This window comes from Anastrepha ludens, chromosome 4 (genome assembly GCF_028408465.1).
Source record: "Anastrepha ludens isolate Willacy chromosome 4, idAnaLude1.1, whole genome shotgun sequence".
NCBI lineage: Eukaryota > Metazoa > Arthropoda > Insecta > Diptera > Tephritidae > Anastrepha > Anastrepha ludens.
The window spans coordinates 111798695-111942873 of record NC_071500.1 but is presented as its reverse complement, the minus strand read 5'-3'; the positions used below and the strand labels follow the sequence as shown (position 1 = coordinate 111942873).

Genomic DNA, 144179 nt, shown 5'->3' with positions numbered 1-144179 from the left:
ATAACCGCTGCGCTTAACACAAGAAACCAATAGCTGCGCAGTGGCAGTGACTGCGACCGCAACGGCGACGGCGTCCGCAACGTCGCTAGCAATAGCAGAGCAGCCGAAATGACAGTGGCAAATGGTCATATTTTGAGTACAAAAATGATAATACTTACTCACATTTGCGTTGCTACCAAACGCTACGAATACTCTTCCGCAACAGCTGAGCAGAGAGCAAAGTTATAGCAACAGCAACAAACGGCAGTAAAGTGTTGTATGTAGTAGCGGCATTGCCAATGGAAGACCCTGAGAGTAGTGTATTAAAATGTTTGTTTCATGTTTGAGCGCAAAGGGGTATCAATTTTGTGCTGCGGGAAATGTAGTATTGGCCTTTCATTTCTAATGAAATTATTGTTCGACTGTATATCGAGCTTAATGCTGGGAGAGTTGACCAATGCTGATATAAATCCGGACGAATATAAATCGGAGTCATTTCGGTAACGGTAACGGAGAACCGACTTCCTCATAATGAATGCTTTAAAATTTGGTTATACCTATGAAGAAAAAATATAAGATCGCCGTAAAACAAAAATTGTCAAAAGTCAACGTGAATGTATCGCCACTTCAAGTTTTCACTTTCTTACACCAAAATTCCATGTGCTATATAGCCACGCTCACAAGATTTTTCTAAAAACTCTGGTTAAAGAGTTTAAAATTTTTGAGGATATTTTTTTACAATTTTTAAAAAGTTGTACCAAGATTGAAGTTAACCAAGTTATATGGTTTTTGTTGTGGTATAAACTATATTTTTATGGAATAAAAAAATTTATAAAATATACATAAATAGTCAAAAATTTGCACCATGTCGCCTTGCTATTTTTACATACACAGATGTACATATAAGCATTGTTGGCTCCTCAAAAATAATTTTCTTAAACGGATATTGCATAAGTCTAATCATAAACGAAAAAATCCTATGGAAAAAGACATGCTTATATTTTTTTATTATTTCGAGCGACAAATTAAATGACCCTTTATTTATTATGATACATTCTGAGTTACAGTGTTCAATTCTGGCATAGTTTCCGTTACATTATTTAAGCAAGCATTTATCTCAAAGCTGATTAAAGTTTTTACATAGAACTTTTCTGAAATTATTTACCCTGTAGTATAAAACACTTTCAGAATTCAACAAACTGAAGTATTAGAAAAATGGTGGGCTCTGAAATTCTTGCCAATTTGGACATTACTCAAATAATATATCTAAAATAAATATGTAGATTAACTTGAAGGACTTTAATCTTGTCCTTTGAAAAATATATAACATTTGAAATGCCTAAATTTAGGCATATGATCGTCAAGTAATATGAATTCGAATACAATGTTTTGCACCTAGTCCAAAAATGTACCATTCAATAATAAGAAAGTAATTTTTCCCCCTCAAAGAATTTTGATTTCGTTAATTTATATATTTTTTCTATTTCATTAATTTCCATGAAAATGTAAACTAAATTTCGTTAACACCAGCTGAAAGCCAGTAGACAAGCCTTTTATGAAACTAGTTTTTTAATTTTTGAAATCAAAAATTCTCCAGCTTCTTTCTTTTCTAAAGTAAATTTCCACACTGGCCTCAAACGATTCACGATGACTTATTAATACTGAAATAGATTAGGATAAAATATTATACAATTTTTACGCACCCCAAGGAAGAGTCATTTACATACAACACATTTACCACTTCCGATTACTTTCAACTGACGTTGCCCTTTTTTGGATCGATTTGTCCCACTGCACCAATTCAAAAGTGATTTTCGTGTGTAGGTATGTGTGTGCGTGTGAAGGTGATGCAAAAGCGTCGGGAAGGTGAAATTGAGGTAATGTGTTGCGCTGTATTTGCTTTGGTTGGAGCCGCAACTGGTGGCGATGGTGCTAGAGCTTGTGGTGGTCGCTTATTATGGCGAGGTGAGAATGCGACGGGAGACATACATATACATACGCATACAAAACGAAAATAAAAGAAACGATTCGAAGCAAGTGTGATAGGCGATTTGCGTTCGCTCGCTCCATGTGCGTGTGAATGGATGTGGGTATATTTGTTCCAAAGCTGCTACAAGCAAATAAAATGTCCGAGTTGTCGCTGTTTGGTTTTTTTGTTGTTGGTTGGCATTGCTAATGCTGTATTTTCGAAAAATTTACTGTTTTGTATTTTTGTTGTTGCCGCAAATGATCGCGCTCGCGAGTAAACACACAACACAGGCACATGCACACTTGAGAAGCAATAAATATGGCAGCAAATACTCATACGAAAGCATAGTTCGACAAAGGAGGAGGAAGAGGGGTAGCAAACACGAAAACATTTACAATAACAAAAACAAGCTCACCAACGCCGCCACATGCCAATGTAAAGAGTAGAAAAAAAGCGAACGCGCAACAAAAACAAACAAAAACGCCATACACACATACACTTACATAAATGTATAGGGCATACATTTAACAACCACAAAGATAACAACAGCAATAAAAGCTGCGGCAAGAAACCTTAACAATAATAATAATAATAACAACAACAACAAGTGCATATACAAATGAGTAACTCAAACATTAACGGCAACACACCAAAAAAAATATTGCAGTTTGTCGTATTTTCCGATTTTTGACGATCCAAGTAGCCAGCAATTGCAACAAATACAATAATATACTCGTATTAATAGCGGTGGAGACCCCGAAAAAGCTGACACAATCGTACATACGAGTACAGCGCGCATGCTAGCAGGCTTGCATGTGGAGCCACCGAAGGCACACACATATACACACTTAAATGCATGTTAACACAAATATACGAACGTCGGAATAACTACGTACTCATGCAAGGCAGCACTGCTGGTAACAGTTGCCACACCACAAAAAGCACCACGAGCCATGCCATGACAAAGCGCTACAAAGGGGAGGCGGCAACAGAAAAGCACAGCTGAGTTGCGGTTGCTGTTTTTGTTGCTACTGTTGTCTGTGCGATTGCCGTAATTGTTGTTGTTGTTTCACCAGCAGTCGTTGTTGCTGCTTGACTTATTCAAATTTTTTAGTTGTTTTTGTTGTGTCCGCTACACTGCGCTACTCCAATGCAATTGCGCCTGCTAGCTGCCGCGAGCTAACATAAAATTCCCCCTGCATGTTGTTTTTGTAGTCTTGGCTGCTACTCAACTTTGTTACTGTAGCTGTTTTTTTGAGTTGTTAATGCCAGTGCCGTTGTTATTCCAAAGCTCCAACATACAAACGGAAAAACAAAAACTGATATGAGCAAAGCAAAGCCCAGCGAGCGAACGGAAAGAAGCAAGCAAGTAAAGCAGGAGCGCGGAGAGCCAGTTTATAGCTTATTACGCAGCGGGCAGCAAAGGGGTCAGCGGCGAGTGCTTTTGAATGTGGAAAGTGGTGAATGGTGGGGAATAGTACGGTGCAGCAGCAACAACAGCCCAGGCAAAGTGCAGAGAGGAGGGAAAACGTGGAGTTAAGGTAACAGTAGTAAGAGTTGTTGAGTATAAAGTGGGAGAGAGTGAGGTGCGTTAAAGGTGACCGAGGAGGCTACAGTACGGTTATGGCACTGGCAGTGGCGTTGACAATTCGATGTGACACAGTGAGGCAGACGAAGCGGTCGCGGTAGCAGTAGGAAAAACGCATAATAGTGATATCAAAGTATAAGTATAAATATTTATGTGCGAGTATTTATTAGCTAAAATAAAACGGAAAACTTAAAAATCTAAACAAAGCAAAAACAAACGTGCGCTTATTTGTATAACAACAACAATGAGTTAGATTGTCAGTCAGAAAGTCAGTTGGTAAGGCAGTTAGTCAGTGGCAAAGTGAGCAAGCGATCAGTCTTCCAACCGTCGGTAGCAGCAACAGCAACGGAAAAAAGCAACTCTAAGTGCGGTCACGACAAGCTGAACACACAGCTAGAGCAACAACAACGATATCAACAGCAGCAGCAGCAGCAGCACCACCACCACGCCGAGTGGAGCAAGCACAACGAGAAGTGGCCAGCAGTATAACGCGACCGCAGCCGCGACGACAGCGACGGAGACGGAGACGACGGAGCATGCCACACACAGTTTAAATATGTGAAATTAGTACAAATCGTGATTTCAACGGTGAACGACGAATGTACGGCGGGCTGCACATAGCACAACACGTTGTTGCGGAACGGACGCGCAGGCAACACACAACAGAGAAACAACAATACCAAAAGCAAGCGAGCAAGTCAGCTATCAGGCGAGTAAGCAAACAAACAAGCAAAAAGGCAGGCAAGCAAGCAGCCGAGCGTACGAGCCAGTAACCACAAGCGGTGGAGGAGAAACAGCAACAACAACAACACAAGCAAGTATATCAGCAACAATAATAATAAGAACAAGAGTAGAAGTGTAGCCAACACGAAAGCTAAGTAGAAGCAAGAGGAATACAAATAACAACAAAACAGGCATTGCTCCGCGCCACAGTAGAAAAAACTGCAAACACCTCCAAAAGCGCCAGTGTGCCAGTGCATGCCAGGCAAGCAGATATTCGGACAATAAAAACAAGAGTGAAAATACAGCTGACGGCTGCACGACACGACGTACGAGTCCAACATCGCACACACACGTCATAAACAACACACGAGCGTACAGGCTAATAGAACGACGACGCTGACGCGAGGCGAGTTGGATTGATAGGCAAAGAGGAAAAAGAGGCCGACGTCATTCAGAATAAGGCGAAGGCAACTCCACCGCCACGAAGGTGACTCGATAGCGCTGCTAGACGCAGGTTAACGCAGCAGCAACACGGCCACGCAGGACTCAGTGCTAACGTCCCCCATTCCTACCCCCAATCCCGAACTCCCACAGGCACAGCACCATCCCACCGCTCCTAACGGGAAAGCAGTAGTAGTAACAATTAAAAGGCAATCGTCCGTCCCTTACCCATTTATAGCTTCAACGAATCGCCCTCTGCGACGACGCCAAACGCGGCAGCAGCAAGAGAACGCGTTACCGAAAAAATTGCAGGCATCAGCGGAAAAAGATACGCACAACTACGGCAACACCAATTACACCACCACCACAACCAACAGCAACAACGTAGGTACCACTATAAGCAACGGTAGTACGAATAACAGTACAACACGTGAAGGAGACAATAAGCGTCCCTTTGCTGCTGTAGCAGTCGTTAGTGTGGTATCAGCGCTGGCGAAAACGAAAAGACAACGCGGTAGAAGGCGGCACGTAGCGACTACGCGCAAAGTACTCGCTTATAACTTTGGCAAAAAGAAAACAGGCAGTGTTTTAGGAAAAATTATCACCTGTTCCGCCGATAAAAATACCGTAAGTAATAGTAAGTACCACGAGTTAGGCAGCAGCAATACGGAAGTATCTAACACAAATACAGCAACTAACTCTATATCTTCATCTGAAGTGACTCAGAAATCATTGACGACGTCGCCCGCAACGGAGCCGGAGACATTAACGGAACGGGGCAGAGACCCTAAGGCCGAAGGTGATACTGAGGCGACGACGACGACGACGACCGATTCGGCTGTGTGCCCGCTAGAACCAGAAAAAGCCAACAACATTCCCCCGCCACAGCTCCGCCGCCGTCGCAAAGCGCGCCTTACATACAAGCGGGCGCCACCGACACCATCGCCGTCCTCCATGTCCTTGTCGGTGGCGCTGCCTGCGCTGCATGCAGCTGCCTTAGCGACAGGTGGGGGGGCGGCGACCAACGGTGGCAGTGGTGGTGGCACATCTGCACTCTCACCCACCTTCGGCGTGGGCGGGGAATCGCTGCCTAGCCCTACAAGTGAACGCGTTGAATGGTCACGTTCCACCATACTTGATTTCATCGAAGATTACCGCATGCATCGCGTACTATGGGATCCCAACACAAAAGGTTACCACATCAAGCAAACTAAATATGAGGCACTCAAACTGTTAGGCAGCAAATATGGCACAGAGATACGCTCGATACGCAGTAAAATTAAAAGCTTACGCTCATCATTTCATCGCGAACATGGCAAGGTGATGATCGGCAGGCAAAAAGGTGTCCACTACCAGCCCATGTGGTTTGCATACGACGCCATACGTTTCATACTTGACGGTGAAGGCGGCAACGGGGGCGTCGGTGGTGGCACTGTAGCAGCAGTGCGCGGCCAACACGCGCAAGCAACAGCAGGCGGCGCGGAGGGAGAGGCTGACGAAGTGGAAGAGAAACTCACATTATTACGCGATGATAGCGTGGATGGTGGTGGTGGTGGTGGTGATGATGACGGTGACGGTGTTGGGGAGAGCGGTGAACTAGATGATAAATACGCAGCCGCTGTACGCGCCATACAAGCAGCGGCACTCGCTGGTGCGCGAGAGAGCGTCGCCGGTGGCGCAGTAACGACTGGAGCAAACGGTGCGGCGGTGGCGGAAACCACAGTTGACGAGTTGAAAGTCGAACCACAAGCCACAAGTGTGACGGCAGCCTCAGCAATAGTAAGCGCTGCAAAAACAGCAGCAGCAACGGGTACGGGCCAACTACCATCACAACTGCCAACTACGGTTGTATATGGCATGAAACCAGCCGCTGCGGCGGCAATAGTCGCCAATAGTAAGCTATTTAATGCAGCGTGTGCAGCACCAGTGACAACGACAACTACAACAAATGTAACCACCACAGCGACCGAATCGCTGCCCACTGTGGCGGCCACTACACATAGTGCATTATCAACGGCGGCGACGGTGACAACAACAACTACGGCTACATTATTGCCACATTGCGGCACCAGTAATGGCAACATGCATGCCAACAGCAATAATGGCAGTGGCAGTAATATGAACGTCAACAATGCAATGGCCATGATGACAATGACGACGCCAGCGTTGACAATTATCGGCAGCGCTGGACTGGCAATGGGCCTTGGTGGACTGGCGACAATGACAACAGCAGGCGGCGCAGGTAGTCTTGGCGGTTGTGGCGTAGGTGTGCTTGGTAATGGCGCAACAGTTGGTGGCACAACAATGTCCCATGCATTCGGCTCTACCACACCACTCCACCAGACCGTCGCCACTGCCAATGGTGACGATTCGACGGCCGCAAGCAATAGTTTGGTGGCGCGTGTAGCCGCAGCTGTAGCGGCAGCAGCAGCCGCTAATGCCGCCGCCGTAGCCAATGCAAATCGGAATGTCGCTGGGACTATTGACGAACAGCAAAAGCAACAACAACTAACTGCGGTAAGTAGACGAGCATTTAGTATTTATGTACACATGTATGTATATATGAACATATGTATGTATGTGTATGCATTTGTCAATATTTGTGCTGTTGTGAGTACATTTTTGCGGGCGGTGAGAGGTGGTAAGAGCAGTAAATTTTTACTGCTGCTGTCATTAGCTGCTGCCACTTTTTTAATATTCGTACTGTTGCTTTGTAGGGTTTTGTTAAGGCTGTCGATATTCCATTCTGTTTGTTTATTTCATTTTCATTTTATTATATATTATATGCGTCTCTGTACTCTCCACTAATGCTCGCTTGCGCTTACTTTCGTCAGCATGTCTGTCTATCTATGTATGTGCATATATGCTTTTGTTGTTGCTATTGTATTAGTGGTTTGACTTGTTCACATTATGCTGATGAGCTGTACAACCGAAGGTGTGAGCTGTCTGGTAACGTTGACTGTGCGTTCGTAGTATGTGTCCGTGTGTATGTGTGCCTGTTTCGTGCTCCGTTGCCGTCGTGTATTGAGCGTGCCGAGTGTTGTGTGTACCTTATTGCGCTGCAATGTTGGAGCTTGAAGCTCTGTCACCACAGCTGCTGCTGCTTTTCAGTGCCATATGATTTGTTCATTGTTTTTGTTGTAGTGTTAACTTTAGTCGTAGAATGCATGATCGACGCCCCGCAACTTTGCGACACATTACTAACCCAGTAAGAAATGGATTAGATTACTTGCCATGACTCACCTGCAAGTACTGCTAGAGCGAGAACAGGAAGCAAATGCCCAAAATTAGTAAATTTGATGTTAAGTTGTTTGTGTTAAATTAGAAAAACAGTTACATGTAAGCTAGCGAGCAACTTCAGTTCTTCAGAGGATACTCGAAATATGAATAAATAGTATTTCTCGGTCGCCAATAAAAAAACGAAAACAAATACTTAATTGAGACCAAAATTTTGTATCTAATAATACACCTAAGAACTTCTCAACGCATGGCAATAAATGAGCGTCCAAAAATAACAAAACTGGCGTTGAGTTACATATTGAACTTAAATATGAGTAGCACACAACTGAGGAACTTTTAGATCCAGTCTCTCGTGTATTCTTGCAAAGCGTACTAGCATCACTTTTTCTCCTCAATCTCCATTAGACAATGTAAACCTTCCCATTCCCGGCGTGGCATAATATTTTAAGTTCCTGCATTTCTCAGACAACTTCAAGCAATTCAGCTCACGTTTTATAAGAAACTCAGCCAAACCAGCATTTAGGAATCCAATTTTGTGGGTATCGGGCTGAAATTTATTTCTCCTGCATTTCTCAGACAGGATCAAGCTGTTCAGCTCAAATTTTACGAAAAGCTTAGGAAGGTAATTTTGTGTTTGAATAAAAAACAGAACATCGGACAGAAATTTATTCCACAGGTGTTTATCTTGCGAGCGTGTAAATCGAGATTTTTTCGCAAAACTGCCCACGATGTAGGCTGATATACTAAAGGGTGATTTTTTAAGAGCTATAGAAAAGTTTTTCAAAAAAAAACACACTTAAAATTCGGAAAAATGCACGAAATTTTTATTTAAGTTTATATTTATTCTTCACTTATATTAAAAATACATAAATTGAACGCATAAGCACTTTTTTAGATCGAGTTAATAAGTCCACTCGACTTGTATGTAAACATTTTGTCTACATCGTTAGAAATTGTAACTCGAGCAAAAATTTCTACATAAACGTTTTTAAAATTGAGTTAAACCTCAGGTCAGCTCTTTGAAGTAAAGTTAAAATAAAGGGTGTTTTCTAAAAAGTAATGCAAATACAAGTATGTGATTCTGAATTTAAATCGCTTTAGTTTTCAATATGAGTTAGCCATTCATGCTTATTGCTTTTTATGTGCTAAATATACAATAAATAATCAAAAGATAATAAAGATGCGACCACTAACGCAGAATTCTGGTAGTAAGTTTTAATTTTTTATTTCTTGTTTTTAAACTTCACCATGAGAAAAATATAACCCATGAATAATGTTTTGACGTTTTCAGATCATTAAAAACTTGAGCAACTTTGTATACAAGTATACAATTATTATGCCTCTATTGAAGCCTCCCTTCTTACAGTTATCCCATGTCTTCGATCTTTTCAAGCTTCAAATGATTACCCACAAAAGCAGTTGACGAAAATACAAAATCAACTAAAAACTTAACCCCACATTAATACTTTCGACAATCTGATAAAGAAACGGCTTTCCGCCGAATAAATTCATTTCAAATCTGCACATCAAAATTTGATTTCACTGCTGCACCGAAATTGCGCATGCTACTACATATTTCCAGCCAGGCATTTGCTGTGTGATTTTCAACGGAATGCGCGCTTTGCGGCTTTCGCTGCCGACAAAAACGTCTGCGCTGGCAGCGCTGGCACAACTTGGCCTGCAGTTGCTGATAAGCTCACGGCAACAAATTCGCTTGGCTGTGTGCGTGCGTGTATCGATGCATGTGCTTAAGTTATGCTGTGTGTATGCGTGCGTTTAATTCTCAGTACGAAATCACACTAAAGCTGATGCAACAACAGCTACAAAAAAGAATGCAAAAACAGCAATAACCAAAGCCAAAGCATTGGCATGCGGGTACTACGCTGTTGAACTTGTAGTCACAATCAGTGCTGTGGCTGGTTTTTTTGTATTTTTTAATATTTTTTTTGGTTTCTTTTTATTTTTTTTTTTTTTTTCATTTTATAAAATTTCTATATTAATATGCATGACATTGTGTCTGGTGCTGTTGTTGTTGCAACAACTAACGTTGTGTTTTTATTTTATTTTTGTTTTTTTGTTGTTGTTGTTGCTGCCCCTGTGCAACAAAGCAACAAAAGCTTATTTACATTTGCTTTTTGATTTTCTGTTAGAGCGAGAGCTTGACATGTTCAACTGGTTTTCACTTGCAGGCGCGGTCCACAGCAGCAGCGGGCGCGGCAGGTATCCACGGAGCTGGCGCTGCCAACTCTGTCACAGCCACTGCCACCGATTACGATGCCGATATACAAAGCTTTTGTTGCAACATCAGCGCGGACGATGTGAAAACTGAAATTGTAAGTTGTGTGACCGTACCGATTTCTCTCAGCTTCATCCGGCAACCGAATGACTAATTCCATACATTTCACTGCTGCCCTTTTCTTCTTCTTTCTTCTCCCACATGCAGATCGAAGGTGACACTGGTGAACTAGTCATGCTCGAACAACAACAACAACAGCAACTACAACAGCAGCAGCAACAACACCATCAGCAGCAACACCCACGTCCGTGCAGCGTCACTCCACTTACAGCCTCAGCAGTGAACTACTACAAACTGCCACCAATGGCTGAATTGCCAATGTCTTCCAGTGTAGGTGGACGCAAACGTAAACTGCTTGGCCTGCACGTTGATACTGCCTCGCCATCCAAGCAGCCCGTATTGGGGCTGCAACAACACTTACAGCAACACCTACAATTGCAACAGCAACAGCAACACCAGCACCAACAACAGCAGCACACGCAGACGCAACATTCCAACGCACAAGCGAGCTCCAAGTCGCGCGAGCGTGAGCTGATGTCCGCTGGGGTTGGCGGCGCGCTAGCTTTCGCCGCCGCAGGCAATAATCATAGTCAAAATAGCAACAACAACAACGGCAATAATCTTAACAGTAATGGCAGCAACAGCAATTTGCACAATCAAAGTTCCAATCAAAATCCAAAAGCTAACACCAACAATCAAAGCAATGCTGGCAGCAGCAGCAGCAGCAGCAACAACAACAACAACAACAACACACAAACCCCAAACGATGAGTATGGTGTTTTCGGCGAATACGTAGCCATCACCATACGCAAGCTGAAGACCCCGAAGGCAAAGATTGTCATAAAGCATCTCATCAACAATCTGTTGTATGAGGCTGAACTGGGCAAGTACGACCACGGCATGCCATCGTCCAAAGAACCACCGCAATTGTATAAGATGTGATGCAAGGACGCCAGGTTGAACGCGACGACGCAGTTGCCCCGCACAGTTGTTCCGCCATGGTTCAACTCATCTAACACAACTGCTTTCGCAATTGACTGCAATAAAGTAAAGATGGAAACAGTTGACGCCAATGAAGATGAGGTTGAAGGCAGGACGGAATTGTAAAAAGAGTAGCTGCAGGGGCCACTGCTGTGGTTGGCCAACACCTGGACACTAGTCATAGTTGAAGCGAAACAATGTAAAGCAGAATAAACTACAGTAGAGCAAAGTATAGTAAAGTGAAAGAAGGTGAAGTGAAGTCGAAGTGAAACGCAGTGCAGGAAGTAATGAAATATGAAAAGTTAAGCAAATCGTAGCAGAGCAGCAAATGAATGCGTTCTATTCAGGGAATTAAAGGAAATAATGTGAATTTGAAAAGAAAAACAAAAGCAAACATAAAAAACATAACATAAACCTAGAATTGTAGAACAAAGAAGTACATAAAAATATAGCAAATGCTTTTAGTGAATGGGAAATGCGAAATGGAAAGCGTTAGATAATGGAAAACGTTCGGGAATCGCAGAAGCGGGAAAGATGAGAGAATAAAAAGAAACACACACACAGCAACATACCATACAATTTTACTACTTTATATACATTAAACTCAGGTGCCTTTTTGATAGTCAAATAAGTTGTTATTAAATATATACTTTATTGTATTTATCTTTATATATATATATATACTTACTATGTGTATATGTAAATATGTTCATATGTATTGACATACCTGCATATAGAAATAAAAAACAAAAAAAAAAAAAAACGTTGCAAGGAAATGTGCAAATAAAGCAAAGCAAAGCAAAATATTTACTAAATGAATTGATAAAAAACTACTTAATTTTAATTTTATATTTTATTTTATTTTACTTACAATATTTGTACAGAATGTACCTTTTAAATTGAAATGTTGAAAATTGCTAAATAAAGTAACAAGGAATTAAAGCAAATTCGTTGTTTATGGTTATCACTGGATTCATACGTATGTGTGTGAGTATATACTTGCATTATATAAGGAAAATGTTCCGGACCGCTGCGCAACAGAATGTTCTTTGCATTTTTTGCGAACAGCGTCGAGTTTTGGGTAAGCAATGGAAACACTATGAGAGGTACGAGGCGTGCTCCTCAAATAACGGCACTGACGCTGCGCCAAAGGAATACCGAATACCATATCGAATGATCCTAATATTTTGGACATGGTTTTCAATCTTTCTGAAAATTGGTTTCTTTGTAGGCTTCAAGTAAAGAGAAAATTAAAAAAAAAGTTTAATAAAATTCAGATTTATTTAATGCTAAAAATTTTGGTATGCGTTTTTTTAAATCAAATATCTTCGGTTTTTTAACACTAATTTAATGTTTTTTTTTTAGATTTATTTAATGCTACAAATTTTGGTACGACGTTTTTTAAAGTTGAATATTTTTGGTTTTTTAACATTAATATGCATTTTAATTTAATTTTTTAGGATTAAATGCATATGGAAAAATAAGAGCTTTAAGTAAAGATTAAATTAAGCTGAAACAAGCAAACATTAAGAGGGCAGATACATTCCCATGGCAGCCGGTTCTACGTTACCGGAATGACTCGGGTTTTTCCCGACCAAGGGCTGCCGCCCCAGTACACTAGCCCTGTCTAGTGTATCATATATCACCCCACCCCGTACGTCACAGGAGCAAACTCTCGCAGCAAACCTGCTCCAAATGCTTCTCCTCAGGGCTGGAGTCGAATCCAACCCTGGGCCAGAAGTATTCTACTGCTGCGTCTGCCATCAACGGCTCCACCCGAACTCCACCTCGGTTAGGTGCAATAAGTGCAACGGGTGGAGCCACCTTAAGACCTGCTCAGGCCTGAAGTCGCACAGGGAGTGGTCTACACGGTATGTGGCCACGTGTTGCTCCCGCCAACAGGCGTCTGATGCCTCCACGGCTACCACACCCCCTGATAGGTCGGCACTACCAACCGCCACCACAACCCACACCTCCACGGTGAGGAGCCTATCGGAGCAACACAACTCCCCTTCAACCCCTCCTATCCCTTCCTGCTCCAACCCCAGTGCGGGGACAAACCAGCAGCTCCTGGTCCCCCGTACAGTCTGTTCCGTGTGTCAGACCGTAATACCTCGGAATCTGGTATCAGTCCAATGCAATTCCTGCAGTGGCTGGTGCCATTTTCGGAGATGTTCCGGCCTGCGCACCACCCGTGAGTGGACAACTGCCTGCGTTGCCCCCTGCTGCAGAGCTCTGCACCCACTACCTCCCCCGGAGGCGCGGCCGCCCACCACCATCAGGCCGCAACAACCACAGTGGATTGCACAGCAGGTCCAACGTAGACAACCCCACGCGTCCCTCGCCCCCCGGATTACACTGACCTCACCGAGAAGCTTCAAGCTTCTCCAGTTTAACTGCAACGGACTTACGAGTACTTTATGAGCCGGCACAGTATCAAAATAGCTGCGGTCCAAGAAACAAAGTTGCACGCTAGGTCATCTCTGATCACCAGGGATGGCTATAACGTGCACAGACACGATCGCGAGCGAGACAACGGTGGTGGCCTAGCGTTTATAGTCCACCACACTGTGCAGTATCGTCTTATCGATGAAGAAATCGACCCCAGGGACAGCACCTTAGAATGTCAAGGCATAGCTGTCCGGTCAGGCGATTCCGAGCTCGAAATTTTTAACATATACATACCCCCTGTCACCTGCTGCCCGGCAGGATATCACCCTGATATAGGTGCGCTTATCAGAGGTGAAAACCGATTGGTTGTAGGTGACTTTAATGCGCATCACGATCTTTGGCATTCAAGCCTGCCAAATTATCGTAGGGGACAGCAATTGGCAGAGCAGATAGACGACTCGACATTCAGCACAGTGAACGACGACGCCCCCACCAGGGTAGTGAGCAATTATAGCAGCTCACCTTACCTAACAATTGCTAGCGCGGGTCTGATAAATAGCATAACGTGGCGACCTATGCTATCGCTTGCATCAGACCACTTGCCCATTATCGTCTCGATTGAGAGACCTGCCGACTTCGTTTCCGCGAACCACCGGTCCTATTTTAACTTTAAAAAAGCTAATTGGGCCGGCTTCACGGAATTCACCGAGGACACCTTCGCCGCTCTTCCCATCCCCACTGATGTGCGCGTTGGCGAACGCGCATTCCGCAAGGTGCTCACAGCTGCTGCGGCTCGCTTCATCCCAGCTGGATGCTATAAGGACATCCGTCCTCATTTCCCAGCAGAAGCAGCCAGTTTAGCAAACGAGCGTGACCACCTACGCCAGGCCGATCCCGGGGATCCCCGCATAAGGGATCTCAATTTGGAGATCCGGCAACTGGTAAACCAACACAAGCGGACTAAATGGGTTGAGCACCTGAAGACTTGTAACCTCACCTCCGGAGTGAGTAAGCTCTGGTCCACCGTTAGGTCCCTGTCGAACCCGACGAAACACAATGACAAGGTGGCTATCACCTTCAACGGTTGTACTTCGTCGGACCCGAAGAGATGCGCGAGCTACTTTAGCCGGCTGTTTACACTGCATCCTCCGGGCGACAGAACCAAACGTCGTGTTACCAGAAGGCTGCACAAACTGACGAACGACAGTGCGCCACTTACTTTCTCCGGTGATGAGGTTCAGGGGGCCATCAACAAGTCGAAATCATCGAAAGCCATTGGCCCTGACGGACTGAACGCGCTGATGCTGAAGCATCTGGGACCTCTGGGAGTAGGATACCTCACAAGGGTCTTCAATTTGTCTCTGGCCACTCTCATCATCCCTGACAAGTGGAAAGCAGGGAGAGTGGTCCCACTATTGAAACCTGAGAAACCCGCCAACCAAGGGGAGTCTTATCGGCCGATAACTCTCCTTTCCCCAGGAGTGAAGACACTTGAAGCCCTCCTACTCCCACTCTACACGACACACCTGGCCCCAGCCCCACATCAGCACGGATTCCGACGAGTGCACAGCACCACCACGGCACTCACCGCCATAAACGCCCAGATAAATCGCGGGCTTAACCAAAACCGGCCCTGCGAGAGGACTGTCCTAGTAGCGTTGGACCTAAAGAAGGCTTTCGATACAGTCAACCATTCCACGCTACTAGATGATATTTATCAGTCGACACTCCCGCCAGGGCTGAAGAGGTGGTCCGCGAACTACCTGAGCGGTCGGCACTCGTCAGTGATTTTTCGAGATCAAATGTCAAAGCAGAGGAAGATTAAGCAAGGCGGTCGGCACTCGTCAGTGATTTTTCGAGATCAAATGTCAAAGCAGAGGAAGATTAAGCAAGGCGTACCGCAGGGTGGTGTACTTTCACCCTTGCTTTTTAACTTCTACATCTCAAAGCTCCCCCAACCACCAGCGGGAGTTTCCCTGGTCTCATACGCTGACGATTGCACGATAATGGCGTCGGGCAATGACATCGATGGCCTGTGTTCCAAAGTGAACAACTACCTCACCGACCTTTCTCGCTTTTTCACTGCGAGGAATCTCCAACTTTCCCCCACCAAGTCCACGGCGACCCTTTTCACCACCTGGACAAAGGAGGTCAAGCTGTCCCTTAAGGTAAAAGTCGACGACACACCAATACCGACTGTGAATAACCCCAAAATTTTGGGTGTAACCTTTGACAGCTTGCTCTTCTTCTCTGCGCATGCAACCGCAATTGCCACTAAAGTCCAAAATCGCAACAAGGTCCTCAAATCGCTGGCCGGCAGCACTTGGGGCAAAGACAAAGAACTGTTGCTTTCGACATTTAAGGCAATTGGTCGGCCGGTTCTAAACTATGCTGCGCCTGTCTGGTCGCCTGGTACTAGTGATTCGCAGTGGACAAAGCTTCAGACATGTCAGAATACCGCCATTCGGACAGCGACCGGTGCCTCCTGATGTCACCTATACAACACCTGCACAACGAGGCACAAATGCTCCCAGTCGCGGAGCACAACAAATTGCTCAGCAAGCAGTTCCTGCTGGGGTGTTACCGCAGGTTTCACCCCTGCAGACACCTGCTTGAGCCTGAGCCGCCTCCCAGGCACGTCAGGAGACACCTCCTCGACTACGCTGACGAACTCCAGGACAAAACTGACCGAAACCTACTGGACCGGACAGTATTTAGACAGTCAATAAACGACATTCACCGGGAGACCGTTACCACCTTCATGAACTCCCGTCCTGTGAATGCCGTAATCGGAGTCCAACCACCACCTATTGCAGATGAAGAGCTCCAGCTTCCCCGTGAGACTCGTGTAACATTGGCACAATTACGTTCTGGATTAAACTCCTACTTATCCAGAATTGACCCCGACATACCAAACACATGTCCGGCAAGTGAAGGTACCCCGCACGACACTAACCACCTCTTCACATGCCCCCTTAATCAGACTCATCTAACCCCCTCTCCCTCTGGACCCAACCCGTCGAAACAGCATGTTTCCTAGGCCTACCCCTAGATAAGCTAGACGAAGACGACCGATGATATACCTACACTGACAGGGCTAACTATGCTGTTAAAACAACAACAACAAGGGCAGATACTTGTAAACGGCCATATTTTCCCTGATTTTCATTAAAATTATTTAAAATGAAGAAGTCAATATATTTTTTTCAAAATTGGGGTAATAGTTTATTTATACATTAAAATAATATAAAATTTTTTTTTTAATAATTTAAAACGGCGGATGTACACTCAATTCTTCCAGGAAGGCCGCAGCGGGTCTTCTCAATCGGCGGACATTGTAGCATCGGCGTCAGTGACCTGAATACAAAAAACCAAACATTTTTGTGTTTATTAATATCATAATTTCTATATGAATTAAAAAAAAATAGAAAAAAAAATTGCGGAATACAATGCTTCAAAAACAAAAATGTATTTTGGAGCGAATTTTCCTACGATTTTTACTTCGAAAAAATTATTTTTCGAAAAACTTTCGAAAACTTGTAATTCACAAAGAAAGTAATATCATAAAAAAGATATGTACAAAATTTCAGGGAGATCGGTCAATAGCTTTTCGAGTTATCGCGTACGCCAATTCGAAAAATATAGTTTTGAGAAAAACTCGTCTAAAGTTTGAATACAACGTAACTATACCTCTCCCAGCGCTCGAACGCAAAGAATAGAGTTGTCACGGTTGACGATCTATAATACAAGGTGGCTGATGAAAGCCGCTACCAAAAAAAAATTGAATAACTTTTTTTCTTTTTAAGTTATCTGTTCCATTTTTGTTTTAATTTGCAGATTGATCTTTAAAATTTATTAAAATGGATAACTGGGACACGCAAACAAGAATTTGGATAGTCCGCCGCTTTCACGCACTGGAGTCCGTAGTTTTGGTACAGAGAGAGTACAGGCGGATGTTTGGCGGCGATCCCCCGAGCAGATGGACCATAATGAGACTGGTGAATAATTTTGCTGAGCAAGGAACAGTCGCAAGAAGGCCTTATCATCGAAACCCACCAGTTCGGACGGAGGAAACGATCGCTGCTGTAGCTGCAGCTATGCAAAGCAATCCAAGAGTTTCAACAAGAAGCTTATCTGCTCAACTTGGTGTCAGTCGACAGTCTTTGCAAACAATAATGCACAAAGATTTAGACTTATTTCCCTACAAAATTCAAATGGTTAACAAACTGAATGCAGCAGACTTGCCGATTCGCTTGGAATTTTGCCAGAAGATCCTGCAAATGGTGGAAGAAGACCAAAACATGTTAAACTGCCTTTTCATGTCTGATGAGGCCCATTTCGATTTAAACGGCAATGTGAACAAACAAAATTGTCGAATATGGAGTACTTCTAACCCACAGATACTCCACGAGATGGAATTGCATCCTCTTCGCGTGACAGTGTGGTGTGCGGTTTCTTCACGCTGTATTGTCGGGCCTTATTTTTTTGAAGAAAATGGTCACACCGTTACGGTTACTGGAGACCGTTATTTGAAAATGCTGAAAGAATTTTTCTATCCAGAACTACGCCGAACGAGAATTCCTTTCAACTCTGTGTGGTTTCAACAAGATGGGGCAACGTCTCACATAGCCCAGACTGTTATGACAGAGTTGCGACGAAAATTTCCCAATAAACTGATTTCAAGAAACTCCGAATTTCGTTGGCCCCCCAGGTCGCCTGACCTTACTGCACCTGACTTTTTCTTGTGGGGTTTATGTAAACAAGAAGTTTATAAAACAAAGCCAACAAATTTGGATGAACTAAAACAATCCATTCGGGCAACAATTGCGGCTATTCCTTTCGCAACTCTCAAAGCAGCAATGAACAACTTTTTACTAAGATGCCGCACTTGTGTCAACGAGCATGGGGGGCATTTAAATTCAATTATTTTTAAAACTAGTTAAGCTACATTTAATAAAATTTAATGACCTTCAACTAGAAAAAAAAAAAATAAATGAATTCCATACACTCAAAAAAAAGTTATTTGAGTTTCTTAATGTAGCAAAATTCATCAGCCACCCTGTATAAGAAATACTTAAATTCACGTTCTAAAAATTGTTTGGCATATTCTTAAATGATTATATTAACATTTTGTAAAAAAATAATTTTTTTCGAAATTATACAGGTATCTGTCCCCTTAAAATAGATTGCAGGCGACTCCCATCAAATTCGAATTCAGTATAGAGAATTAATACTTTATCAAGGTTAAGTACTACCGGCACTACCTACTCAGCATCCACACGAACAAAACTCACATAGCTGCTGATATCACTGAAACACAGACAGAGACACGGAGGCTTCTGAAATCATGAATAGTTTTTGTTTTGCCTGTCTGAATAGTTGAAATATAACTCGGTCAGGATTTATGAATTACACGCACTAAAAAAATGATCTTGTTATTATAAATATATTCCAATTCTCAACGGAACATCTGTTTTCTAACACACATACACACAACACGGCAATGATCACAGGGCGAAAGTGCAAAAAAATTACGTAAAATAACTTTCAGATTATATGACCATATTTTACACAGACAGTTGCAGAAGGGAAACAGAGCGTCATTAGCGAAACAGTAACCTAAACGTGGCAACTTCATCAGTCTAAACTCCAATCAAAATCCAAAATACAGCAACAGCAGCACTAATCACAATTCTAGCAGAAGCGGCAGCACAACAAAAACTCATCAGCTTAGTTTGCTAAAGAACTCTCCTGAACACTTTGAAGTTCTCACTAAAAAGTTTTTGAGACGTGTCTATTCTTAGATGATTTTCCTTCATTCAACGCGAGAAACTGGGTATCGCAGAAATCTTACTTGAGTCGCTCTTACTGTGAAGTTATTATTGTCAATGAAGCATAAACCTTCCCCATACATATGCGGAGAATGCTGCTGAAGTCAGATATAAGTCCGGGTCGTTCCGATAACGTAAAACCGACTGTCGTGGGAAGTATTTTATTGTACTTTGCAGTATTTTACTTAACTATTTTTAGCGATACCGAATTCCGACAAGGATTATAATCGCCTGTATTCCAATATTCGTTCAGCACAATGCTACCAATGCGGCTTTTAATGTGACTCTGGAACCTCTAACCACTTTCTTATCTATAGCGCAGAACAGCAGTCGACTCTACTTTACCGGAACGACCAGGATTTCCCAAGACAGTCGGTTCTTCCTAACCGGAACGACCCGGAATTATATCCAGCCAAGGGCTGTTACCTCAGCAGCATTGACCGTATATGTATGAGCAATGTTTATGCTGTTTCAACAACAACAACAATCAGGATTTGTACCAAGCCAAGTCCTGTCACACTATGGAGAATGTTTATGCAACTACAATGACGAAAACTAAATGACTCTTCATCTACTCTGACAAGATCCAGGACAAAGCTCTTTTAAAACTGCTGGACCGGACAATATGCAGACAAGCACTAAACGACATTCATCGGCAGGTTCTTACCACCTTCCTAAACTCCCAACCTCTGAATGCCGTTATCGGAGTCCTACCACCAACTGAAGACGAAGAGCTCCAGCTACCCCGCTAAACCCGCGTTACTTTGGCTCAATTTCGTTCTGGACACTGTAGCAGGTCAAACCCCTACTTATCCAGAATCGATCCCGACATACCCAATATATGTACATACGTCCAGCATGTGAAGGTACCCCTCACGATACTAACCACCTATTCACCCTCTTCGGAGAGTTTATCGTAAAGGCTAACTTTTTTGGAAGCTAAATAAAATAAAATTTCATAACCCATTTTATCTTTAAGCCAAGAATCTAAAAACACCAAATTCCGCAACTTGGCTTCTCTTAATCCTTCCAGTCCACCGGTGCGCGCGTTAGATCAGTCTGATATACATATTGACATTTAGCCCTGATGTAGAAAGTTACTAGTCTTTTACGAGTTTGATTGAGTGAAAAGGCGTGAGTGGGGGTAAGATATTCTCTGAACAACAAAAATCTTTCATTAAAGTTTGTTCACCGTCTCAAGGAAACTATGGGGAGGAATCGCATGCTATGCACGTATTTCGTGCAACCATTTCCTGTGAGTTTCCAAAATCTTAGGCAGCTCAAGTTTTAATGAATTTAAATAGCATTTCTGCTTCCAAAACAATTCAGCTTTTAATTTTACTGCCAACAAGTAGTCATCAAATTGCCGCATTTTCATACGCCTGGGCGTACACGAAGAAAATTAAAAACTTTTTCATGTCTTTAGTCAACAATGGAATGCCCATTGACCCAAGTCAGTGCAATTTAGGTTATTATGCACTTAGATAGGCACATACATATATATATATATATATATAATATATAAGCATTTGCTCAAGCACTTGGCTAAGGGCAACATTTTTATGTGTGTAATGAAAATTAATTACAAAACAGGAAATTCCTATGAAGGATGTGGAAATGAGTACAAGAAACGGCAGCAATAGTAGCGAATAATGACCGTAATATTTGCAACCCTTCTTCAATGCACGGCACGAAAGCAATTACATATGTACATACATACATACATACACTCATACATGCATACGTAATAAAAACAATATGTGAAGCAAACCATCAGTGCACCAAAACAATTTCAAATTGAAATGGCAAATGTAAATGAAGTAAATAAAAAAGTTGGAGGGTGCCAATGGCAGCGAAAGGGGGGGAGGAGAGCTTAGGAAGCTACAAAGAATAATAATTTTTATGCGTGTCTGCGTATACCCTTCCCAGTCGGTTGCACGTGTGTGAGGATGTCGTTACAGCCGCGATTTCCTGTGAATGTGTGTATGTATGTATTAACATCCGTTTCCGGCCATTAAAGTAAAGTAAAATTAGGAATTGTGTTACGGTTTTTTGAATATAAATAAACATGTTGCAGGAAGCAACACACATACATATGCATATCTCCAAATATTAAAATACGAGGTGATGTATGTATGACATACAATATATGTATATGTGTGTGGGTACATACCGGCGCCTTTATTTATAGCAAATTCTGACAATAAGCATCTACTAGGCTTAAGTGGGTGCATACTCACCCATAGATGCCGATATGAGTCCCATGTGTGAGGTGATCAAAATACCAGCATTAACTGGAAGTTATAAAATAAAATAAAAAAAAACCATGGAGATTTGACAATAAAATTGAAATAATTTCAGAAATGCTCAAATATTGAAATGCTCGCCCCTGACAACATTTCAACTCCCCATGGGAAGGGCTATAATTGACCCAACTCTAGCGCAAAAATGTGCCTAGAAAGAATGTATAAATATAAGCACCCTCCATGCAAAAAAAACTCAACTTGTAACCAACTCTTTGCACTTCGCCATAAATTTAGTGCTTTTTTATACCCAAAATGCGAAATCATTTGAGTTTGGTGTGTGTTTCTACTTTCAATTTGAAGCTACCAAAACTGTAAGTTAAAAATTAGTGAATTATTGAACCAATTTTTTTTTTAATTAATATTTGACATAATTATAAATATCACATTCTAATTAGAAGAGGCTAGAAAATTACAGCAAGAAAAAACTAAAACTCCGAGGCTAGAGAACAAAAAAATGCTAACTCAAGTTACGAAAATGGTACTCTGCTCACACTGATCACCAATTGCGCTAATGTGACGTCCCGAAAATCAGCTGATATTGTCAAATTCGCGTAAGAGCAAAATAACGGGCACGTTAGGCACCACCTATTTTTCTCTCCATCGTTTTGTCGTACTACTAGATAACTGCAGTTATTGTACTGTGCTCATAAATTTCCACAGATTTTATCTCAGAGACAAATAATTTTTTGTGGGGGGATGTACTTTGAGACACAAAGTTAAAACAGAAATGTCGAGTTATAATCATCATCTTTTGGCTCTACAGCTCTTTGTGAGCTTTGGCCTGCTGCACGTGGGACCTCCATACGTCTCGAACGCTTGCGACTTTTTTCCAGTTCGTTATCCTAAGTTTCTTGATGTCGTCCTCTAGTTCGGCGGTCCATCTTGTTCTCGGCCTTCCTCTTAATCTAGTGTTGGGTGTTTGGCCGAGCTCCTCGTCCTATTTGTGGAGTCTGTCTTGATGCTGTTCCACAAATGTCGAGTTACATAACCTATATTAAGACCTAAAATCGTAATTGTGGAACTTTTAAGCCGGAATGTCTCGAAACTCTGACTTGGCGGAGATAAACTGGTTCAGTTTTAATTAACCAAAAGCCTACAGAAAAGTTTTATTGTTATTTTTGTAGTTGTAGCACTTCGCTAATAGCCGGAAACGTGTTGTTTTGACGGATTGGGTCCAAACCGCGATGGGTGTTAGGTGAGTGGGCTTGAGAGGGCACGTGAATAGGTGGTTAGTATCGTGCGAGGTATCTTCGCATGCCGGACACACTTATAAATTGGGTGTGTCGGTGTCGTTTCTGGATAGATAAGAGTTTAACCTGCTGCACTATCCAGAACGTAATTGGGTCAAAGTTACGCGGGTCTCGCGGCGTAGCTGAAGCGCTTCGTCTACAATAGGTGGTGGGTGAACTGCGATGACGGCATTCAGAGGTTTTGAGTTCAGGAATTCTTGAGTAAGTATCTCCCATGTCTGATTGTCGCTTAGTGCATGCCTTAATACTGTCCGATCCAATAGTTGCAGTCGTTTTGGTCCTGAATCTTGTCGGTATTATCAAAGAGATGCCTCCTGCCTCACTTGGGAAGTGGTTAAGGCTCTAGCACGTGTTACAAAGGTGATTCCTGCGGTAACCCCCATATAGAAATTGCTTGCTGAGCATTTGACTGTGCTCCTTGACCGGGCTCATGTAAGCCGCGTTGTGTAGGTGTTGCTAGGGAGACATCAGGAAGTATCCCATGACTATCCTGATAGCAGTATTTTGATAGGTATCTTTGTCCACTGCGAAGCACTAGCACCAGGCGTCCAGACGCGCGCAGCGTTGCTTAGAACCGACCGCCCAATTGCTTTAAATGTCGTCAGCAACGTTTCTTTATCTTTGCAATATTTTTTTGGCTAATTTTCTAAGAAATATTCCTAAAAATTTTGATATATGTCCTAAATAACATTCTAAAATGGAAAAAATCTCGTTTGACAACTTTTTTTTTGTCGGGACAGACTAGCAAGTACAGCACTCAGACACAATCAAATCCATTGCACTGCACTCGGATTCCCTTTGACAACTGTGCAAAAGCATTTAAAATTACGATGCGAAGAAAAATTCGAATTTAATGATAAAAAAAATATGTATCACAAAATATGAACGATTGTTTGTTCGGTTTTTTTAGCAATCAAGGGTGTACTTTCATATAAATATATGTATTAGTATGTGTGTGAACGTATTTATATGCTTATATTACACACACACATATGTGCATATAAGACACACCTTCAAATATTCATTAATTCACAAAAAAGTGAAATATTTAACTTTGCAACAATAAAAGTTCGCATTTTAGTGCTTTTCCCAGCTGCCAATTAACTTTTCAATCATAAAAATTGCGCAAAAATCCGTATAAAAGGTAATTTTACAACTCGTATGTATGCACATAGAGATAGAATTTTGTGCGGTTAGCATTGGTGTGCCAGGCAGATGTACGTGTGTATGTGTGTATTATAATATTATAAATGTGAAGGTATGAATGCATTTCCATGTGTTGACGTTGGCAACTGGAAAATTGATGTTCTGAAAGGGATTACTGAACATCATAAAAGTCTCGTAAATTCTCACTTAAATTTGGAAACTTTTTAGGCACAATTTGACGTTTGTTAAATAAATGCGCCATTAATTCTTGAAATGTTATTTCATTTTTATTGTCACGAAATACAAGGATATTAAGGCCGGCGACGATTTTTAGTGTGAGTTATTTATAAATTTATGTAAATAGATATTCTTTTTGTCAAAAATTGCAAAATATTTTTATTTGCAAAAGGAAAAGTGAATTAAAATCTGTCAATGGCCTGTCGATGTAGTAAGCAACGTTGTGGGATATGCTGTCTATTTTTCCATATATTAATTTCAGCCATTTTTAGGGTAGAAAAGACATATCGCACAAATCGAAAAAAGGTATCAGTCTGAACATTTGAGGATCAAGAGGGGACAGATACCTGTAAAATTTCGAAAAAAACTTTTTTTTTTAATAAAACGTTAATATAATCATTTAAGAATATGTCAAACAATTTTTAGAAAGTGAATTTAAGTATTTCTTATATTATAGATCGTCAACCGTGACGACTCTATTCTTTGCGTTCGAGCGCTGGGAGAGATATAATTACGTTGCATTCAAACCTTAGGCGCGTTTTTCTCAAAACTATATTTTTCGAATACGTACACGATAACTCCAAAAGTTATTGACTGATCTCGCTGAAATTTTGTACACATTTTTTTATGATATTACTTTCAATTTGTTTTAAGTTTCCTAAAATTAATTTTTTTTTTTTGTGAAGCATTTTATTCCGCGAATTTTTTTTTCATTTTTGCTTAATTCATATCGAAATTATGACATTAATAAACAAAAAATTGTTGGTCTTTTGTATTCAGGTAATTTTGAAAAAAATATATTGACTTCTTCGTTTTAAATAATTTCAATGAAAATCAGGGAAAATATGGCCGTTTACAAGTATCTGCCCCCTTAATATCAGTCGAATTTTCAAAATAAAAATTATTTCAAATCCCAGCCTAATAAGTACTTGCAGAAGCTCAAATATTTATTTATAGCATAAGAATGAATAATCAAGAAAGTTGTTTTTCTAATAACCATCGCTCCAATAATAACCAGACAACGTTAGTTCGAATCTCGGTGAAACGCCAAAATTAAGAAAAACATTTTTCTAATACCGGTCGCTCCTCGGCAGGCAATGGCAAACCTCCGAGTGTATTTCTGCCATGAAAAAGCTCCTCATAAAATATCTGCCGTTCGGAGTCAGCTTGAAACTGTAGGTCCCTCCATTTGTGGAACAACATAAAGGCGCACACCACCAATAGGAGGAGGAGCTCGGCCAAACACCCAAAAAGGGTGTACGCGCCAATTATATATATATATATATCGCTCCTACATAAGAATAAAAAAATCTCTGTCTCCAGTTAGTTAGAACTCGATTTTATGGGGCGTTGTCAGTGAAACTGGTACGGAAAAATCCTTTAGAAAATTTTTCTTTCTCTTACACCAACAATTATTTGGCTCACAACTCAAAGAAAAAAACTTCGCAGCATAATTTCATAGTAAAAATTCCATGCTTTTCTTAAAATAAATTAAAAAAAAATCAAAAATGTCAAAATTTTAAGTACTAAAAAAAATTAAGAACTTCAAATATATTTAACAAAAAAAAACAAAAACCACCGTTAAAATTAATTTATGTTTTTTATCAAGAAGTATGGAAAAATGTTTGTTTTTAGTTTTCCCTTGGACAGACGACAATGACTTTAATGTCAAAGAAAAAAATTTGCGGGAGCAAAAAAATTAGAAAAAAATTGAAAAAAAAATTCATTAAAAATTTGGTAAACAATTTTGAAAAAAAATTCATCAAAAATTTGGAAAAAAATTTGAAAACAAAATTTCGACAAAAATTAAATTTTTTTTTTAATATAAAATATATGTATATATTTCTTTTGTATTTTCTTTTAGAACGACAATTATTTTATTTATAATTCAAGGAAAAAATTTCACAAAATTTTTAGAAATTTGAATCACTATATCTCGACCGCCGTAGCCGAATGGAATTCGGGGAGAACGTAGTTTCGAATCTCCGTGAAACACCAAAATAAAAAGACAATTTTTTTCTGATAGCGATCGCCCCTCGGCTGCAATGACATGGCAACAGGAGAGATGATTAACGATTTTTTATGGCCGGAATTGGATGGTATTGATCTGGACAACCTTTATTTTCAAGAAGACGGCGCTACGTGCCACACAAGCAACGAAACGATTGATCTGTTACGGGAGAAGTTTCCGGACAGTGTTTTCTCTCGAAGAGGAGATCACAATTGGATCTTGTGATTTAACACCACGTGAAAGAGAAGGTCTGCGCCAACAGCCCAGGGTCGATTCAAGACCTCAGAGATGGAATTCGTGAGGCTATCGAGGACATAGGGGAGCCACTTTGCAATTCGGTTATGGAAAATTTCATGAAAAGGATATTGTCCTGCAAGCGTGGTCGTGGTGGTTGGTCATTTGCCTGATGTTATTTTCCACTATTAACGGCATATCTTCCTCTTTATAATGAAATAAACATCCGATCATTTGTATTAAAAAATAGTATTTTTCTTTGAACATCAAAATAACACCTCATATTGGAAAACGCTTTATCTCGGCTCCACTAAACATTTCCAACTCTTCCCTTTTACTCATTAGCGCCATAATAACACATTTTCACCTTCTTTTACCAATATTCTAATGAATACTCCTCTTAACAAAGTGAATTTCTTTGGAGGAGGATGCCGAAAAATATAATAAATTTTTCAAAGCATTTTTCTAAGATTCTAACCTCTTAAAATGTGTCTTAATTAAAAAGTATTGGACGTGGTTTGCCAAGTGTATAAACGCAGTAGAAAACCAAATGGCGGATATCCAGCATTCTTTAGAGGCATCTTTCTTTCAAACCACAAATAACAACAATTTCAATAATAAAATAATGAACCAAAATTTTTTCGATGAAATATAATAACAGTTGGACATTTTTTTTATTGAATTTCAAAAAAATGGTGCGGTTTTGAGAAAAAATTGAAAGAACGGGAAAAACAGCCCATGAAGATTGATAAAATTTCTATTTAAAATCCTACATAGTTTCCATAAGAAGTCAGTTTTCAATATATAGTTCCAATTTGAAGTCAGTCGAACAGAATTTATTCGAAATATCAATTGATACATTTTTTATCAATGGAAGAAAAGTTAAAACATGTTAATGTATTATGGGAATGTTGTCGGCTCAATAGAAAACATTTTTTTTTTGAAATCTTAAGAATTTGTGTACTGAAAATAATGTCCGCTTATGGGAGTTGTCTGTGAGGCGAGAGTACACTGTATATGAGAACAAATCATAAGGGCACAAATTAATAGTGGTTAGGGCAAGTCGTACAGGAGCTGAGTCCGAAAATCCGTGAAATCAGTTGCGATTGGTAGATAATCGAAATGGCTAAAGACTAAAGGGAAAGTATACAGAGTCTTAGTAGCCTACTTCTAAGTTTCTCTGCGTATACCAGGCTATTAAAAACGTGTATTATTTTCAACATATTTCAAATCTTTTGAAAGGACTTATCAGCCAAATTTTCACTGCACTTGAAGAGCTCAATTATTATTTTTTATTTATTACTCAAGTATTAGCAAGCATCGAAAGCCAACTATATTAAAGCCAACTTTATTATGTGAATATATGTAAATATACAAATGGATTTTCAAGGTAAACTTTAGTTTCCAGTCAAAAATTGTATGACCTTGTGTGACATTTCAAAGCTTTAAAAATCTGATAATAATTGGTTTAACTTTAATTTAGCATTAAGTAAGTTTCTTGATTTATTTCACTCGGTATTTGTTTTTACGATTTTTACCTACGTATGCATATTTTCCTTTTTCCTCAATGCTAAATAAAAATGTGCACGTGTATGTTGTTATTGCAATCACCTTCAATCACTTTCAAAAACAAACCTGCGGTTTAACTGAGTGCAGTTGGGCATAAATTCTCATAAAACTTGGGCAATTAACCCAGACTCTGATAACCGATACACTAACAAACTCTTATTTTTTTATGTGAACCACAACAAACTCGTGATTGCAAACAAATGACTGTACTTATAAGCATACATACATAAATACATATTTATGGATGCACGCGTGTATGTATGTGAGAGTGAAAGCAACAAAAGTCAATTTACCTCAGCCAACGAAGTGTAAAAATTCTCCATACAACTGCCTATAAAATACGAGTAAAGTTTCAAAACACTCTGTAAGACTTTCGATCTCCATTCCGCCCTTTTAGCGGAACACTCACACATACGTGCATATGTACTTCCTTCTACAATCATAGGAAAATAGATTTCCCTCTGCAAACAAAGTGAGAGTAGAAGACTTGAGAAAGAATAGGCATAAAGGGATTAATTGCGCAAAATTAAAGGTAATATATTGTTAAGCAGGTACACCAGAAGAAGAGAGAAAATGTCAAATATGTAAAAGGCGAGAGCATAGGAAAATTCGAATATCCTACTTAGACACTTATTTTGTTATTTGGTTTGTTGAAAATATTCACATATACCTATATCTTGTTCTGTTAGCGAAGTGAAAATGGTACTATAGAATTGTGAACCCTTCTGAGCCATTTCTTTCACATGGAGAAACTCTGCCATTATGACAGTTAATTTGGGAAGTCATATGCGGAGTGCGCAGCCTGTCAAATTCTATTCAAAAATGAGGCTCACTACTGACTAGTACGTAGGTAACTCAACAACTAGAAGGTGAAGAAAATGCACTGCTTGATGAAGCTTATGCGTTTGGGGGATGTGGGTGTACTTCTTCAAAATGAAGGCATTTGCTTTCAGCAAGGTTGCGCCTCGTGCCATGCTAGCCGTGTGACCATTGATTTATAGTGGGAAGTGTTTTTTATCTTCAGTAATGGATATGTATTAATATTGGCATATAAAATCATGTCAGTTGACTACAAGGAAATTCCCATGGCAACCGGACCTACCTACCGGAGTAACACGGGTTTTTCTCGACCAAGGACTGCCACCATTGTAACGAAAAAAATATTTTCAGTTTAAATCCTAGGCTTACAGATTTCTACTCGCATATGCTCCTTTAGATCCAGGAATAAGTGTAAATTTTGATAATTTAATTAAGGGAGTTATTTTTCTTTTTAGGTAAAAGTTTTCAACGTCAAAGTTTTGTGCAGATTTATTCAATTTTAAGACTTTAAAAGTTGTAAGAAGACATAAAAGGTTTCTGAGTCTAAAGTACAATGTGTGTATGTATGCGTGTATTTACATATGTAAGCGCACAAACATAAATAGTGGTACACTCCCTTGTATGACACACACACACACACACGCAGCTGAGGAAGCTGTAAACGTGTATTTTATGTTGATTATTTCGTATATTTATTATGTTGCCAACCGATTCGCCAGCACCATTCGCCTTAGCTGGTAATATAGAATACACGTGCAGACATATATATATACATACATTCATATGTATATGAAATACGGATATTGCGATTTTTTATGTGTAAGGATAGGCTTATAAATTTCTACTTTTACTCAGACATAACCTAGAATTTATGTATTCTCGGCGCACTTTTATATTTTACCAACGCATCTTATCATTCCACCCTTTTTTTGGCTTGTCAAAAATCTGCAACCCAGTAGATAAAAGTGTGGTTGAGAGCAGACACGTAAGCTATAATAGACTCGCAGTTAATTGAACTACCTCCAGTCTAGGAAGGAAGTAATTCACTCTAGGACAGTACAAATCTGGGCTCAGTAATTTGCGAACACCCGCTGTAGCCTACTTTTCATTCCCTTTACGGATATTCAGAATTAAAAAAAAATTGGATTTTTTTTTTGCACTTTCTTAAAGTACAATATCTCAAAAAATATTGGTTGAAAATTTGAAGTGAGTCCGACAAATACTTTTCGAGTTATTCAACAATTAACAAAGGGCGCTCGGACGCTCAGGAGCAGATAACAAAGCTTTAATTGCGTTTTTGAACTGGTAATCACTGTAACTTAAAAACCATTTGGTAGATTTCAATCAAATTTATACAGCTTTTGAAAAACATAAAACACTCGTGCCTAATCGAAGGATTTTTTCCCCAAAATTTCGAATTTTTTAAACAATTAATTGTCGGTTTTTTTTCTAGAAAATCTGAAAAATATTTCCTGATGCCGCCATATTGTTAATTTAGAAAAAAAGCTTCGATCAGGCACAAGATTATCTATTAATAAAACTAATTTGTCTTGTCTGATTAATTTTAGATCACTCTCCAAGGACTTGTAATGATCAACGCAAGAGACTTCTGGAGAAACGAGCTCCACACAAATAGCGAAAACTTTTACAATTATTAATTTTCTTTTTTTGAAATTTTGCTATAGTCAAGCCGTAACATGGTGTATTAATGCTATATAAAATAAATCAATTGACTTGCAACAAAAATTATTGAAAATCATAATTTTTTCGGGCCTCTGACTACCCCTAACCCCTTAACAATCAGCTAGCACTGCTTCCATAAAACCGAGCTTCAGCTGCCCTACACACCAGTGCGAAATGAGTTTTGAGGCACTAGTACCGTTAAATGACTATCCCCAATCTTAAACTAGCATACATATAGGTTTATGGAGTCTGCGTTGGCATTTCTAAAATGTTTATTTTCAGCCAAAAAAAGAGAAAATTAATTTTGCGCCCGGCACATCATTCCTGATATTTGCCACACCTAATGGCCTTTAAAGCGCTTGTTGCAAGTTATACGTCTATTTATATACATATATACTATACATATGTATATGTACTTATATATACACTTCGTGGCACATTAGGGTGCGTGTGCGGTGTACAGGGGTAGCCAAAAACCTTCAAGTCATACAAACTTTTGTATTTGCGGTTTAGGTAGTGAAGTTTAGGCTCAAAAATTACGATGCAACGTTAAAGAACATATATATATATATGAATGCATATGTGTACATGTATATATGCATGTTATTTACGAGTACATGTGGCATTTAGGTGTGTATTTGGAAAAGTTCACTGTGGTTGCATATAAAGTTTACCCATTTCTGGCAGATTTCAATGTTTCTTACCGTTTGCCCCAGTCGCTCTTGCCTTCAGTCCGTTCAATTTCTCGTAGTTGTATTTGCCTGACTGCTTGCCAGTTTCAATGTTGTTGGAAATTTGTGTATGCCACTAGCAGTATTCACAATCAGCAGTAAGCCAAGTAGCTGATTTGCATGGTGCCGCTGCCTCCGAATGTGCGCACATATTTATTTGTATAAAAGTACACACACATACAGGTACATATGCAGATAATCGGTCAAATTTGTGGGCTTCATATTTTAGCGTTTTGCGCTTCGATGCTTTTGACATTGTCGTACAATACCTTAATAAATATAAATATGTGCTGGTGTATGTATGTAAATGTATATAAATATGTAAATGCTTTATTTATACATACCTGAATACATATTTTCGTACATGGTTTTAAGCTTTCATGCATAGTTTTTGACCAGCTATAAAAATATTTAAATATATTTTTCATCAGACAGAATAATCGGGTTTTTTCTTCCAGAACTAGGTTTCTGAACTAATTTGCAGAATTTATTTAAATCTTTCAGATTGAATAATACAGGAAATTTTATTTGATTTAAAATATTCAAACGAAAGTCAGGCAAAACTTTTTTCAAGGCAAGCACTTTTTCGGTGCACTGACTTCCCTATGTATGTGTATGCATAGTTGTTTTTGTATTTGAATCAAGCCACTGCACACAAGCTTCCTTTCATTAATGTTCTTATGAGTCAACCGTAAAATTTGGTTATTCACAAAGCAACTGAACCTTAACGAAATCTCATCGCTGAGCAAAATTTGGTGTAATTGAGTATTTCTTACCGGATAGACTTTGGCAATCAAATTCTAAAATTCGTTAATTGTAATTTGTTTAAAACACTCTTCTACCAAACTTTGCCAGTTGCTTCTGGAACGATGCTCATAAATTCGGTGTTTCTTCTCATTTGACAATAAATGTCGCTGGCGAAATTTCACGGCTGTGAGGTTAATACAAGCCTTAAGAGGGTAAAAAAAGTTAAAAAACTGTAGTACAGCTTGCCGAAATGGAGTAGATTTGTGCGTGACTATAATTTTGTGGACCCGCTTCTCATAAAAAATTAAAAAGCCCCATTTGCCGTTCGAAGACGGCATACAATTTTTCTACCCTCCAATCATGGAATAAAATCAAGACGCACACCACAATTTGGAGGAAAAGCTCCGCCAAATAACTAACAAACTGTACTGGCGTTTATGAGACGAATTAAGAAGCATTTGGCGAAAGCCTGCGGTACTTATGGTTTCGAAGTAGTAAAGGAATTTAAGTACTTAGGAGTGAGTACACATTACGTAATCATGACAATAAAATTTCTGCAGAAATTGGTCACAGAATCCTTATACAATCATCTAAAGAGCTGCCTTCTTGAACGAAGAGAATGAAAATTTCACTGTTTCGCTCTATTATTACCGCACCCACTTTGCTATACGATAGTGAAACCTGGTGACTCAATAATGCATATAAACAGAAGCTGCTGATATTTGAGAGGAGAGTTCTGCGAAATATGTGACAAGGCGCGATATGTGACAAAGACGAAAGGCGTAAGCGCTACAATTACGAACTCGAAAACCTGTACGCGCACCCGTCTGTAATAACTGCAATAATGACCAACAGAATGAGATGGGCAGGTCGCATAGTACGGGCTAATACCGATTATCCACAACAATAAATACTCTTTGGAAAGTACCACAGACAGCGATGAAAGGGCCGCCTGCCATTTAGATGGATTGATGCTGTAGCTGAGGATGCAGTTTTTGTTTTTTTTTGGATTTCGGTCATGGAGACATCTACTGCAGCAAGCGAAGACCGGATCAGGGTTGTCCAACCAACAATGATGAGTATGCTTGAAGGGAATTGGGCATCGGGCGTTGAATGTAATATCCAATGATAAGGAAAATCTGCAATTCTCATTATTCACATTTCCAATTCCAATTTTATAACACAGTACAGTCCGGATATAGTGAATTAATGCGTGCAGGGCCTGTTCACTGAACTAAGATTGTTCATGGAACTCAAATCAGAAATTTGAAGGCCCTGAAAAATTTTATTTAAAATATCATTCGCCGTAGCCGTATGGATGGAACACCAAAATGGTAGAAAAAGTCTTTGCAATACCGGTTGCCCCTCGGCAGGCAATGACAAACCACACCGAGTGTATTTCTGCTGTGAAAAAGTCCGTCAAAAAAAAAATCTGCCTTTCGGAGTCGGCTTAAAATCGTAGGTCCCTCCATTTTGTGGGACGAGCTCGGCCAAACCCCCAAAAAGGGTGTAAGAGTCAATATTTATTTATTTTTATGCAATTCAAACAATTAAAAATTTCAAATAATTTTTTTTTCACATTAATTTTTTTCATATTATAAATTCATCTCTAAAAGTTTGAAGGGCAAGATTATTATAAGGAGAGAATTTGTGTTAACTTCGGCGCGCTCATTATCCGGCTTCTGAGGCCACTACATATATATATATATAATTGGCGCGTACACCCTTTTTGGGTGTTTGGCCGAGCTCCTCTTCCTATTTGTGGTGTGCGTCTTGATATTGTTCCACAAATGGAGGGGCCTACAGTTTCAAGCCGACTCCGAACGGCAGATATTTTTTTATGAGGAGCTTTTTTCATGGCAAGTACACTCGGAGGTTTGCCATTGCCTGCCGAGGGGCGACCGCTATTAGAAACATGTTTTTTTTTTATTAATTTTGCTTTCACCGAGATTCGAACCAATGTTCTCTCTGTGTATTCCGAATGGTAATCACGCACCAACCCATTCGGCTACGGCGGCCCCTATAACTTGGTCTAAATTCAATTATCAACATTTATTCGTTCCATTGTCTATCTGTTTGATACTGCAGATGTCTAGTTCAGAAGTGTCAATTCTTCCGATAGGGTGATTAATTTTGCGCCGCCTTATAGTTGCTTGATATGCAAAATTAAAATGGCTTACATTCAAAATTATATACTGTTACCTGCATTTTCAGTCTAATCGCGGAACCGTATTTTTTCAAGATTTTTTTTTTTTGATGTTCTTGCATTTTGTGCTTTTAACCCATTACACGACCTGATGAATTCTAATGGAATGACACTCGTAAATTCTACGTTAAGTGCCCGTATTTATAGATTCATATCATTAGATGATTAACTAAATTGCAGCTGCCGCAGCGACAGCAGCGACTTTTTAAATAGAACATTGCAATTAACGCAAACAGCTATTTCTCTCCCCCGCACTCGCTACCGAAGCGGCGAACCACTTTTTAGTGTCTTATTTTCGGTGTTGTTGTTGCTGTTGTTTTTTATTATTGCTCATTCTATTGCATTGTGTACAAGCAATAACGCGATTACTGCGATTACTGTGATTACTGCGCGCGCTTGTCTTACTGCCAAGCGCTGAAAAAGTTTAAAGTAGCAATTACTGCTTTCATGACGGTCTTACAGCTACGAGTATTTTTTTTTTTATTTTATTTCTATTGTATTAACATTTATGGCTAATTTTGATGGAGGAAATCAAAGTGGGCAGCGCAGCGTGGAACTGGAAATGTGCGAGACTGCAATTTAATTTCAATTCCATATGAATATTTCAAGACACTTCAACGACGGCCAACGTTCTACGGCATAGCCGAAAAGCCAAGCGGCAAAGAAGTCGCGTGTAAGGAACAATAGGATCGGTCAGAAAGGCCATAGCTGGCGTTGTTTGCAATTAAGACTATAGTAAAGCTAAAAGTATTAACTTCTGCGCCAAAAAAATTATTAGCTTAAAAAGCGACATACATGCACACATATGTATATACGCAATTGAAAATCATTTAAAAAACTATTATGAATAGTCATGCAAATTGACGACTCAAAAAAAGTAGTTATTAATAGTGACAATCAAAAAAAGCTGCTTGAACAGCAGCATATTTGTGCCTGCATAAATACATACATACATACGTACATACATACATATATACATATGTGTGTGTGTACCTATATGTTGTGCAGCAAATCTTTTATGACAGCTCAAAGTAAAATTTGCTAATAAGTTGTGCGCTTTCTCATTTCAGAACTTAATTTTTTTGACATTAATTTGTTAAGCGCTTTTTTGATTTTGCAAAGTATTTTATTTTTTGTTTTTGCCACTAATTAGTGCATTTTTTCCTTCTTTTTTTCAAAAAACCAGATATTGCTTAAGACTTCATTATTATACTTATAATTATAAGTAAAAGCATCACCTGCAAATATATTTACAAAAAAAGCTAAAGACTTATTAGGCAGCAAAATAATGGAATGTTAATTCAGAACTCAAAATAGTTATGAAAAATTAAATGAATTGTTGGTTTAAGTTGATCTGGTGCACCAAGAGATGCCCTCACATATACCTAATACATCCATAGTGCTAGCCGGAGCATTCACAATCGTCGGGCCTTACTTTCATTAAACGAAAGCAAAGACAAGCAGCGTTACTGTCTCTTTAGCAAACTGGAGTAGCCTTTCTAGTCCTTTGCAAATGGCCGACGCCAAATCCTGTAGCTGTGAAGTAGTCGCCTTCAAGTCGCCTATCGAATGCTCAATACACACATCTTACTTGCTTTACGGTTTACAGATTTATATGCTATTTGTGGGCAAATAAACTATATTTTAATAAAAATATTTAAAACTAAATGAGAAACACAAAAATTTTGAAATTTTCAGTTTTCCCTTTTCCAAACTGGATAACGAAGCAAAGCGAATGGGTCTGGAAAACAGTCGGCGCACTCGCGCATCGGTACCCACGTCACTGTTAACAGTTGTGATTTCGAGGTAGTAAGAGACTTCGTTTATCTAGTAAACAGCATTTACATCGATAATAAATGTCAGCCTTGAAATCCAACGAAGAGTCTCTTGCCAACAAATGCTACTTTGGACTAAGTAGGCAACTGAGTTAAAGTCCTCTCTCGACGAGCAAAACTAACACTCTAACGTATGACACAGAAGTGTGGACGATGACAACATCCGATGAACCGACGCTGGGAGTGTTTGAGAGAAAGATTCTGCGTAAGATTTTTGGACCTTTGCTCGTTGGCGACGACGAGCATCGTAGGCGATGGAACGATGAGCTGCATGAGCTTTACGACGACTCCGACATAACACAGCGAATAAAGATCCTGCAGCTTCGTTAGTTGGGTCATGTCGTCCGAATAGATACAAACTCTGCAGCTCTAAAAGTATTCGATGTGGTACAAGCTGGTGGTAGCAGAGAAAGAGGAAGGTCTTCCCTGTGTTGGAAAGATCAAGTGGAGAAGGACTTGGCTTCGCTTGGTGTGTCCAACTGGCGCCGGTTAGCACGAAAAAGGAACGACTGGCGTGTTTTGTTAAACTCGGTCGAAAGCGAGAAAAAAGTTATCACGCCAATCAAGAAAAAGAAGAAGTGTATGTACCGAGTACGTATTTGAGTAGTAAAGTCCTCACTTGACGGAGCTTTCATTTCTATCCTGTCCTATTCATTAACACAGGAGCTCAGCTGATGGCAATGTCATTGGAGTTGACCCGACCCGACTCAAAATATGGAAGAACGAGCTGCTTCACAGCTTAGATTATACCTATATATATTTTTTTTTTATTTCGGCTTTAGCAATCCATAAGTTTAAGATGAGTAGGGGGTTAGTCTTCTGCATCCGAGGCTGCTTAGGCAGTGTAAGAATTCCTTCCTCGCTGATGGGAAGGTTATACCGCCTTGACTCCGTCGACAGAGTCGATGATGTAGAAGATATTTACATGGTGGAAATGTATACACATATGCATATGAGTAAATAGAGATTTAAAATGCATAAAAGTAACTTTGCCGAAATATAATTAATTCTTTTAGTTTATAAAAAAATATGTTTTTTATTTGATTTGTTAGAGATAAATAAGCATTAGACTCCGCGAAAAAACTCCTGTCAAATAAAACCAGACTTCATTATATGTGCATATGTATGTACATATGTATTACCCAAATTGTGTTCTACTCAAAAAAAGTCTGCGAAACCTAAATAAGCATTAGCCTCCGCGAAAAAACTCATGTCAAATAAAACCAGACTTCATTATATGTGCATATGTATGTACATATGTATTACCCAAATTGTGTTCTACTCAAAAAAAGTCTGCGAAACCTGTCCTAACAACATTTGCGAGACAAATCCACCAGACGCCGCGGAAATAAACAAATAAACAACCTGGCAGGTGGACGTTAATAAAAACACAAACAAAAAACACACATTCTACTGAAAATATAAATAAACAAAATGTCAAGTAATAAAGCAAGGCAAAGCTAAAGCTGCTATTGATAAATGGCCAAAGCCGTGAATTAGCGCATAGAGACACTGCAAGTCAACAGGCAGAGTCAGCAGAGCCAGCTGATTGGTAATTGTGTTGCACGCGAAGCAGATTAGCAACAACGAAACAAAATAAGAAACCAGCGCTCTGGGGCATTGGTAAAATCAGTTTCTACATAAGCAAACGCAAAAAAAAACAAAAAGTTATCCATATAACTGTGGCCAAAGTACAAAAGTTGTGTAGAAAAAGACAATAAAGACTGAACAGAAAGAAAAAATCTTAAAAGCTATAAAAATCATAAAAACCAAAGGAAAATAAACAGAAAACTCGTCAAACTAGTTGTGGCATGTTGCGGGCTGCGGCTGCGCAGCAGAATTTGATGATTGTTGCCAAACCGCGCATGCAGCGACTAACTACGAGTACTTATGTGTGTATATATGTAGATGTATAAGTATATTCCATGTATGCATATTCGAGCCATACTCTCATTATTCGGCGCATTATTACAATACCTAAACTCAGTAATCTACCAAGTTGTGAAGTGAGCACAAAAAAAATTAAAATGTTTGGTGACATTTTAAAGCTTGAAAATCGGCAACATGGCATATAACAGCTGCACCCACACAGCGCCTGAGTGCGGCTACATTGGAGCTCCACTCAAAGGCTGAACTCGAATTACTAAAAGGTAGGACTTCGCCGTAAAATCAAAGTATATTTTTTTATTAAAAATTTAACAAGCCATACTAATTGAAAGCGCCGAAAAATCATCGCTTACTAAAAGCACTCAACCGTCTGCTTCCAGCAAGCATTTCGACACATAAATAAAAGCAAATTATACATTTAAATTTTTAATTAACACAACACCAATTTGAATCGAATCGCACTTTGCATGCCCAACCGCTGCAGCCCCCTCCCGTCTAACGTCGCAAATTAAGTTCGAGTCTCGGACAAGTAATTTCTTTTACTTGTTTATAAAACAATAAGCGCGATAGCAATCAGATAAATTATTTGCACACTTCAAATTTTCATTAAAATAAATGTTTGGCTTTCGTTTCCCCTCGGTCTTTCTCTTTCTGTTTCATTTTGGTTAAAATGCTTATAAGCGAATACGCATGGCAAACGACCTTGAACTTACAAACATACGGGCATTTATACAAATACATATGTACATAATGTTAACTGGATCACTTCCCAGTGAAAATAGTAAAATTAAAAAAGTATTTTTGGTTTTTCTAAAATTGGCTCCAGCCGCAAAAAATTATTCAGGGATTCCATCCGCTGCCAAAACAAACACTACGCTGAAAGGTTCATTAAACTTTTAAATACAATAAATAAATTTAGCTGAAAATTGGTAGGCTTGGTGTAGGTGTTTCTGAACTAAGACAACGGAATTCGTAAATTCATTGAAAGGCGTGAAACAAAACATCGAAGTGAAATGTAATGCAATACACTAACAGGCATCCTTTTTGCTGGAAAGATTTTTCTGGTTTTTTCTGGTACGCACTTTAAGGAAATGTGGCTGCAAACTGCCCTGCACTCACGGTGACCTGTGCATTAAAATCTATTGTTTCCGTATTCACCAACCTGTAGTAAATTTAGAGGAACTACTAGTTCGCGTATTTCTTCATCTTCATAATGAGATTTTAGAAAATTTAAATTTTCTAGGCTAGATATATTCTTTATATCGTGTGTTTTTTGAGAGCTTGAGATTTAAAATAATAATAAAAAACAGAAATATTATGGGTTTAATTTTTTTTATTATAATCTGGTTTTCTACTAGAAACAGCAGGCTTCCTCATTTTGAAATAAATAAGGATCGATCATGCTGCAAGTGCTCTATGAACTTCACAGATGAAGTGCGCTATGAACTTCACTCTATGAACTAATAGATTTTTTTTTTTGTTTCAAAGTAAATTTCCTCAATCTTGAAGCGTTGTACTGCCGTTGAACGATTAATGATGTCTTGCAAAACCTTACTGAACAAAAATCACAGTTGCCAGCTGAACACAGTTTGCCATGGTTAGAGATATCGATAGTTCTCATTTAGTTAAATAAACACACGATACTTTCATAAAATATTTTAAACTATCAACCTCTACAAAGTTTATATAAATTTTTGATGATTTTGAATGAATTTTGAAGCTACAGCAATTAAAAGTGGACGCGGCAGAGCGTTGACAGCATCATTTGCTATCAAGATTTTTCGAAATTACTTTTCTCGAATCCGTTTACAAACCCAGGTTCTACATATTTGAAAAATTTTGTAAAAATTATATCAAATGTTTTTGTTTTCCATTTTTTTGTATTATCGACCTTATTGGGAGGACAGGAGATACATCCAAGATCGACTTGTTGCAGCAAACAGAGCTGTCTACTAAAATCCAGACTTCTCTCGCGCAGTTGCAAACACAGTATTTCTTCTTCTTCTTTCTTAGATCGACAGTCGTCCACTAAATATAGTATTTACAAAACAATAAAAATACCATTTTTGACGTATGACTGTGAATCATGGGTAATGTCAATCAAAGATAAACAAAATCTCGAAATTTTCGAGAGAAGAGTCTTACGAAAACTGTATGATCCAATCCGGGTTGAGGATGGTTGTTATAGAATCAGAAACTGCTGCGGATTTGCAAAGATGAAGATGTCGTTAAGTTCATCAAATCGCACCGACTCCAATGGTTAGGTATGCCATGTGCATGAGTAAGGAAAGTCCCCAAAAATCCTTCTTAAACTGCAATACAATAGCCACCAGATGTAAACGAAGACCTTGGAAACGCTAGAAACGGAAAATACATAACCGGTGGTTTACTTCCTTTAATCGTGTAACTAGGAGAAGGCTAGTTGATGAAGCTAAAGCTTGAGGATGATTGGAAACACAAATTTAAAGTGTGTATGTTTTTCTTTCAACTCTGTGCATTTGCTAAATCAAAGTCTAAACAATTCATTTATTCAATGTATTGTTCATAGCCAACCACTACTTTCGTCCAGTTCTCAATCAATTTTTCGGGCTATTAGCTGGTCTCTTAACATGACATGAAATGAGCCAATTTTCAATCTCTTAGAAAGGCCTAAGGCCGTGGCCAGTCAAATCACCCAACATCAACATTCGGTAGAACTAGTAATCCGAAGGTGCAACGTCTGGTGAATAGGGTGGGTGGGGGTAAAACTTTCCGTTTGGTTGGTTTCAAGTATGTGTTAACACACTTGCCTACTGGCATAAGACGCAAATTTGTTTTGCCCCAGTTTTTGTTTTTACTTTTTTCTTTCATTTCTCGATTCAAGACAATCAATTATAGCTCGCCCCATCGCCAGTTAAGATAAAAAGAAGCCTACAATATGCTCAGAAAAATACTATGCCTATCAGTGAAAGTCTTGTCGAATTCGATTTATGTTTTCTGAGATTAACACGCTCAAAAAGGCAGACAAAATTAAGAAAAATTACCCAAACCCAGCTCATGCAGAATACAGGGTGAAGAAAGCTAATATAGCACTTTACACGTATAAGAAAATGTTGGGTAAAAAATGGGGTTTTCAACCAAAGCTATCCAATTGGTCCTACACAGCTATTGTAAGACCGATACTAACATATGCGGCACTAGTCTGGTGGCCCGCAATAGAAAATAAATACAACCAAACCAAGCTGAGCAAGAAACATATCTCAGCATGTATCCTAACTATAGGAGCGCTTAGCACCAGTCCTACTGAAGCACTTAACGTACTAACACATCCATTACCATTAGATTTACACATAAAAACAATCGTTACATGCGGTGCCGTGAGACTCAAAGACATAGGAAGCTGGACAACAAGTCCGTACGTTCACAGCAAGATCCTTCTGAAGAGACCCTCACTGCTCAAAAACAAATCAGACTTCACAATTTCCGACCTTAACTTCCAGAAAGATTTTTCGGCACGTTTTATACCAAGAGCCAAATGGAGGAAAAGGAAGGCGATTGGCAGATTTGACATTGAAATCTACACTAACGGTTTTAAGATGAACTGTGGTGTGAGAGCTGGCCTCTATTCAATGCCCCTGAAATTATCCAAATCAATTATACTACCTAAGTTTGCCAGTGTATTTCAAGAAGAACTATTAGCAATCAGAGCTATCAAGGCATTAAATTCCAACTCCAGTTCATTCAATCTAGTCTTAAAATGCAGAGAGGAACTATAATTGGCTTCAAATTACGCTGACATGGGCTCGCAGTCATAGGAATATCGAGGGTAATGAGAAAGCAGATGAATTAGCAAGAAAAGGATCGGCACTAGATATAGCAGAGGCGGTGGCAGTTGCTACCCCATTCAATGTTATAAAAACCTCCTTTGCTTCACTCTAGTATGCTTTAGCCGAAAGAAGGTGGAAGCAGTCAACTATATACACTACAACAAAAAAAACGTGGCCGTCCCACAACATCCAGAGGACGAAGTACCTGTTAGGATGCTCTCGGATGGATCTCACAAAATGGATTTGAAAAAAAAAAATTAAGTAAAAAAAAGACATCACACGGCAACAGTGGTAGTAAAACGGCGCTAGTAGCTAATTAGTATACTCAGAATAGAAATACTCAACCACTTCGGCAACAACAACAATAACAAGAAAAAAAATGTTCTTTTAAAATCTGTTGCACTCCCTGCATTATTCACAATATTATTTTGGATACCATTTTCAATATACAGACGCGATGGTCCTACAAATTTATTATGGTAAAGAAATGCTCTTCTTTCTGAATATTTTTGTTTTTTTCTCAGAAGCTTATAACTTGCAAAAATTTAGTCAACTGCTTCGAATTTACCAAAGCGTACGAACTAGAAAATTATCTCTATTCCTTCAAATTGTCTCTGCAGGGAACGTAAAAACTTCACTTTATGAATATTTATTTGCATATTTTTTAATGCATGCATAATGCGGAAATTCCAGAATTTCTATGATAACAGCAATAGAAAGAGCAAATATTTTTGTGCTTTTCACATGCCTTAAATTATTTGTTCAATATTGTGCACGAAATAGTTGTTATGGCATATGGACGTATGTTCATATATAATATATATTCATATGTACATAAGTATATATACTAAATATACTCACATGTGGTATGTATATGTTTAAGTATGAAAGAACTTGTGAAAAGTTTAGTAAAACAATTAAAGCTTTTTACCTGGAAATTACATACGAGCAAGTAGATTTTAAGTTGTTTGTTTCAGTGAAGAGGGATGTAAAATTAGTCATAGAACCAACCTATGAGTACAGCAATAATGGGTGGGATCAAGACAATCAATTCTAAGATTTTTTTCTGTACGTGTTGCCAAGTTTCCTGCCGAAAAAAAACCAAAGCCGGCTTTAGACCAGATTTATACTTATTCCATGTATGTGTGTATGCATGTCGGCAAGTTATTTTTCGTGGACTAGCCAGCTGAATCTAATAGGGCCTTGAAAACTCATTTGACCTGCCTGCCTCGTCGGATATTAGTAAACGCAAATTTATAGTGCCTTTGCCACGCATTCACTAGAATTAGTTACGTGAGTATAGCTTAAATATTAAAATTAAATAAATAATAAATAAAATAAATTAATTAATTAAGAATTTCTTAGTTATGCAAGACGAGAAGTTTATTTGTAATTTATTTATTCCTAATTGTTAAAGCAATAACTGGAAGCATTGCTGCGTTGCTTAAAAGCGATTTCAAAACAAAATCTTTCGAAACTGACACATCAGCAAATAATTTAAAACATTTAACTTGAAATGTTGGAGCTTCAGTGGCACATAGGGAGCGCTTTTCTTTGATGGCACTAAGAGAATTTCCGGCCATCAACAAAATATATTGTAGACCAAGCAAATGTATTTACATATATATGTACGTATGTAAGTATGTACATACAGTTTGCGTCATATTTTCAAAATATTCGATAAATTTAACTTAGTCATATTTTATGGAGAGCTCATTGAGGTATTTTCTCACCGAAATTCATGTTGATAGTCTCTAGCTGAAATTATTGAAGTAATGACCCTCTTAAGTGTTTTGGTAGTATAAAAATGTAAAATGAAATACTTAAAATATGCAAATTTTATTGACTGGAAATTCTAAAGCATCTACTTAAATATTTCCTCATATAAATAAAAACACGGAGTTTCGGTTTTAGTGTAAGTGCTTTTATTTAATTTTTTTTTCTATTTTCTTTATTTTTCTCTTTTTTTCTTCTTTTGTAGTTTTATACAAAAAAATGAACACAAAATATATCACAGTTTCTTATCACAATTTATCATAAATCTAAATTTACGGAGCCTGCCAAAAATGTGCGAAGTAATGTGAAATATACTGCACCTACCCATTTTCGCCATTTTCCGGTTTTTAGATTTACGATAAATACACATAAAATATCACAGTCAACCCGATGCTTACAAATATTTTAAAAATAAAATGCAATTATAGCAAATGGGTGTTTTGTGTATTTGTGTGGCCAAAGGTCACCACAATCACTTTATTAGAATATCACTGTTGGACCTGAGTGACTACCAGCAGAGTATCGATATTGGTGAATGTGAGGCGACCTGCGAATAGAAAAATGAAAATAAATAATGTGTTGATTGTGCTAAATATATTTTTAAATTTAAAATATTTTTTGTGTAATTGTTATTCATTTTATGAGCAAATAAAGTTTAGGTGGAGATAGAAAAAAATTTGTATAGTTAAAAAAAAATGCTTTCTTGCGATTTATGTATATTAGTTTAATGCAATTGAATTCAATTTATTTTAATTTATGTAATAGTTTAATTAATCTAATTAAATTATAATTTATTTTACTTCCATTAAATTTTCTAGACTATGAATTTTTTTTTTTTTTTGTTCTTTTTTTAATCAACCTAATTTAATCTAATTCAATTTTAATTTATTTTACTTGAATTCAATTTGTAATTTATTATTTTTCAATTAATTTAATTTAATTTATTTTACTTGAATTCAATTTTTAATTTATTATTTTTCAATTAATTTAATTTCATTTCATTTAGCTTTAATATATTTAATATTTTATTTTATTTTGTTTTGTATTTTTACTTTATTTAGTTTACCTTACTTTAACTTATTTTATTTTACTTAATTTTATTTCCCTCATCTTTACTTTAATTTATTTTGCTCAACTTATTTTTACTTTATTTAAATTTATTTTTTTTACTTTGTTTTCTTTTTAGTTTATTTTACTTTATATTTTATTTACTTTACTTTAATTTAATTTATTTTTTTAGTTAATTTTACCTCACGTTTTTTTTATATTTTATTTTATTTTTGGTTTATTTTTTTACTTAAATTTACTTTATTTTATTTTGTTGTATTTTATTTGTGTTTATTTTATTTTTTGTTCATTTTGCTTACCTTATCTTTACTATGATTATTTTATTTTATTTTATTTCATTTTATTTTATTTTATATTATGTTTTTAGTTAATTGTACTTCACTTTACCCTTTTTTATTTAATTTAAATTTATATGATTTTATTATTTTAATTATAATATTTTATTTTATTTTATTTCGTTTTTTTCGTTTTTTTTTTTATTTTGTTTTATTTTATTTTATTTTATTTTATTTTATTTTATTTTATTTTACTTTATTCTTTTATATCATTTGTTTCATTACTTTCCTATCCAAATTTTTTTTAACTTCAACAAAATATACCTTGCATCGATTAAACTTACACTCACACACACACGGAAGTTGAAATTCACTTTATGCTTACCAACATTGTGACTTGGCTGTTGCCTAACTGTCCCCATTACCAACTCCGTTACTGCGCTGCTGTGCAATTTTCCATACGCAGCTCAGCTCTTCCGCTATCGGCTTTCCACAGGACACAACTTGTGCTTAGCGACATAAATCATTGAAAATTTTAGGAAAATTTCTTCCAACCGTATAAGTTAGATATTTAAAAAAAAAATATCACAGCTATTTCGTAAAGTTATCAACAAATTATCGCGATAACTTTTAGAAAATTTCGATCGACTTTTATTAATTAATTTGTTCGTATTTCGTTCGCTGTAGAACTTTAATAAGAATTTACGCAATTTTCTTAGCTGTTCTGCAAAATTTTACGTAAATTTTTCCACCCAACTGAATTGTTCATTGCTGAACAACTCAGCATTTCCTACTTTTCCCATTTTCGTTGTACACTGTTACGGTGCTTTATATCGACTAAACCAAAAGTGTACAAAATTTTCACAGCTACTCATAAATATTGTATTTTTATAGCGGAGGTTCCTATCTGCATACTTGTGCTTGTACGTACATCTACATACGTATATCTGTATTGACTTCATTTGCTTTCAGCTGTTCACTCATGCTCACGTCAGCCAATTTTCTTTCACTCAATGTGCAAAAAGTAGACTCATAATAATTGTGGCACTTACAAAAAAGTGTTTATCGAATATGAGCAAAGCACAACGAATGCAAAATATAAGGCAAGTATACTCGTATGTTCTCTACATTGAGTAGGCAACCAAAGGAACAAAGAGCAACAGAATCAGGCATTTGCGCTCTTTACCAATGTGCAGCAACATTAATTTTGAGCACTGCAATCACTTCTCGTTCCCTCTGTGGATGTGTGCGCACGCATAGAGCGAAGTGTCATGGAACGAGTTTTAATGCAGTGTCAATTTATTTACTCCTTATATACCTTTGTGCTTATACTTACATATATATGTGCCTCGATAGATATAAAAAGCTACTGGTTAGAGCCGGTTTGTGAGCGCTGAACAGCTGTTTAATGCACATTGAACACAACGCAACGGGCCCCTTTTCTGCACACCGAAGCAAAGGAGTGTGTGCAGAGAGCACACAAAAAGGCGTTCAACACAAGTAGCGAAATATTTCTGAACTCTCTCTACATGGGTAAAAATAAATTCATTTTCCACTTTTTCAAGCAAAGTCTCTATTACTTATATATATATACATATATATCTACATATTTATGGATGCTTGCATGATTTCCTCAGGTTTTTCCGATTTTTTGCGTACATTTCATTTGCTGTTTATACACTTTAACCCTTTCGAATACATGTGAAATAATGTACAATTTCGTCTCTTCCTGCTCTTCCTCCGGCAGTTCAGCCAGCTTCGCGCCCACCATTCGATAGAAAGCCTCATTTTTATTAGCTTCAGCTGGAGTTGTATGGCGTTGTTTCAGAAGTTCTTCTACATTTTTCATAAAAGTTGAGAGGCTTTCTTGTATTTCACTAAGTTGTGTAGATGCTTCAGGGATGCGTGCTCGTGTTTGATGCAAGGATTCAACTGTGGCGATTTCAATGGGTAAAGTATTCTCGCAATCCATGTCAGGCATTGACATGAGAGAATCTTCAGTTTCTTCGTTAGACTCAGATTTTTTAAGCTTAGTTTTATGTCTAGAAAATAATTCATAAATTATAACAATGCTTTCTCAACAGTTATGTAATTATTTATTTAAGTATTACGTTCTGGATTGAATGTGGGCTCTCAGAAAACCCAGGTGTGGGTAAAGCTCCCAATTACTTTCAATATCGGTCAGTTTTTTGTTTGCAGTTTTTTTGGCAATCAATTTGACATAACGATCTCTAATTACACGCCAGCGTGAGCAGCATTCGTCTCCTATGAATGTTGAATCGTGTACGAATTAATGAATTCAATTCACGAAGTATAAGGAGCTATGAATATTTTACCAGAGGATTTCAAAATAGCGCCGATCTCTGTCCAGCCCTTGTTGCGAAGCTTGGAATTCCGATAGCCCGCTTGACATTTTGTATAAAAAAATGGGCGCTTATGTACTTCGCGTATCAATTTGAAATCATCCATTATCTAAAATGTTATGTAACAATACCATTTCGTGTTACAAATTTATTTTTTTAGATACTTACTATTTTTATAAATTAATACGCACTTGTGGAGTTCTCAACCAAACTTTTGTATGTTCTAACACAGCAACGCTTAAAAAACAACTAGCATTTTTTATGTTTTCATGCGTTTAGTTTGCTCTCAACGCGCATAAACGGAGAGAAAATTAAAGACCGCAAAGTCGGTGCCGCATCAAAACGCACTCAAACGTGCTTTCATCGTAGGCTCTCACTACTACGCAGAGAAAATGGACTTTGCATGATTTTGTTTTATGCTTCGCAATGTTGCTTTTTCTGTCACTTCGTGGGGGTTGAAGTCAATCTCTTTTCGAGAGTGCGATTCGTATGCATTTAAAACTTGTATGTGTGTATTTCAACATGGGCAGCCTGGTAATCTGGTTTGCTTTTGTACAAAGTATGCACATCTGATCGCTCACTTGGGTATGCACACATGCACACACATACAGATGGATGTAAAAGCATGGGCTAGATTTATGTATGGAATGGCATCTACTCGCATATGTGTCGGTTTGTATCTTTGTAAATGCACAGCTGATTAAGCATTTCTGCACTTTTATTCCTTATTGAGCTACTTTTAACCTTTGTATACACCAGATAGATAGCTTCTTTGATGGCTATGTAGAAACAAAATTATATGTTGGATATATAAACCCATGTAATAGTGTAAAAATATGTATCTACGAGGCAATAAAACATACGTGTATGTATGCTACACCATGTCTGTATTTTTTTTACTTTAAAAACGCAAATATTAGTTTATTCATGTAAAATATTTTCCCATATTTTTTAATGCGCAGAAATTTCACTCCCTCCTTGCCTCAAACATATTGACTTTCAACCTCAGCGTTCTCTCGCCATTTATTAATAGATTTTCTATTAATATAGGCCAACCTTAATTTTTTGTTCCTTTTCCTCAGGCTATATATTCATTTTTTCAATCGTAGCTGTGCAAATATGGGTTGCAACCTGCAAGTAAACAAACTACAGTCAACAAGTATTTTTTAGTAAAAAATATTTTTACTAAGTAAAACCAGCGCTAATGTTCAGCACTGCAGTAAAATAAACCAAGGTAGTTTTTTTGTACCAGTCGTAATAAAACTCTGACTAGGTCTTTGTTCCGATAAGTGAGCGATTCCATATCATGTGATGCAAGTTTTTAAACATAGTTGTAAATTTATCCGAAAACTGTTTTATTTATAGGCAAAGTAAAAGAAATTTTTGAAAAATTTCACTAATTTTGGAATTTATTCAATGTTGAAAATTTTGGTATACAGTTTTTTAAAGTAAAATATTTTCGGTTCTTTTCAATGTTTTTATAATTTTTCACGATAAAATATATTTTAAACAAATTTTTTTTTTGTGGAAAAAAATTTTACATTTTTGAAACAAATTCAAGAATAAATTATATTATTGTTAAGAATTTTTTTAAAAACGCCCACTTCCAATTTTTTCCTTATTTTTGTCATTAACTATACTCAGTATTCCCTGCATAGTTTCATAGTATGATTCCCTTAGCTTGAATAAAAAGTAAACACAAACAGTTTTGAGGAAATTTAATCATTTTGAAATTTATTCATTGTTGAAAATGTTGATATGAAGTTTTGAAAAAGCTTGGGTTCTTTTCAATATTTTTATAATTTTTTTTTAATGTTGATTTTAATTTAATATTTTTTCTAAGAACTTTTGGAAAAAAATGTGATGTCATTTTTTGAAAAACCTCCCGATTTTTTCCTTGTTTTTGCCCTTAACTATACTCAGTACTCCCTGCATAGTTTCATGGTTGGATTCTCTTAAATTTTCGAGTTAGCGGACGTAATAAGCGATAATGAAGCTCGCTGCATGAATTTTAATATAACTCGAAAAGTTATGCGAATAAAACGTGAAACTTTCAGGAATTGCTCAGCATAGTATCAGCTAATATTAAAAATAATAAGCAAAAAATAGAAAGGGGGCGGTTTTTCAAAAATTACAAAAATATTTTTTTTTTCTAAAAATTTTAAATAAAAAAAAAATAAAATTGTTTTCCAAAAAAAATTTTTTTTTGAAAAGTCGATATATTTTATACTAAAAAATTTAAAAATCTTAAAAACAACGGAATCTATTCCACGTGTAAGTAACTCTATACCAATTTTCGGCATTGAATAAATATTATACAGTCGAACTTCCATATAGTGAATTCGCACGGGACCTGAAAATCACTTCACTATATAGAAACTTCATTATAAAGAAACATTGATTTTTTATGTAATTTTATTTAAAATAATCAGTGAGTTTGGTTTGAATTACAGTCTTCCATTTTTCATTTTCAATAAAAGCTTCCAAATCATGTGGAGAGTTGAAAACATTAATCGGCACGTCATTCCTCATTTCCACAAAGGCTCTAATTACGCTAATGGATCAACGTAGGTAATGCCTCCTCAGTTTCTGCCAATTCTTCAACGGTCAAATCGTGTTCATCGTTATCTGAAATAATATTTATATATTAAATTTTTGTTTGACTATAAAAAGATAAATGCTTACCAGGTTCAGCTGGAACTCCGCGACTTTCAAAAATGCTGTTGAGAATATCTTCTTCGGATGGTTTGTCCCAAGTCTGCACACCATTATCAACATTTACGTAGTCATCAAACGATGCTTCGATATTTGCTACTTTTTTAAATGAAGACTGTAAAGCGGCCTAATCCGATATTAAAAGAAGGTCCTCTTCATCCCAATGTTCAAATGGAATCTGCATAACATCTTTTGAAAATCCAGCCTTTTTAAAACAGTTGGCAACTGTTTCTGGTTTAACATAGACATTCCATATATTGCTAAGATTTCGAACTGCTTGCAGCAAGTCTATGGCCATAACAGAATTTCCCTCATCCACTTGAGTCAATATATTCGTTAAAATTCGTTTTCTGTAATGTTGTTTCATGTTGTAGATAATGCCTTGGTCCATTGGTTGCAGTAACGAAGTCATGTTGGGAGGAAAATAAGCGAGATGAATGTTTCTCAACTTGTCTCTTACATCTTTAGGGTGGGCAGTGCAGTTATCAACAAAAAACAACACCTTTCTGTTTTGATCACAAAATTTTTTGTCGAGTTTTACAATCCATTTCGTAAAAATCTCACTGGTCATCCATGCTTTTTTGTTAAACTCATAATCGACACCTAAAGATTTTATTCCCTTGAAGTACCTCGGATTTTTGGCCTTTCCGATTACTAGCAATTTTAGCTTTTCTGATCCAGTCATATTGCTTCCCACCAGGACAGTTATTCTCTCCTTGCTTTGCTTCCCACCAAAGCATTTTTCATTTTTGAATGCCAGTGTTTTAGTTGGCAAGCATTTGAAAAACAAAGCAGTCTCGTCGGCATTAAAAATGTCGTTAATGTTGTAATTTTCAATTAATTTCGGTAAGACGTTCGTCACCCATTCATCACGGTTTTCTATGTTGGTGTCAGCACTTTCCCCACATAATGTCTTTTGAATAACGCCATGCCGACTTTTGAACTTGTCTAACCAACCTGTACTTGCCTCAAATTCGTGGTGTCCTAGTGCTTCCGCAAAATCTTTGGCCTTTTGCTTCAATAATGGTCCAGATAAAGGGAGATTCTTACCACGTGCAACGAGTAACCATTTCAGCATTGCTTCGTCAATATCCTCAAAATGACAAGGTCGAAGTCTTTTGCGTTTGGTATTTACTGCCACATCCTCCGCATTTTTTAAAATCACTTCCTTATTTTTTAAAATATTTGATAAAGTGCTGGGAAGAACTCCGAATTCATTGGCAATATCTTTTTTTTTTCTTTCCTTCATTAACTTTGTTAATCATTAATAACTTTTTTTCAAGCGAAATGCTGCTTCGATGCATCATTTTAACTTCAATCACGGAATAAAACTGTAATAGCTCAGCTCTCTCTGTTTTAATTTCCACATCTAACTGTAATTTTTTGCAACAGAAAACTTTTGAAAAAATTCACTATATGGAGACAAAAACTTAGGACGCTTGAATTTCCAGCTGTAAAATTTGTTCATTATATAGAAAACTTCACTATATAGAAATTCATTATAAGGAGACAAAAATACACCGAAAGTAGAACGAAAAAGCAGTGTCTTCGAAACCAGTTCATTATAAGGAGAGCTTCATTATATGGAAGTTCACTGTAGAGAAGTTCGACTGTATTAAAATTATTAAATTTTTTTTTAAACTTTTTCGGTTATTTCTTATTACACTCGTACACCCATGTGCAATAAACGTTTGCCTTGCCGAAGAGAGATAAAAAACGTTTGTGTTATTTTGATGATACATATGAATGTATGTATGTATGTATGCACCCAGGAATTGCACCCATAACCGTTCATATAGAAAAAAAACGACGAACAATGATTCTATGCAGCTTGCAATTCATTGCACAGTGTAACAAATTTGCCTCCTGCCTGGTATAATATTAATACTTAATTCTTGCTTTGAATAATTGGCTTGAAATTTTATGTTGAACTATTCAAAACTGTCAGATGTTTGCGTAGTGATAACTCAACCCTATTTTACTAACAATTTGTCCAAAACTTTATCTTCGGTCATCTGCGACTAAGAACTCGGTTATTCATCGCCTCTGCTATATTGTTGCCTTCGTGGTATGAATGGTACGCAATTTGTTTTTTATCGCATCAAGTGGACTGACATCCAGTGAATTTCTTTACTATGACATGAAATGAATGAAAAGGTTGAATACCTGCTTAGAGTCCCTATATGCAGCTTCTTTGGGTGGGACGATTAGCGAATTTTTACTACAGGAGTTTCCTATTACGTCGAGTTGAAATGGAGTAAAATAAACTGTGCGAGTATTAAAGAAATTCATTATTTTATTTGAGAGATCAATTATATGAGAAATATGTTGTTCAAATGTCTGCCGCGGCGCTTAGCATGATGGCACGGATCCGAGAGGTTTAATGTTCAATAAATCTGCTACAAACATTCGGCCGAATTTGAAAAATAGTCTGAGTCGCTTTGACTTTAAGGTAATCAGTCGATTGCGGCTTGTTGGCATATACCTCCGACTTAACAAAAAGTTCTATAGGGAAAATTGCCGCAATGTTAGGACGCTCACGGCACTTCACCTCCACAACAGGTAACCACACAAAATAATGCATAAGAAAGTTTTATCATTTCTACTTCTACTCAATTTTGTAATTTGCCTTGTTGATTTGGCAACAGTAACTTTTAATTCAGTTTTACAGATGTCATAAAAAATATGACCGCCACAGGTAGTTAACTTCGAACCTTCTCTATCCTATCCCTGTACAATAAGGTACTGTTACAAGAGGATTTTAGCGTTGGGAAAACTGATCTGGATATTAATTGTAATAAATCCTCAAGAGCCGAAACAAAGTCTGGTCAAACGAATTACCGGTATTCATATACACTCTTGAATACCTCATCTTTTTCTTCAATCCCGGTTCAAGCCGGTTGGGCAATTTGTGACTATCATTCTGTAGGGTCTGAATTTTGAACTCATTGAGTTTTTTCTAATAGCCATCGCTCCTGTGCAGGCAATGACAAACCTTCCGGGTGTGTTTCTGGCATGAAAATGTCCGCCGGTCGGAGGCGGCATAAAACTATAGGTACTATTCATGGAACAACATCAAGACGCACAGCGTAATAGAATCCGAAGGGCGTCAAAAAAATGAAAAACTGACAACATTTACTTCGCTCCGGTTAATAAAATGCACACTGTACAGTCTCAGCGCACTGTTCTCCTCACTGCAGTCGTGTTGTTTGTGTGATGTAACAGTGCGATAAGCCGATGGCAGTCGATTTATCAATTCAAGTGCACCGTGCGGGTTCGTAAAGTTGGGAGAATCGTACAATTGCACCTCACACATGAATATCTTGACTTGTACATACATACATGTGCACGTTAGCACATTCGTACCATTGAAATGACAGAAAGTAATGAGAAATATTAAACCCAAATGAATGCATACGATCTTACATGCACACACACACGCATGAGCATAGGAGTTTACGATTATCACATGTTGTACACTTTTTATGCCTCATACATACACACATACATGCGCATTCAGCCAAGTGAGTTTACACGATTCTTTTGCACTTTTAACTGCTGCGCTGCTCTTACAAGGCACCTGTGTAGCTGTGTTTGTGCACCTACTCGACTGCTCAGTAATTGCTATGAGATGCGTGCAACAAAGGTCATGAATAAATTGCCGTTTCGAAATGAGATTTGTTTCCTTGATTTTACGTCAGCATTCGTAATGGCTCGCCTCACCGTGTCTCAGCGCTCCCTGCAGTGGCGTTTCATGCGCCTGTATGTCCGTGTGTGCGACGTTGGAGCGCCTCCTTTTCGGAATTGCTATTTTTGTGCAACTGCAAAAGGGCGGAGACATAAGCCGGCAATCTGTGTGCAACTATAATTTACTTGTTTTTTTGTTTTGTTTCTTTTTGTAAATTATTGTAGGCGATATTTAAATTTTTGTGTTTTTTTTTTTTGTCCCAACACTTGAAAAATACTTGCCGCTGCGCCAGGGTGGCTTGTGAAATATTTCATATTTTCAACGAACATTTACGCTGCTAATGATGAATCGCATGCGATTGCACTTGTCTCTAATGTACTTGAGGTTTGAAAGTATTTCACACTCAGCGAACTTTGTGCACATTTTTGGTAGCAAATTATTTGCTATATGGACGCTATGAGTTAGTGACATTGGTATTGAAAAACTCAACAAACTGAAAATAGAAAAAGTAATTTACAATGAAAACCACATTTTCATGAAATTTTTGAATATTTTTATTTTTCACAATTAAATTTATTTGATAACGATATCGTTGTTTGTAGATATTACCCAAAATGATATTCAGTTTACGATCAGTTACTTGATTTTGAATATGCGTACTTTTCTTTGTAATGGTTATCTGCTTGTATGTCATATGTTTTGATTAGTTAATGCTTAAATTCTGCCAATACTCAAGTTTCATTAATAAAAAACACAAATCTAATATTAATGCTTTGAAAAAGTGTCTCTGATTCATTCCATTAAAAATTTTCAAATTCAAGAATAAAAACAACTGATTCGCCTTAGAATCTTGTTTACTAATTTCAAAAACATTTTAAAAAACTTTTCTCATCTATAATTTTTTTTATTAATTTTGGATTTTTTTTTTAATACTATTTTTTCTTCTAGGTAAATGTTTATGATGATGTAATACACATTTTGATCTTTGAATTATTTTAAGTGCTTAGGAATTTATGTATATATGGCAAACTTACTGGGAAATTCCGAATTCTTGCGGTCATATTTGTCATAGAAATTTGTTACTAACCATATGAGATAGAAGTTCCAAAAACAAAACCAAAAACAGATTACAAAACGGAATCAAAGCAAATAATGTGGCTATTCTATCAAAATTGAGTATCAAAACAAAATACTTTCAGGCTTTCTAATGCATTGAATCGGTTCGATAATAGTTGGCGAATATTTTTTTATTATTTTAACTATTTTTTTATCATATCAAATATTTTTTCTATAACTTTCATTTTTTTTTTTTTCAATATTAAATATTTTTTTATATGATCACAAATATGCGCGGTCTAACATGTAGTTACCATTATCATACCCTAGGACACTCGAGCATAATACAAATATTTTATAAAAATTCCAAGCAAGGAAGATTGAAGCGCACCGCTTACTCCTTTATTTTCGATTACCCAATCTCTTACAGCGTTTTCCGAGCTGAAGTCAAAAACAGGCTCCGATCTTTGTCATTTCCACTTCTAACCTCTCTGCAGGGGATGAACAAACCAACAGACTCGGCCTAACTTGGCGCCTGAGTTCTACCGAGAAAAAAATTATACGGCAGATGAGCTCATTATTCCTGTATTGGAATACAATGACATCGGCTTCGAAAGACTTTGACTTTGAAAGATCGACACTCGAACGGAAGCGAACTCGAGGTGTGTGCTCTCGGAAAAGAGGGCATATTGTACTGCTAACTATGCAGGATGAGACGGAAAAGACGGTCTCTCTATTACGCCCAGCACTCAGAACTCCATTTTCGCCAAATCTAAATCAGGTGACGGATATTGACTTTAATCCTTCGTTAATAGTCCGGGTCTAGCGAAGTCTGGCCAGACTGGCTTTTTCGACTTTGAACGTGAATTTAACATATTTCTATTATAGCAATCGACTTGAGCTTCCAGGTAGCTTACTAAAATTTAATTTTCTATCGATTTATGGATATAACCTTTTAAGAAGGATCCTCGAATAGGACAAAAAAGGGAAGACACGCGTGCCCAACCGAAGGTTTTAAAAAAAGGAGTCCAATGAGGAGTTAAGGGACTGATGAGAATTGTTAGCCTGTACAACCTAATCCACTATTACATTCCAATCAAGATTTTAATTCAAACAGTTGATTCTAAAGTTATGTATCTCTTTTAGGCAAATTAATTAAAACCAATAGCCCATCAACAATAAAATATTTTGCAGAAAATAGTAAATTATATTAGAAATACTATAAAAGGTACAAATTTTGCCTAAAAGAAGGATAGATCAAGTATATTAGAGCAAACCACAAAATATTGAAAAATTATTAAAAAAAAAGGAAAATAACACATGGGCTAAAAAGACTCGTGCCCAACACATAGATCCCTATAGTTTTATTGTATTCACCTCTTTTTCAGTTAGTACTAACCTTAAGAATACAGCTGTTAAAATTTCATGATATTCTATTTATTAATTCGTGAGTTATTGTGCTAAGAGTGACACTACTTTTATTATTTCAAAATAATCGATGAAAAAGAATTTCGTGTTTTAATTTTGCACTGCCTCTTGATGGGGAAAAATACCGTTTAAGCGAAGCAACGGCTTGAGAAGTATTATGGGAACTCCGCACCATCAGATACAACAATTAAATGATGGTTTGCTGACTTCAAACGGAGTTGTAGAGTCGCCGATGGTGCACAACGCAGTGGACATTCAAATGAGGCGGTAACACCAGAAAACATCAAAAAAATCCACAAAATCGTTTTGATTGATCGAAAAGTGATATTGCGTGAGTTTGCTGACATCGTAAAGATGTCCAAAGAAGGTATTGGCTTTATATTGCATGAGATGCTTTCCATTTCAATTCAACCGGGCTATTCGGGACATGTTCTTCGATTTCGAAGTAACTCAAATATGTTGCTCTCTGGTCAAAATAATGAGACACGTAGTTTTTTGTTCGCCCGAATTTTTTTTTTTTTTAAGATTTATCGGCAATTTTATTTTTTGCCTCAAAATCGATTTTTTTAATTATATAAGAAAATTTTTTGTTTAAATGCTCATAACTTAGTCAAAAATGAACCGATTTTAATGATTCTGGGTTCAAAATGATCGTAATTACTTGCACGAGCGACTTCATGTAGAAACAATTGCAAAAAAGTAGTTGAACATATTTGAGTTACATCGAAATCGAAGAACTTGTCCCGAATAGCCCGGTTGAATTGAAATGGAAAGCATCATGAGCGTTTGACTATGAGAAAGCTCTGTTCAAAGTGGGTGCCACGTCTGCTCACTCCTGACCAAAAACAAGAACGTGTTGATGATTCTGAGCAGAGTTTGGCCGTGTAAAAACAGAATTTTTGCATCAATATGTGACAATGGATGAAACATGGATCCATCACTTCACGCCGGAGTCAAAACGATCGTCATCTGACGTCACAGCAACTGGTGAACCTCGTCCAAAGCGCCCGAAAGCACAACACTCGGCTGGAAAGGTTATGGGCTCAGTATTTTGGGATGTGCGTGGTTTGATATTCATCGACTGTCTTGTGAAGGGAAATACCATCAGCAGTGAATGTTATATAGCGTTACTGCAGCGTTCGAGGGCCGAAATTGCAAAGAAACGTCCGCATACGGCAAAGAAAAAAATTTGCTTCATCAAGACAACGCACGAATGGAGAGGTTCGCGCTGAAACTAAGGCCTATTTTGAGGCAAAGGATAAATCGTTCTGCAAAAGTGGTATTGAAATGTTAGAGCGACGCTGGATTGATTGCATTGCTCTTGGTGGAAATTACGCTAATGAATAAAGCTAATTTTGAACGAAAAAAAAAACGTTTTTTCTTTGTTAGGCCCGGGGCTTTTCAGCCCATGTGTTATGTAGTTTAAATTTCAATGTCAATCACTTGCATTTTTCGGCTCATTTCCCTTATACAAAAAGATATTTGTTTATCTACTGTTTGTATGGGTTTGTGGTGATAAAATTCTAACAGCAAAAACTGATTTAGCGTTTTCTTTATTTCACTTTTGCAATTTCTTTTCACAATAATTCATTAGTTCATTTGGCATTTTACAATTCATGTACATATTTCATAGGTTTTGTATGTAACAGCTAAAATTGTTATAAACATTATGAGTTTTTCTTTATTTCTTGTTTGATTTCATTTAAATAAAGTTTAGTGTCCCCACTAACACAGTGTTGGCTTATTCCAGCATTTCTTAGAATACTTTCGAGATATTTATCATATTTTTCATAATTTTTTGTTTTTTGTTTTCCTAAGTATGTATGTTTGTATGTATATATCTCTTTCGTTCCTAGACTTAATTAGTTTTGCTTGTGGTTTAGTCGCGTTGTAAAGAACTTAAAAAGTACGCAAATCAAAAAAATGTTCATCTATAAAATTTTAAAACTAGATTTTTATGACTTAAACTGTGACTTGCACGGCAAATTTGTATGGATGTTGTTGTGTTTTCATTTAAATATTTTTTTTCTCAGACGGTTTTTGAAAATCTTGCATTTTGCATTTATGTCAGTATTTTCGAGTGGTCGGCAGTTAAGCAAATCATTTTACAGTCATTTCAACTAACTACATACAAACATTCTAATATTTAATAGTAATTGTAAAAATGATAAATAACAGAGCGTTGAGTGTGCAGCTGCAGTGGGGCGGACCAATGCAGTCAGTCAGCAGCAAGAGATCAACGTCTGGATTAGCAAAATAGTAGACTTTTCATTTTTATTTTTAGTTTAAGTTTTTTTTTTGTTTGCTGCATGACACGAGAGGACGAACGAGTGCATTATGCGGCAGAAATGAATGCAGTTGCATGCCACATATCAACGCTTTACCAACACCATAAATTCTCATTTTCAAATATTGTAGTTCTTTTCTTTATTTTAATTATTTTAAAGCTGCTTGCATGGACTTAAATTTAAATGCTATACTGTTGTTGTATAGTTTGCATTGTATAATAAATTCAAAATTAAAATGACTTTCTTTCAAAGAAGCTACCAAAGTGTACAGAATGTTTGTGGGAGGAGTGTGAATGGAAAAGTGGTTTCTAACAACGAACATATTTATAAAAAGGCACAAAAACTAATTCGAGATTGTTTAGAAGAAAGACTTTCATATAATCAGCAATAAATTTAATTGCAGTAAATTTAATTTTTCTCAATTTATATAACTATTTTTGTTTTTAGAAAAATGTGCAAATTGTATATTATACAATACTTTTTTCGAATGAAAATTAGAAAAACTTGAATTTTTTTAAATCGCAAATTCCTAAAAATATACATCTTTCAAAGGAGAGAAAAAAATATATTGGTGCTCAAAAATTAATTGAAAAGTATTTTGCGAGTACAAACTTTAAGCAACTTTTCACCCGCTGTTTTTTTTTTTGGTTTTTTTTTTTTGCAATAGCAGCAACAAAAAGTAATCGCCATGATTGCCATGACAGCCGTTTCTACGTGACCAGAATTACTCGAGTTTTGCCCGACCAAGGGCTTTCGCCGCAGTAAACTAGTCCTGTCTAGAGCACCGTACCTTAGAGAACGCCATGAGCCTTTTAGATATACTCCTGGAGCGTGAGTGACAGTCCTGGCGATTAAAAGTGTCGCTACAGTAACATCAACCCAACTCTATGGAGAATAAAAAAATACCATAACGGTATTTTTGGTTTAGCACATTTACGGACCACAAAAAATATATACATATTTTTTTCATTTATTTGGTAGTGCTACTCGTACTTTAAAAGTTACACAAGTGAAAGCAAAAAACTAATTTAAAAAATAAAACAAAAAAACGAATATTTGTAAAAAATTATTTTACTGTTTGTGTTGAAAGAATAAAGATTAAATGAATATTTGTTTTTCCCTCTCTCCCTATGGTTTATTTAATATTGGTTTCAAATATTTAAAAATACAAACAATTTATAATTTTTTTTTTAATTTTATTATTTGATTTTAAATTTTATATTATTTTTATGTGTCAAAAAACAATTATAATTATAATTATTTATATAATTATAATATATAATTTGTTTTGTTTTTTGTTGTTTTTTTAAACAAATATTATATATTTTTTTATTTTAAATTTTAAAATTTTTTTATTCGGAAAACATAAAATTTTTTTATTTTATTTAATTATCATCAGCACCTTCCCTAGTTCGAGTAATTTGCAAAAAAAACTTTCGAATTTTTATTGAAGTGCCTTAAGATTGAGTACCAATATTGAGTTATTCAAAACTTAAGGGGGGAGCCTTTAATGAACATTTAAAAAGTATAAAAAATGTTGGTACTGGTTAAAATAAGTTGAAAAAAATGTTTAACATACAAATTAGTAGTGCGCTGCAACGCTGGAGTTTCCAACTGGTGTACAAGATACAACTCGTAATTATTATCTAAAGCAAAAAATTCAAATGGATTTCTAATTATCATGATTTTTTATTCTAGATGAACTAAAAGAACTGAGAGAAATTCCAAAATTTCAAATTTTTGGAGATTTTAAAGAAAAAAATGCCTTTCTATAAAAAAAAATTCACTTCAACTTGGTATAAAAATCTTGAAAAATTTGTTTTTATCTATTTTGTTAGTTCAAATAGAAGAGAATTAAATACTGGAGGGAACAAGCTATGATTCATTTCAAAAGGGGCATTAGTTTTTTTTTCATTCATGTACACCAATTCAAAGAAATCATAAAAATGAAAAGTGGAGAAAAGAAGATAAAGTTTGTGCTATAGCTGTCCGGTCACAGCGTAACTACCTAACGCTCGCCTACCTTTGGCTTTGTATCTACGGAAATATTGAGAATTAGGCTCTGTAACTTTGTGTGAATATTCTGAAATATATTAGGAATCGCTTAAAACAAACAAAAAATTAATTTTTTGACCTTATAAACCAGGCTCCCCCCTTAACGTGCCAATTATTTGCGTTTATTTTTATATTGAAGAAAATTTATTGAAGTAATTCGCAAAAAACTTCCTTCGAATTTTATCGAAGTGTCTTGAGGCTGGAAACTAATTTTGAGATATTTTATACTTCATCTGCCAACTATTTCCATTTTTTTTATAGTAAAAAGGCTTAGACGAGTAGTTCGAAAATTTTTAAATTTTTTAGAAAAATTTTAATCATTACCCGCAATTGATCAGTAATAACTTTTTTATTTTTGCTAATTATATGCTTGCAAGATATCAAAGATCAATTTTTTTTAATTGTTATATAATATTAATTTGGTATATATTTTTTCCTTGATTATATGACTTTCAAATATATATTTTTTCCATTTTTTTAGCCTTATTTCGCCTTTCACCATCCAAAATTTGTTTATTTTAAAGGGGTGAAGAATTTTATCGATTTATTTATTTTATCGATTTATGTATTTTTATTGCCCCGCTACTCTCTCAGCTAAATGTTGAATGTAATATTAGATTTTGCATTAGCCATTCAATTGCTATTTCGCACGCGCTTTCACTAAACCTTTAAAGTCATTTTTTTTTTCGAAGACTTTCCTAATTTAGACATATTCCATTTAAACCCCGCAAACACTCTGTACACATGAATTAGAAAACCTACTACAAATTCTTCATTTTTTAAACGCTTCATGTTTACATGTATTTTCGTTCATTTATTTTTAAAATACTAAAGCAACGACTTATAAAAATTATATTACAGCGCTTTTACAATAAAGTAAAAAATACATAGTTTGTTTATTTATATTTATACTTGCACACATATGCAATACATTTAGACAATACATGCACATATCTGCGTAATACATATCGTATCTATGTGATAATTATATTTCAGTGTATTTAAAAAAAAATCGCTACTCATGCTCATTCATGACTATTTCTTGTATAATTATTTGTATATAATTAATAGCAGCGTAACTTAATATAAAACCAAAAATTTAGTCGAGTATTTTCATAGAGTTTTACTTCATTCCTTTTGCACACATCTTCTATACTTCGTTTTGGAAAAGAAATACATTGCATCGATATTTGTAACCTTCTGTAGGTTAGTTAAAAACAATTTTTTTTACTCGTTTGTGAGTTTAGGTTACTATCACGCATACCCACTCATCAAGTGTACGCTTTTAACAAAATAGTTGCGTATGTATGTGTATAATTTTAGATAATATATAATTATTATTTTTCATTTATAGTATGATAACTACAGTTACTCTATTTTCCCACGTTTCAATTCATTAACTCAATATATCGCAGTTTGCCAATACAGCAGCTCGCCAGACAATCTTAGTCGCTTCACAGTTCACTCATTTAGCTTTATCAATTCGCATAATTACCGTTTATAGTTCTTCTTCTTCCTCTTTTTAAACAATATTTAATAATATTTTTTCTTTTTCATTTCTATTTTATAGTAGATTCTATATATCACTTTTCAAAGCTTTTTTTGCGTATTGGTTCGTATTCGAACCGTCAAAATTTAGCTGCCGCTAGTTTGGTCGCCGGCTTTTCCCTTTTCCTTTTTTTTTTGATGAAATTAGCTCAAAATAATTTTTTTACTGGAAATGTTTCAATTTTGTTTTAGACGCAGTCTTCTTCACCGTATTCGGTCCACTGCTCATCCAGCGATAGTTGTTGTTTGAATGGCGGCGGCGGCGTACGTGTTGCACTGTGGAATAAAGTCAAAAACCAATATTAGTGAAATGTGTAGATATGTTTCTGTGATTCCTCGAGATATTATTTTTGCAAATTGCAAATGCTTTCGAAAAAATGCAAATAAAATGCAGTAAAATGCAATTCAAAAGTGAAAATAATAATAAGTTGTCTAATAATGCTATTTGTTTTTGTATTTTGAGTTAGTTCGAATTCTAAATATTATGTAGATGTTTTAGTATGTGTGAATGTGCTTTCATTTTTATACCCAATGCATAAAGGCATACCGTTTATGAAAACTTTGTCTAATCGACGATTATTTGACTAAAAAAGACTAAAAATTCCTATGACGTGTCGTGCCGACAACGATGAACGGACTGCAGAATGTGGGAATGTCTCACTAGAGCTTAACCTCTAGAGTACAAACAAAAAATTAAATTTTTACCTTGAAGTAAAAAACAATTAAAATTAAAAAAATTAAAATAAAAAAAAATTAAATTTAAAAAACAATTAAGAAATGAAAAATAAAAAATTTTAAAAACATAAACAAAAAAAAATTTTTAAATAAATAAGAATAAAATAATTGAAAAAATTAAAAAATAAAAAACAAAAAAAACTGAATAACTAAAAAACTGTTTAAAAAAAAAACAAAAAACCAAATCAAAATAAAAATTAAACAAAGAAAAAAATACTAAAATGATGGAACAAATAAAATAAAATATAGCAAGGAAAAGAAATAAAAAAAGAAAATTGTAATAGTTTTTTTTTTTGTTTTTTGGGGCAAATTAAAACAAATTATATACAAAAAAAAATAACAAAAAAAAAATAATTGAAACACAAAAACATATTAAAAACGAAAGGTTAAAAAAAATAAAATATGTATACATATATTTTTTATTTATATATATACTATATATTTTATATACAATAATATATTTTATTTATTATACACATATACATATATATTAGGGCGGGTCGATTTAAAAATCACTCATTGCTCTGTGAAAATCGTATTGTAGGGATCAAAATAAGAAACTTTGCCGAAGGAACCATACCTCTAAAACGAGTTCTGATGTCCCCCAATTTGGGTCGAACTTTTTAGTTTCTTTTCTATAACTCACTTAAATTAATTTTTTCATTTACATATCGCACCCTAAATACCAAAGGGTCACAATATATAAAAGAATCGGCCATTGCTCTGTGAAAATATATATATGTATATACATATATATACATATGTATATATATATCTTTTTTCTTTGTAGTATTTCTTTCGTTAATTTTTTTTTTAATTTCTTTATTTATTTATATTTTTAAAATTTTTATTTTATTTTATACATATATATATTAAATTAAATTAAGTTTAAAAAACTTAACAAAAAAAATAAATAAATAAATGGTATTTAAAAAAATAAAACAATTAAAATAAAAAAATACTAAAACGATCCAAAAACTTAAATAAAGCAAATTAAAATAAATATGTATACAAAACACAAATAAGAGCATTGAAATAAAAAATATTAAGCACTAGAAAACAACAAAAATTTATTAAAAAATAAATTAATTAAAATTAAGAAACCGAAAAAAATTAATTAAAATTAAGAAACTAAAAAAATTAATAAATAAAAAAATTTAACAAAACATAGAAAAAAAACAAATAAAAATCAATAAATAGAAAAATGGGTTTTAAATAAAATAAAAATAAAAATAAAACAAATAAAATAAAATAAAAAAATACTAAAAGGATGCAAAAAATAAAATAATATAACAAGTAAATCAACAAAGTAAATAAAAAAACTAATACAAAACAGTTGTTTTTTTAATTTCCTTTTTCCCCCCTTTTTCTATATGCCACAGTCTTTATATTACACCCTAAAACCGGGTGTAGAATATTATAGCAAACTCTATCAGCACTCTTCATCATATAATCGGCCAAATGGGCTTTTTCTACTAACGCAATTTACTTTCATATAAATAAATTTAAAGTAAACGAATAAAAATAAAAATTAGCGAAAATTTGACAAAATCACACCAAGTTGAATTCAGAGCCCCTAAATATATGCACTGGGTATAAAAAACTGCTTTCCATTTTCCTTTTACAATTTAATACTTTTATGTTTTTATCTACATATGAAAATATGCAAAATGTGATAAAACAAAGCTGGCAAATCAATGAAAGTGAATGAAATTAGAATTGAAAATGTGTTTGTTAGTCAAATGTGAACGTATGTATGTATAGGTGCATCGATTCATTTCAAATTGTATGAGTTGTCTATTAGTAAATGTAATTTATGTTCAGTTTGATTAAAAGCGCGATTTCTCAAGCAGAGTTAATAAATTATTTTATTAATATAGAAATTTTCAAAAAGTCACGAAATGTTTCCAACAAACTTCTACAAGACAAACGACTAATAACGGTTAAAATGAACAAAGAAAGAAAATTAAGAAGGTACTAACTACATCAAATAAGTACGAATTGAGCGAGTGGATGAAGTACGCGCGGCCACAGCACAAAGCGCAGCAACTACTACGCTGGCACAGCAGGGAAGAGCGCGACACAGTGGCATTATTTTTATTATTTGTTTTTTTTTTTTCTTTTGTTGTAATGAATTGCAAAATTGTAGTATGAAATTGGTTTTTCACAAAATTTTACTGCGAGCGTTAGTTAATGCAAATGACAACAATAAATGCAGCAACAACAAGAAACACAGCAAACAGTAAACGCTGAGAATAACGCTGACGCCGTTGACTGTGCGCTAAGCACTGACGCCTGGCGCCACAGCAGCAACAATGCAACAATGCGACAATGCAAATTATTGCTAATGCAACATACAAAAGTGAACAACAACAATTAGTGAGTGAAAGAACTAACTCATTTCGTTGCTTTAATTTGTAGTCTTTGGATTGCTCGTTCAGTGGCGTATACAACAGTTCGATTGGCAAGTATGTAACGCCTAAAAGTATGCATGCACGTTTATTTTGGCTGCGGCTGCTGCTCTCGTTGGCTGCCCTTTTCTTTCCACTTAATTTCATTGACGTTCTTAGTTTTCGAATTCGCTTTTTCGACCGTTTCGCTTACTTGTTAAATTATTAGTAGTTTTTATTTTTGTTTTAATATTTTGCTTCATTTTCTTTTCGTATTGTCTCGTTTGTTTATTTTTGTTGCTTCGCACTTAAAGATTTTTTTTTTTTTTTGTTTTTTCGCATAGCTTTCCCGACGCCTTACTGCCGTGTTATACCCCGTGGGCTTGCTTCGTTTGCGTTTTGCTTTCACTGTATTCAAGACACACTGAGCTCCTTGCATTTAGCGCCTCACAATCAGTAGCTGACTGGTTTAATTAGCATTGCTAATTGGTAAATCAATAAGTATAACCAACCAGCGATAATCACACAGAGCGACTTCTGTTTTTAAGCGTTTAACGCGACGCCATTAATGCGCAAGGAGCAGGTGACTAATTATTTACTTATATTTTTTAATTTGCGCTCGGTGTTAATGCTGACGTAGTGGATGGACTTTATAGTGGTGACAATAGCAAATAGGAATATTAAATTTGTCAGTTGTAGTAGTTACGCTTAGAGATCAGTTATAAGCAACCCTTCCGGTCATAATTGCCCACGGCGGTAGGGAGATCTGGATGGTCTGGAGGTAAAAGTCGTACATTGTGGTGTTGGTGATAGTTCATACGGTGGAAGTAGTGAGGTTGATTGTTGGTTTGAAAACATTTTTTTTTTTTTTTTTTAATATTGTTTGGTGTTCATATTTCGTGGTGGTTGGTGAAGTAAATAAATTAGAAAAAATCATATCGTAAGTATAGTAGATAAATAAACAAAAGCAAAATAGTTGAATTACACTGCGGTAAGCGTTTGTAGTAAAAAATACGGCATAGAAAATTGTATAAAATTAGGTATAAATATAAGTTATAAAGTGTATGGAGGTAAATGACATTCCGAAACCAAATTTAATTTCATGGGAGGCGGACTTTACAATTTCATATTTTGTTAAGAAATAGAACGCAAACTGCAACCAATGTGCACTTAATTTCAATGATATAAATTAATAGTGGCAGTGGCATTGGATTAAATAATTATTTCTGTTTACGAATTTGTGTTAAATTTGTGTGGCCTTTAAGGGGTTATACGCAGTTATGGCTTTCTAAAAAATCGATTTTTTTTTATTGCATTTTTGTAATGTACATATATTCAAAAGTATACGCACGAAATTCGAAGTAGATCTAAGCAATACTTTCGGAGTTATACCTAAATATGTAGAGATGCCTGGGCACGTTTTAAGGTAGGTATTGAAACTTTAAACGTGTTTTTTTCAAAACGGCATTTTTCAAGTCGGTGTACACGATATTTCGAAAACGGCTTGTTTGATCGGTCAACCGTTTTAACTCAATCTTTAAAGATACATTTTCTAGTAATTAATCGTTCCTTTTGTAAATCTGATACTTATTTTCCATTTTATAATCAATTTACGGCCAAATTTTAACGTAAAAATCGAAATCATTTCTTTTAAAAGCTGCCATTTTGTGAAAATTCACTATTTTGATTAGCCGAACGATTAATTACTAGATAATCTAATATATTAACAAAATTTGTTTGGTTTTTTGATTTCAGATAATCCAATCCTGAGTTACGATGTACGCCGTAAATCGTCTTTTTTTAAAGGAGGTTCCAGAAATCGCCTGCAGCGCGCTCTATAATCAACATTTTCATAAATAAAAAATTTTGTTACGTTCTTGAAGGATGCTTTTATAACCGCCAAAAATTTTCAAATTAAAATATTCTGAAGTTTCTTCAGGATAAATCCTTGACAACCCGTCTTTTATTTGCTTCATAACTGCGTATAACCCCTTAAGCAAACCTCGCCTCCTTAAGCCATATTTAGCCACATCATAACAACAAAACTTCAACTCAATATGGATTTTATATGCAGATGAATTTTATATATATAAATTTTTTTGCAGATTTTTATCATTCACCTGGTCTAAGCTAAATTATTATTTGATATTCAAATAAAAATTTCAATTAAGAGAAATTATAAAATATTATTTACATTTTGATATAGGCAAGTGACAGTTTTCAAATAGTTTTATAACAAATATTTCCTTATAATTTGAGCTCGTTTTTGCAGTACTACTTGTTGGCTTATAAAATTGTTTAACTATTGGTGCGTGTGTGTACTCGTGTAGTGTGTAAAACTGTATTAAATTCTAAAGTGTAAAATATTAAATGCGCAGGCTTACCAAAATTGGCTTTCGATATTTTATTTGTTTAACGCCATTTCTCATTTATATATGCACATACACAAACATTTGGACTTTTGACAAAACAACTTAAGTCGACTTAGCATTTTTTAGATGTTAATGTAATATCTAAAGTATAATCTTAGTTTGGGAATTCATTTTAATAAAATTCTAATAAATAATCGAATTTCTCCGTTTTCATAGTTTATTGATCTGAAAGCAAATTCTAGCGAAGTCAGGTAAAGTGTTTTGTCAGCAGTCCACTGATTTGTATGTTCAAATCATTCAAAATAAAAGGTTATATGAGCAAGTTTTAGCAGAGCCGATTTTGAGATTTTTTCCAAATTATTTTAGATACATTTTTCAATCGCTGTGCAGTAGTTGTGTGTGTGTTTTTAACGCATTTCTAGACTACTTTACTTTACTATGTATATACTACTTTTCTCAGTTCAATATTAAATTTTTTGGGTTTTTTTTTGTGTTAAATTATTTCCTTTTACGCTTCTAATTGTGCTTATTTATTTATTTTAGTTTATTTTTTCCGTTACGCTATACCTGACGGCCGTGATACGACTAATATTCCAAACGTACATATTTACGCACACACGCATGTTGCTTCTACCTACAATAACTGCTAAGTATTATCATAAACGTACATTTATTATACAAAAAACACAATTCAATAAAAATTAATTGATACTTTCAAATTAAAAATTACCTTAATAACCTGGCCTTAAGTACTCTAAATCTTGTGTCGACATAATACAACATACAACATATGGACTTTAGTATCGATACCTTTTGCTCATACAGTTAGCAATAAAAGTATAAACAAGAAAAATGCCATTTAACTGCCTTACCTCTCGCACGGCATTTCGCCTATATTCTTTGTGATCGCCATGCGTTTGGCTTCTTCCTTCTTGCGGCGATCTTCAGCTGCGGCCTTCATTGGATCGTACGTGGAACGTCGTTTCCACATGGCCATTTCTGCCTCCTTTTGTTTAGTGACTGTGAATGCATTGAAATTTAATTAAAAAGAAAGAAATGCCGCTCACGTTTCAAAAAAAAAGGAGAGAAATACATGCAAATGCAGTAAAGCGTAATGACACTCACCCGACTGGTCTCTACGCACCGCTGATGAGGCTCGACCAACACCAACACCACTACCACCACCACCGCCAAGCGTAGTGCCGCTCGTGGTCATGCACGAGGCCACCGAGCGTACACTGCGATTGCTGGTGCGTGTCGGATCCGCACGACTCAGCCCCATCGATGAGCTACTCGGACTGCGCTTCATTACATCGCCCGCCAATGTTGACGTCTTTAATGTGCTTTTCGATTCGTTCTTGCGTAAAAAATTATTACCCTGCACCGGCTTGTACTTTGAAATGTCCAAATACTTGGGCTGTACGCGTTGGTTTGTCAATTTCGTTGTCGATGGCACGGCGGCGGCGGTTTGCAGTAACTGCTTCTTTGCCGAGGCCAAAGAATTCGGTACCTGCGATGCTAAGCGACTGAGACTGGTGTCACGCGGCACTGATTGACGCGCCGTAGCGGCACCGCCGCCAGACCGTGGTGCACTACGTATGCCACGTCGTGGCAATTCAGGCGTGTTGGGGCATGCCATTACGCCACATGAACCACCTTGTTGCTGTTGCAACTTCGACACAGGCGCTGAAGATGGTTTGCTCGCACCGGAACTGACGCCGCCGCTTACGCGTTGCTTGCTACGCTCGATACGCATCAGTAGCGCCTTGTTGAGACGAGTATTCGACAGTGGTACAGCTGATGTAATCCCCACTTCCGCTTGCACATCGTCCTCGTGTTGATAGTAATGCTCATTGTCTTCCTCTTCCTCTTCGACTTCCTCAGCACCACTTGAATAATATTCTTCACCTATGTCATCCTCATCGTTGATGTAATATTGGAAATTTTCATCGTAGTCACCGATTGCTTGTCGGAAATTATTGCTGCTTGCCGATTTTTTGATGATGCTACTGTTGCTGCCCGCCACCGCCACCGCCGCTGCGGACTGCCCATCGCCGCCGCCAACCAGCGAATAATTATGTCGTGCCGCCGGTGGTGTGTAGATATTCGAAAATTGTGGACGCGCCGCGCGCTGCGTTGTCGCTATTTTCGCCGAAAACGAACTGGAACGACGCAATGGCGACTCCTGACCGCTTTGCCCAGCTTGCGCTTGTGCCTGCGCATTTGCCGCTGCCACTGCGGCCGCGCGACGTGCTGGCGAATTGCCAATATTGCCATCGAAGGAGTTCTTGCGCGCACGCATTTGCCTTGACAAGTATTCACCGCTGGTGAGCAACTTCAATTGCTGCTCATTGAAGCTGCTCGTCATCAGTTGCAAATGTTGTGCATTGCGGCCGTATGGATCATTCGCAGCGACGCGCCGATGCAGCGGCGAGTGATGGTAAGCGCTTCCGCTGGCCGCGGAGGTGGGCGAACCCAGACCATGCTGTGGACTACCGCAGTCGTCTGGCGGCGAGTACAGCGCTGAGGAATGGGCGTGCGAGCGTGCCGAGTGCGCACGTGGTGACGCTGAAGAATGTGTAGTTGGCGGCGATTTAAGCGAATTCTTACGAGACAACGATTGCTGCAAATTATTTATAGCAGCCGCTGTCTTCTGCAAATATATATCCGATTCTTCATCGCCTATGCCACCATGTAATAGCACATTCTGTAGCGGCGCACGCGTACGACTTGCACTGCGCGTCCGCCCAATTGAATGCAGTGGTGAGGGTATTTTCGAAGGACTCTTTGGTGGCTTGCAAATGCCCTCGGCCAGCTGACCGCTGCTGCTGTACGCGCCGCTCGACAACGTCGGATCGCTCGAATAGTCACACTCGCCCGACAAACGGTAACGCTCGGCAAGACTGCGATTCAGCTTGGCAGCACTGATGCACTGCTTATTATTGTAAATGCTATCGTCGGTGAGCGAATCAGCAGCTGCTGTATCGGAAGCGCATGTGTAGCTGCGCGTCATCAACGCCGCTTGAGACGCGTCCGAATGTATACGCGTCTTTGACGTTTCTGAAGCGAGGCTGCGTGCACGCGCATTACGTGCCCACTCCTGTATCCAATCGTTTTTCGTTTGCGCCGTCTTCAACACCGCTGCATCGGATAATTTATGATGTGGGGGTGTCTCCGGCGGCGACTCGATATAGCTACGTGTTGCGGCAAATTTCGCCTGTGTGTTGTCCTTTTGATTTGTAAACAAATTCAAACGATACTCGGCCTTCTGATGATCAGTGAAGCCACCTCCAGAATAAGCGCTCGCCGTATTCGCCTTCAATTTCATCTCATTGCTCACATATTCCGACGAGTCGATTTGCGAGGTAGATAAGCCGGATTTTCGCGTTAGTCGCGGACGGGGATCGAGCGCTCCCTGCTTGGCCAATACGCCACTAGTTGTCACACTAGTGAAGCAGCCCAAATCGCCATCATCTTCCGTTGGAGTTTTCTGCCCGATGTCACCATGGGCCGGTACCGTGGACCTCGTCGCCGAAGCATTGCGCAACACACGTGACTTGATCTTTTCCAAATATGCACCTGCTGACTCATGCGAGCCCAATATAAGATCGCGCTCGGTGTAAGCGCGTGGCGATTGCGGCCCTTGATCCATTTCTGTATCGTGGTAGTAGTTCACCTCGAGAACATTGGAGCGACTATTAGCATGAACTGGTATCTTCGTGTTGCTCAGCTGAGGTCCCGCGTCGCTCACACTAGCGTTGAGCTGCAAATTCTTTGGACGCTGTTGTGCTTTCAATGCCTGTTTCGCGCTCTTGTCGATGTTCATGAGATCTTTTTGCTCCTCCGTATAGTTATCGCCATCCAGGGTATAAGTGCCCGTTTCGCTGATATTATCCGCCTCCAAGTTATAGTTTTTCAGTTCGGCAAGCGGTGGTTGAGCGCACAAGAAATCAACCTTTTGCAGTGCCAATTGCATAGCAGTAGAACGGGGAGTAAATTGCGTGCGATTCGCTACCAGGTTGGCAGTACCTTTAGGCAGCTGCAGCGGCGGCGGCTTTTGCTTACTGACGTTTTTACGCGTTGGCGGCAGCGGCTTCTGTATAGCACTCGAACGTTCATTCGCGCGCGTTGCCGATGGCGTCTGCGCGATCGCATGCTGGTCGTGCCCTTGTAACTGTGACTCCTGTGTACTGGAACGCGGCGACCAACTATGGCGCTTACTGGCGTCGCGTACGCGAGACGTACTGCGATCGCGCACACGCAGCTTCACCTTCGGTGGTGCATCTCCGGCGCCACCACTATCGAATGAGTTTTCAGCTACGCCGCCACTGTTGCGTCCATGACGTGCACTGGCGCTGGCATTGCCACTGAGCGGTGTGGCAGATACCGAGCTAGTCATTGTGGTGCCTTTGTTGGTAGCATCACCAGCTTCCAGCTTTGACATAGAGGCGCCACGCCGATGACGACTTTGAAAACGCTCCATCATGCTTTTGTAACGCGCTTTAGCAGCTTCCGGATCACAGCCACTATCATTGAAATTATCGATTGTAAAAGCATACGACTGCTTATTGGTTGTTGCTGTTGTCGTGGTATTAGTTGCATTCGAAGCTGATGAATCATCGTCGTGTGGCAACGATTCGCTATTGTCTGCACCGCCAGCGATCAACGCCGCTGTATTCATGTCCGACATAGTGGACGGCGTAACGCAACCACTGTCACTGCCGTTACCGTCCGCACTGAGTTTACTTTTGCCCAAATCGACAGTCGAACTATCGATGCTGCGGCCATGGCTTTCTATGCGTTCGCTTTTGCTTAACATATCTGCGAAAATGTAGAAATTGAGAGAAAAAACACAATTATTTGAAGCGCATATTACAATTATTAAGTGAAACGAAAATGAAAACGGAAAAAATAAATTAAATAAAATGAAAATGTGCGCAAGTTGTTGCGATTTGTGCAGCTTAGTGTGCCGAGGCAGCCGTCGCCGAGCAGCTGAGTGGCTGAGTAACAGAGCTGGTGGGTTAGCGGGTGAGGCAAAGTAAAGCAAGTGTAAAAATTTGTTCCATATGCTTTAGTGATTGTTTCTGATTGCTTTCAAGCAACGGTTGCACACGCATGTTGTTATTTTTATTGTAACACACTGGACAGGCAATTACGGTTGCTGTTATGACACAGTGGAGCAATAAGATAGGGCTGCCAATCGCATTAATTAATTCACCTCCATTTCACTTTCAAGGAAGGTTTGTTTTTTTCTTTTTCATCTTCTTCTTGGTTTATAATTTTTACAACGCGTCTACAACTCATTTGTCTATCTGCTCATCCAAAGGTTCCCCAATTGATCAGCTACACATGAACATTATTTTTAATTTTTCAACCTTAACTTTTCCCATTTGCTCCACTGGAGCTGGAGTTTCATACTTTTTTACTCAGCTTCCAACTATGATCTGTTGCACAACAACGTCGCGTAGCCAATCTATGCACACGTCTATGCACACGTATATGCGGCAAGTGAAGGCCAGAGTTCGAACGAAACTTACATTTACATGAATTTTCTACCGAACTTTGCTCTACGCAAGCGCCGATGCTCTACTTTAACTCATCAATAAAAGAAAATGGCAACGGTGAATTTGTTTCAGCATTTTGCGTTGAAACTCTGCATTTCACTTTGCCTTTTCACTTTTTAACGTGTTTCTCTTTTTGCTAATAATAGCAGCAAAGCCGCTGGCAGATAACATTTTCTTATTTACTATTACTACGCGCAATCTATAAAACCGTATAATAAACAACGCGAAAAGCCCACGCACATACATACATATATACGTAAATAAATGTTTTTTATTTTATAAATATTGTATATGAATACAAGCACGCCAGAGAATAAGTACCAATCTTGGCGTTTTTGCGATTTGCGATCGGTGTTCTCGTTTAGAACGTAGCCACTTAAGTGGAATGCCAAGTAGCGGCAATTATGTATACATTTTAATTAACCCTTTCGGTACATCTTTTTATTGCGCCATCCAAGAAATCCAAATTTTTGTCTGAGTATTTATTTTAGGACCAATAACAATACAAATAATTTTTTTTTTTTTTTTTTTTGTTAAGTGATTTTTTTTTTAATGTTGCCATATGGCAACAAATGTTGTGTATTCGTTTCAATCGCAAATAATCTTCTTCTGCAATCTAATGCAAGTTAACACCTTACGAAAAATTTGTTGCCATATGGCAACAAGCTTAGTTTTAAAAATTAGTACAGCTTTTAAAGCTGCTAGCAAAAAAATATTTATATGCCAAATGACAGATTGAACATTTTTCTATATACTTTATTCAAAAATTGTTGAAAACATTTGCCCAAAATGCCTCAAAAATCTAAAAATGCAAAATACAAATTTCAGAGTGAAGTGCTATATGCCAGAAGGCTTTCTTTAAAAATGTTGTATTACCGATATATAATGGGCGGTTATTATTTATTTTATTTCTGTTTAACCATTAAACTTCAATTTTTGAAAATATGTAACAAAAAGTTGATATTTTTTACAAGAGAGTGTTGACGGCCTTTTAAAGTTTACTGTTGCCATATGGCAACAATATCGCGAAAGGGTTAAGCAGCAGGGAAGAACCCACAACTATTCGCAAGTAAATAATAATAATAATATTTGTACATACAAACACACGTCCATATATGGGTATAAATCAATGATTTCAGACAATCGATGATAAGGTAATACGTGGAAGAATTACCAGCCGCCATTTGGCGGATGATTGGAAAAGCATTATTTTCAATAAGATTTTTACTTCAAAGCATAACAACAAGATAACCGAACAAAATTTGTATTGAATGCCAATCGTCAAAACGACGAATCCACTACTCTTTTAGAAAACCGAGAGACGACCGTTGACTCGAAGTGTATCAGAAAACTAAATTAAATGCTACAATGTCTACAAAAACTTAGACATACAATTTGTTTTTCTTCATATAAGGAGATAAATTCATGACGCTTCGAGAATGACGTTTCAGCTGTGCCGCAAGTCTATCAAAAACAAAACAACTGATAACTTTTTCTGTAAAGATAAGCGTCTGAAATATTTAAGGTAAGGTAGACAAGTTCATACAAAAAGTACGAAAAAATGTAAGTGCAAGCGCTAAACTGATTATTTGTGAACTACAAATTAATTGATAAAAAAACAACTCTTCGGGTTGAAGCACCACCGTAAACGCCGTAATCGGATAAAGTTGCCTGCCAAGTCTCGAGAGAAAATAACACGTAAGGGAGCGGATAAATGTCAAAATGAAGATTTCCACCACTCAAAAGTTATTCAAAACAGAATTGGATTGAATAGACGGCAATGTATGAATTTGTTCGACATGAACAAAACGCGATGGTTTATTTCACAATTAAAAGAGCGCCGCACAGATAATATTTTTCATTTTTTTTATTTCATTTTATTTCTATTTTAAACTGGTTTGGATTCAACTTATTTCTGTTTTTTATCTGTCTTTTCAATTTGTTTTCTTTTTTTTTCTTTTTTAATTTGTTCTTTATTAATTTTTATTATTTATTTTTTATTAATATTTATTTATTTTTTATTATTTATCTTTTTATCTTTTTTTATTTCTTTATATTTTTTTTAATGTTTTTCATTTCTTATTTATTCTTTATTAATTTTTTTTATTTTTTTTTTTTTAATAATTTATTAATTTTTTTTATTTTTTTTTTTTATTAATTTATTATTTTTTTTATTTCTTTATATTTTGTGTATTATTTTTTAGTTATTATTATTTTTTTATTATTTTTTAATTATTATTATTTTTATGGACTTATTTTTTAATTTTTTTTCTTTTCTTTTTCTTTTTTTATTGCATCCCAAAAAAGGAGTGTTTTACATTAATTGGCGACAGCTTAGCTGCAAGCCAATAATTTATAACAGGTACAAAATATTATATACAATTAAATATATATATAAATATTATACAAAATAGTTAACAAATTTACTAACAAGAAAAACGTTTACTGTAAAAAGACAAGAATTGAGTAAAGCTGCTTTCTGCATGTCGAAAATTAAATATTCTGGGAGTTGAAGAGTTTTGACGTTGTCTGCTAAGTTTTTATGCACAAGTTTCTATTTCTTTATATATATTTTTTTATTTATTTAGTTTTTTATTTATTTACATTTTTAGCTTATTTATCTTCTTAATTTGTTTATTTTGTATTATTTTTTCAATGCTTCCATATTTGTGTATGTAGGTATTTTAATTTAATTTTAGTTCAGTTCAATTTATTTAATTTTATTTATTTGTTTTTATTTGATTTTTTTATGTATAGGTATATACTTTGTTTTTGTTTGTTTTATTTTATCTATTCTATTTTATTTTTTGTTATATTTTAAATGTTGGATTTGATATTAACAAAACAATTGCGGTTTATTTCATATTCAAATGTGCGCCGCATAGATATGTTGAAGTTGGTTTTAATTTAATTTTTATATTTTTAAATTGATTTTTGAATGCATACTTTTTTTAATTGTTTTCTCTTACTTTTTTATCTATTTTTTTCTCTTTTTTAACTTTTTTCAATATTTCCGTTGGTTGGTTGGTTGGTTAGAGTGGTGATTCATCCAGAATCCAACTAGCGCTTCCGCACCATTTTGTTGCCACATCCTCGTTACCAAATTGTTTAACAGTTATTTGCAGCAGGACTATATCCAGTCTGTGCGGTTTAGGATCCTTATTAGGTTGTTGACGTCTAAGCCAGACAGTTGTTCGAGACTCTCGAACAGCGGTTTGCCCAGGGTTAACATTCTGTCCTTCCATAGGGCAGGGCATTCACAGAGGAAATGGAAGATTGTTTCTTTTTTCTCCGGTTGTTTACAACTATGACAGTATGTGTTGTGAGGGATGCCCATTTTGGCGGCTTGTTCTCCGATAGACCAGAAGCCAGTTATGACTGCCGTAAGTCTACAGGTGTCCCGTCGTTTCATGTTTATTAATGTCGACGATTGCTTGAGGTTGTAGGTGGGCCATAACGTTCTGCTGATTTTGCATTTCGTCTGGTCTCTCCATCTACAATCTGCAATTCGAAAGTATTTTATGGCAATTGCATTCTTGACCGAATCTAGTGGAGTGAATACTGGTACTGCAAGAGCGCTATTCATGGCAGATCCCCCTCTTGCCAGTTCATCAGCTTTTTCGTTACCTTCTATGTTCCGGTGTCCCGGGACCCAAATTAAGGTTACTCTATGGTTTTCACTCAAATTATTTCCGTATGGTGGTATAAGTGTTTTAATTTTATTTTATTCCAATTTATTTAGTTTTATTTATTTGTACTTATTTGAATTTTGTTGTTTTTATTTTAACTCATCTATTTTATTTTATTCTACATATCAATTTTATTTTATTTTTTGTAACATTTTTAAATATTTTAATTTGATACAATCACACTTAGCTAGGCCTTGCAAACTAAAAAATTAGCGAAGATTGCCAAAGGATTAATAATTAGAACTGACAGTTTGACACATAATTAAGCCAATGGCCAATGTGCGAAATCGCATAATTGACATACAAGCACTGAAAATAGCAAAACTGTGTTAAAAAAAAAATTAAAAAAAAATAGCTTATGAGCTCCTGAGAATACTGCGTTAATGAAACCGCATGCCGTTGAAGAAATTAGAGAAAGATTATATGTACATATGTATGTGCTTACATACATATGTGCATACATACATATCTTGACACGCACGTAAAATATTCAAAAAGGGAAGTGAAATGATCGTGGGTTGCAAGCTAAAATATTATATTATTAAAATTATAGAATTCATATGCAGATGAGCGCTCAGGTTGGTGGCAACCAAATTTGGTTAAAGATGTTCTTTATATGTATTAATAAATGACTTTTAAATTTTGTAAAAAAACAAAAAACATCAAAGCAAAGGTAGGAAAGAATTAGTCATAAGTCAGGGTGCGACAAACCGCAGCCAGAAATGGCTGTCGGAAAATTACGTTAAATGTTGTTGTAGTAGATAAAACCAGATACAGATTAGCTCACCTGAAATACAAATATTGCCAAAAAAAAACCACATAGCCCTGCGCTATTGTGTTGTACAACTCTACTTTTCTGTAGGTGATTCATGGCTTAAGCACTTTGCGCATTGAAACCCATATACGCTGAAATGCACACATACATACACATGCATGTAAAAGTGGAGGTAAGTAAACAGAAGTTACAAAAAGTAAACAGACAACGTGTAAATGGAGAAATTATAGGCAGTAAGAAACTTCTTGCCTCAGGTTTTTGCACGCATACGCAAAGTAAGTATTTTTTCATACATTTTGCATAAACACACATTTTTAGAAGACTCCAGGTGCTGAGTACATTTTCAGTTAATTCAGGTCTATCGGTCAACTTATACCCAACCGCGCAATAGAGCCAATAAAACTTTTATATACACACATATGTTGATATAGAACACATACATACATATGTGCATACAGAGTTGCGATTTGCAAAGCGGTGAGTCAGTCAACCAGTCACTTACAAAACAACGTTTCAATTTGGTGTATTTCAAAACGCACAAAACTCCAACGACAATAGCATCAACACGAAAAAAATACTTTTATTAAAATAACAATGTATGGATATGGAAAAAGTGAGTAAACCAAATTAGATAATACGCGAATTTGAACGTAAATGTGTGTGCGTATGCGTATGCGAATGTGCTGCCTGGAGCGAGCGTCAAGCTCGGCGTGAACACAATCTGAATGACAATTAACATTTTTAGCAAAAAGCAATGCAACCAGTCAGCGCACAGCCGCCACAAAGGCATAAGCCACAACAAGCGCAACAACAATGCAGTTAACAATGATCGCAAGCTTTAAATGTTGAAAATGCATGGAAATTAAAGCAAATAAAAGCAAATATGTACATACGAGTACGAGTAAGACGCTAATAAAAAAACAAAATTACGACTAATAAAAAAGCATTTTAACAAAATAAATTTGTTCGAGTGAATGATGTGAGACTGCCGCGCTGGTCGTAGTGAGTGTAATAACACTTATTCAGTGATTTTGTATAATAATTTTACTTAATTATAGTGTTTCAAGACGAAAAAATAGAGGTAAGCGGAGGGCTCTCATTAATAGAAGCAAATATGAAAAATTTTCTATTTTTAAAGAAATTTATACTCGAAGAAAAAAGGGATAGAAACACGCTGCCAGCCAAATCAAGTATTTCATCAATAAATCTGCCTTTCAATAAAGCGATCGTTACTTTTAACCAGGACCAACGAAATGGAACGTAGCATTTTCAACGCAGAGTTATTGCTACTTCTAAAACCTGCTTTATTTTTGTTTCAGCATTGCCGAACTTTGGTAGACTTTGAAAACCCACAAATGAATTGGGATCGATCAGTAGCTGAAACACCTGCATAGATTTTCGCCATATTTCAGGTTTACGCAATGTCAGGTGTAAGACCATGAATCAATAATGTAAAGTTCGCTCAGTAAGCAGCATTCTCATGCCCTCCCTTAGCAAGACACTGGGTTTCTAAATCTAGATATTTTGAGTAAAAGTGTAGAAAAAGTAAAATTTATATGTAAAACATTTCTTTTTCTAAATTGGGTGCCTATGAGCAGCAATGCGTTCGGGGATTTGTATCGGTATATCCAGTACCAAAACAACAAGGAAAGCATCCCGACATACCGCTAAAATAAGGGCATTGTAGAAAATTTTTTTGAGGCAATGCATGCGGCGAAAGGTGAACTTTTTGATAATCCGATGCCCGATGCATTTCATATACATATAGTTAATATGAAATAAATATGATAAAACCGAGTGGTTTCGCATAAGTGACACATCAATGGAGAATTTAAAAAACTTTCTTTCTGATGATGAGATGATTTTGAAGTCACGTTTTTGAACAAGCTAGCATTTAACAAAGAGCTAAAATAGAGCGAAGAGTGGGATAGTATCCGCGAGGACGCGATAGAATACATTGCAGTCTTCAATATAAGAAATCTGGGATTGGCGGGACACGTCTCGAATAAGTCTACCTTAAAATGTGAGGCTGAAGTGTCCAGAGGATGCTGAGCAAAACCCAACACAAGCTACGCCGACAATCGGTTCTACGTTACCGGGACGATCCGGATTTACTACCGAACATATATGGGAAGTGCTTTTGCTGCTACAACAACAACAACTCGTTTTATTAAAAGGGATTTAATTTTTGCCCCTTTCTTAAATGCAATCTTTTTTAAGGAAGTGTCATAAGCCGAATGTCACAAGTGAGCAAACTTTTAATAATTCAAGCTCTGTGTAAATCTTGATCAACCTACAACAATAACCAAAACAATGTTCTGCCAAAGTAAAACAGGTTTCATAAGGCAATTGGAGCTCTTAACCTAATCTCTTACTAAGAGGAAAGATATTGAACATTCAAGAGTGAATATACCTCAATGGCTAGGCATTACATCTTGAGCTCAGGAAGCAACAAACAAGAAGTTGATATTTGCAGTGTAGATTATTAAATAAGTGGTCCTGAGGACCTTATTTGATACACAGCGTTATGTATGCATCCTGTAGCTATCCTTAGTTATGTATACTTGGAGATCAGAAAAGTTTCGTACACCGCTCATAATCCAATGACTAGGAAACTGCTTGGGTTCGAAATTTATGTACAAAATGTCACCATACACTGACGTTCATATCCGGTTGAATAGGTTTCGGTGAATAGATATCAAATTTTCTTGTAATTAAGAAGCAACAAATTCGGAGGCAGTTATACATCTATGTAAGTATTGTATATGTATACCTTCTTCTTTCAGCTGTCCGAATATGCTGAAATTGGTTCTCTTTATTTCTAGATTCGCCTACTAATATTAGCTTTTATTTAATTTAAATTTTCTTTAAATTCAAAGCAGCGTGATTGTCTACACTCGACTTGAATCGATGTACTGCTCTTCAATCCCATACCTCTACTTGCTTGCAATCGCTGATCGACAAAGTTTATTCTTCAGTGTTTCTTTTTGCCTGTCAATAATTTTTTTTACTCACCTTTTTCACTGCAAAGCGGTTTGCCAAAGCAAATTTTTGCATTTGAGTCATCAACTGCCACGGCGAGCCCAACTCCATAACCAGCACTGCCAGCACCAACAATGTCTCTATCGCAATCGGTAGCGCTGGATGCCATTGCTTGCGAATTGCTAAGATAATGCGAGGATGAGCGGTTTTTTAACTGTTGCTGATACTGCCGCTGTTCAATGACATCATCAATCTTCTTCAGATTTTCCGGTGTTGTATCGGTCTTCTCGTGCCCGTCCGAAAACGAATCACAATCATAGTCAGTGCAACAATTGCTCGTTGGTGTATCTAACGCTAGCTGATCTTGCTGTGGCTGTTGTTGCTGCAGCGTTGTCTCGCCTAATTTGAGCGGCACATCACAGTCATACGTTGTTGGTGTTGTTGGACTTTCATATAATGAACGTTCAATAGTTGTGTGAAAGTTGCGCGTACCATCGACATTCTCCGCACCTGCGCTTGTATTCGCGACTGAAGCAGTTGACGGTTGGCTCGCTATTGTTGTGCTAGCGTTCGCCACATTTGCGTTTTCCATTGTTGCTGTTGTTGCTACTGTGGTGTTAGAATCATTTGCGGTAGCATATGATGTCATATCGTTGGTTAAATATTCATAGGCAAACACACAGAAACACGCAGGAAATTTGCCTTTTTGTTTTTTAATATTTTTGGCAAGCTGAGAGAAAACGGGCAGGTATCTTGGTAAATACTACGTGTAGCACAGTGCTGAACAAATTTTCACGCTTACTTAAAATGTTATAATAAATAAATTAATTAACTAGGTGCGATACGCTTCCCTGTGTTTTCCTTGATTTATTTTACTACTCGCTCTCTACTGACTCTTTCTGCAACGTTGGCTACCTTGCTTCGTTCCTCCTTTGCTCTGTATATTCTACTTTGTGCGTTCGTTCTTATCACTAGGAGTTACAACAACAAAATATAGGTGCTGCCTTTAGGATGCAAATATGTGTGTGTGCCAATGTGAAAGGTGGGTGGACGTGAATCTTGATGTCGCTGGGTGATGTATAACGATGCCTTTGTGACTATTCGCTCGCTTATGGATTTGTAAGTGCGTTAGTTTGCGTGTGTGCTCGTGGGTGGTAGCTCTCCGTGTTTTATATAGTATTTATTTTGTTTTGCTCTGCTACAAGCAAATTTTTTGTTCCTACTGTCGCTGTTGTTGTCGGTGATATCACAAAGTTCGTTAGCTTTTCGCGCGTCAGGCTCAGAGATATTTTTTGCCAGACGAGTTCGCCGTGTATGAATTTTATTTGATTTACATTTCAAAAACGGCACGTTTAACGACAGCTGATACCCGTTTTTTCTTCAGCAACATTTTTGAAACATTTTTAAAAAACTCATACGGCGACTTTTGAGGAATTGATTGGAGTACTGCAGGAGAGCTTTGCGAACATTGGATGTCGTGCAGTGCAGTTGAGTGATGTTGGACTGTTCTTTGGTGCTATCCGGTTCGGTAAGTTCTCTGGTTAGTTGATCGGTTGGTTGATTAGCCACAAATCAGCAACTGTATAGAAAATATAGAAAAATTAATTAAAATATACAAACAAAAATAAAACAAACAACACAATTACAAGGCAGGCGCGTGTGTTCTCGTTTATCGCTTGAGTTTCGTGTGTGCCCAATTTACTACAAACATAAATACACACATGTGTACTACATACATACATACATAGATGGATACACTAATGTTTAGTTTCCAATTTTAGCAATTTTTCACACAAAACACTTCTCAAAAACTATTGGCGTTCAATGAAAATAGAAAGCCGAATTTATATTGAAAAAATTTCAAGGTTTTCTTTTCCCGCACTGGGCACTTCAACATATCGTACGAAGATTTCGGTGTTTTCGATTTTGTTCAAGTACCTTTTACACTTGTGCACAATATTATTTTTATTGGGCTTTTTGGAACGTCCCTGCAAGCACGAGTGCGTCAATGGCATTGAAAAACTAAAAACAAGACGCAAATGTGTAAAAAAAAAACAATTACAGCTACCGCAACTTTAGTGTCAGCTGTGTCAGATACTTGTACGTCCACTTTGCCCGTCCACATGCATAAATGTTCAACGACGAAGGGCGACAATTCACTGCCTCGGTCTATTTGTGTTACACAAATCTCTAACAAATAGCAACAACATAAAATTTCGAAACTTCATCGGTCTGTGAGCTGCAAAGATTGTAGCCACTTTTTTTCACTTTTTGTTTTTGGTTTTTGGTATTCAGATTTTTGCATCACGGTTTACAGTTTTATTATTTTAATTTTATTCCACTGATCAAGCTAATGAATCGATTCTAAAAGCTATTTTTGTCTCTATTACTTCTTAATTCCGCGAAATTTTGCTATTTTTTCTTTAGTTTTGAGTGTCAAACTCTTGTTTTTTTTAGTTAATAGTAGTTTGCGGTAAATATGCGAAGACTATCCGTGCACTCCGATTTTGTGATGTATAATCGTCTCTATTAGCAAAAGCACTGAATCCAATTTGGATACATTAGCAATACACTAGTGGCCGTAACCACTTCAAATGTTTTGGCCAAGAGAGTGCCAACAATAAGGCACTGAATGTCAGTAATTAAAAGAGTAGTAGTGATGTAGCGAGGCATGTTAGGCAAAGTAATCGGTTTCATGAAACAACTCAGTCGTTGAGTACATAGTATTGATTAACTACAAAGACCTCTAGCCATCTCTGTTTTGCTGCCTCAGGCTATTCTTTATTTTCCTTGATTACTTTACGATATATTGTTACGTATATGTGTGGTGCTAGGGTTACCGGTTTATCAATCAAGATTTTACTCAAGGTGCCTATTTTGCCTAATACAATCCAATATATTTTTGTTGAATTAATCTCTGATATATTCCAAATTCTTGAATTTTATCCAACATTATTCAAAAGCTTTCCTAATTATGTTTACGGTGCGTTTATCTGACTGCTTTAAGATATTCATATGTATGCGTAGGATCTTGGTAATTCCTCACGGTCGATTATCGAAATCGTATTAGGAGTAACCGGGTCGTTCCGGTAAGGTAGAACCGACTGTCGTGGGAACGTTCCGGTCGGGTATAGTGTAATGCCGCATGAGCAAACGTAAGCAGAGTATAATGAAAGAAAAATCGACTTGTTTAGTATTACAAGCTCCAGAAAGTATGTTCGGCACCTACCCAACATGCAATATGATCTCCGATTCTCCAGAAAAATGGGCAAATATGGCAGCGCTGAAGTATGGTGTGCGGTAGGGTAGCTTTTCATATAGCGGAGTAGTCCAATTTATTTGATTGACAGACATCATGGATCAAAGATCATCTGTCAAAATATTAGATGGAACCTTCGGCTGCCATAACCGAATGGGTTGGTGCGTGACTACCATTCGGAATCCAAGGAGAACGTAGGTTCGAATTTCGGTGAAACACCAAAATGAAGAAGAAGTTATTTCTAATAGCGGTCGCTGCTCGGCAGGCATGGCAAACCTTCGAGAGTATTTGTGCCAAGAAAAATCTCCTCATAAAAAATATCTGCCGCTCGGAGTCGGCTTAAAATTGTAGGTGCTTCCATTTGTGGAACAACATAAAGACGCACTCCACAAATAGGAAGAGAAGCCCGGCCAAACACCCAAAACGGGTGCACGCGCCAATTATATTTATATATATATTCAGTGGGATAGAAATGGGTATATCAGTAGGATAATGATACCCAACAAGCCGCAAGGCCGCAAAAGAGTGGTTGAAGGTCCACGGAGTTCATGTTATGCGTCGGCCTGCTCAGAACCGACATCAAAAAACGTGTTGCCGAACATAAACCAACCAATTCAAGAGAATTCTTCTGAAGGTAACAAAAGAGACATGGAAAGGAATCCCATTTAAGCCGATCAGAATTTCATAGAAAAACCGAGGGTATTCTACGAAATATTAAGAGCTTTTTCGTTTTATAAAGCTTTGAAGACATTTTATGCTAACAGTTAAAAATAATCCTGAATTATGGAAATTAATCCTATTTTTATGCCGAACTAATTTTATTTTTTTTCTTACGAAAAAATAAATATGACTTTTTTCAAACGTGTGGATTTTAAATAACTTCTATAGCGAAGCCAGAGTTGGACTAATGAGAGTTATATTTTTGATTTTTCTAGGAAAAAATTATACAAATTTGCAAGCATCCTTCTGGAAAATTCTACCTACACGTTGACCTGCATTCGAACTTCGTTCTGTTTTGAGCTATCTGGCAACACTAACCTTTCGCTAAATTACACACAAGGCGAATTTATTACAGGTGACAGCAAACACATATAAGTAAAACCCTACATGTATTTGTTGTTGCGTTTGGTGCAAGCATCATGTCAAAATCAGCAAGCGCTGTCACTTTATTAAATCCACCTTGATTACACAATTCTAACAATCAATTTTTTAAAAACAATGCGTGCAGCATTATACATACTTAATATTCCCCGAATGGTCTTCAAAACCGCTTAATTCCGAAAGTAACGAGTAGTTACCTGAGAGTCTATTAGTTCACTAAAATTCCATCACCAAATTGAGTCACTTTGGCTCTCCCAAACACATTTTCTCATTTTAGCCAATTTCAATCAGAGCGAGAAAGTCCAACAAATTTGCCGTCGCCTTCAGCTAATTACCAAATTGACAATTACATATGTTGCGATGAATGAGGGTAAAAAAAATGAATGGATGTGGAAACAAAACGTAGCAAACATTTACTACTTTCCACCGTGATTGCACATAATGAACCGTTTTTTTTATTTTTTGACAAAGTATTGCACTTTATTTTAGAACAGCAGAACGCATGAACAGGTGGGTGCCACTTTTGAAGAACGTAGGTTTTAGCGCATTGACTGCAGGTGCATTTTACACACCAGTGAGCACTTAAAACGGAAGTCAATTTGCGGTCACACCCTGACGAACAGTAAGGCCAATTCTGCTCTCCTCCGAATAGAATTTTTGTACGAACGGCACTTAACTATAAAGGCGCACAGAACTTATTAGTTTTCTCAATTTGAAGGCATTCAGTGCCGATTAGGCAAAAGTTTTGTATAAAATTTGGTGTATACTTGGCCAGTAAAATGTTAATAGTTTGGCTATTCTTTGTACAGAATTCACTTTTCACAGTAACAACAAACAAAACACGTTCACGGGCGCTCATTCGGCGCTCCGCCTTTGCGACGGGTGGTGTATTGGCATTTTGCCTTCGAACATCCAAATTTTCTTGACTTTTTCACTCAAATTTCGACATGCACTTTTCCTGCGTTTATTCATACTCATGTAAACAAAAAGTTTGTTTGCATATCAATGTAAATTTTTTGCATATTTTTGTTGATTATTTATGAAATATTAACACAAAAAACCTACCGTGAGGTAAACGAATGTTGCTTATCGTTGTTCACAAAAAACTTTTCACTCTTCCAATTCTTAAACTCATCTGACATTTCAAAGAGAGTAGAGAGTGTGTGGTGTGTGTCATTCACGTATCTAATGCGCAGGGTTGCATGTGAATCAGGTAAAAGAGATTTTATTTTAAGCGAACCAAGGTACACAGCCGACAGAATATTAAAAGGAATTATATTTAATTTTTATTTTTTAGGAACAGGATCATATTCTTATGTCAATGTAATAGAAAAAAGTAGATTGAACTAACAACATACTTACATACACAAATATTATATGTACATACTTAGCATAGTAACAAAATTCCTGATATCATTGAATAATTAGTAAAACCGCTGTTATTTATTCAGCGAAGATTCTGTGAAAATGTTGAAAAAGTATGCTTTAGAAATTAAAAAAGGTAAAACAAAAAATTATTTGAACCTGACGTGATTCGAGAACGCAACCTTCTGACCTGGAGCCAGACGCGCCACGGAGGCTTGTAGATATTTATACGTACTGTATGCCTACACATATTATATATTTAATTATATTAGTGGATTTGTTTATGTACCTCAATGAAGTGGTACAAGTTAAGATATATAAGATATATATCCTTTGCTATTCTTATCTGAAGCCCCAACTTTAATTTTTCTTGGTCTAACTTTTTGAGATTTTATGTATTTTCGTCCTGTTATCACTTGAAATAACCAATATTCTATACCATTATTTTTGTAATTCATCGCAATTCGGAGTAGATGCATAGTTAATTATAATCACTTTTAATGAAGATAAGATATGAAATTCAAAGGTGTTTATTCGCATTTTTCTTGAGAGATAAGAACAGTAAATTGATAAGCGCAATTTTTTGGGTTAATCGATGATGTGAACAAATTACGTAAATGATTTGAAAAATGTATTACACCCGCGCCCACTTTTAGACATGGGCATTATAACTTTATATAAATAAAAACAGTGTACGAGCGCACGACAATTCAAAGAAAAATTAATATATATTAATGAAATTATGTCCAAGGTAGGTTGATTACAAATTTACCCACGTTTAGTACAACAATGAACCCAAAACAAAATAAAAAACAAACGCCGCAACTAAAATTAAGAAAAAATTGCGGGGTACATGCACTCAATAGTGATTAATCTTGTAGACTTGTTGCTCCCTGCCTTATTTAAATCCGACTTGAATATTATTGATATAGCAAAAAACCACACCCATTTTTTATATGATAGGACTAAATTTCCGTCCGTTCGTCTAATGTTACAAGCTATAGCTCTTATTGTCTATTTTTTTTTTTTATTCCAAATGTAATATTAAAAGAAGGACCAGTCCGGTGTGAACCGAATTTACCACTTCCTTAATTGATTTCTTTTATTTTTATATTTCTTATATGTACTCTTATATATACCCAATGTAGCAGATCTTTGTTTCTGTAACTGTTGAAAATAAAAAAAACAAGCATCATATTAAATGCGAATAAGTTATAGAATAAGAAATCCAATGCATGCTGTGCATGCTGTAGTGCATCTATCAGCTGACTTTATTAATTTCCCACAGCTGAGATCAGCTGACTTTAAACACAGAGTGCCCAAGAGTGGCAATAGAGTTGAGTGTTCAATAAAACATCTTTGGAATATAACTCGTTAAAAAAGGTAAAAAATACGCCAAATACTATATGAATGTATCAAATTAAGTATTAAAATTGTCCATTTTCAAATCAAAGCTTATATTTTCGAAGGTATTCGCCAATCATACATATTATTGGGAATATACAATTGCTTTATTAGTTAAAGTATTGTGCCATCTGACGGTAAGTAGTACATCATTATCCAACGGTCACAGTTTCGAAGCCATTTATTACTCTGACTTCTAACATTTGCGCTACTACAAATTTTAAGTCTTCAAAATCAGCTGCCCCAGCTGCTGATTATTTAATTCTGACGTATGTTTTTGGAAAATATAGGACACAGTTCAGATTTATAAAGCGAAAATTCATAGCAATATGCTGCGACAGTGCGTTCCTAAATCGCCGGTGCGTGTGGTGAGTGTTGTGAAAGAAACAAATTTATTAGCTGATTCCATTTTCCAATCACACAGCATAGCAGCGCTTGTGGTGCACTGCGAAAGGCGTCAACTAACGCAACAGCTCCAGCAGCTAACGAAAAACTCGAAGAAATACGTGAACGCCTGGTAAAAGGACCACATTTCCAGGATTTCGTGCAAAATCCAGAGTTTACGCGGGAGGAGTGGACAGCCTACGAGGGCAAACTGCGTCGGGAAAAGGGCGAAAATGAGCGATTGCGACTGCCCCCTTGGCTGAAAACCACTATACCAATGGGAAAGAATTTTGCTAAAATAAAAACACAACTACGTGAATTGAAATTGGCTACAGTGTGTGAGGAAGCACGTTGCCCCAATATTGGCGAGTGTTGGGGTGGTGGTGAACATGGCACACAAACAGCCACTATTATGGTAAGGAAAAGTAACAGAAACAACAATTAAGAAAGTAAATGGTTTAGTTGTATTACTTGGTATATTCATGTTGTGTTTGCTTTTGTGAACTTTGCTGATAACCTTTTACTTTATTCACTAGCTGTACTCGTTCTTATTGTTTACATTCTCATCTTATCTCAATTTTTTTACAGTTGATGGGCGATACTTGCACGCGTGGTTGCCGCTTCTGTTCTGTCAAAACTGCCCGCAAGCCACCACCGCTTGATCCCGCTGAGCCGGTGAATACAGCCAAGGCTATTGCCTCCTGGGGCTTAGATTATATTGTGCTGACTTCAGTTGACCGAGATGGTACAAATTATTTCTAAACCGAGAATTTTTACGACTTTGTTGTTTTTAATTTTAGATCTACCCGATGGCGGCTCAAAACACATCGCAGAAACTGTGCGTGAAATCAAAGAACGGTAAGGTTTTTTTTTATTTTAACTAAATAACTACTTATATTCCTATTCTTCGTTTTATAGAAACCCTAACATTTTCGTTGAGTGCTTGGTGCCTGATTTTCGCGGAGACTTAAAATGTGTGGAAACAATAGCCAACAGCGGTCTTGACGTATATGCGCACAATATTGAAACTGTTGAAAAGTTGACGCCATTTGTGCGTGATCGACGCGCGCACTATCGTCAGACGTTGGCCGTATTGCGCGAAGCAAAGCAGTTTAATCCCAAACTCGTTACAAAGAGTTCCATCATGCTTGGCTTGGGTGAAACAGATACTGAGATTGAACAAACCATGCAAGACTTACGCGAAGCAGGAGTGGAGTGCTTAACCTTGGGTCAATATATGCAACCGACAAATAGACATTTAAAAGTCATTGAATATGTGACACCTGAGAAGTTCAAGCATTGGGAGACGCGTGGCAATGAATTGGGTTTCCTGTATACCGCTAGTGGTCCGCTGGTGCGTAGTTCATACAAGGCGGGTGAATTTTTCATAACGAGTATCTTAAAGAAACGACAAGAGCAAACAGCAAAGGCAGAAGGAGCGCAAGAGACGCCGGGAAATTAAGTAGGATTGGTGTCAGCAGTTCTTATTTAGAGAGAATTAGGCGCATTTAAAAAGCCATTTAAATTATAATTCACTTTTGTAAGGCAATGCAAATAATAGTTGAAGCTACAAGCGCTCGAAACGTGTCGAAGGAAAGTTATGCAAAAATAATACGCAGCTTAATTTAGTGAAAAGTACGCATATACTAATTTATGTATAAGGCGAAAATTTTAGTTGAGACATCGCTTATTATCCGTTTAGTACCTAACTGATATTAGTAAAATTTGTTGTTTATTGGAAAAATCGTATTCAATTATTTCAATATAACCGCGCTTCAGGTCCATCCTGCGGCTAATGCTGTAAATAACGAAAAGGCAAAGTTGAATATATAAAACTAATAATTTTTATATTTTCATCAGGCGCCGCAACTAAATTATGGTTGCAATTTACTTAGCTCTCCTGTGTGTGTGCGTTAGTTCTACTGTTGCAGGAAAAATATGCATTTATATATCACACCGCATAATCAGATTAAAGCAAGGGCGGCTACAACCACCTGCATACGGGAAAACTACTTCTGGATCTGGCTGAACTAAGTTTGCGGTTACCAACTTGCCAGCAAGCGGTGAGTAAAATGCGTCGTGTAAATGCATTTAGGAAGTTCAAGTTCATGCACCAACAACGTCTACAAAAATAGCAATCACAAAAGCCATTACAAGGAAGTTTCATTTCCGCTCTTCTCAAAGAACGTGTGGGTAAGTATTGGTGTGAGTGATGGTGGTGGCGTTGCCAAGGTAGCTAACTGTGCGCTCGGTCCAGCTGTGCCTCCTCAACAAGTGGCCGACATTACAGCAACAATCAACAGTTCTCGGCGTCTTGCCAACATACGCGAAAGTAAACAAAGTTTCAGTTTACATAAACACCGCCCCTTCCTCCCCCAACCGCTTTCAAAATACTACAGTTGCACCTGATAATGGATTTCGCGCACATGCGCCGTAACTAAAATATTTAATCGCATTTTCCTTCGATACAAATTTTCCCACAACGGCATTGACGTCTGTGAGTCAATTGTCAGTTGAGAAAATTGCAACAGCAACTGCGGCATTGCAATAAGAACTTGAAATAGTTTATTAATTGCGTGGAATATAAAACGAGTATTAAATATAAATTGTGAACACGTTTTTCCAAGTGAAAGTTGTATATTATTTTTGAAAACCAGCAGAAAGTCCACAACAGCCTAAAAATATGTAACATTTCCGTGACATATGCTGAGTAGTGACGTCGCACTTTTGCATAACCGTAGGCGTCGCGTTTCTGGTGCAGAAGCACTCAATTAATTGGGATTTTTCGTAATCACAAAATTGGTTTGTAAAGTTCTGTAAATTTCCGTGAAAAAAATTAAATTGTAGTATTCGGGCTTCCTAATACCTTCCTGGTGCCTTTCACGTCAATATGCCCAGTACGCGTCGCATTATACTCGGCCACGTTATGTCTGGCCTGTGCTCGAAGATGAATCGCACGAAGCCGGTGCCCTTGGACGTCATGGAGACGCCACTGAAGCGTTGCCTCAACACTGTCGACATCACTTTGTTGGGTGAGTTAAAATAAATGCCGCAGGTTGCTTACCGGAAATTCATGAACAGTATTGTTAATATTATCGGTAATTATCTATGTAGTTGACGGTGCGACGGTTCCATATGTGAAGAAACGGAAAACGTCGACCACTCGTAATCAATGATTGGTGCCCCTATCCACTTTTTTCCGACTAATTTTGGATGTCGCACCGCCAATATTAATTTTTTTTAAACATAAATAAGCACATACATACAGTCACTAACACCTTATTTGATACAGATACATTTTTTTTTTGCAAAGTGTTCTATATTTTACAATATTTTGCGAAAATGGAAAACAGAGTATGCAGATATTTAATTAATTTTGGTTTATTTCACGTAAAATAGCAGAAATTTTCCATTTAAGTTCGTCAACAGGCTTCAAATAAAACTTTCACCACGAAAGAGTGTCAGTGGTTAGTCCGTCAAGTGCAGAAAACTCCAGCAACAAGCGCTCCAAAGTTAACTGAAATAGACAAAAAGGATTTAGGTAAGACTCACCATCCAGAAACTATTCGAATAGTACTGAGGGAAGCAATTTTAAATGGCAGGTCGCAAAGCCTATGGGATACTGAACCGAGTGACTAATGGACGGAGAGGGTTATTCCATAAAGAGGCAAATGGGTTCAAATGAACTTCGGGGAAGTGAATAGTGCCGATTTACACACGAAGACACCTGGAAGAGAGACCCTGTAAATTCTCTTTTAATGTTTTATTCGCGGTCACATGGGCAAAATTGTTTTCGGCAACATTTTGGCGTTTACTACTTTAGCATCTTCTGGTTCGGATATATTCTGCAACCCGCTAAAATGTAAAGCGGAGAGATTTAAGATTGGGAATACCAATAAGAAGCGCAAAGCGTGTCGCCAGTGCGTGAGACAAAATTCCCTCTCTCTTCCGCGGCCGTCCTTCTCCCACGAACAAATATTTCCCTGCGGAAATTGGCACATAGAGACACAAGAAGACGAGCCTATAGCATGAAAGCTGGCTACAAATATGGTGGACCCGGACGTGGGTTAATAGAATTGGTCCTTTATGGATGCCGTGCGTGACCCTCTCGAAGAAATGCAGAAAGTAGTTTCGGGAAGGGAGTAACCCGGAGGTAAAAATTGAAGATGACGTACATAATCGAAAATTTGTGGTCGGTTTTGAAGACAAATATAAGAAAAGATGTCATCCATAACAAATCTGATCTTAAAATGACAATACTTGAAGAGTGGAACCAAATTAGCCCAGAATACAGAAAAAAAATAGTTGACTCCATGCCACTTAGACTTCAAGCTGTAATTGAGAATAAAGGATACCTAACAAAGTACTAATTACCTCAAAAATTGGAAATAATAAGATGCTCTATCATTTAAGCTGAATTCTCTCTTCAAAATATTATGAAATATAGAACACTTTACAAAAAAAATTGTTGTATCAAATACGTCGTGAATGACTATATGCTCATACATATGTACATAATTACCAATTTCAATTATTTAATATTAATCATAAATCAAATTTCTTGTGAACTCCTTTCCGAATCATCTTTCAGGCATTGGCCACATGGTTGGCGCTGGCATTTACGTCCTCACCGGCACGGTGGCCAAGGACATGGCAGGCCCTGGCATAATACTCTCTTTCATCTTGGCCAGTTTTGTTTCAATGTTGGCCGCTCTCTGTTATGCGGAATTCGGTACACGCGTCCCTAAAGCAGGCTCCGCCTATGTCTACACCTACATTTCGATTGGCGAATTTTGGGCATTTGTCATCGGCTGGAATATACTCTTGGAGCATATGTTGGGCGCAGCTTCGGTGGCACGTGCCTGGAGCGGTTACGTGGATTCGATGCTTGGCGGTTGGATAGGCAATACGACACTTTCCATAACTGGTGAGCTCCATGAGCAGCTGTTCGCGCGTTATCCTGATGTGTTGGCATTTTTGGTGTGTCTGGTGTATGCCGCCGCGTTGGGCATTGGAGTGAAGGCCACAGCTGTTTTCAATGGCTTGCTGACTTTGGTGAACATTGCCGTTATGATTTTAGTAATCTCTGTGGGCTTCTGGTATGCCGACGCAAAGAATTGGTCAGAAGCGGAAGGTGGTTTCTTGCCTTACGGATTTGGTGGTGTTATTGCCGGTGCAGCAACTTGTTTCTACGCATTTGTTGGCTTCGATTCCATTGCCACATCCTCGGAGGAGGCAAAGAACCCTACTATCTCCATACCGATAGCTACGCTCCTCTCGCTCAGCGCAGTTACAGTGGGTTACATATTAGTCTCGGCTGCACTTACGCTAATGATACCGATACGGGAAATCAATCCGGCCGCATCCTTACCAGAAGCTTTCGGACAGATGGATCTACCTTGGGCTAAATACATAATATCGATTGGTGCACTCTGCGGCATGACCACGACACTCTTGGGCTCGTTGTTTGCTTTGCCGCGCTGCATGTACGCCATGGCCTCAGACGGTTTACTCTTCAGTTGCTTTGGCCGGATCAACACCACAACGCAAGTGCCGGTGCTGAATCTAGTAATTTCTGGCTTACTAAGCGCGACACTCGCTCTGCTCTTTGATTTGGAGAAACTGGTCGAATTCATGTCGATTGGCACACTACTTGCCTACACAATCGTATCCGCAAGTGTTATTATACTGCGCTACCGACCGCTGGCCAGTCAAGAGAATGCCATCTATGCGCCTGATACTTCCGACGAGGATGGCGACGACAATACTTCCCAATCGAGCATCGACACCGCCTCACCCACCAGCGACTTGATCGAAGGCGCACTCGCTGGACGTCTGAAACCGCAATTTCGTTGGCTCGAACCACTACTGGGCCGTTTTGAACCCGGCGCGGCAGTATCTGCTTCGGTGCTGCTCTTCTCGGTGCTTAGCTTTGCCATTTGCTTTCAACTCGAAGTCTCGTGGACTGAACTCTATACGGGCACATGGTGGGCGCTACTCCTATATGGTTTTATGATTTTCATAGCAGGCGCTTGTGTGGCAGTGATTGCAGTGCATCATCAGAATACGCGTGGACTTAATTTCAAAGTGCCGCTCGTGCCATTCGTGCCGACGCTAAGCATCTTCTGCAACATTGTGCTGATGGTGCATTTGAGTGCACTCACCTGGCTTCGTTTCTTCATTTGGGTGGCTATCGGTATGTTGATCTACTTTCTATACGGCATACATCACAGCAAGGAGGGTGAGGTGTGCTCATCCTATTCGATGTTGATGACGTCTACAGAGGCGGGCAAATCACACTGGGGTGCCACAGGCGGTGGCTTTACCATTAGTTTGGGCGGCACTGTTGGAGCAGGTGTTATTAAGAAGACAGTAATGCAACGCTTCATTGGCAGGAAACTGGAGGATAAGAAACCGATTGTAGAGGAGGAGGTCGATATCGATGGGGATGAAATGGACGATGAGGGGCAGACTTAAGTTGCTGGAATGGGGGGGAGGACCTTACATTTCCGTTACCATATAGTATGACCTTTGAACTCTATACAGAATTTACTTTTATGCATTTACGGTTGAGCACAAATACTTAGGTATATTTTCGATGTATTGATTTTTTTTAGACCAAAGACTTGTAAAATATTTTTTTATAGCTGTACTTTTATCAAATCAACTTACATACATACATACATACTGATTTATTGTACTTATAGCGACTGCCTGTGGGACACTAAATTGATAAATTTTTAAGAATGTTTATACATACACGTACATATATGTATGTATGTATCAGTATGTGACTTTTTCTTGAGTCACTTCATTAGGAGCGCTCACGTGCTCAGTCTATTGTTGAGAGTGGCATGAGTAATCTTTCCATGCAAGTTCAAACTTGTTCAGTTTTTGTTGTGATTGCTTCTATGTTTCATTTCCACACGAGTTAACGAGAAGGGAATCACACGCATACATACGTACATACATATGTATGAATATACAGGTCTCGACATGATTTGTGCGAAATTTGCATTTATTTACGTAACTCCTGTTTCAACTGATATGAATTTGTGGTCTACGTAAAGTGAACGATTTTGTGACCTAATCATTTAAAAAGCCATTCAAAGTCCACGGATAATCCTAAAATTCTAGTGACCAGCCAATTAGAATTTTATGTATTATACACACATATACATACATGCATACATACATACATAGTATATATGCATAATAATCAAAGTGTAATGATTGATTAGTGCACTACTTTATTGAGGTTTCTTGCTATTTATAAGTTTAACTGGTTAATTATTTAGACACAAAGACAAGATAAGGGAAAGTAGAGGGAAAGAGGGTTAGAAATTAAAAAGACAAAAATATCAAGCTAATACTGAAATAAATTTAAATGTTTTGCTTTCTTTTTTTTGTTTAAAATATAAATAAAAATTGTTTGTATAATATTTTCCATTACGCTGGTCAATGTAGTAGTTGTCTTTTGACAAAGCCACTTGATTCGGCTTAGCGCTTTCCACCTGTTGAGCCTTTACATATTTACAGGCCTTTAAAGAATTATTATTTTTTACCTAAGTAAAGTTTCTAAATGTATAAATACTTAAAATAAATTTAAAATATTTTATAAATCTAAAATAGGTGTGGCGTTATGTACAAAACATTTTTTCATTTAAACTTGATACACAATATTAACTTTTTCTATCAAACATCTAAAGGCTAAAAATTATTCAAGTCGAAAAAGTGGTTTTGTCAAAAATTCGCCGATATCTACATATGTACATACATACATACAATAAATACTTAAATACTTGTAAATCATCAGTTCCAAGCACAAAAAGCACAAGTACCTTAATTTGATATTAGTAAGAGAGAAAAGAGAGGAGTGGTAAGTGACTACGGTTTTTACAATTTCTCGGTTGGAAATTTCGTGAAAATTTGATTTTTTTTTTAATTTTTAAGTTACATATGGTCATTTGTTGTTTTTATTATAGTATAAATTATATTTAAAAAAAAGAATAATTATAAAAAATAAAAGCCTAAATTTAATGTAAAAATAAATATGATATAAAAATACAAATAAAATACAAATAAATATAATATAAAAATAAATAAAATATAAAAATAGATATAATATAAAAATAAATATATTCTGAAAAAAAAGTGTCGGGGTTTCTTCAATAAACTACATAATATTTATTATTCACTTAAATTATTTAACGTATAACTACCAAAGAAGGCACCTTCTAAATTAATTGACTTATGCTAAAGAATCAAATTTATCCACCAACACCATTTCAAGCGGATCTTCCGGAATTTAAAAGCTATTGCTTCTTCAACAGATAAAAAGGAAGTAGACGGAAGAAATGTTTGAGACAATTTCGCGCATTCGTTATATGGAAGAAAATGCCAAAGACTTAAATTCATCCCTCAAAAAACTGTTCAAAATCTTTTACCGGAAACGAACTCTCTCTTATGTTCTCTAACGACTGAAAACGGAAGTGCTTCGAAGTGGCAATTTGGATTTTGGAGTGAAAAGGCAGTCGAAACTATAGTGAGAAGATTTTTATGGTGTTACCAATATCAGACCGTTAGCCGGCTCTCCGTGAATTTGACAGAATCGGTCGTTGGGCTGACGTAGCAGGAGCTACAAATCGGTTTGTTTACGAAAAATTTAAGAATGTGTTAATGATTTACGAAAACAATCAACACAATGTCACTTCGTTGCCATCTCAACAACGACTGATTGGACGAGTGTATGAATGTATGTGAAATGTTCGTGCAGAATTCGGCTGGCGAATCACTCCCGCGACGTGGCAGCCGAAGTTCTCTCTCCTCACAATTTTGTTTTTCACCATAGTTATTGACCAAACCACATCAGGTGTTTTTGTTTTTTTGATTGGTGGGTGAGGTAGGGTTCAAAATGCCTTCGCACTTACAGCGACCGTCGTCTACTGCGCCGTGTGGTGTGGCCACTAAAACAGTCCCTCCTCCTCTCCTGGGGAGACTCCCCTCCCGGAACTGCTTTGTGCATTACTTCGGGAGGGCCCAGAATGGTGTCCATGAAAAGGACCAATTTTAATTCACCCACGTCTGGGTCCACCATATTTGTAGGTGTGAATTCTGATTAGATGGCATTTATTTCACTCTTAGCCTGAAAAAAATGTGTTAAAAAAGTTTGGTCTTGACAGGTGGTCTGTTATCATGGGGCACGATCCAAGAGACTTTTTTCAAAAATCTGATCTCTTCAACGAATTTGCTCTACCAAACGCCCCAGATTCCTTATTTATCATTTGATTTTTTGTTTGGGAAATTTGACGATCCCTTTAAACGGACTTTTAAATAATAAATTTCCAGCACATCTTTGACAGAATGTAGGCACATTTTTTTTACTTTTATTTTTTTTACGTTTTTTTTATATTTGTATTTGTTTTTGTTTTTTTTTTTGCTTTTATTTTTAGCTTTTTTTATCTATATTTTTGGTTTCTGTCTTAAAATTGTAAAAGGCGTGGTCAAAGCGATTAAAATATCTGCTATACGCATACATACAAAGATTTGAAAAAGAAATTAAATTATTTCATGTCTATATATAAAATATGTATAACACATACACAAATATAAATATATTTTCCCATATACATACACTACATACAAATACATACACAGTATTACTGTCTATTAGAAAATATATCATTTAAAATAAAAAATAAGATTCAAAACTAAAAAAAAATTAATTAAATAAATTAAAAATAAACACTCTATGGCTAAGAGAAAAATATTTGTGATATGCTGACGCAACTTTGGGGAGCATAATAATTATGAGGGAAAAATATGATAAAATTTTTTTTTGTAAAAATCTAGAAACTTCACAATCAATAGTGATCATAATTGATAAATAATATCAGCAGAAAAAAAGAAACAAAATTAAAAGATAAAACAATAATTAGTGTTAAATTTTTATTATTATTATGTCGCTCCTCATATGAGCTCCAGTACTAAGAGATTTATTTGAGCTTTAGCTGACTTCGGCGCAGCTCTAAATTTTTAATAAAGCATACTTTAGGGCGATTTAACACATATTTCTCTTTTTACTTTCCAGCATGAAATTTTTCCCCAAAGCAAATTGCGGATATTTTTCTCTTTGCTTGAAAAAAAAGTTATGCAAATGCAGGAAAAAACTTTAAAATTATATAAACTCTTAAACACAGATTGTATTCATGTACATACCGTCAAACTTGTACTTGTAATACATGAGTGTATGTGTTAATTAAAGTATTAAATACTACAATATATTGTACACAATTATCTAAATGTGTATTTGTTAGAAATTATTTATTGGTTTCTTGTTTGGAATTTAAGAACAAACGTAACCAGCAGCAATTATTAAAATTATGTAACAAACAAATAAACGAAAGACATACAAAAATTAAATACGTATTATATATACAAACATGCAAGCATACATATGTACAATGATGGAATAAAAATGAAGTGAAACGTAAATGGGCTGTTCTTTATTTAAAACTCTTTGAACGAAATCGCAAAAGTGAAAGAATACCAAGGAGATCGCGAAAGGGATTTTCCCCTGTGTGGTTCTGTATTTAATTGGAATTTCATGAAATCGTAATTTGGTTAAAAATAAGTGCAACAAAATTTAAAAACAACAACTTAATGTGAATAAGTACTAAGGCTCTGGGCATAGCAATACTCCAGATAAACCGCAAGTAGACAAATGTGTGAGAGAAGTGTCTGGGACAATTTAATGCCTAGCCGTGTCAACAAAAAACTGATCATCTTGACATCTGTAAAAGTTACGCCGGCTTGAGTAAATCTACCTTTGCACTTTCTTTCGATTTTTTAAACCGAAACCTTAGATCTGTTAGGAACCTTTTTACGAGTGGCATGAACGCTTCAGAAGATATGGTGGGTAGTCATAGGCCATCGACTGATTAAAAAATAATAAAGTGAAAGAAAAGTTGATCAAGAATTTTTGACCAAGAACGAAACGAATATCATCCAACAGCCATCGGATTCACCTGAAATGGCTCCCTGCTATTTTTTTCTGTTTGATCGAGTCAAAAAACCAATACGGGGAACGCGTTTTAACAGCCGAAAGGAAGTAATGAAAACATCGAAAACGGTTCTGATGGTTATACAGAAAATAGAGTTCCAGAAATGTTCGAGAGCTGGATCAAACGCTGGCGGAAGTGCGCTGCAGTTGATGGGGAGTACTTTGAAAGCGATAATATTACTTTTGAGTAATAAACTTGTATATATATTTTGAATTTTCTGAATATATTCCGGTAACTTTTTGATGGAGGTGGTGTTTATAATAAATAACAACGGGTTAGAATTGGTTTGTGTTAACAATTAGATTAGAGCTTCTTATGATAGAACTTAGTTCTACAGATCTGTAGATTAGTAATTTTTTTTAGCTCATGACGTTGAAAACTCCATACATGACTTTCTCTTCGTGGCAACGTCCTTGCCGGTATGAATGTTTCGAAAGTCCGTAGAAACTATTTTTGGTTTCCTTCTCCTTTCTCCTTTATCGATGTTTGAGAGCAGATGGAAGAATTTTTGTCGTATAAAAAGCCATGAATTGAAGGTAGTTTCTCTTTCGCGCTAAAATACCAACAGCGAAAATGGTTAAAACTCAGTAATGAGGAGGCGTTTTGAGGTTGCTCTACCAGTACTACAAATCAATGCTGAGCAGTGATAAATTTAGTGTTTGACTGATGTTGTCAAAACCGAAGAATTTTCTACAAAGAAAACTAGTCTACAATGTATAGGATTTTTTTTTTATTTTTGCAAAAACTCAAGCTGTGCCATTTAACGTTAACGATGTGGCCGTTTTTCTAAGAAATTGTTAGCTTCAAAAGAAGTTCTGTTTACAAAAAAAAAAAAAATAAGTGAATGAGTGGAGTTATCAACTCGTCCCTTAAAACGAAAACGACATTTTTTAACAAACGTTTTACAAAATCCTTTATTACTTTATTTACATTTTTCATTTCAATGAATGATGCATTCATAGGCTACAACTAAATGTTGCACACTATTCAGGTGCACCATTAATTTATTTCTTTTTTTTTTTTGTTTCTGTTGCTTTTGCAAATTTTCACAATATCGTTGTTAGTTTTCGCAATTGAATATTGCCATTAGCACACGCGTTCAAAGGAAGAAAGAAATCTGCCCAGATGTATCTGATCATGGCCTGCATTAGATGTTTGTGGTGAAAGGACATTTCGCTTTGCTCGAATAACACAGCAGGATCAAAAGGCTGTTGTAAGGTTTTCTCATGAAATTTGCACATTTTGTGCAAAAATTACAACAGAGAAAGGGACAATCGACCGGTTGCTTGGAGTACAGTGATTGCAAAAATTTTATTGACTGCAAAGTGAGGAGAGGGAATTTGTGTAATCAAAAAGGGAAACTACAACTTCTCCGCTACCATTAGATGTTTAATTAGTAGCAACCCTAATGACGGTAAAATCGTTGCGTTTGCATTGAACAGATGTAGGAATTTCTTTAGACAAATCTCAACATCAAAGTCGAACACACTGGTTTGTACGAGTATGCATGAGTGTCACGCCTGGTGTGGCAAGGCCATGGTCACCCGGTTCCATGCCGACACCGGCATTGACACTTTGCTGTTTTGCGACACTGACGCGTACAAATTACTTAGTTGGTTGCTGCTATTACATACTGAATACTTAGCATTTGCTTTTGTGACTAACTACACCCCGTGACAAGTGATAGCTCATCAACATTTTGACCAGTTTTGACTGTTTTCCGTTTTTCGTTTTTAAATATTCATTATTTCTTATAAATGTATAGTACATTGCCTAACAAAAACTATATAAATCCAAATTTCAAATTTTATGCAGAATAAGACAAATTTATAAAAATTCCAAAAAATTCACAATTAAACAATTTTTAATTGGAATTTCTAGAAAAATGCTGGTATGCAGTTTTATGGCTTATTCAAGTTTTTTAGTTTCTTTTTCGTTCTAAGCCATCATCAAAATCATTTTTGTATACTTATTCTATTACAACTATGTATATTCCAAAACAAAATCCGTTTCCATTTACATGTTCGCGTCTACTCGCCCGACAAATTAGTTTACTTATGCCGCTCGTGGTTGGGGGCTGCTTATTTGGGTATTCGCAGCTGACTAAAAAGTTGACGGTGTCCGCTAGTTGGCCATTTCACGATTCACTACCTGTAAACCCTCCGATAGCCTGAGCCTAGTCTCGGAATTAAATTTTAGTTTAATTAAATATAAGTTTAAAGCTGTCAAAAAATTCCGTTGATTTTTTATAATTTTTTCCCCTGACGATGTCTTGCATTTTCTCTATATACAAAATTTCCCTGGAGAAAGTGTTGATGTGCTATTGTTTTGTCGAGTGGTGTATGTACTCGTGTGCTCAGTTTTGTAGCGAGATTTATTGCTTTTACTAATACACTTGTAAATGCATGTAAGCATCAAATACCCGCACTTGAGTTGTGTCCAATAGTTGACTGCTTAGGGCAACTAACTGCAGAAACATCAACAGGAAGCTGTTAGTTCCTGTGTCCTGGTGCACAGCCACATTCAAAGGATCCCTCACTCAAACAAAACACAAAAATAACAACAAAATAGCGGAATATAAAGCCAAGGAAGAAACAAGTCATAAATGAAAGCAATAAAGTCGTATTTACGTTGAGTATACACACACGCCCTTGCTTACCGGTCCACTATTCCCTACAACAACCACAACGGCATAATGGAAATCAAATTGAAATCTAATTTTTATAGCAACCGGTGTTGCCGTGTAAGGCGAGTCGCTCTGCTTGACTGCTTGACACAGTGAGCCATGGCGCTCGCTGAGTTGGTTTCGAAGAAACGAAAAGGACACTGGCAGCTGTTTTTCTAGAATTCTAACCAAAAAAGAGCAAAACGCAGAAAACCAATCGTTTAGGATATGGTGAACAAACAAAGGATATAACTGGGCGGCTAGCGGCGAGCAAAGTGAAAATAAGAGTGGAGTATACTTGAAGTCAACATTTGCCTTTGCACGGCATGGCTGGCAATGTGGTTAATGATTTGTTTATTGGCTTAAGGGCTATACATTTTATATATATAATAGAAGTTATTTTTTGGGCATTTTAAGCGTTTACCGAGTATAATAGTTTGGTTTTGCAGTTATCAATATAATGGCGTTTTATAGGTTTTAGAGCAAGTCGTTGCTCGAAGTAGATCAAAATTAGGGTGCAGGAATTGAGGGGGAACCTCACATAACATCAAATGAAACACCAAATGATAGAAATGGTTTTTTCTCACAGCGGTCATCGCCGGCTGGTAATGGCAAACATCTGAGCGCTTCTCTGCCATTAAATAAACTTTTCATTAAAACCATCTACCTCTCGGAGTCGACATTGAACTGTAGGTTTCTAGCTTTAAAGGGCAACACCACAAATTGGCGGAGAGGCTCGGACCAGCACTTGATAAAGAATCTACGAGCGGCGTATCAAAAGGCGCTAAGCAATTGAAACATTCACAAATAACTTTAAACTAATAAAGGGTAGAGGTATCAGATTTTAAATTGAAATAAATCAACGAAAATTCAAATTGATTGGACAATTTTTATTATTTTTGCCTAGATCCATTCATGATATTTATTTTTCAAAGATAGTCTCTTTCAAATGTTGGCCGCAACTGCGGCCAATTTTGAATGATTCGCTGGAGGACTTCGGTCGATATCTCGTGAATAACTGTAATAATTTTGTCTTCCAATATTTCAATCAAAGCTGGTTTATCTACAAAGCATTTAGACTTTACATATATATATACATATATATATAATTGGCGCGTACACCCTTTTTGGGTGTTTGCCCGAGCTCCTCCTCCTATTTGTGGTGTGCGTCTTGATGTTATTCCATAAATGGAGGGATCTACAGTTTCAAGCCGACTCCGAACGGCAAATATTTTTTATGAGGAGCTTTTTCATGGCAGAAATACACTCGGAGGTGTGCCATTGCCTGCCGAGGGGCGACCGCTATTAGAAAAATGTTTTTCTTTAATTTTGGTGATTCACCGAGATTTGAACTTACGTTCTCTCTGTGAATTCCGAATGGTAATCACGCACCAACCCATTCGGCTACGGCGGCCGACTTTTACAGGCAGATCAGGGGCTTCAATTTCAGACATCAAAAAGTCGTTTATTATGGCGTTATAGCGTTCGCGATTCATTGTTACATTGGCGCCAGCCTCGTCTTTGAAGAAATATGGGTTGATGGTTCTTCCAACCCATAGGCCGCACCAAACGGTTGTTTTCAATAGATGTAATGGATGTTCTTGAATGGATTCGGGTTGCTCTTCAGCCCAAATATGACAATTGTGTGTATTGACGTAGCCATTAGACCAAAAAGTTGACCTGAGCGCACGATTAAAAATTGGACGATTTGTAAATGTAAGTATTTCCATGATGAAATGTCAATGGATACTGAAACAAATTTTATATTTAGTTTAACAGTAGGCACGCGTGTTCTGTCAAAAACCCCTATTGGAAAAAGTACCTCCAATCTGATCACCCTTTATTTATGTATTTATAACAAGGGTATATTCTTGGATCGATAGGACCTAATCGCGGCCATCAAGTACACTTGCCAACAGAAATTCGATTTCAAATTAAAAATTCGTTTTCCAAAAACAGTGATATGTTGGTCTCTCGTGAATTATGATGTCATAAATATGCTCTTAACCGGCGTTACGCTACTTTTTCCGGCCCTATGTATTTAATATATAGCCCACATCCTTATGTCGATCACAGCGCAGTCAAGACTAAAATCATCATTCGCCCCTCCAGTACCTCAGAAGACTAAAGCAAACAATTCTATTTCCCCTGCTTATTCATGCGATTCATAGCGATTTTCAGGCTGAGCTGATAGTTGTTTCAAAGGTCGCATCACAGACATCGAGCTATTAAATCAACATTTTCATTCACAGCCAGGCCCCTATTAAAACCACGAAAAAAAGGTTCCTACAAGTAAATATAAAATGCGGTCCATGCCTTCGCGAGATAGATGAGACTTTTCGACCGGATTGGAGATCACTAACCGGTAGAGATAAGCTGGACGATGTGCTAAAACATTTCGTGCTAGGGCGGTAGGTCGAGAGACAAGAATTAATCCAGTTTATCGCGATGGATGTAATACATACTTCGTGTCCATCTTGAGGTTAAGGAAAACAAGACAAATATTGGCATCAGAAGAGACGGCAATTTTCTTTTTACATACTATTGTGTTTCAATATTTGATATTTTTCTCTTATTTTAATGAATTTTTACTGAATCATTTCCTTAAACCACAAGGAAGTTCATAAATAAATAAACACAATAAATTAAAATAATAAGCCATAAGTGGAACCTAAGTTTGCAAAAAAAGGAAGCAAATAAATAGCGTTGCACTACTGGAAAGTGTGACAAAAGGTGAATACTTCAGAAATACTGCACTCATATAAATATTTTGCATGACGAGCATATTTCTTAGAGCATTGCAAAGAGGAGGAAATAATATATTAAACAGGGTCACCATCAACTAACAAACAACACTTGAATGTGAAATATGAGGAAGCAGTCTTACCCCTGTATGGAATTTGAGAGCAATTGGGGTAATGTGAAGTGCTGCAAGTAAAAATCAGCATATTGTGTGCACTGAGCGAGTAAGTGTAGGAGTAATTGTTGTTGACATCTGCCTGCTGCTAAACGAGTACTCGAATGCGCCTGAACATGAGAAGTGTGCGCTTGAAGCGACCGAAGGGCATACGTGCTGATTGACGATAGCGAACCCGGCGGCTGGTTGCACTTTGCAACAATTGCCAAAATGGACTTAAGAACGACAAAGGTCATAAAGCAAGCGGAGAGCACTTGAGCAGTTCAAGTGCGGTGGAGACTGCATAAGTAGTTATGTTTATGCTATGTATGTATGTATATGTGTGTTTGGGTGTTGCTAAGCACGTGTGCCCTAGGGGCGTGTATGTATATATTAGTTTACTCAGGACAGACTAACCCCCGAAATCTGCTTAAAACGAGTAAAATGCATATTTGCCTACTTAATGCGTATATTTGTATGGTTATTTAAAGAGGTGACAATGGATGGCGCATATGCGAGAGAAAATAAGAAAATCTTAAAAAAAATTATGAATTTATGAACTGCTAAGGAGATGAGCTGAACAGACGGACGGCCGGTTTAGGATTACCCAACGACATGCAAATGCTTTGGACACGCGCTCAAAAGTCACCACAGCCAATGTGTTACCGATCAGGTTCCCACTTCTTCTTCCATGCCAAAAAATATGATGACCAACCAACACAATGGACGCGTGGCAGTAAACACACAACAAATAAGTCTCTGATATCAAATTTACTCACACGTGAATTTAAAATTTCGGTTGCAGCACTCGTACAATTCAAAATGCTACGGAATCGCAAAGAGAAGCGAAAAAAATTAACAAAAAATTGAAATCTTCCAAAAATTTACCATAAAAAAATTGCTGCATTTATCAAAATAAAAAACCATAAAATTTTGAGCCAAAAAACATAAATAAATTATAAGAAGGGAGGGAGCAGAAAAATTGTGAAAAAGAGCAGATGCAACTTTGCACAACACAGCACAAATGCACACGCATTTTAAGCTAAAGAATACTCATACACACATACACACACACACGATACTCGTATACAAAGTAATTGTCGCACAGATGCAGCCAAAAGATGCCAAAAGGTATTCATCTAAAGGTTGTTCGTCCTTCCAAACTGATGCGCCTGCTGGTAGCCTCGTATATACTTTGTGTTTTCGGCGTTTATTGCTCGGCTTCGGCTTCTTGGTTGATGCTGTTGCAATACATACGCGTACTCGTATGTAATTGAGCAGATTACGGGGCAGCAGGCACCTTTCTTTCTCCAACTGTTGTTTAATGTATGTTAAGTCTTTAAGGTGCATCCCTTTTTGGTTGATTGCAGGTAAGTTGTTGGTGTATGAGGTGTATTGGCTTTGTTGTAGTTGTTGTGCCTGTAGGAGCTACTGTGCTACAAAGCATGATAGTGTGGAACAGCGGAGGGGAATATCATTGGTACAAGTTACTCATAATGCGAAATCCAACGAAAATTTACAACAACAACACACCCGAAACTTTGTTACTTGTGCCAAATTAATTTTGCTAATATAAAAATAATTAAAACACTTACTACAGAGTGTTCAAAAATACTATATTCAATCACAAAATTGCTATGTATTTTTGAGAAAATCACAAAAATAAGAGTTTAACAATTCTGCTTCTTTTTCCAAACAATCGAGAATTCTAATAGTTCAAGGAGTGATTTAATTAAAAGCACAAAATATCCTAAACATTTTTTAAGGTATTGTTCGATATGCTAAACTCGATACTTTTCTTTCGATGCTTTTTTGGTACTGTCTACCGCCGTAGCTGAGAGGTTTTATGAGTGACTAATTATTCAGTTCGTGTTGAGATCGATCCTAACTGCTAAAAATATAGTAAAAAAAATGTTTCGAGTGGTCGAGGAGCTCGGCCTGAAAGTGAAGTATGTTTTTGTCAATTATAAATATTTAAGTATACTCACATACCTTTATGAACCTATCGCCGTATAAGCGTGGATTTATTTCCATCATGTCGGTTAATTATTCCCCATTTCAAAATTTATCGCAATCTTGAAATATCAAAAGTGATAGAAAAAAGCTTTTCGCTCATCGGTAGCTCATGGATGAATACTTTTTTGACTCACTGTATTTTGGATGTATTAGTCTAATATAAGCTAATTACTGCAACAATTAAAAAAATAGCACAATTGCATTTACTTCCAATTGAAGTAATAGTGGCCAACAATTTTCGCCACTACTGTACAACAAAACACAACAGTTCTTCGATCAGCGCGATTGCAGCTTGCAAGCCCTGCAGTCAAACGTCTGTCAGCTAAACCGACAGACAGCGACTCAGAGTTGCTTGTCACTGTCCACAGAAGCACCAAAATATAAATTAAAATAACATCACCAGCAGCAGTAATTACAACAAAAACCGAAGATGATGATTTCAAAAAGGCAGAAAAAGCAGAAGGCGGCGTGTAGCGGAATATGTATGCACGTATGTATGTATTTTCAGAAACCCTGAAAAAAAAAATCAAATAAAATAAAGCAAAACAAGAGCAAGAAAAAAAATGACAAGCAACCTTCCACCACTATCAAAAATACAACAATACAAAATAAAAAAATCCAAAAAGGTATCTACACAACAACAACTGCAAGAATACTATATAGCGATTGCGAGTTGTTGCAGCAGATGCAATTTTTTGAAAGACGTTCGCGCGAAGCACCAGAGGAAGAGGTTGACGGTAGTAGTAGTGGTGGTGAATGGTGACGGTGTCGTTGTCGGTGCTGCCCGTACCTTGTCGCGCCACAATCAAGGTGCAATCCACCTTGATATGATTTTATTGTTTGTTGCATGAACGCTGATATTGTTTTTGGTTTTTGTTTTGCTTGCGTGGTTGGGGTTCGCGCATGCGCAACACGGTACCGCAATGGGCTGCGTTTTTATTACCTCCGTTGGTGGAATTTGTGATAATTCTCTTTATTCGATTTGCTGCAAGGATTGCCGCAGCAAGTCAAGGCTGATTGTGTTGGAGCAGTCGTGTTGCAACTGCCATTAGAAGAGATAAACATTTTGGAGCAGACGTCCGAACGATTAACGATTAACAACCAAAAAACCGCCAGGTGCAAGTCGTTTGGTATACGTTTTTATATTCACCTAACTTTCAGAGTGTTGTTGTTGTTGTTTTCGGATTTTCATGAAAAAAATATATATAAATTGTGGCCCTTACTATTTATTTGAAGTATTTCGAAAGGACCGAGTGGTTCAGGAAAAGGCGGACGTTGTTTTTTCACAGATAGAGTAAAATTTTAAATTAATAATTCAGAAATATGAAATAAAAAAAAAATTAGTTTAGTTTTAGAAGCGAAGTTAAACTGTCAGGCAAATCCCGAAACGGAAATTAATTAGGTGGCATGGTCAACGTCGGCTGAAGTTGCAGCTTCACCTAAAGTGGGAGAATTTCCGATAGTTAGGATAGGAGAAGTTTTGATGTTAAAATATCTCTTCATAGTCAATAACAGCGAGGCTGTTTAATTCAAAAGTTGTGCTTGTGAACTATTGATGTTCTCTGCAGGAGATAAGAAAGCTAGCCAGGAGCGCTCGAATTGCATGGCATAGGATAAAACAGAAGAATCTTCAGGGCATGAGTGTCGACCTTAGAGTTTGAAATGCTTCTACATGGTATATGATTCTGACTTAACGATTTTTTTTTTTAATCTAATGAATAGATATTTTAGCTTTAATCAAGAGCTTGAATATTTTATGGTATTTCATGTTAATAAATAATTTCGGACTCTTAGTGAGTCGATCTAATTTGATAGTATTTTTCCCAATCGTAACTGATCCCGTGTCGCTAATAATGGGCTGAATTTTATTTTCTAAGCCATCAATCTTGAGTTGATTTATCAATGTATATACATATGTATATATGTTATGTTAAGTAGACCAATGACATGATGCACCCTCATAAAAAGTAGCCCAGAGAAGTTAAAATAGTTTGATTTTTGCGATGAATTTTTCTTAATTTTTTTTAATGGTTTGTGAAGTTTTTTTAATACTCTATACTTTTTTAATTGTCGTAACTTTTTTTTATTTTCATAATTTTTATAATTTTTTTTAACTTATCAAAACTTTTTTTTTAAGGAATCAAGTGTTTTTTCACTGTAAATTTTTTTATATAGGTATATATTTTTTTAATTTTCATAATGATGTTTTTATTTTCTTGGTTTTTATAATTGTTTTTAACTTATCATAATTTTTTAAATATTCTGTATTTTTTTCATATTATAGGTATAACTTTTTTTAAAGGAATCAGGTCCCTCCATTTGTGGAACAACATTAAGGCGCACGCCACAAATAGGAGGAGGAGCTCGGGCAAACACCCAAAAAGGGTGTACGCGCCAATTATATATGGGGCATTCTTCGCCAACCGGACACCCCCATCTGCCCAGAACAGTTTTTATAAAAAAAATTTTTCCCTATGCCGAAATAAAAGCTTATGTCATGCACTTTAATTTGTCATGTGGCACTTTTTAAATATTCAAGATGGACGACGAATATTGACATGATGCTCGGGGGTTTCTGGGTTCGCTGCTGAATATAAATATTGAAGGAAATTGCTGAAATTGGAATTTTTTTTCATAATACAGGATTTTTTTCACAGTAAAACTTTTTTTTCTTCTGGAGAATTGGAAAATCTTTTAATAATCACTTCCTTTTTGTTTGAGATGGCTTTTTAGTATTTCTGGTACTGGTGCTGCAGACTCGAATCTTTTGTTAAGCTTCCAACATATTTGTCAATATTCGTCGTCCATCTTGAATATTTAAAAAGTGCCACATGACAAATTAAAGTACATGACATAAGCTTTTATTTCGGCATAGGGAAAAATTTTTTTTATAAAAACTTTTCTGGGCAGATGCTGGTGTCCGGTTGGCGAAGAATGCCCCATATATATATTTTTTTTTCTTTAATTACTTTAGTGTTTGCAAGTTTTTATTAAATTTTTATTTTTTATTTTAAAAGCTTACATGATAATCAAATTATTAATATTCTACAAAAACCGCAGCGCTAGCAGCTGGATATTTTTTACAATATCATTTTTTTAATAATTTATATTTTTCAAATTTTTTATCATTTTTGGTTCAATTTAATAGTTTTATTAGTTTTTTTTTATTTTTATAATTTTTTTAATTTTTTATAATATTGTTATAATATATTTTTATGATTTTTTAGTAATTTTTTATATATTTTAAATTTCGTGTTATTTTTGTTTTTGTAATTTTTAAGTTTTTGTAAAACTGTCTTTTATTTTAAATATATTATTTAATATCTTAATTGCGTTGCAATTTGAAGTATTTTTAAACAGGCATTGCTGGCTACGCAGATATTCGACGAACTACTTAAAATACTCAAGAAGAAATCAAGAAAATCGATTGAACGCAAACGAAGGGAAATGATCGGCAGTTGCATAAATGATGAATATGTCCTGCGCCAACTGGCGGTCACCGATGTCTGAGCATAACAAAAACTATACAATAATATAAAAATATTAAAGAAAGAAAAAACAAGTCAAGAAACAAAAACACATCAACGGTTGGAGCAGATGTTTATTCCAACAGCGACCAGCGAAGGCAAAGAAAGATCATTTTCAAGACATATTGAACGATGCACAGCACGAAATGCTAAGAAAAAAATAAGAAATCTTCTAATATACAAATGTATATGTAAGTGTGTGTTTCAACATACAAAGCATAAATAAAAAAAATCGTTAAAACACACACATACACGCATAAATATGAGCCAAGTGAAAGAAAAAGATGCGAGTAACGAAAGGATACGCGTATCTCGAAATGGGGGTCCCATAAAGGTACACGCGTACGTGAAGCAAACATGCAAAGCAAACGAAAAGGATACAGACAGCAACGTGAACATTGCGGTCCCCGCAACGCTAAAGTACAGTCGCCCATTCCGACAATGCAATTTGAATGTCCTATGCGGAGCCGCAGTTGTGCCTATTGCAGTTGCTTGCAACGCGCATGCGTGCAGCACGCTGTGGCTAGCCTTGCTGTTGATACTGCATTTCGTATAGCTTCTTCTTCCTTATTTTGTTTTGCTTCTGCTTCTTTAAATTTATTTTTATTTACTTTTTTCAAACAGGTTTTCGGCGTTGGCGTTACTCCTGTGCATCGGGTAAAGGTAGAATGAACTCTGGTGGTTGAGTGTCGTTTTTATTATTGTTTTTGTTTCGCTCTCTAGAAGGATCAAGGATATGCATGGTGTGCACTGTACATCAGCGCTGATGGTGGTTGCACTTATACCATTTTCATTTTCCTGATTTTGGTTTCTCCATCTTCGCCAACGTCTTCTGCCTTATATTTTTTTTTAGGTTTTTTTTGTTTCATCACTATTTGTTGTGTTTTTTTCATTCAACATCCTGCGACAGATGTACACGCACATCAAATTCATTGGAGCAACAGCAGCCGGCATAGCATCACACATACATACATATCTACACGCATATGGAATCCAATGACGAACCGAATGTATGATCTCAAATGGCTTAGCAATGGCATACTTTAATTGGATTCTTTGGATTTCGGAAAAGTATAGGAAACACAAAAAACAGTTACCCAAAAAATGTCTAATATCGCTCCAAATTCGCCAGGCTGCACTTTGTCACTTTTAAGTGGTTATCCCTCCAACGAAAGTAGACACTGTTGACCTGGGCCTGGCGGCAGTACTTACACGTGCTCGCAATCGTCACGGCTTAGAACACACGAATATATGAAAGTAAGTATAAATCATGGTTCAAACATAAGCCTTCTTTTATCAAATAAGTTGAGTAAAAATCAATTCTTTATTAAAAAGAGCAAACATTCCCTTCAAAGTTTATTGACGGGATCTGGCTGTATCTAAAGAAATACTTCTTCTTAGAAGCCTGGTTACTAAATTTATGAATCGTTCACAAAGCATGATTGATGCCTGAAACCCCCTCAAAACCCTTCAAACCATGACAGAGTCTAAATAAACTTTCGTGAGGGCCATTGATGACGTCAAACCGCTGTTAACACAATTGTTAAAGTTAGCTCACGAAGTATCGTTTTTTGTCTGGCTAAAATCAAAAATAATCCAGTCCCATATTTTTAGATTTGATCCCCGAAAGATCAGCAATTGATAATGGACTATGAATAAGTTCGTGCGGTTTTTTTTTCGAAATTTGAAACTTTATTGACGTAAAATGGTTACAAATTTAATATTCAAAATATTGTCCATCGCTTACTACTACTTTTTCCCATCTTTCTGGCAATTCACGGATTCCCTTTGTGAAAAATTCGGTCGGTTTTGCCGCAATCCACGAATCGATCCATTTTTTGACTTCATCGTAATTACGGAAGTGCTGGTCAGCCAGGCCATGTTGCATCGATCGGAAGAGATAGTAATCGGATGGCGCAAGGTCTGGACTATACGGCGGGTGGGGTAGGACATCCCATTTGAGCGTTTCTAAGTATGTTTTGACCACTTGTGCAACATGTGGCCGAGCATTGTCATGTTGCAAAATAACTTTGTCGTGTCTATCGGCGTATTGCGGCCGTTTTTCTCGCAGTGCTCGGCTCAAACGCATCAATTGTCGTCGGTAGACATCCCCCGTAATCGTTTCATTCGGTTTCAGTAGCTCATAATACACAACACCCAGCTGGTCCCACCAGATACACAGCATAACCTTCAGGCCATGAATATTCTGCGCCGACGTCGATGTTGAAGCATGGCCAGGGTATCCATACGTTGCCCGACGTTTTGGATTGTCGTAATGGACCCACTTTTCATCGCCAGTCACAATTCGATGCAAAAAACCCTTTCTTTTGTGCCGTTGAAGCAGTTGTTCGCATGCCATAAAACGGCGTTCAACGTCTCTTGGCTTCAATTCATACGGCACCCAATGGCCTACCTTTCGGATCATTCCCATGGCTTTTAAACGTTTGGAAATGGTTGATTGATCAACTCCCAAAGTTTTTGCAACCTCTTCTTGCGTTTGAGCCGGATCTTGATCGAGCAATTCCTCCAATTCGGTATCCATGAACTTTGGCGGCGCACCCTCGCGTTCTTCGTCTTCCAAGCCAAAATCACCACTTTTAAAGCGTGCAAACCACTTCTGGCACGTTCGCTCAGATAGAGCATGCTCACCATAAACTTCCACCAAGATACGATGACTTTCGGCTGCTTTTTTCTTCATATTAAAATAATGAAGAAGAATTCCCCGCAAAAACACATTATTTGGCACGAAATTCGACATTTTCAAGTGTGGTAAAAATATTGTTGTTTACGCTTCAAATAAAAAACTTATACTGACGTTTGTGCCTTACGACAGTAGCTCTCCAATGAATGTTTGGAAATGTGGATCGATCGTATTAAAAAAATAACTAATGTCATTGCGCCAAAATCCGGATACAACTTTACCCTCCGCGAATGCATACAGCAACTCAACATTTTGGCCGGCTTTTACTCTTGTTCTTTTTTATATTCACTGTTTTTTTTTATAAAAGTATAGTTCATTTTCTAGCAAAACATCAAATAAATCCAAATTTCACACTTTATACAAAAATTTATACAAAATTTTCTTAAATCTTTTTCAAAGTTTGAAACTTTAATTAATTTTGCCTTTATTATAGAATGAAATATATTTCTATAAAAAAATAGTTTAAATAAATAAATGAGTGGTCAAAACTTGTCAAAATGCTAAGCTGCTATATTTTTTCACGGGTTGTAGATAAATTGTAGATATAGATTTGTCTTTGTATTTGCACTCAGTCAGGTTCTACTAGGTTGTACTACACCCGGATAGATAACAGTATGACAGTAAAACTGAAAAATTTAGTTTGAGGTCACTCTTCCGCGAATCTTTTGGAATCATTGATGAATCTTAAGAGATCCGGAAGAGGGAGAGTATGAACTTTATCCATCCCTAGAACACCGCACCCCAACAGAAAAAATGAGAGAAAATGCTCTGTAGTGTCCTCGTCTTCCCGACAGCGTAGGATCGGGCATTAGGTCCTAAATGATGCCCATGGTAGCCATATGCTGACTGCAGGCGCTGTGCATTGTGATTACACCCCCGGTACTCTCAGGTCCTCCCTACTAAGTTTTAGGAGAAAAGTCGCTAGTCTCTTTCACAAAGCACTTGGCTATTCTGCAGGAGCCCAACTCAAACCAATGACTTTTTTGAGTAAACCTCGTGAAGTCGTCAATCCATAGGTGAATCGATGCAGAATTGACACCCAAAAATTAGTAGTTAATAGTTCTCAAATCTTTAAACATAAAGCGATTCAACCCTGCGACAAACAATTATACAAGGTGGAGCAAAATTAATCACCTAGTCGGCTGCAGTATACAAACCAAGCAATGGAGCGTGTGAATTAAATGAAAATAACGATTTCCATCACTCAAGATCATTTTTTTATTTAGTAAAAAAGTTATTCAAACACTTTCAAAGTAAGAAACTTTGCCGAAGGAACCATAACTCTAAATCGAATTCTGATGTCCTCAATTTGGGTCGAACTTTTTAGTTTCTTTTCTATAACTCACTTAAATTAATTTTTTCATTTACATATGTTCTGTCTAAATAAATTTCTTAAGAGAAAAAATAGATATTATTATAAATAAATAAAGAAAAAACATAGACATTTAGCTGATTTTTTCATGTAAGGGCCAAAAATGGTGATATTTTGAAATGGGGGACATCAATGATCGATTTTTAGATCGGCCCGCCCTAATGCACACGCGTGTAAGTACATACATACACACATAAGTGCGAATACATGAAATTGTTGCGCAAGTTGATAATTGCGCCATGATCGACAGGGTAAGAAAAAATTACCACCTTTACAATTTCCTTCAACCATTTCACTGCTTTCTTTAACTTTACTTTGTATACGAGTCGGTTCGTCCTGCACTCTGCTGCCCATGCGCATTGTTTAGTTTGTTTTGTTCTGCTTATTTGGTGGGTGGTTACGCCACCGCTCGATCTTCTGCTTTGTCCATTAGCAACGTTTCTATTGTTCTTGGCGCAGGTGGTGGTGCAGTATTTGTTGTTGCATTTTCTTTTTTTTTACTCAGTGCATTTGATTTTAGAGCGTTACAAATGGGACAATGACTAAATTCGTTTTGTCAACTGCCAATTCCTTTATTTTGTTTTTTGCATTGTTTCCATACTTTTGATTCACTTCCATAATTGCCATGCATTTTTTTCTTTTAACGACCCGTAGAAAGTTTTATTATTTAATTTTTTCTGTGCTAATTGGTATGTGTGTATATGTATATGTATGCGTAAAGTAATAGTAGATTTGTAGTGTTTAAAATTTGTTAACGGATGTTTATGGTGTTGGTGGCGTGGGTTGACTTAATCCATGCAGGTGGCAAAAATATTTTGAAATTCCTCGAAAACTGACCTGTTAGCGGTAGTTGGTTACTATGATGATAAAAAGCTAGAAATACATGAACTTCATGAAAAATTTACATATGTGTATATATACGACGAATCGATATTTCGGCGCTCTATGAACTTCGCGAACCGATTTATTATTATTTTTTTCCAAATGAATTTCCACAATTTGGAAACGTTGTTCTGGCATTGAACGATTCATGATGACTTGCCAAACATTACTGAACAGAAACGTCAACACAGTTTGCCATTCTCAATTGTCAAACCATAGTTATCGACTTCGATAGTTCTCATCCAGCTAAAAAAACACCCATTACTCTTAATAATCCGAGCTTTAGTTTTTTAAATATTTAAAATTTTGTGTAGTTTGTTTGTCATTACTTAATACAAATTTTACTATTACTTTATAAGAAGTAAATTATTTTAGTAGTTAAATAAAGGGTTTTCCAATAACAGGTATTATCTATCGCTATCGAGAGATGATTAACGATTTTTTATGGCCGGAATCAGATGGTATTCATCTGGACAACGTTTATTTTCAACAAGACAGCGCTACGTGTCACACAAACAACGAAACCTTTGATCTTTTACGGGAAAAGTTTCCGTATTATCTCTCGAAGAGGTGATCACAATTGGCCACCGAGATCTTGTGACTTTTTTTCTTTGGGGCCACGTGAAAGAGAAGGTCTACGGCAACAGCTCAGGGTCGATTGAAAACCTCAAAGATGGAATTCGTGAGGCTATTGAGGACATAGAGCAGCCACTTTGCAATTCGGTTTTGGAAAATTTCATGAAAAGGATATTGTCCTGTAAGCGTGGTCGTGGTGGTCATTTGCCTGATGTTATTTTCCACTACTAACGACATACTTTGCTTTTTATAATGAAATAAACATCCGATCATTTATATTAAAAAATAGAATTTTTCTTTAAATATCAAGATAGCACCTCTTGTTGGAAACCCTTATGTTTTTTAGTATTTTAATACTAAGTTACAAATTCATAAATAAATTTATAAACTGTTCCACTATAACTTTGAGCCACTGTATTTGCTTGCCACATTGGGTCCTTTTTTTCATTCTAGTTAAGGTTTATTATTATTAAAAGTAGTGTGGCAAACTTTTATGATATATTTTTCATAAAAAATTGCAAATAAAAAGAACTACGCCGATACGATGAATACTACCTTTAAAATATGTAAAATAGCCTTACCCCTTAAGGGCTAATTTTACAATTTTACCGCCATTGAAATAAACCATTACCCACTGTGCCTGAAAGTTAAATTATTTATGTGTGTGTAAGTACTCACTCATACGCAAGTACTCATACTTACATTTTTGTCTAGTCTGTAAGGTAATTTGTATGGAAAAAAAATAATAATACCAACAGAAGTCACTGAAATCTCTTCAAATATATGATAAGCACATTTAACATCCTTCAACATTAAAACTCACGCAGCGAGGCATTTAATAAGTACCAAAAAGTGGCTTACACTTGATGACAAATAAGCAAAATTAGAAAAAATTTTCGTTCAAAAATAAGTAGGCCAAAAATGCAAGATCACTCCGTTTAAAGAAAAAAGTATATCAAATAAAATAGGAATTAAGAACGCGAGAGAAATCACTTCCTGCTTGACATCAGAGAAAATGAATAACCAAATTTCCATTAGGAACTGTTTACTTTCTGGTAGCCGTTGCATGTAATTTATAAAAGCGTATGTTTTTTATTTGAAAAGTATAGAAACCGCGAGTTGGCAGCACAAAGGATCACTGAAGAATATAAACAAACAGGATGCGTCATGGTATGTAGCGGCATATGTAAATAGGAAAACAATATCCACCAACAACGATGGTGGTAAATTTAATCAATCACCATTAGAATAAATAGCAGTTTCCTGTTCACAGAAATGTTCCTTACTGGTCATAAGGGACAAAGGGTATTCAAAGTGAGAGGAAAGGATAGTTTTGAACTTCCACCACCCCGCTGACTGCGTATTTTTCGTGGATTTATTGAAATTTCTTTACAGAGCAGCGTACCATGAATATTCATTGAATCAAAACGGGGAATAAAAGGAGCGCACCATCGCACAATTGGATGCGTAGGAATGGTGAGTAAAGGGGAATATGTGGTGTGTAATTATGGGTGAGGATGTGACTTGTCAATTATCATCATGGACAAAAGCGTACCAGGTGACTTTTACTACGCATGCGTATTCTTCCATTTTACATATAATATTAGCGTTTAATTGAATGTCCGTGCATTTCGGCATGAAAGTGAAAATTTCCTTACACAGTCATTTGCTACTCTTATCTAACATACGTATGTACATACATTCGTATATATGTACGCACACTTTTATAAAGGCGTTATTATTTGTATTATGTAGAGACATTTTTGTATGCATCATTGTGTGAGGCATGTGCGTTGAAAAAGGATTGCAGCCGCAGGATGCCGCGCAGTGTAAAAGCGATATTTGTGTAATAATTGCTGTGTACTCTTACAATGCACAAATATGTAGTTACACCTTTGCAACACACAAAACCAACTGCCAATGGTCCGAGTGATCGACACATAGAGTATAGTAAATATGAATTTTCCACTGATTTTATTTAGGTGTATAAAAGATAAGCATAAATCCATCGGGCAGCTGCTTTCACTGCTGATATTGATTGACCAAACCTACGCTTGTTCTAGGTGCGTACATATGTACTCGTACGTATTAATTTTCCCTTAAAATACCCTGCAGGGAAGTTCACTACTGTGGACCCGATTCATTAATCAAATCATAACCACGTTTGCGTTCCTTTTCTTTTCCATTTAAGCAGTTGGTGGATTTTGTATGACGATGTCCTTCGAAGTGTGTGTTACCAACACTGCATCTCTGTTTCGTTAGTTTGGTACTAGTTCTAAAATCCACAGATGAGCACTCCATAGTACATTCTGACTACCTTATTTGCTAGTTTCGAACTAATGCAAAATTCGACAAAATAGCTGCTTTCGATTCTTCTCTTCTCTGCTCACAAAGCGAAAAATTGTATGTGAAATCAAATATTGTTAAGCGTTGTTCAAGCGACTTTGCGTTTAACCGCTTAGCTGACAAGCGACATACTTAGTTGAGTGCTGCCAAATACAAATAGGCATATTATTTTTTCTTATATTTGGCATACTTTCGGGCGGAATGCTTTGAAAAGCAATGGAATTACATAACAGTTCGTCAAAACGAAAAAAATGCAGTGCTGCCAAATTAAATGCAGCGTTGGATTCAAAGGAAAGTTTTTGTTTTATTCACTACTCGGTAGGTGGTTGGTGAATCAAAAGTGGCTATTATGTATTGGGTGTTTTTTAAGAGCTTCAGAACTTAAAACGATTATACAAAACCGAAATATTGTTGGAATGAATTTTTTTTATTTTAATATCTGCCAAATTATTCAATTTCATGGCATTTATTGAATAATATATGAATATCTTATCCGGCATATGTATGTCCACCACGACTACGAATTACATGATTTATTCCATTCCTTCGAGTCCATTTCCAATCTCTGATTACTTTTTCTAATAAATCTGGTCATATGGTTTCAATGGTGGCTTGAATATTGCAATAAATCGCGCTGTGTGCCAAGTTGCGCCATCTTGTTGGAATTATATGTCGCCGATGCTTAGCTGATTCATTTTTGCAAACAATCAGCATGGTTCGATAGCGCTGGTCATTCACCGTAACGGCAAATCCTTCCTCATTTGAAAGTAAATTTAAACAATTTGGAAGCGGTCTTCTGGCGCTAAAGGATTCCTGATGACTTGCCAAACCTTACTGAACAAAAACATAGTTATCGATATTGATAGTTTATATTTATTAAAAAATTGTGGGTTTATGTGAGGTTTCGAAAAGGTTGAAACAGAAACTGAAAATTGAATACTTTCTCTTTTAAAACCAGTTTCAAACGAAGAAAAAAACTTTTTTTATCGCTGAAGCATCCTCTGTTGAGCTTACAGATTTTACTTATTTACTGTTATTAAGGTTTTCTTGTGGTTCGCTTTACGAGCTTAAATTTAGGGATCGACATTTTAGTCACAACATTTTTTACGTATTAAAATCGGCTTAACAGTGAAAGAGTTGTACTTTGAGATACTAATACGTCATTAAAAATAGATAAAAAAGCAGTTTTCGCGTGTAGTCTGATTTTTGATTCAAAACTTGTGTCGAAACCTGACTGACTGAGTCTATTCTGATTTAGATTCAGTTAGTCGAAATTTTTCAAGCAAGTGTAATCTGATTCTTGGTTCAAAACTTGCGTCATCCTATGTAATTTACGTTTTATTTTCTTTGTGCTTGTAAATATTTGAATAGGTCATATTATCTTCAAGCCCAATCCGATCCAGCAGCAACTTATTGCATCAAAAATCGTATTATTACCTCACTAGCGAGAAAACGGGGGTAATGTGCGACAAAGGCGGTTCATTGAGTATAATTTTCTACTATGCTGCCGTTCTACTCTTAAGGCGGAATTTGATGAAAACGAAATAGTTCCAAAACATAAATTTAAATCACTAATACAATTTCTCCCTGCAGGGTATGAACGAGCTACTGTATTTGTTCGAGAGTATTTTCTACTACACTACATACATATACATATGCACATTTGTATATTTGTATTGGCATTAGCACAGTAGCTGACTGCTTGCAAAAGATTGATTATTTGACTTGGATTTTCGGCAAAAAAGAGCTAAGGGTACAGCAACTCCCGTTTCAGCAGCGTCAATGTTCAAGTTATTGGCCCTTATTATGAGCAACATTCGATCTTCGACTATAGTCGAAAGTGCTGATCGAACGAATTTTCATTTGGTATTATGGTGCTCATTCGTTGAAGAATAGGACTATTGTGAATTTCGATCGCTCGATGCATTTACAATAGATAATTTTTCGCAGCTGATACAGCAAATCAAAATAAAAGAAAAACCGATTGTGTTGAAATTCAATTTTAAAAGTTAAAAAAAAGTATTTTTTGTGAAAATGGAGTACAACGGAGTTGTGGTTCGACGATTCAACGCTCGATGAAAGATTAGTGGAACTAGCTAGATGTAGAAAACAGCTGAGGGGCGCATCCAACCCCCTTGAAATGGTTTCCACTGAGTAAGTTTAGTATTTTCAAAATGTGTTGACGTACATAATATTACAGAAATTTCCTTACAGTTTTTTAAAGAACTTTAGATTATCTAAAGAGCCGTTTATGAACCTACTGTCCAGTACAAAAAACCAGTTGCAGCAGTGCACCCGAGCCAAGAGCTCTTCACTATTCTCCAAAAAAAGCAAAACAAATTATTAATGTGTGTGCAGCTTTGCACAACATTTGCTTGTTTTATAATGTTCAACTTCCGGATGAAGAGTTATCCGATGAGACCCTCAACGATGATGCTGAAGATATTGAAGTGGAGCCAAATAACGGAGAAGCAGAAAACATAAGAAATGAAATTCTTAGAATATTATAGAAAAATCTAAAAAGTATTAAATAGAAACCTTTACGCCACAGTTTCTGTTTTATTTTTGTTATAAATTTTCTTTATTCAATTATTCGTCATTCGAAAAAAATATGTATTTCAGTTCCTCTACGTATTTCAGCCCATACCTGCCAAGGGAAAATAAAAATGTATTTCTATAAACATCACAAAAAAAAACATTATTAACCTTAATCCATTTTGCTGCCGTTCTAACTGGTGGTCCCAAGCAATTCAGCTCCGTTGTAAATTCCTCCCAAAATATTAACATATATTAACATATTCCTGCATAATATTAACAAAATTAGTATATATTTATTATTTGGTTACTATAAAACAACAAATAATCGCAAACAACTTACATTTTAACAAGTTTTCCCACAATACGCTACACAATCGAAAGCAAAATTGCATTCGACTCTAAATTCGGTATACAACGAAAATTTCGACAGCGTTGCACCGTTCATAATACCAAATTGACATTCGATTTTCGATCTTCGACAACCAACGAATATCGAAGATCGAATGCAACTCATAATAGGGGCCATTGAATGTCAATAAATTTGTACTCAAATTAATCTTTTTGTAATCGTATGCATGTATGGATTCATATCTTAACTGCTAAATCTAGGAATTCTTATATATTAAATGAGCGGAATGCCCAACTAAAAGAGTTGGCACACAAATAACCATTAATTTCCGGTTTAGTTAGTTAGAAAGAAAGTTTGAGAAAAGTAAACTTTCAAAATGATTGCAAGTGTGTGCACTTTCAAATTAAAAATAAAAAAAATTAATAATTGAACAAAATTCAAAAAATTGATCGACCTGGGCCCAAGGAATCTGAACTATATTAATTCTTTATGAATTCACCAATTTAGCTACAAACAAATTTTCCAACATTTGGACGCTCAGCTAAGTTCAAGTTTCACAAGTACAAAATTTTTTTGTAGGTTTTGTAGGTAAAGGTTATTACTAACTTCACAGCCATGAAATTTCGCCAGCAACCCGTATTTGGCTTGCCGTGTAATGTTGCTAGCAACATTTACTGAGCAATGAGAATAAAAAAAAAATAAATAATTGGCGCGTACACTTCTGTTAGGTGTTTGGCCGAGCTCCTCCTCCTATTTGTGGTGTGCGTGTTGATGTTGTTCCACAAATGGAGGGACCTACAGTTTCAAGCCGACTCCGAACGACAAATATTTTTATGAGGAGCTTTTTCATGGCAGAAATACACTCGGAGGTTTGCCATTGCCTGCCGAGGGGCGACCGCTATTAGAAAAATGTTTTTCATTAATTTTGCTTTCACCGAGATTCGAACCAACGACCTCTCTGTGAATTCCGAATGGTGATCACGCACCAACCCACTCGGCTACGGCGGCCGCAATGAGAATAAACGTCGAATTTATAAGAATCAATTGGCAAATTTTGGTAAGAAAAGTGATTTTAAACATATATCAATATTGACAAAAAAAATATTATACCTATATTTAAGAAAATTCACTTACACTCTTTGCGAAGACGTTTCGCTTAAAAATGCCATATCTTCGGAGTATTCGTTAGTTTTCGCTCAATTTTAAATGTCCTGCATTTTAAATTGGTGTGAAAAAAAGTGGGTGGGATCATGTTGCTGTAATGTTGCGGGGCGTTTTCTTGGCGTGAGGTACATTCGAAATTTCACGCATATTTCACGGCAATGCAATTTGTATGGAATTTGGCAGCCATTTCGCGTGAAACGCAAACTTAGTACTATGCTAATACTTAGGAGCAGCTGAGCGATGAGATTAACGGTGATTCTAGGATTTTTCTCATCTCACAGCATAAAGACTACTTTACAAAAACTACAAAGGTCTGCGCGGTGTGAGTTAAGTTAGCCAGGTGACAGCGTTCCCACGGTAGACGGGTCAACGGTGCGACGATACGGTCAGCAGCTTTTCTCAGCATTTTTGAGAAATAATTTATTTTGTTACACCAACTACAGAAATTGACTACTGCAGTAGAATAAGAATCCTAAACACAAACCTCACTTTTTATGACCTGCACGTTTAGGTCGGTTAGAAATGTGCGGGCAAGAATTATTTCTGGTTTCTACGTTGGCCTTGCCCAATAAATAAATAAAAACAAATAATTGGCGAGTACACTCCTATTTGTATTACGTCTTGATGATTTTCCACAAACGGAGGGACCTACAGTTTTAAGCCGACTTTGAACGGCAAATAGCTTTTCATGAGAAGCTTTTCCATAGCAGAAGGGGCGACTGCTTTTTCCATCATAGCTGTTTCATGCACGGAGATTCAAACCTACGCACTCCCGAATGATAGGTATTCACCAACCCACACCGCTACGGCGGCCGATATTGACGTTAGAGAGAAAAAAATTCGCATGGTACCTTTTGAGAAAATAAATTCGAAATGATTATTAAAATATTATAGAACAATTTAATTGTTCCGCATGTGGTTTGAAATCTCAAAAACACAAACGGGAAGCTAGGCTTAAATTTTTAATCAAAACAATCTCAAAATTTAGGTGATAAATACTACTGTAGAAGAAATTTAAATATTTCAAAGTTGCGTCAGTTGAATTTCCACATTTTGATAGCAACATGTGACAAATTGCAATTGATTTAAGGCCTCGTTGAACCCAACTGTTCCCAGAGGAGTACTTTCATGCTTACATATGCAAGCAAATCAACATCGCCACAATCAACAAAGGAGCCAATTAAATTTTAAAGCAAAAAAAATTCGTTGAAATTACAAGAAATACGAAGCATTACAATTCCAAAAAGAAATTTTCTAAATTAACATTTCTTCCAACTAATTGCAACTGATAAGAAATCTCGCAACGAACGACGTCCCAACAAGTGGGGGGCACTTCACGTACGAGTATGTATGTATGCATGTGAGCAACTAGCAGAACTTTTGACAGCAGGACACATAAATTTCCCACAGACATTCACACGATATTTCGGCAGACTGAGAAAATGCTTCCAATTATGGCGAGAAAATCTAAACAAAGAAAGGAAAAGTAAAGTAAAAGTCAATTGGCAATTAACTACAGGAAGCCTGCAACGCATTTCGTTCGATTTTTCTTTAATTGCCAGCGGAAGCGAAACCTATGAAAATTCATCGTCAGCGCATTAGTGGAAATTGTTGCGATTTCGAAAATGATTAAGCGGCATATTATTAAGAGTAAGTACTTCAACAGCACACCCAATTTGAGGTTTTCTTGTGCTTAATTTTTTGATTTTTCACACGCGTGACAGCGAACCGTCTAAAGTAATTAGGGGCACTAATGCATTATTTTGTTCTACTTGGTTTTGCTTTGCCTATGCCACTGTTTGGTCGTCGTGCTGGGCACTCATCCATGAAATGAAAATGAAAATCGCAGCCAACATACTCAGTATTCAGCACCCATTCACTCAGTCATTGCCATCCCCTGGGTGACCGTCGAGGCGTTTGCTAGCTAGCCAATGACCATGGCCGTGTTGTTGGTGTTGCTGGCCAACAAACTGCCACGCGTTCCGTTTCATGGACTTTTGGATGGCATGCGGTAACTCAGCTGTTTAGTTGTAGTTGGTAAAAAATGTGTTCAACATTTTTTTTAATTGGTTGGTTGGTTGCACCTTTTTTTAGAATGCTTTGCGGAAGCTGCTGCTGATTTACATCAGACTTGCACTATTGTTTCAAACACAATAATTTCCGTGCACTCGTTGATATTCAAATTTCCTAAGGGAAGCCCGTAATGAGAGCACATAATTAATTTTTTTTTGTGTGTATGTATGTACACATGCATTTATGTTGCGGGACTTCTGGAATGTATGGTTAATTGGTCAGTGGAAGCTGCGTACCAACGCGGAATGTTTATCGAAGCATATTTCCTGTAACAATATCGCATCCGGTAAATATAAAGTTTTTTTTAGGCGTTTGAAACTCATGCTTATGGAAAATTTAAATTTTTTGTAAAATATGCAAATGGTGGAGAAAAACTAAAAAAAAAACACAAGAGTCATTATTTTCACTTCCATATTTTTTCGATTGTCATTTGTTGTCTTTTGATATGCAGCGGAATTTCATCAGCAAGTGTTCCATTTTATTCATCAGTCAATAAAAAATGTCTTAAAACTGTTTGTTTTGCAAGCCTGGTAATTATAAACTGACTCTTCCATACTTGAATGGTGTTTAGATCAAGCTTCAACTTTGACCAAGATATTGATGCTGGAGTCCCAAGATATATTCCAACACTTTAGAACGGAATAGTTTTTTATACAAAATTTTTTAGAGATTTATGTCGAATGGCCAGTTGCCCACTGGCTGTTGAAAGAAGAATTCTTTTAGAAAAACCCTTGGACTCCAAATAAATCTTGGAAGTTTCAGAGAGATGTTATTTTGACTAGAAAGTTAGAAAAATGGTCCGTCCAATGAAAGTCTTAATGTATTTTATAAGATCTGAAAAAACCTTGAGGCACTTACGGCGAATTGACATCCATCGATCTGCAAGCTCCGCGACGAATGAAATACAAGTTCAAAGATGGGAGCTGTGACGCTAGAGTATTTGGGCTAAGTTTCAAAAAATTACTACCAATAAAAAGCTGCACCACCATTTTCCAAGTAGCTCTGATAGCTCTACTATCTCACACAATGAACGGACGAATGATTGCGTCTCTGTCCTAAACCCGCTGGGAGCTAAATAGGTTGGGTTGAAGTGGTAGCCACTAAATCAATCGTCACATTTGAGGCAGAGTATCACATAGCAGACCGGGTACCATATATTTAGTGCCAGGATGTCGACGAAAAGACAGACTGGCTTCTACGTACATACCTTCTAAAGCATACACCGGGGAGGCTACAGGCAACAATAGTGATTTAATAGGCGACTGATAGAATATCCATCATAGAAGCAGACTAAAGTGTTAGTCTCCCAACAAAGACGATAAAAAATAGTGGCTTTAACTTTGGCAGAGAGGACCTGCGGAGTCTTAGTAAACTAAGCTGGGATCTGCAGCGACAGCCAAGCTGCGCTCATGGCCTTAGGCAACCCCCCAACCACATCAGGGGTAGTCGAGTCCAGTAAATCCATGCTGAACTATGTCGGTAGACAAAATAGCCTGATGCTACCCACCCCACGTGGGTATCGTGGGTAACGAGACCTCTGACTCCATAGCTGGGATGTCAAAGAAGTTGGCCTCAGAGCCCGTTTTGTCACTCCCTGCAGCCATCAAAGCTACGGTTAGCAAATGGCGAGCTTGGCAGACTGAGAGAGGCTGCAGATGGACTAAACTGATGTTAACTGTCGCAAATCCTCCTGTCATTAAGCAGAATGGAGTGCAGACAGCTGGTTGGCCTGATGACGGGCCACTTTCTGTGAGCGAAGCACATGGAAAAGGTAGGCATCTAAGACAGTGTGCCCTGCCCAGCTTGTGAGGAGGAGGATGAGACGGTGAACCCCCGCCTACAGATGCCGCGATACTTAACTCATTCGAAATTTGGAAAAAGACCCAGAAAAATATTTCAATTTATCAATAGCGCTCACATACATATATGTATATGTACATATGTATGTAGGGGAGACCGGGGATGGTTGGCTATAGGGGCAGGTAGACTAAGTAACAATAACTCGTCATCATCTCGTGATTTTCATCAACCAATCATGAATATCGATGCCTCCCCATGACCCGCGAACTTGTGCGAAGTGAGCCGCGGCAGTCGCAAGGCGTTCGTGAGTGAGATCACATGTTGTGTTTTTGTTCTTGGTAAGTAATTTTTTTAGCTCGTACTTTTTTTGTTATTGTGCCTATGTATCTGTTAGAAACAATTTTGTTCTTATGCCAAATAAAAACATAATAGTTCTATTATATATAACGCAGTATTGCTCCTATGTTAGTGCCGGAGTTTGCATATTATGAGCAATTAAAATGCAAAATGGCGTCAGGGGCTGGTTGACAAATTTTGTTCGGGGCCGCTTGACTAATTAGTCAACCAACCCCAGTCGCTCCTACTTTCATGATCATCTCTCATGGAATTGCTCTATAGTCTTCTGTCTGATATTTATTATAGATTGACACCGTATGAGACACGCAAGTTTGCATTTGAATACGCAAAAAAGAATAATAAAACTATGCCTGAATCTTGGAAAACAAAATTAATGGCTGGCGAAGATTGGTTTGGTAATTTTTTAAAACGTCATCCCTCATTATCAATAAGATCACCTCAAGCTACGAGCCTGAGATTTAAAGTGAGAGAATTAAAGATTGTTTGTTAGATTTATCAAAGTTCTTTGTGACCTGAAAAAGGATCTTGAATTTAAGTCTGTTCATTTTAATTAAAAAATTTCTAACATTTAGTAAACTTTTGTGTTTTATTTTATTCCAATCCATCCTCTTAATTTATACTAATTACTGCCTAAGTCAACCTGCCCCGGACATGGGGTAGGTTGACCAAGCGTCAGGGGTTTATAAAATCAGCAAAATAAGTATTATAATAGTGAATATATATGTAGGTCATATTATAGTATTTTAGGTACCTGAACAGTTCTTTGACCAGTAGCAATTGTTGTTTTTGTTATATTAAATTAAACATCAGAGATATACGAGCTTAAGTCAAAAGTTAGTCAACCATCCCCGGTATCCCCTATGTATGGGCAACCATATGCAGTGCAAAAATCCAATTGTTACAGAGTACTATTGACCTACAAGAGTGATATTATTATTTGAATATATACGTACATACATATATTCATATGTATGTAGATGTAAAGATAACCCATTAATGGTAAATAATTAAATTTCAAAATAACGTTTCTTTCATACGCATGCGTCACTCACTTCCTTTTTACTATCCTCTACTCGGGCCAAACTGTACGTTTTTATTTCAGCAGCATCTATGAGTAATAATAATAAAAAGCTAAAACAAAACAAATTGGCATCAAAAGGAATGAAAAGCATGCAAAACAACTTTACGAAATTTTCTACTAAAAGAACGTAAAAACAACCACTTTATTTCACATTTCGTTTAAATGAAATACAAACAATCGTAGATTCAGTAGCAGCCTGCATCCTTTAGGCATATTTTATATTTTATGTGCGTGTGTGTGCGTTTTTAATTTCGTTCATCGTAGGTAAGCTATGTATGTATGTATGTATGATGGCATCTGAAATCAAAAACCAACGCACAACCCGTTTAGCAAAAACAACAAGGGGCACCACCACCACCACCATCATCGTCCGTACGATCATTATTATAGCCTTCATTATCTGCTGTGCCATAAAGGAAATACCAATGCCAGTGTACGCATTCTCCAGAGCCAATGCTTGCAGAAATTACAGAAGTTCACTGGCCAATAAATGGAATCTTCAATGTGGACAGACACTACTACACTGAATACATACATATAAAAAAATACATATTTGTCTGAATTGTTTGTAGTATTGCGCAAATAAACATTCAAGGAAAGGACGCAGTGAGCAACATTCATACAAGCGATCACATTTCGTACTTTGATACTTTACCCCTTTGCCAAGCAACAGCCCAGAGTATGCGTGCGCCTCAAAAACAAGGGAATTCCTTATATCAACATGTCGCCAGCAACATTTATGTGTATTCTCTTAGTCTATAAGCACGCATGTTGCTTTGTTGGAAAGCGTGTTGCTATGCGCACAAGTTTATATTTTTTAGTTTGAAATTATCGGTCAACTAGCACTGGTTTTTTTTTTTATTTCGGCTCATCGATCTCTCTCTCGCTCTCTCTCTCTCTCTCTATCTATCTAGCTCTCTACCCCTCTATGTGTGTTGAGCGTTGGCACCCCCGCGCTCTCCTGTGAAATCGGATCGCACTATGGTTTCTTCATGGTCATGGTCATGCAATTTCTAAATATGTATGTATGCGTGTATGTACATACACGCGTAGCTGTTGTGCTCTTCGATTGTCAGCTGGACGGATGTTGGCGTCTATTTGCAGCCACGAGTGTGTGCCACATTCGGCATTAATCAAAAATTACACCACCATAAGCACAAATAGTGTTAGCGTCCACTGCATACATACAAACTAGCAAACGAACGAAAACGGCAAGCAACCAAATCACCACTCCACAGCAATGTTAGGAAAATAGAGAATGTTGATGAACATTGATCGCATGATCGCCAGCAACATTTCTTAGCAATAGCGGCGGCAGCAGCAGCAGCAGCATCAAGTTAAAGGCTTTCATGTGTGAAGCACGCTGTACATATGTACATACATACGTCTATATTTATATGCACTTATATTATATTTCCCATGGCCATTCCCACATCATTGCCGATTGGTTGGTTGTTTGTTTATTTTCTGGTTGCTTGGCTATTTTCGATTGGATTTTGCTTAGGAATTTCACTGCATTTCCTTGCTGCTGCTATTGCCTTGATTTTCGCCATGCAATGAGATAAAAGTCTACAAGCCGCCGAGGCTGTGACAATTTTATCGATTTAAAATTTGTGTTATTTGCGTATGCTGTGGTTTACTGATTATTTGTGAAATGCTAGCAGTGGGAAATGTGTACACACATACATATGTACGTACAATTGCTTGAGTGCCGAGTGTGAGAAAACTCAAGTATGAATACTTGTTTAAGTATTGCTTTGAGATCAAAGGCGAAAGGATAACTGAGGAATGGCCGAAGTGTGGGTACAGTTGCGACCAATTAAGAAATGATCGATAGGTTCGTTCACTCCATTCTACTGCATAGTTTGAGGATCGTTTTATCGTTGAAACCGAAATAAATTGACAAAATTTATATGCTATAAATTAAAGCTGGTTTTCGTGTGTTAACTACAGATATATTTACATATTTGTACTCTTACACATATACATACATACATACATATGTATATAACATCCCTATAAACATTTGACTATCAAATATCAATTTCGATGTACATATGTATGTTTGTATAACTCATATTGCATTAAATAGCTATAGCACAGGGACTATTTTTAAATTTCGTATTTATTTTTTTTTTAATTTTAGTAATATGAAAATAGTTTTATGAAAATAAATGTAGCTCATTCTTCTACAAAAACCATATGAACCCAAGATTCAAACTTTGTGCAAATGAAAAATAAATTTAAAAAAATTGTTTCCAAAATTTCACACTTTAGTAATAGAATTTATAGAAAAATTTCGAGTATGCAGTTTATAGCCCATACAGTTTTGGCATAATAAAGTGCAAGTTTTAAGTGAGTTGAAATTACGTTGATTTTTGATAATTTTTTTATTGTGTGTTGGACATTTTTTCAATATAAAAAAATTTTGGGCATTACGTGGTTCATTTGAAAAGTACGCAAAAATAATAAGTATTTGATTGTTTGGCGTAGTTTTTTTTTTTATTTTTCGACGTAGTCTCCTTTTAGGTTATACACTTCGTCCAACGCTTTTCTAGTTCTCTTCCGAATAATAGGATTTGTCCAAGTCTTAAAAATAGCGATTCCCTTCTGCAATCACCTTCTCGTTTGAATAAAATATTTTTCACGCCAGCCATTTCAAACTGGGCCAAGTCTGGAGAATAGGAAGATGTGAAAAGAGTTGGAACTCTATTACCATTGATTGTGCGACTACAACTGCTGGTGCGTTGTCGTGATGGGAAGGAAAATCACTCGACATCCTCGATTCAAACAAATGCTAAACACAAAGAAATATACCGATTTTGCTGAAACTTGATGTGTGTTGCACCCAGAGATGCTAATAACTAAACCAAACCTCGATATGTAGCAGTAGTGCCATCTCTGCGGCTTTGCACGGACTTTTGATATTGAGAAAATGCACAAGATCGCCAGCAAAACAAAAATGTTCCAAAGTCAACGCACAAGTTTTTATAGGCCTCTCGCAGTAGACAGTCCTTTTACCAACATTAGTTTGTTATTAGTAGATGGTTACACCTTTTCCACTTGCCCATTTCTCATATTTATATATTATAAATTCACTCAAATTCTAAGCTTATAATTTGCATGCATTTTGTTCTGTTCTACTGGTACCTTAGAGAGGACCTTGAATTGATATCTCTGATATTCAGGCTTCCTTTCGTTACTGCTGTAGATGATTGCAGAAGCTTGTGCTGAGGTGCGCGCATAAACATATTGTTTTTTGTTTTGGCCATACACCTACAACTACATACATACTAGGGTGGTCCAAAAAAAATTTGTATGCTGCCGCCCCCCAAAATAGTAAAGAATGAAAAATAAAAAGACCCGTATTTTTTTTTTTTTTAATCAGACCATATTTAATGGTGCCGCCGGGGCTTTGAAATATCCCATGTATTTTGCATGGGGAAAAAATACTTTTTCGTAGATTTCATGTAAAAACCTGGAAAATGAATATATTTTAACCGGATAACTCAGTTTCTCTTCATAATTGGTCAGGGAATAACAACCAATTATGAAATAATTAATTTTTTTTGTATTAACTATTTTTTATAGAACCCCAAAAAGCCCCCATAAAACGAAAATCTAAGAAAAAATCGAAAAACAATATTTTATATTACTTTTATGATATTTTTTTGTGAGATTGGTTGTTATTCCCTGACCAATTATGAAGAGAAACTGAGGTATCCGGTTAAAATATATTCATTTTCCAGGTTTTTACATGAAATCTACGAAAAAGTATTTTTTTCCCATGCAAAATACATGGGATATTTCAAAGCCCCGGCGGCACCATTAAATATGGTCTGATTAAAAAAAAAAAAATACGGGTCTTTTTATTTTTCATTCTTTACCATTAGGGGGGGCGGCAGCATAAAAATTTTAATATAAATTTTTTCCCATGCATTTTTGGACCACCCTAATACATACATACATATTTATATATTATATTTAGATTCCACTGTTGATTGTTTCATTTTAAAATATTTAATTTTTTGAATGTAAACTCAAAACCTCATACATCTGAATGCTTAAAGATTTAATTGGCAAAATACCTATACTCCTGTATAGGTTTGGCGCAGGACGTGATTGACACAAAAAAGTTTTCTTTACGCCCATTAGTTCTTTTTTCTTTAATATTTTAATTAATTTTTCTGCTTTCCCAATCCACTTCGGAAACTATGCATGCATACATACATACAAACTGTGCATTCTAAGGAAATCCAATGCTGTTCTTTCTAATCTCCGCTGCAAATGTTTGTGAGCGTTTGCGTAGAATTTGAATAGATATGCACCATTCAAATCCACAATAAAGCGCGCATCAACACATATCGTAGACGCTATAGACGACAATGAAATATATGTATGTATATATGTATGTATGTGTGCACATGCATGCATACATAGGTGGAACTACTTGTATTCACACACGGCGCTGCATTGCATCCTGATCATCCTCGCCAAAGGTGTTCTTACACATGAATCAGTTACAACATATCCATATTTGTTACGCTAAGTAATCGACGCGTATGTGAGGCATTGAATATAATCAAAGGAAAAGCAAAAACAACACTATATGTGAAGCACTGCTTTATCCATACAACAACATGGCGTATTCAAGGGTGTAGGAGGGCTGCAGTAAAGGAAGATAGTTAGGCATTGCATTGTTGCCAGGATGTTAAGGTGCATTTTGAAGAGAGTAACTGACAGTGGCGGCATTTGCGATGGTGGTGTTGGTGTTGGTGCAGCAGATGCCCCCGCCAAAACGGTCGTTCATCATAAAATTTGATATGCAATCTGCTGTTTTTTGAATTGAATTGTTTTTTCTTCTAGATTTTTTTTGTTCAGAAATTTTTACATATGTATGTGCATATGCATGAATGTATGCGCATTTCCAGATGTATGTTTGTTCGTATAACATACGTTCAATCTCTCCGCCTGTGTAAAATCTATGGGAAATGCATACTCCTGAATAGAATAAATTTTTAAATGGCACATACATACATATGTACGTGCCTATGCATGTCTGTATGTGTTTGCTTCTTATTGATGACGTTGATGAAACGTTTCGCCTGTTTGTATGCATTTCTCATGTAAATACATAAGTGTATGCATATTTTGGTTAGAGTTGTTATATTTCAAGATTTATAGCAATTTTTGCATCGCAAGACTTTTTCTCACGCTATGAATAGCAAGCATTTCTGCGCCTGCTCTTCGCCAAGCCATGTGGAGGGATAAATAAAGGATATTTGCGTAATGCGGGTGCAATTTACTCAAGTGTGTGGTTGTATGCTTTTCTGCAGCGCATTTCTAAGGGATAATAGGATTTGTGCAGAACAATTTGCACGTTTGGAATTTCATGAAAATAGATTTTTGTTCGGAGACAGATTTTTCGTTTTGTTTTATGAAGAATTGTGAAAAAATGCATACTTATTGCAGGTGTTTTTGAATTTAAAAGCAAAATGTTGAGCCTTTCATAGCATTTGATAATACATATGTATGTAAGTATGTAAGTGTTGATATGTAAGGCGATTTTTGCAACTAAATTTGTATAATTGCAGTTCAAATAAATTCGTCTATCATTTTACAATTTAAGCGATTCCATGTCAAGTGGTCCAAGTATCGGGGGTTTTTAAGAGCTTGAAAATTAAAATGATAATACAAAACAGAAATATTGTTGGAATGAATTTTTTTTTATAATTCAGTGCTTTTTGAACTGGCATAATACCAAAATTTGATGGCCTACACAATTGTTTACCATACTTTTTGTTTTAATTCTTTTTAAAGAGTATAAAATTTTCTTCAAATTCTTTAGAATTTCTCAAAATGTTGTACAACATTTGAAATTGTGAGTTAAATGAAGACTATAACGTCTTTTTATTAAAAAAATATAAAAAAAATTAAATAAAAAATAAATAAACACTCAAAAATTTGCAATATGCGGCGCTGCTATTATTGTGAACACAGATGTACTTCTATAGCTATTCACATGCTTCATCTAAACAAATTTGAATTCACAGCAAATTAAAAATTGTCTGTCCAGTTAACCAAAATAATAAAAACTTTTTCGAAGAAAAGCTTTGCAGCCGCCATTTTTTTATTACTTTAAAAAATAATTTATAAAGTTAATAAATATCCAATGAAATTAAAAAAAAAAAGTTTTTTTATTACTTAAAAAAAATAAAATTATGAAGTTAAGAAATATCCAATAAAATTAAAACAAAATGAATTTTTTTCCTCACCGCAAATTAAAAATTGCCTGTGTAACTGATAAAAAAATAAAAATAGCTTCACCAAGGATAAACTATGCAGCCGCCATTTTTTTATTGCTTTAAAAAAATAAAACTAATAAAAAGTAATAGGAAATATCCAATAATTAAAAAAAAAAAATTTTTTTATTTAAAAATTAAAAATTGCCTGTGGAGTTGATCAAAAAACAAAAACAAAAAAATACTTAGTCGAAGAAAAGCTATGCGGCCGCCATTTTTGTTTTTTTTTTTTTGTAACATATTGTACTTAAAAGAAAATAGTTTACAAAGTTAAATACATTAAAATTACAAACCAACCAAATCTTCGATTTATTTCACTGTCCCACTCAAAATAATTTCCAAAATATGCTTATTTCTCCACCGCTATAGTGGCTTTACTACTCGAAATATTGCAACAGAAGAACAACTTACAATTTGTAGCTTACTGAAGTTGTAAATTCACAAGTTACTTTGCCGGTGAATAGCAGCACCTTCGTTTGTTTATAGTTCACCAAGATCACCACCAGTAGTTGCGCATCAGGGAATTGAATTACACTTTTGTAGCAGTTGCTGCAATTGAAACAGACAGCCAAACAAAAAGTTAACATAGTTGCATGCTCCCCAAGGCCGCATTTAACAGTTAATCGTACAAGAAGACACTACACAATTTTTCAAAAATCCGTGCCAATCGCAGCGATATAAAAAATTTTACAGCCTTATTGAAAATTGTTTTACCAAAGTTGTAGGCAATGTTGCAAACATTCACGTCAATGAGATGTGCAAAGAGATTTAAATTGAATGGCTAATAAATCAGCTACACAAGTAGGCAGCAATGGAGAGTGCAAGATGACCATAAACGTAACCCCCAATTAACCTTCACATTAAACACAAATTAAAAGAGAGAAAAACTAAAAAAAAATCGAATTAACAACTCACGAAAACTTGTACGTACGCACCCACATTGGCCAACAAGCAACCAAAGAGTCGAACAACCAGTAAAACGAAAGAGACTTGCAAACAAGCTTACGAATGTAAAACAAGCCAATAATTTTGGAGGACCTGAATGTGTATTGTTAGTTTGACTGTTGGTTGGATTGTAGGTAAGCACTCAGATTCAATGTAAAAGTGCAGTTATTCACGAACGCAAAATTTGTACGTAAGAATTTATTCGATTGTACAGATTTAGAAAAATGAAACCTGTGCTAACTCTTCCTTCTAGAATAGGCGGGGAGTGTTAAAGTAATACAAATAATAATGATTGTTTTCCCGCCACTGGGTTTTACACAACAAGAATGATTTTTAAACTGTTACAGCAACAATGATCCCTGTAAACCCTCCGTTGGGCACCCGAGTCTGGCGAGAAAAGTCTTCTTTGACTTTGGACGTAAATTTAACATATTTCTACTATAGTTAACGACTTGAGCTTCCAAGTAAAATTTAATTTTCTATCGATTTATGCACATAACCTTTTTAAAAGGATTCTCCAACAGAATAAAAAAACGCCAGACCAGGGTGCCCAATCGAAGGCTTTAAAAAAAGTGTCCAACGGAGAGCTAAAATAATAATGAGCAAAAATTGCATCTTATTTGATAACGGCAGATGAAACCACATTTTCCGTAATCTCTATTTCTCAAAGAGGTATGCGTTTAAAAGTTTTGTACAAGTAGCAAAAAAATGTTTGCCAAACAGAATATCGTCTCTTAAAGTGCAAAGCCCCATAACTAACATTTGTGCCAAAAATGAGATTCAAAACCCGAAGAAGTGTAAGCGTCCCTAAATGATCCCAATGTTATATATGACAAGACAAGGAGGTCATAAGGCATGCGCTCAGAGCCAGACTGGACGCAAAAACTGCACCTACAGCACCAACCCAATGGCGACGGGTTTGGAATGTACTCCGAGGCTTGCCACGGTTTTAACGGTACGAGAGGAATCACGACAGTAGCTCACCAGCTTTTTCAGTTGAGGCGCCAGATAAGGCTACCCAGGTGGTAGAATACCGCAATCGCCAACGCATAGATCAAAGATCAAGCTCTGGGTAAGGAAAAGGGTAGTCCAAACAGAAAGCAGTACCATCACCATTCAGGTTTCGAAGGCTGTTAAAACCGCAAATCATTTAGCGTTACCCAGGATGCACGATTTGCGCTACAGCTTCGGGGCTTTAATAACAATAAAATTACACAGGCCAACAAAATCTCGCTTTTTTACAGCTTTTAAAACGGCTATGGGTGTTTCTTGAAGGTTTTTTTTATGCTGACAACGAATATGACCTTGAAAATGCTCCAGCACGTCAGGTTTTTTTGCAATTTGAGGTTAAAAAGTCTAAAAATGCAGATTTTGGCCATTTTTTTAATTTTTTTTTGGGCAAGGTAAAGTTTTTTTTTAATTTTCCACAACGGCATCGCAAAGTACTGTATATATTTTTGCGATTAATATAAAAAAAGTTATATTATTTTGAATTCGCCCTTTACAGGGGCGTTAGAGAGTTAGAAAGGTTGAATTTGCATATCTAAAAGTCTCCAATTCAAAATAGAATAACTTTTTTTATATCACTCGTAAAAATATTTAAAAAAATGCATTTTAAAGCTGAAGACTAGTACTTTGCGATGCCGTTGTGGAAAATTAAAAAAAAACTTTACCTTGCCCAAAAAAAAATTTGCATTTTTTGACTTTTTAACCTCAAATTGCCAAAAATCCTGACGTGCTGGAGCATTTTCAAGGTCATATTCGTTTTCAGCATAAAAAAACCTTAAAACCTTAGTTAAAATTATCGAAAAAGTTTTTTGGTTGTTGGCCTGTGTTATTAAATAAACTAGAAAGAAAACTGTGAATTTTGGTTTCGCAGTGAAATCATAACACAGATTTGCAGAGGAAGTAAATTATATTATGCAAACGATGTTTTATTAAAGTATAAAAATACACAATTAAATATTTATCAAAATTGTAAATTTAGTAGTGCGGATGAATTAGTTTTCACTTACCTAACGCTTACCAGAACGTAGTACCAACGGCTACATATTTACGTCAGAGACTAACTGCACCATAAATCGCGCATTGCCAAATAAAACCCAACAAACCATTTTTTACTAAAAAAAAACTAAAAGCAGAAGAAGCAGACGAAGCAGCAGTAGCACCAACAGAAGCTAAACGGCCTCAAATTCAAATTGTGTAAAAACTGGAAAATGATCTGTTAATGTCCAATGCATACTTTTGTATGCGTACACACACACACATACATACATATATGCATACATATTTTGTCATTGCAATAACGCCAGCAAAAAATGAAAATAAAAAATTTGAGAAAAAAATTGAAAAGTAAGCCGCGTTTGGTTGCGTTGAGACGCGCCTGCGCAACACCGGCAATGGGCCTATGAATTCTTTTATTCACATTTATATGCATATGTATGTTTGTATCAACGCATGGCAACAAACACATTACATACATGTGTACATCCATAATTACATTTGAACACACAGAGTATGCGCCTGCTCTTCAAGTTTGAAGCTTAGCTCAGTTGTTTGCTTAGCTTTTTGGGCCTGGCTGCTCAACAAATACAAATTTTGTTTAACAATTTTGATATAGTATTGTATTGTAAATTGTGAAAAAGTGGAAGAAGTAGGTAATAAAAAAATAACAAAAATAAATAAATGCAACCTTGAGCGAGACCTTCGCCTTAAAACCTTTGATGAATGTTAAACAGCAGAAAAATGTTTTGGGCGAGCTATTTTTTTTTTTTCTTTTTGTAAATATGTTTTTAGGTAACTATATAAATTATTAAATAATATACAAATGAGTTTACATACTTACGAATTAATTTGAAGCTGCATATCGAAAATAAATACAACAATTAATACAAAGTTTATGCGCAGGTGAAAAAGTTGTATTGCTAAGTTCATAAATTCATGTAATCTTTATTTTTTATATTAAAATGTTTATTGCTTATTCATATTGTTATTATTTATTATCTATTATTATTATTTAAGTATTAATTATTATTTTATTTACTATTGAAATATAAAAATAATAAAAACAAAAACTTTAATGATGCGGCGGTTCACCGGAAGGGAAAGAGTCCTCAAATCCACATAACTCCTTCTGCTGTGACGAAGGTTCCGAGTTATCACCAAATAACGTTTATGGATTAGGATATTATTGTGATGATGCTAAAACTACTATAACAAAATTGCTTCAGCGAACTAGACATGGGTTTTAATACCGCGGATCGAAAAAAAACCAACTCGATAACAGCGCGTCAGTCTCCTTTAAACAAGCAGAGGTCTTCGCGATCCTGCAGGCATGCAAAATGGTTAGGATTCGCAGTTGGGAGGGTAACATAAATATTTTTTCAAATAGTCAAGCTGCGATCCAGGCTCTGTCCGCGCCATTTTGCAGCTCTCGTTTTGGGCAATTCCTGTAAGAAGCAGATCAAACGTCTCGAATGTGCAGGAAACATTTATCTTATCTGGGTTTCAAGGCATAGAAACATAGAGAAAATTTAATTGCCTATAAGCTTGCCAGGGAGGGGTCTAGAGAACTGGTTTCAATTGTTTCTCAGGCATCGGTGTGCCTTGACCGATGTTAAAGGGAAGCAGCACATTTTCTTTTTTAAAAAAGGGGTAGACAGTTGGAATTCTATCTCATCGCTTGCTACCTGAAAATTACTTTGACTACAGAACGCTTAAAGTACTGGGGATTCCATTCAATTTACAAACTCATAGCCACTTCACCAGCCACTGGGTGTTCGGAACTCTTGCGGAGAAGCTCGGACTTCCGTACAACCCCAATCGCAGAAGCTGTGGAGATCCTGCAGAGAAAGAGACTGTTATAGACTTCATTCGTAAATGTCCGGGTCTGGCAGTTAAGCGGTTCAGGAATAGCCTAAGGCAGTGGTCCAGCCAAGATCCTTTTTCATTCCTCCTCTACATCAACAGCACTGAATGGCTGTAGGTGGTTTTTCTTCCCTTAAGTTTTGTATGTTTTCGCAGGTAGTGGCCTACATCGTGGTATCAAAATGGCGTTCTGGTGCTATTTGTAGTGTACTCGTGGTACTCTTGCTATCAAATCTACCTACCTAACAGAAAGGGTCTTCGAAATGTCATCAGCTCAGCAGAGAAAAAACGTCTATATATCAAAACCCAACTTAGAGTAGAACCTAACACTTCTAAGTAAAAATCCATTTGTTTGTCTAATTCATTTAAATTCCACTTGAAATACTCATCCAAGTGCTGCTCAGAGTTCAAAACACCGATTTGTTATATTCATACACATAAAGAATTATAAGCATAAAGTTCTAAGTTCAATTGCGCGCCACTGAGGAGTTGAAAGATCATACGAATTTTTCGATGATAAGCGATAGTCAGTAGAAAATATCCTTTGCATTCGGGCTCACAGTAGACATTTCGTCACTCTTGTGTATGATTAATGTTTTCCGTTGCTGTTGTTCTTTGCTACTTTCTTTATGCGCAAGTCGTCGATTTTGAATTGTGTAAAAGTATTTCCTTTGGAACTCAAATAAAACGCACTTTTTTGATGAGATATACAACAAATGGAAAACTAAATACTCACATACCCAGCCAAACGCATTTAGTTATGAAAAAAGGAACTCCTTTGACTGAGCCTTGTGCTGTTCAACACTCATACACCTCCTTAGGCACCAAGCGGGGAGAGCAGCCACTTGAAAGGGTTACTTCGCTATGGCTACCCACTGTGTCGCAGACATTTTTCCACCTCGAAATGCATACCCTTCAACGGGTTATCAAACAATAAAGAGTAAGAAAATGAAAACAATAAAACTTAGCAACTTCCGCTGAACAATACGATGCGCCCGCGGAAACGAAATGTTGTTAAAAGTGCATTTTCACAATAAATTCTACGATTTTCATTCAAAAGAAAAACCGGGAAAAGTGCAAAGTTCAAACAAGGAAGCGGCAATTGCTATTGCGATAATAAAAAAGGTGAGCCAGCATTGTGCACGCAAAACGAGTTCAAAGTGTTTTCCCCATTTAGCGTTCTTTATGAGATAACGAAAAAATGAAAAATTGAATTGACGCAAAATAATGATAATTTTTACAAAAAAAAAAGAAAAGAAAGCAAACAAGTTGCATGAAATAGGGAGGCGCATTCACCCTAATGATTGCTTTCACAAGGGCAATTGAGGCGCACTGATGACAGCAGCGATGGCAGCAATGCACGACGAGTTCAAAGCTGGACGCGCCGTTGGGTTGGCAGGACTCCGGTACAAGGACGCGTCACACATGTCAATTGTTTTCCACCTTTTCCTTTGCGCATTTCAACTGAACAATCAAATGCTTTTCGCTTTGTAATTTCCTATTTCAGGCGCTTATGTCAGAAAAAAGAAAGATTTTTTGCTTTAATCTATTTAAAAGGGGAACATGTTTTGTATTTTTTCATTCTGAAACCACCGCTAAATAGTTTTATTGGAAAATTGTCGCTTACGTGTAGGCTAAGCGGAAGGGCGCGCTACGTAACTACGCACTTTCCGTACTTCATCCGTCCTTTTTGTGTTTTTTAAGGCATATTTTTGTTTATGATGAGTTTATCTTTTATTTGCAGCTAAACAATCACTTCACTTTGCTGTGGAAATGCGTGAAATCTCTTCCATTCAATGTCCCGTCGTGGCACTTTGAGAAATCCTTTGAGAATTCCGTCAATTAGTTGTGTCGAGTGCCCGCTTAGGAGTTCGGAACTGGTTGGTGCAGTAAACAAATCATAAAAAGGCAAATTAGTATTATGCGCCAGGAGGTTTGTTTATTTTTCTTAAAAGTATTCTAATTTTTAATTTTGTAACTATTCAAATATTTGTTTATCCTTCTTGTATTTACAACAACATCTAAACGAAGTCAATTCTCTTATTGGAGAAATGCTAATGGTAATAAACTCAAGCGCCCAAAGGGAAAACGGGTAATTAATTAGATGGTTATTTAGCTTTGTATAAATATTAGGGTGCATCATTCCCCATACACTCGAATTTTCATTTATTTTAAGACTCTCTAGAATGTTTTAGAAAAATATTAAAACTTGCGGGAGCTAGACTGATTTGGAAATATCTCCAAAAATCGAGTTTTTTTATAAATAAAAGTAGTTTTTAACAATATTTCTCCCAAAAAATCATCTCAGTTAATGCAAAAGCTTAAGCTTAAAAGGTCTTAAAAAAGTCGTCCTACATGCGAAGAGCCATGACCTAACATAACCCAAACCAACTCTAACTAAACATTCCTCGTCCATTCCAATCGCTTCAAATTGTCTAAGGGCTAGTAAATCGATTCATCTTTACGTAAACGGATCGCGCACAACTCGTAAGTTCATTAGCACTTCGAGTAAATTATTCTTAAATAATCAATATAAATTCTTTTCAAAACAAGCAGACGCTTTAGCCAAATATATTCGCAACATCGTCTTTGGTAAATGTACATTTTAACGAACAGCTTCAGAATTTATGCAAATAACTCCAAAAACATGATGTTATACAATGTCTGTGGCGGAAATTTTGTTTTCTATGTTTTTCTCACGTTTTCTGAAATTGTCTTCTCAAATATTTTAATCCAGTTTATGCTGTCTTTTTTATTTCATTGTTTGGTTTCTTAGGACATTTGCAATTTTAATGTGCACATCTTTAGCTTAAAATTCAGAAAAATCGAGCATCGCGTAAATAAAATTGATTTAATTGCGTCGATGATGAGTCAGTACGACTGACTGAATTGCGGACACAGAGTTTCGTTATGCACGCCGAATTGAATTTAGAATTTTGAGTGGAAGTTACAGCATGCTCGGAAGACTGCTACTGAATGGAATGAATAGAATTAGTTTCTGTTAAGAAAATACAATACTTACACACATTTCACTTGAATATTCCCTTCTTAGAAAAAAGTTAGAAAAAGCGAAATGATTTCGTACAAATTTCTGTGGGAAGAATTTTCGCTTACTTCGAAAGCCGAGTTGGTAACGAGGTCTTGACGTTATCGATTGGGGTATGCATTTTTCTTACTTCAGACCGAATATCAGCTTCATCGCCTTTAGCTTTTTTGATGATGGCTCGAAGTTTGTTGTTACATTCGCAAAAAATTCTGAGGAAACGAGACGACCCGATAGTGAAGACCTAAGCTGCAGGTTGAACTATCATGGAGACTGTAAGGAATCGAACGTTTAGGAAGGAATACCTTTGATGAGGTTGTAATTAGAGTGATGGGCGCCTTCTAATTTATTTCTAAACTTGCGCTGTACTGCTGTCAATTTTTACACTAGATGACTCAACAGAACAGACTGAGTCTGATATCATAGGGCATTGGGAGAAAAACGTATGGCAGATGAGATAGATCAAAAATGAGGTATTTAAATCTACTTATATTTATAACCAGAGTTTTTATTTATTTATTTATTTGTAGGGAAGCATAAAACGATTGAATGCACAAAGCTTGAACAACAACAACCAAAATGCTGCAATTGTGGTGAGTCCCATCCTGCGAACTACAGGGGATGTGTTGTTGCCAAAGAACTACAAAAGATACGTGATCAACGAGCTGGCTCAAAAATAAAAAATAATATAAATAGTACTCAAGGCAAAAATATAAATAAGAATATTATAGGTAGCTACCCAAATAACCTTAGCAGCAAACCAATTTTGCAAAACAATACTACACCACTTAAAAGACCCACATTCTCACAGGTAGTAAAAGGAAACAATCACTCGGAAAACGCTAACATACTACAACAAATATTGGAAAAAATAACGACACAAAACGAGTATATGACTGCACTAGAAAAGAGATTGCAGAAGATCGAAAAAACACTACACCTAGTTGAATAAAAATGACTAAATTTTTAAAAATAATGCTATGGAATGCAAACGGCTTGTTTAAACATCAAAGCGAGCTGGAAATGATTTTAGAAACCGAAAAAATCGACATCTGCCTAATATCTGAGACGCACTTTACCAAGCAGTCATATATCAAATTCAAAAACTACAATACATACCATTCAATTCACCCAAACAACGCCGCACGAGGAGGCGCTGCTATTATTATAAGAAACAATATAAAGCATCACGAAGAAGGCAGCATCTCTATACCTGAATTTCAAGCAATAACCATAACAGTGGAGAGTGATAGGAATTTATCAGTCACTGCAGTCTATAGTCCCCCAAAACATCAGATCAAATGCGACCAATAGATAGAGCTAATTAATAGTCACGACAACCGATTTTTAATGGGCGGTGACTTCAATGCGAAGCACACACACTGGGGCTCGAGATTAACCACTACAAAAGGTAGAGAATTATGCAAAGCTCTTCAACAGACTGGATGTATAACATTCTACTGGGACTCCAACATACTGGCCAACGGATTCACAAAAAATACCCGACCTAATCGATTTTTTCATTGCCAAAAAAGTATCAGCTAATTATATCAGCATAGAAAGCGGGTTGGATATGAACTCGGATCATTCTCCAATTTTATTAACATTATATGAAAATGCGCTTATCAAGAAATTGCCATTTACGCTAACAAATAAATATACGGATTGGGAATATTTTAGGAACGTTTTAACCGCGGATAATCACAATGCAGAAATTACCAACACTTCCGATTTAGATGATGAAATATTAAGATTATCTAACCTTATACAACTGGCAGCCTGGAGGAGCACTTCGGAAAAAAAAGTTTGTCACATCAGGTCATAAATATACCAAAGATATTAAAGATATGGTCGCAGAAAAACTCAAAATACGAAGACGATGGCAGCAAACAAGATCTCCCTCCGACAAAAAACGACTAAATAAAATTACGAAAGAAATTTCCAGGAAAATAAAAGATTTTAAAAACAGATCTCTGAGTACGTATCTAAAGAGCTTATCGAACGAACGCAGCACTGATTACTCGCTCTGGAAATGTACAAAAAACTTTTCACAGCCAGTAACACAGTACCCACCAATCAAAAAAGAAGACAGTTTTTGGGCCAAAAGCAGTAAGGAAAAAGCTAATGTTTTTGCTGAGTACCTCGAGGGCATCTTTAAGCCATATGACACGTCGAGGATAGCCGGAATGCAGCCACTTACCTATGGAACTGATGCCGAAATTCCCCTTGTTACGGATTCCGAATTGCTTGGTGAAATAAATAAACTAAAATCAAAAAAAGCGCCTGGGTATGATCTTATTACTGCTGAAATTTTAAAACAACTTCCTCAATGCACGATATCTAGGTTTACTGAAATAATGAACGCCACATTCAAATTGCACCATATCTCAATATATTGGAAAACTGCTGAAATAATTATGTTTAATAAAC

At 36.6% G+C, this 144179-nt stretch overlaps 6 protein-coding genes and 1 long non-coding RNA gene across 16 annotated transcripts in view; 4 read left to right on the top strand and 3 right to left on the bottom strand.

The window, feature by feature from the left end:
• LOC128860636 (uncharacterized) overlaps positions 1-3255 on the bottom strand; it is a 6876-nt gene extending 3621 nt beyond the window's left edge. For 2 of the 3 annotated variants that reach the window (XR_008454274.1, XR_008454276.1), the window contains exons 1-2: positions 1683-3255; positions 159-536 (exon numbers count right to left, since the gene is read on the bottom strand). The gene's annotated coding sequence lies outside the window, so the exon portion shown is untranslated. The remainder of the gene's footprint in view (positions 1-158; positions 537-1682) is intronic. The other variant, XR_008454277.1, reaches the window with a different exon arrangement.
• Positions 3256-3275: 20 nt separating this feature from the next.
• Positions 3276-12166, top strand: LOC128860634 (AF4/FMR2 family member lilli). Of its 2 annotated transcripts, XM_054098274.1 has the most exons (4): positions 3276-5337; positions 5419-7217; positions 10130-10273; positions 10384-12166. In XM_054098274.1, coding segments are annotated over exons 1-4 (2739 nt in total). In that variant the 5' UTR covers positions 3276-5336; the 3' UTR covers positions 11179-12166. The 2 variants fall into 2 exon arrangements, with proteins under 2 accessions (XP_053954249.1, XP_053954248.1); XM_054098273.1 differs by having other exon boundaries at positions 4782-7217.
• Positions 12167-46604: 34438 nt separating this feature from the next.
• LOC128860633 (uncharacterized) lies at positions 46605-47814 on the bottom strand. Its single transcript, XM_054098272.1, has 4 exons — positions 47557-47814; positions 47362-47497; positions 47137-47290; positions 46605-47067 (listed from the first exon to the last, which is right to left on the bottom strand). Exons 2-4 carry the CDS (start codon positions 47492-47494, stop codon positions 46659-46661), a joined length of 696 nt encoding a protein of 231 aa, XP_053954247.1. The 5' UTR covers positions 47495-47497; positions 47557-47814; the 3' UTR covers positions 46605-46658.
• Positions 47815-57812: 9998 nt separating this feature from the next.
• On the bottom strand, positions 57813-86188 carry LOC128860631 (uncharacterized). 5 transcript variants are annotated; one of them, XR_008454265.1, is made up of 6 exons: positions 82942-83402; positions 80707-82252; positions 68789-72484; positions 68536-68683; positions 65299-66066; positions 62268-62442 (listed from the first exon to the last, which is right to left on the bottom strand). XR_008454265.1 is itself a non-coding variant. In XM_054098269.1 (5 exons), the coding sequence occupies exons 2-5, from the start codon at positions 81320-81322 to the stop codon at positions 62355-62357; spliced, it is 4548 nt and encodes a 1515-aa protein (XP_053954244.1). In that variant the 5' UTR covers positions 81323-82252; positions 86099-86188; the 3' UTR covers positions 57813-62354. The 5 variants fall into 5 exon arrangements, 4 of the variants coding, with proteins under 4 accessions (XP_053954244.1, XP_053954243.1, XP_053954245.1 ...); XM_054098269.1 differs by lacking the exons at positions 65299-66066; positions 82942-83402 and adding an exon at positions 86099-86188 and having other exon boundaries at positions 57813-62442; XM_054098268.1 differs by lacking the exon at positions 65299-66066 and having other exon boundaries at positions 57813-62442; positions 82942-83397.
• LOC128860632 (uncharacterized) lies at positions 78145-79296 on the top strand. 2 transcript variants are annotated; one of them, XR_008454267.1, is made up of 4 exons: positions 78145-78693; positions 78750-78772; positions 78830-79121; positions 79186-79296. It is a non-coding gene; the product is annotated as an uncharacterized LOC128860632 (long non-coding RNA). The 2 variants fall into 2 exon arrangements; XR_008454266.1 differs by having other exon boundaries at positions 78830-79296.
• Positions 86189-87999: 1811 nt separating the features above from the next.
• Positions 88000-89935, top strand: LOC128860630 (lipoyl synthase, mitochondrial). Of its 2 annotated transcripts, none has more exons than XM_054098266.1 (5): positions 88000-88161; positions 88227-88601; positions 88775-88931; positions 88987-89044; positions 89105-89935. In XM_054098266.1, exons 1-5 carry the CDS (start codon positions 88132-88134, stop codon positions 89646-89648), a joined length of 1164 nt encoding a protein of 387 aa, XP_053954241.1. In that variant the 5' UTR covers positions 88000-88131; the 3' UTR covers positions 89649-89935. The 2 variants fall into 2 exon arrangements, with proteins under 2 accessions (XP_053954241.1, XP_053954240.1); XM_054098265.1 differs by having other exon boundaries at positions 88002-88170.
• Positions 89936-90011: 76 nt separating this feature from the next.
• On the top strand, positions 90012-98668 carry LOC128860629 (cationic amino acid transporter 4). The gene is made up of 2 exons (XM_054098264.1): positions 90012-91218; positions 92778-98668. Exons 1-2 carry the CDS (start codon positions 91077-91079, stop codon positions 94661-94663), a joined length of 2028 nt encoding a protein of 675 aa, XP_053954239.1. The 5' UTR covers positions 90012-91076; the 3' UTR covers positions 94664-98668.
• Positions 98669-144179: the final 45511 nt, after the last annotated feature.

Coding starts and splice junctions, on each gene's coding strand:
- LOC128860629 (XM_054098264.1), top strand. CDS start 91,077: ATGCCCAGTACGCGTCGCATTATACTCGGCCACGTTATGTCTGGCCTG. Junction 91,219..92,777: donor TGTCGACATCACTTTGTTGG/GTGAGTTAAAAT, acceptor ATCATCTTTCAG/GCATTGGCCACATGGTTGGC.
- LOC128860633 (XM_054098272.1), bottom strand. CDS start 47,494: ATGGATGATTTCAAATTGATACGCGAAGTACATAAGCGCCCATTTTTT. Junction 47,291..47,361: donor CGCTATTTTGAAATCCTCTG/GTAAAATATTCA, acceptor CAACATTCATAG/GAGACGAATGCTGCTCACGC. Junction 47,068..47,136: donor GCCCACATTCAATCCAGAAC/GTAATACTTAAA, acceptor ATTATTTTCTAG/ACATAAAACTAAGCTTAAAA.
- LOC128860631 (XM_054098269.1), bottom strand. CDS start 81,322: ATGACATCATATGCTACCGCAAATGATTCTAACACCACAGTAGCAACA. Junction 72,485..80,706: donor ACCGCTTTGCAGTGAAAAAG/GTGAGTAAAAAA, acceptor ACATTTTCGCAG/ATATGTTAAGCAAAAGCGAA. Junction 68,684..68,788: donor GGTGCGTAGAGACCAGTCGG/GTGAGTGTCATT, acceptor ATGCATTCACAG/TCACTAAACAAAAGGAGGCA.
- LOC128860630 (XM_054098265.1), top strand. CDS start 88,132: ATGCTGCGACAGTGCGTTCCTAAATCGCCGGTGCGTGTG. Junction 88,602..88,774: donor CACAAACAGCCACTATTATG/GTAAGGAAAAGT, acceptor ATTTTTTTACAG/TTGATGGGCGATACTTGCAC. Junction 89,045..89,104: donor GTGCGTGAAATCAAAGAACG/GTAAGGTTTTTT, acceptor TTCGTTTTATAG/AAACCCTAACATTTTCGTTG.
- LOC128860634 (XM_054098274.1), top strand. Junction 7,218..10,129: donor AGCAACAACAACTAACTGCG/GTAAGTAGACGA, acceptor TTTCACTTGCAG/GCGCGGTCCACAGCAGCAGC. Junction 10,274..10,383: donor ACGATGTGAAAACTGAAATT/GTAAGTTGTGTG, acceptor TCCCACATGCAG/ATCGAAGGTGACACTGGTGA.